Source organism: Malus domestica, chromosome 14 (assembly GCF_042453785.1).
Source record: "Malus domestica chromosome 14, GDT2T_hap1".
NCBI lineage: Eukaryota > Viridiplantae > Streptophyta > Magnoliopsida > Rosales > Rosaceae > Malus > Malus domestica.
The window spans coordinates 2,306,107-2,420,304 of record NC_091674.1 but is presented as its reverse complement, the minus strand read 5'-3'; the positions used below and the strand labels follow the sequence as shown (position 1 = coordinate 2,420,304).

The 114,198-nt window shown below is 38.6% G+C and overlaps 8 protein-coding genes, 3 long non-coding RNA genes and 1 pseudogene across 17 annotated transcripts; 7 read left to right on the top strand and 5 right to left on the bottom strand.

Moving 5' to 3' along the window:
- Positions 1–3,188: 3,188 nt before the first annotated feature.
- LOC103443906 (uncharacterized) lies at positions 3,189–6,336 on the top strand. Its single transcript, XR_011575342.1, has 5 exons — positions 3,189–3,392; positions 3,476–3,635; positions 3,741–3,809; positions 4,499–4,557; positions 5,551–6,336. It is a non-coding gene; the product is annotated as an uncharacterized lncRNA (long non-coding RNA).
- Positions 6,337–9,551: 3,215 nt separating this feature from the next.
- LOC114825785 (uncharacterized) lies at positions 9,552–12,437 on the top strand. The gene is made up of 6 exons (XR_011575341.1): positions 9,552–9,903; positions 10,002–10,213; positions 10,297–10,456; positions 10,562–10,630; positions 11,320–11,378; positions 12,372–12,437. It is a non-coding gene; the product is annotated as an uncharacterized lncRNA (long non-coding RNA).
- A 4,463-nt stretch (positions 12,438–16,900) lies between these two features.
- Positions 16,901–20,168, bottom strand: LOC103414881 (F-box/LRR-repeat protein At4g14103-like). Of its 2 annotated transcripts, XM_017326691.3 has the most exons (5): positions 20,004–20,108; positions 19,271–19,324; positions 18,264–19,008; positions 17,707–17,886; positions 16,901–17,307 (listed from the first exon to the last, which is right to left on the bottom strand). In XM_017326691.3, exons 3-5 carry the CDS (start codon positions 18,888–18,890, stop codon positions 17,011–17,013), a joined length of 1,104 nt encoding a protein of 367 aa, XP_017182180.3. In that variant the 5' UTR covers positions 18,891–19,008; positions 19,271–19,324; positions 20,004–20,108; the 3' UTR covers positions 16,901–17,010. The 2 variants fall into 2 exon arrangements, with proteins under 2 accessions (XP_017182180.3, XP_008351465.3); XM_008353243.4 differs by having other exon boundaries at positions 18,264–19,324; positions 20,004–20,168.
- Positions 20,169–26,452: 6,284 nt separating this feature from the next.
- On the top strand, positions 26,453–37,184 carry LOC103424257 (replication protein A 14 kDa subunit B). 3 transcript variants are annotated; one of them, XM_070812014.1, is made up of 3 exons: positions 26,453–26,674; positions 36,052–36,310; positions 36,896–37,184. In XM_070812014.1, exons 1-3 carry the CDS (start codon positions 26,636–26,638, stop codon positions 36,958–36,960), a joined length of 363 nt encoding a protein of 120 aa, XP_070668115.1. In that variant the 5' UTR covers positions 26,453–26,635; the 3' UTR covers positions 36,961–37,184. The 3 variants fall into 3 exon arrangements, with proteins under 3 accessions (XP_070668115.1, XP_070668116.1, XP_008360565.1); XM_070812015.1 differs by having other exon boundaries at positions 26,491–26,604; XM_008362343.4 differs by lacking the exon at positions 26,453–26,674 and adding an exon at positions 34,810–35,143.
- Positions 37,185–38,065: 881 nt separating this feature from the next.
- Positions 38,066–43,473, top strand: LOC103454010 (heterogeneous nuclear ribonucleoprotein Q-like). Of its 3 annotated transcripts, none has more exons than XM_008393598.4 (9): positions 38,066–38,271; positions 39,338–39,803; positions 39,879–39,995; positions 40,210–40,350; positions 40,518–40,691; positions 42,031–42,238; positions 42,327–42,508; positions 42,808–42,893; positions 43,098–43,473. In XM_008393598.4, the coding sequence occupies exons 2-9, from the start codon at positions 39,372–39,374 to the stop codon at positions 43,231–43,233; spliced, it is 1,476 nt and encodes a 491-aa protein (XP_008391820.3). In that variant the 5' UTR covers positions 38,066–38,271; positions 39,338–39,371; the 3' UTR covers positions 43,234–43,473. The 3 variants fall into 3 exon arrangements, with proteins under 3 accessions (XP_008391820.3, XP_028948503.2, XP_070668114.1); XM_029092670.2 differs by having other exon boundaries at positions 38,128–38,271; positions 39,223–39,803; XM_070812013.1 differs by having other exon boundaries at positions 38,128–38,271; positions 38,992–39,803.
- Positions 43,474–43,750: 277 nt separating this feature from the next.
- Positions 43,751–46,724, bottom strand: LOC103454009 (F-box/kelch-repeat protein At1g57790-like). The gene is made up of 2 exons (XM_008393597.4): positions 46,576–46,724; positions 43,751–45,031 (listed from the first exon to the last, which is right to left on the bottom strand). The coding sequence occupies exons 1-2, from the start codon at positions 46,602–46,604 to the stop codon at positions 43,930–43,932; spliced, it is 1,131 nt and encodes a 376-aa protein (XP_008391819.3). The 5' UTR covers positions 46,605–46,724; the 3' UTR covers positions 43,751–43,929.
- Positions 46,725–48,911: 2,187 nt separating this feature from the next.
- On the bottom strand, positions 48,912–50,460 carry LOC103454008 (uncharacterized protein At3g28850). The gene has a single exon (XM_008393596.4). It carries the CDS (start codon positions 50,321–50,323, stop codon positions 49,133–49,135), a length of 1,191 nt encoding a protein of 396 aa, XP_008391818.3. The 5' UTR covers positions 50,324–50,460; the 3' UTR covers positions 48,912–49,132.
- A 17,424-nt stretch (positions 50,461–67,884) lies between these two features.
- On the top strand, positions 67,885–68,445 carry LOC139191522 (uncharacterized). The gene has a single exon (XM_070812408.1). It carries the CDS (start codon positions 67,885–67,887, stop codon positions 68,443–68,445), a length of 561 nt encoding a protein of 186 aa, XP_070668509.1.
- A 2,916-nt stretch (positions 68,446–71,361) lies between these two features.
- LOC103454007 (uncharacterized) lies at positions 71,362–72,234 on the top strand. Its single transcript, XM_029093055.2, has one exon. The coding sequence runs from the start codon at positions 71,362–71,364 to the stop codon at positions 72,232–72,234; it is 873 nt and encodes a 290-aa protein (XP_028948888.2).
- Positions 72,235–83,178: 10,944 nt separating this feature from the next.
- Positions 83,179–87,377, bottom strand: LOC103454006 (uncharacterized). 2 transcript variants are annotated; one of them, XM_070812012.1, is made up of 12 exons: positions 86,535–87,377; positions 86,294–86,358; positions 85,852–85,924; positions 85,616–85,634; positions 85,315–85,434; positions 84,974–85,043; positions 84,551–84,594; positions 84,413–84,454; positions 84,111–84,170; positions 83,864–83,931; positions 83,594–83,651; positions 83,179–83,462 (listed from the first exon to the last, which is right to left on the bottom strand). In XM_070812012.1, the coding sequence occupies exons 1-12, from the start codon at positions 86,840–86,842 to the stop codon at positions 83,370–83,372; spliced, it is 1,020 nt and encodes a 339-aa protein (XP_070668113.1). In that variant the 5' UTR covers positions 86,843–87,377; the 3' UTR covers positions 83,179–83,369. The 2 variants fall into 2 exon arrangements, with proteins under 2 accessions (XP_070668113.1, XP_028948752.2); XM_029092919.2 differs by having other exon boundaries at positions 85,795–85,924; positions 86,535–86,974.
- A 3,802-nt stretch (positions 87,378–91,179) lies between these two features.
- On the top strand, positions 91,180–94,166 carry LOC139191521 (subtilisin-like protease SBT1.8; annotated as a pseudogene).
- A 4,993-nt stretch (positions 94,167–99,159) lies between these two features.
- LOC114821804 (uncharacterized) lies at positions 99,160–100,952 on the bottom strand. Its single transcript, XR_003769621.2, has 3 exons — positions 100,710–100,952; positions 100,309–100,375; positions 99,160–99,420 (listed from the first exon to the last, which is right to left on the bottom strand). It is a non-coding gene; the product is annotated as an uncharacterized lncRNA (long non-coding RNA).
- Positions 100,953–114,198: the final 13,246 nt, after the last annotated feature.

Sequence of the window (114,198 nt, the reverse complement as noted above, 5' to 3'; positions counted from 1 at the left end):
TAAGTTAGAAAGAAAATTTAAAAGCTATAATAATTTTAGTCGTTTGATCAAATTTCAAAGGCCTGGATCACTTGATCCTTGGACTTTGGAGGAAAAGATCCGGAGATGATCTCTTTCCGGTTTTGGGCTCTCTATTTCCTAAGGTTATATTTTTGAGAAATTGGAAAAATGATGAAAATACAAATTCAAATGGTTGAAATAATTACTTTTCGAGATTTTGTTGATATTTCGTGAATATTAGATAGACTGATCGATGTGTGATGTCGTCGTTATTTGATTTTGATCATTTTAGCAATAGGAATATGTAAAATCCTTATGTCAGCCATTTTATCTCTAGCAATTATGGGCCTTCATTTCATTTTTATTGAGGAGAAAGAAATTCAAGCTCGGGTAATTTTAAAAAGGTGGGTCTATCATCACTCATAAAAATAATAGGAAAACGTGGTCCGGTTAGGCAATAGCAAAGCTAGGAAATTTTCACTGGGGCTAGCTTAAAGATTTAATCTTTATAAACAAATAAGCTTGATACTATATTTTTTAGAGTATGCTCTAGCTTAAGAAAATTTTACAAGGTGAGCCGAGAATTTTCGTTATTAAACAAATATGTGTTAAAATTTAAACAAATCCAAACTTGTACATGTACAAGAAGCGATGAGAAAAATGATATAACAAAAAGAAATTATTTGTAAACTGTATTATGTAATTTTATATGAATTAAGATTAATTACTAAATATATAATGAGTTACATTCAAAAATCAATACAAATTACATGTAAAATTTTAATTTTTTACGAAAAATTACGTGAGCTATAGCTCAGGGTAACCCTTAACATGGCTACACCATTGCGGTTAGGAGCGGCAAGACGGCAAGAGTGTGATCCTATAGAAAGAAAGCTAAATAAAGAATTTGATGAGCAACTTGGTTGAGATTGGAGCCGCCACATTCATCCAATAGGAATTATGCTGTTGCCGCCATTCTCCTACAATAAAAGGGATTTGCAGACTTTGTATTGGATCATCATGATTTATTTTAGGTTATCAATGAAGATAGCATGCAATGCATGCATTACGTAGCGAAAAGATGGGGCGAATAAGAAAGAGTGTGTAGGGTTAGAGAATTTAATGTTAATTGGAGATTTTTAGTGGGGTTTGTTTTGTCGAGGTTCTTGCTATCGATCGAGGTAAGTGGTTTATTTAATGTGTTGTAAAATTTCTTATTTTTGATAAACGAAAACCACGAACTATCGTGGGGTTTCTCTATTTCAAATCTTTATCTATTTTCAAGTCAAGCATGTTAGATTTGTTGAAATGTTTTTAGAGTTATTATATATGGTGATATGTGGATTATTTGAAAATGCTCATGGAGCATGAGAACTTTAGTGTTGCGTTATTCCGATTGATAAATGCAAACTGCACACAGGGATTAGGGTAGAAATGTCATTAGAGGTCACGTGGTGAGTTACATATTTGATGAAGGATATAATTAACACGTAAAATGATGATTTGATATAAGCACTCCGATGGTTGTTGCTCGCTCCTCACCTGATGAGTTGTTTGGCAAGACAAATGCTAGACGAGGAAATTAAGGGTTTAAAACTTTTTTTTTTTATTTGGTAAACCCTGTAACGGGTTTTGGAGTTATTAATATAAGACAAGTTTTATTTTCGTTATTTTTTTTTATTTGCGCACTGGGCACACAGTTACTTTTTTTACTAATCCTAGGTCTGGGGTGTGACATAATATACTCTCTAAACTCTATATAAATGTAACCCACACCATCATAGTAAAACAAAAAGGACATCAAACGTCGACGTAGTCCAATTTCGAACGAACCACGAAATATTTTGGGTTCTTGTGAGTTGATCCAAATGAACAAATGAATAAGAAGAGAGTTCTGTTAAAAAAAAAAAAATAAGAAGAGAGTTCTTACACCAAATAGAAATGCTAAACACATTTTCTTTTGCCTCGTTTTTTTATTTTTAGTAGAAGGATTGTAGATGTTGGCAAGCACGGCAGTGATGCCACCACTTTCATGAACTTTTTATTTTCTGAAAAAAAATAAAAAATCACTTTGAACAAAGCCAACCTTTCTTTAATAAATGTAAAATACTCTTTTTTTTCAACAAATTATTATTATTTTTTTGGTTAAAAATCAAGGCAACTTTATTAATATTTTTACTTGCATTTCAAAATGTCATCTTGCACAGTTACACTAATTTCCATACAAATTTTCCTTCTGCTTTTACTTTTTTGGGGCGTTTTGATATAAGTGTCTGAGTTTTCAACTCTATAGACTAAACATTTGTTGGTTTTAGAGATTTAATTAAACATTTTTCCTATAAATTTGGAGTCTAATCTATCATAACTATCCTTTATTTGTACCAAAATTACAGATTTTACCACTGCCTAAATTCTTCGGGAAAAAATGCAGAGATATTGAAGCAAATTTCCTACAATCTAGCTCATTTGATTCCCTCTAAAGATAATTATACAGAAAAAAATGATTATCTACAATTTATTAAGGAATAAAACCCTGCCGTTTGATTTTTTTTCCAAGAAATAAAATACCATTTAAGATATTTGTAGTAATCCATATATAAATTTTTGTAGTAATTCATATAAGAAAATAACATCGAGAATAATACAAACATACCAATAAAAAATATAGGTATGAAAACAAACCTACTAAAACCGGAAATAAACATACTAGTAAACAACATTGAAGAACAAAAGTAAATGTACCAATCAACGATATGTATAATATTAATCGTACCCATATGATACTAAATGGTACAATCCATAATGTATACAAAAACAATCGTAACAAAATCGTGAAAAAAACCTATCAATCAATGAGAATAAAACTAAACGTACCGGAAGCTAAAACTAAATGTACCAAAAGCTAAAACTAAACGTACCAATAACCGATATGTACACTCAAAAATTAAAAATAAACGTCCAAATCAATACAAAACCAATATATGATAACCAACAATAAACGTACCATTATTGTCACAGCCCGTCCCGGAATTATAAACTCCGAGGACGTGAAATTACAGAAACGCCCTTAAACGAGATTAAGGTGCGTAAATTTGGTATTTGTTTTACCTAAAAACATCCTAAACTAGGGTTAGATTTATTATTGTATGTGTTAATATTTTGTATTTGGACTTTATGTAGGGTCCTACCTCCTGAAATCCTTCCCCATTTCCCGTTTTGTTGTCTCCTTCTCTCTCTCTTCCTCATCTCTCCCTCAGTCACTCTCACACTCCCTCATTCTCTCTCAAACTCTCGGACAAACACCAAGGCTCTCGAAAACTTCACAGTTTCAGGATGAGGAAGGTACCATCATGTTCGTGAGGACCATACGAACACATTGGTATTGTTTTCAGGTAAGGTTTCCCACGATTTCACGTAGAAAACTCAAGCCCGTGAAATGACACTATTCATGAACTTTGTATTTGTTGATTTTTAGGCCAAACTAAGATCATAGGGAGCTCTAGGAGGTTCCCACGAAGCTCGGAGTGCTTCGTTGGAAGTTTTTGGACGTAAGAACACGGAGATCGACAAGTTCAAAGTTTGGCCGGAGCTTTCGAGGCGTTTTCCGGCGAATCCCCGGCGAGTTAGGCGTCAAGGTAGGTATCAATCTCTTCGTCTCGTCAAGTACTACAACTTTCCTTTTTGTTTCACTCAATTTCGTTGAGTATTGAAGAAGTTATACTCATTTGAAAAATACCCAGTTTCCGGCGACCTCCGAGGCTTTCGAGGCAGTTTCCGGCCAAACCACGGCGAACTAGGTGTTTTGCAAGGTACCATTCTCTTTGTCTCTTCAAGGGCTACAACTTTCGTTTTTGAAGCACTTGATTTCGTTGAGAAATGACAAAGTTATGGCAATTTGAAAAACTGTTCAGAAAACGGCCGCCGGAAAAACCAGTCCGGCGACCCAAGGAAGAAGAAGGTGCTACAGTAAAAAATAAAAATAAAAATAAAATTATTTTAAAAATATGTCGACGTCCGTGACGTCGAGTAGATCACCGTGGTATATTCATATACCCAATTTGAGCACCGTATGAGAAAGTTATTAAGGATTGTTGGTTAGGTGTTCGAATAACGTTTTATAGTTTTGGTGAAAATGTGAATTGATGATCCGACCGTTGGATCGTCACCAAACTTTGATACGTTGTAATACGTAATATTTGAGGATTATTGGAACTTACGGATTGGGAATCCGAGTTACGGATCTTCCGGAATTGGAATTGTAAGTCCATAATATAAAATGTTAACCGTCACTTAGTTTTGGAAATTGACGGAGATCCGACCGTTGGATGGTAATGAAATTTTAGGATGTTGTCCTAGAGGTATATGTGGACCTCTGGAAGTTATGGATTTAAAATCTGAGTGGCAGATCTTCCGGATCGATCAACGTAGTGACGTATTTTATATAAGTTATATATTTTATCGATATGAATTCTGAGCCTGGATTTGATTACTATTCTAGGCGGCGATCGTCATGACGCCTTGATGTGTGGTGCTAGGGAGTTGTTGGATGAACTCCAGGTGAGTGGGCAGTTTTGTTTTCCGTATATATATATATATACTTGACGTTTCCCAGAAATTGAATTGAAATGAAAATATGTTTAAAATGAAATGCATATGAGTTATGTGGAAAAACGGGAAGTGAAATACCATGCATAGAATTGATATGAAAAGTATATAGAAATGTGAGTTGAAATGCCATGCATGAATTAATATATGATGCAAATGTATGAATTGGTGCGGTGGACGCACATGTAAGAATTGATTTATGATGCATATGTATGAATTGGTGCGGTGGACGCACAGGTAAGAATTGATTTATGATGCATATGTATGAAATGGTGCGGTGGACGCACAGGTGAGTATTTAATTACTGTTATGATGATGATGATATATATTGAGCTCAAATCCTGCACCATGGTTTAGTGCTTATAGTATTCACCGCATCGCACGCTCGCCTTGGATCCAAGTAGATGCTAGTCGTACAGTCCACGCGGAGTGGGTACGACAGACCAGTCGCGAGAGTGTTAGTGAGATTCCGACTGGTGGGTGACCTTAGATTATGTGCACAGATGATTTATGAGAAGCACTAGAGCGTAACTTGTGTGCAGAAGGCCGGACGGGTCACAGAGGTGACTCCGGTAGAGTGATAATGATAGATTTTGAGCTCTAGGTTCAACCGTATAGGGCTATTAGAGGGCCTACGGTTGATTACTTTCTTGCACCTGATATGATTATGTTGATGCATTCATACCTTATTACTGTTGAGATGATGTGGCATGGCATAATTAATATGAGAAATGTTGAGATGACATGGCATGGCATGATTGATAAAGAGATAATGTTGAGATAGTAAAAATGAAGTTTTGAGAATATATATGTATATTTATATTTTACATTTCTGGGAAAGTATACAGGTTTTACGGAGAGGGGTTACAACGTTTTAAGAAATGTTTGGATTTGGAAAAGAATTGTTTTACTGACCCACTCAATTTTGGTTTTGCGCCCCTCCAGGTTCAGGAATCACAAAGGTGTGGTGACTACGAGGAATTCGACGGTGTTCTGACAGATTGGACAAAATTAGGACTCCCTTCGGGTGTATCAACTTATAAATTGTATCTTAAAGCTTCCGTACTGTGCAAATGGTTACGTCACTCTCACGTGACGGCCAGCATGCCCTCCTTCGGGACGGGGTGTGTCAGTTGGTATCAGAGCATGGTTGCAATCTTGGACATTTTGAGAAGTTCTAGTGAATTCTGTCAGAACTACACCGCCTCGTAGCAAGCCACTTAGTTAGAGGAATTTAGTCTCCCTAATATAACGGTTTAGGGGAAACTATTATTATGGTGATTCAGTCTATTATAAAAAGGGACATTTTAAGATGGGTTATGAGTTGAATTTGAATCACTTAAGAGAAATGATGAACCTGAGGGAGCGAAGTAACGGTTTAACCATTTGGAAAAGATGTTTCAGATTATGCAAGTCAAAGGAATCTTCCTTCTGACAGGGGGTCGAGACGACTACCTGGTTTTGGGTATGAATTTGCATCCTGGTGGAAACATGAATGTTAATTGTTGTCACCGGAGAAAACAGCTGATTGAGAATTATTTAAGGACTTGTTTAAGGAAAAGTTTATCCCTCCGGCATTTATCGATGGTAGTAAACAAGAGTTTACAAATATGAGACAAGGAAGGTGATGATCGAGGGATATTATAGAAAGTTTTCAGACTTGCCTTGTTCCATCCAGATATTGTTGTTATTGGTGGAGGTGTTATGTTGTTTTAAGCTGGGTGGCAAAAAGGGAAGTGGTATTTTGGGTGACCACTATCCATTATACTTCTTACCAGGAATATACGAGATGCTGTTGAGTCTTGAGGACTCTAAGAACATGAGCAACGAGAATAAAGAAGAATAAGAAATGAATGGGAATCAAAAGAAGACGATAAAGTTAATGATTCGTCATATCAAAGATATAGAAAGATTCAGAGCTTCGAAAGAAGTGAAGCTAGAATTAATTCTTCCAGCTGAGGTTTTAATGTCACTGGTCAGAGTAAAAGTGATGGATATACTGGTAATCCCAGATATTTGAGACAAGGTGTTTCGAGTAAAGGAAATGTACCTTGTGCAGCAGGTACAAAATTAACACTTTGGGAAATGTGAAATTAATGAATGTGTTTATGTAAACAGAGGGGACCCAGAATTGTGAATCGTCCCTATAATCAGTTGTACTCAACAATTTTCTATGACATCATAGTGTTGATTCAACAAGTTTATGAATTTAGTAGTTTGGTCGGATTGACCGTGAGTACAGAGAGATTTGATGAGTTATATGTTCAGTCGTACAGACCATGAGAAGTGGATTCATTGACACATGAGAAATTGGTGAGTTATAGACTCGGCCGTACCGACCACGCGGAGTGGATCCGGCCGACGTATTATTGAGATAAGAGTTGAATCAACCGTATTGGTCATTCTAGTTGACTTCGGCTGATATATTTCTTATTATGTATGATATTACCTAGAGAGTGGTAAATAAATGTAGTTGAGACGAGTGTATGTATTTTGCATTGAGTGACAAAATAGTATTGTTATATCTTTGAGAGTGGTTGCCTATTTATCGAGACAACGATGATTTATCAGTATTGCGGGCTGCAGACCGTAATATTAATAACTCATTCGTGGATTCGTTAAGCAAGCAAACCGGTAGGTTATTTTATGTTAGTGTTGTACTTACTTAGAATGTTCAGTAATAATAAAGTATGTATTGGGTCAATTAATTTTATTCCATTAGAGTGATTGTTTATAGTTGTGACTAGATGGAATGTTACGGGAAACCAGTTACTTTCCATCGATCTGGATGACCAGAGATTACTTTTGTAAGTATGCAAAGTGGATTGAGTCAGGCCGTTATTTACGCTGTGAGAGCAAAGAGATTGTTTTCGAAAGGCTGTCAAAAATAATTAGCTCATGTGGTGCTAAATGATGTTGTTTGGAGTAGTGTGAATAATGTCAAAAGGGTTAGACTTTTCTTGATGTCTTCCCTGAAAGTATACCTGGATTGCCTTCAGGCAGAGATATGAGGTTCACTATTGATTTGTTGCCAGGTATAAATCTATGTTAAAGATTGGTTCAGGATGAGTTAAGGGAATTGGAAATTCAGTTGAAAGAATTGGTTGATAAAAGTTTCATTCAACCTAGTACAACATTTTTGAGGAGCCCCAGTTTGTTGGTGAGGAAGAAAATGGACTTAGAGATTGTTCATTGATTATAGACAATGGAGTCGGGTAACGATTAAGAACCGTTATCCATGGTAATGTACTGATGTTTATTTAACCAGCTCAGAAGTAATTGCGAAGATTCAAAGATTGAATTGAGATCTGGTTACTACCAATTGAATATTATAAGTGACGTTGATCATAAGATGGTTTTCTGGACTTGTTATGGTCCTTATGAAGTTTGGTGATGCTATGTGGATACTCATGCTGTTTTATGAGTTGATGGATGAAGTATTCCAATAATGCCTTGATAGATTGATATCATTTTTATTGAAGATATTCTGGCATATTCTGAGCCAGAGCAGAGCATGTAAACGTATTAAGTCGGTGAACCAAAAATTGAGAGAACGTTGGTTGTATGCTAAGTAGCAAATGCTAAAGTTAGACGAATCAGGTGGCATTCTGAGATTTGTTATATATTCTTAAGGTATTCAAGTGAATCCTTAAAAGATAGCAGAAATTGAGAAATTGGAACAACCACGAGCTGTAATTGAGATTCAGAATTTCTTAGCTTACCAGGCTATCTTGGATGGTTGTGAAAGATTTTTCAGTCATTGCTTTGTCATTGACGAGACGGTTGAGAAAAGAGGTTATGTATGAGTGGGAAGGAAATTGTGAGCAAATGATTCAACAACTGAAGTATTTCCTCACTCATGCACGTATTTTGGTATTCCCAGAGAATAGTGGTAATCATAAATTTTTAGTGATGTTTCTTGAATGGTATTGGAGGCATGTTGATGCAAATGTTAGGGTGATTGCATACGTTTCACGATAAATGGAATCTCATAAGATGAATTACCCTACTGGTGATTTGGAAGTCACGATTACCATTCTTGCTGTGAAGTTATGGAGACATTATATTTTAGTGGGAATGCAAGATTTTTTTTTAATCCAAAAAGTCTTCAATATCCATTACTTGGAAGGATTTTGATATGAGGCAACAAAGGTGGATTGAATTGCTTAATGAACATGATTGTACGATCAGGGTGATCGTAAAGTTTGTTCTAGCTGAAGCATTTGGTGAGAAGACTACAGTAAGATTAATGTCTGGCACATTTGCCAAGAGTATCATCTTATGGATTGAAACCAACGGAAGAAAAATTAAGAATGGAAGATCGAGAAGAAGTTATACTTGTTAAATTTCAAGTTAGGCCTATTTGGTAAGGTCGTACTCGAGACTCAAATGCTTGACGAAGGAATTCAAGAATTAACCGAGGCAGAATTGGATGGTATGTTTATGCAAGAGAATGGGACGTATGTGCCAAATTATGTGGAATTAAAGAAAGCAATTTTGACGATATACAATGTTAAGTTTTTGGGTATGTTGGTTACTTCTAAGTTTTGGATAGCGTACAAGAAGCTTGGTTACCAAATTACCTTATAGTACACCTTTGTGTTGGACAGAAGTTGACAAAAGAGTTCTTGCGGGCCCTGAGACTATGGATGAGTCTCCTCAAAATATTCAGGTGAGTAAGTTAACCTGAAAGTAGCCAGGAATGACAAAAGAGATTAACAGATGGGTATGCCACTAATCGAGTGTATAACGTAGATGATTTTATATTTTTGGAAATTTCTTCATGAAAAGAAATAGTAAGATTTGGAAAGTAGACAAGATAAGATTTAAACACATCAGACCGTTTTGATCATTAAAAGAATCGATGAAGTTGCATACAAGTTTGTGATGCCTTCAGAATTGGCTAAGGCACATAATGTATTTTGTGTTCGATGCGTTGTCACTAGGTGGCAGAGTCGTCTCATGGAATTCTGGTGCAACTATTGAGAATTAAATTGGATTCGACTTGATAAGGAACCAAGGATGACTTTGGATTGGAAAAAGAAGGTCCTGAGAATTAAGACAGAGTAAGTGGTAAAAGTATTGTGGATGAACCATTCAGCGGAAGAAACTACTTGGGAGACGGAAGAACGGATGAGAGGTATGTATCCGAGGCTGTTTTATGAGTTTTGATGGGTTGGTTGGTGGCTAGAATTTCGGGGACGAAATTCTATAAGGAGGGGAGATTGTCACAGCCCGTCCCGGAATTATAAACTCCGAGGACGTGAAATTACAGAAACGCCCTTAAACGAGATTAAGGTGCGTAAATTTGGTATTTGTTTTACCTAAAAACATCCTAAACTAGGGTTAGATTTATTATTGTATGTGTTAATATTTTGTATTTGGACTTTATGTAGGGTCCTACCTCCTGAAATCCTTCCCCATTTCCCGTTTTGTTGTCTCCTTCTCTCTCTCTTCCTCATCTCTCCCTCAGTCACTCTCACACTCCCTCATTCTCTCTCAAACTCTCGGACAAACACCAAGGCTCTCGAAAACTTCACAGTTTCAGGATGAGGAAGGTACCATCATGTTCGTGAGGACCATACGAACACATTGGTATTGTTTTCAGGTAAGGTTTCCCACGATTTCACGTAGAAAACTCAAGCCCGTGAAATGACACTATTCATGAACTTTGTATTTGTTGATTTTTAGGCCAAACTAAGATCATAGGGAGCTCTAGGAGGTTCCCACGAAGCTCGGAGTGCTTCGTTGGAAGTTTTTGGACGTAAGAACACGGAGATCGACAAGTTCAAAGTTTGGCCGGAGCTTTCGAGGCGTTTTCCGGCGAATCCCCGGCGAGTTAGGCGTCAAGGTAGGTATCAATCTCTTCGTCTCGTCAAGTACTACAACTTTCCTTTTTGTTTCACTCAATTTCGTTGAGTATTGAAGAAGTTATACTCATTTGAAAAATACCCAGTTTCCGGCGACCTCCGAGGCTTTCGAGGCAGTTTCCGGCCAAACCACGGCGAACTAGGTGTTTTGCAAGGTACCATTCTCTTTGTCTCTTCAAGGGCTACAACTTTCGTTTTTGAAGCACTTGATTTCGTTGAGAAATGACAAAGTTATGGCAATTTGAAAAACTGTTCAGAAAACGGCCGCCGGAAAAACCAGTCCGGCGACCCAAGGAAGAAGAAGGTGCTACAGTAAAAAATAAAAATAAAAATAAAATTATTTTAAAAATATGTCGACGTCCGTGACGTCGAGTAGATCACCGTGGTATATTCATATACCCAATTTGAGCACCGTATGAGAAAGTTATTAAGGATTGTTGGTTAGGTGTTCGAATAACGTTTTATAGTTTTGGTGAAAATGTGAATTGATGATCCGACCGTTGGATCGTCACCAAACTTTGATACGTTGTAATACGTAATATTTGAGGATTATTGGAACTTACGGATTGGGAATCCGAGTTACGGATCTTCCGGAATTGGAATTGTAAGTCCATAATATAAAATGTTAACCGTCACTTAGTTTTGGAAATTGACGGAGATCCGACCGTTGGATGGTAATGAAATTTTAGGATGTTGTCCTAGAGGTATATGTGGACCTCTGGAAGTTATGGATTTAAAATCTGAGTGGCAGATCTTCCGGATCGATCAACGTAGTGACGTATTTTATATAAGTTATATATTTTATCGATATGAATTCTGAGCCTGGATTTGATTACTATTCTAGGCGGCGATCGTCATGACGCCTTGATGTGTGGTGCTAGGGAGTTGTTGGATGAACTCCAGGTGAGTGGGCAGTTTTGTTTTCCGTATATATATATATATACTTGACGTTTCCCAGAAATTGAATTGAAATGAAAATATGTTTAAAATGAAATGCATATGAGTTATGTGGAAAAACGGGAAGTGAAATACCATGCATAGAATTGATATGAAAAGTATATAGAAATGTGAGTTGAAATGCCATGCATGAATTAATATATGATGCAAATGTATGAATTGGTGCGGTGGACGCACATGTAAGAATTGATTTATGATGCATATGTATGAATTGGTGCGGTGGACGCACAGGTAAGAATTGATTTATGATGCATATGTATGAAATGGTGCGGTGGACGCACAGGTGAGTATTTAATTACTGTTATGATGATGATGATATATATTGAGCTCAAATCCTGCACCATGGTTTAGTGCTTATAGTATTCACCGCATCGCACGCTCGCCTTGGATCCAAGTAGATGCTAGTCGTACAGTCCACGCGGAGTGGGTACGACAGACCAGTCGCGAGAGTGTTAGTGAGATTCCGACTGGTGGGTGACCTTAGATTATGTGCACAGATGATTTATGAGAAGCACTAGAGCGTAACTTGTGTGCAGAAGGCCGGACGGGTCACAGAGGTGACTCCGGTAGAGTGATAATGATAGATTTTGAGCTCTAGGTTCAACCGTATAGGGCTATTAGAGGGCCTACGGTTGATTACTTTCTTGCACCTGATATGATTATGTTGATGCATTCATACCTTATTACTGTTGAGATGATGTGGCATGGCATAATTAATATGAGAAATGTTGAGATGACATGGCATGGCATGATTGATAAAGAGATAATGTTGAGATAGTAAAAATGAAGTTTTGAGAATATATATGTATATTTATATTTTACATTTCTGGGAAAGTATACAGGTTTTACGGAGAGGGGTTACAACGTTTTAAGAAATGTTTGGATTTGGAAAAGAATTGTTTTACTGACCCACTCAATTTTGGTTTTGCGCCCCTCCAGGTTCAGGAATCACAAAGGTGTGGTGACTACGAGGAATTCGACGGTGTTCTGACAGATTGGACAAAATTAGGACTCCCTTCGGGTGTATCAACTTATAAATTGTATCTTAAAGCTTCCGTACTGTGCAAATGGTTACGTCACTCTCACGTGACGGCCAGCATGCCCTCCTTCGGGACGGGGTGTGTCAATTATCACTAATCAACAATATGCACAAATTCAAACGTATACAAAATAATTATCTAACAAAAAGTATACTAAATAATAAACAAACAAAAAATTAAGCGTCCATCATTTCAATTATTTTTTCAATTTTAGGATAAAAAAATGTTTTGAACGAAAACAAAAATTAAAAGAGATAATTGGATAAATATGTTGAGCGAAAAAATCAAAATTATCTCCTAAAAAAGAGTCCACAACTCCTAAAATACATGAATTAAAAAAATGGCTAGATAAAAAAAATTCTCTCAACTAATTTTTTTTTTTTTTTGGACAAATTCTCTCAACTAATTGAAAGGACAAATTTAGAAATCAATATGTAAAATTTTAATTTAAAAAATAAAATTATTATTTTTAATTTAAAAAAAATAACAAATACTGATGTGGCATAATGTACCAAAGCGCCTTGATCAAAATTCTAAAATGCATGGATGTTTAATAAAAAAAATTCAAAATTTGAGCGTTTAAATCTAATTAACTCTACTTTTTTTTTTAGGGAACTGTTATTAGCATTTCAAAAATCTTCCTTATAAGTATATCTTTTCTTTCTAATTATAAAAAAATTTAGAATACCAAATAAGATTTTAAAAGTGCTAATAACAATTCTCTTTTTTTAACCTCAAAAACAGTTGAATTTCAGCATTCAAATTCTTTTTGTGACTGGTCACCAAAAGGGGAAAATGATCCTCGCCGGATCCCTTCCAGCCGGATCCTCCGAATCCCAAAGATTGCTGGCAAGGCTTGCCTCTAGCAGAGCCATCGCAGCTTCTTCCCCTTCCTCGAATAGGGCCGCAAAGCCACGTACGCAACCTTGCTTCCAAAATAGGACCGCAAAGTCATCGATCCCAACTACGATCCCGTCGACACCGTCGCCTTCTCCACATCGGCGACCCTCTCAAGCCTCTTGCCATCAACACCATCGACGCTGCATCTCGGTGCAGAGAATTCCATGGCCGTTGCTGCCATAGCTATTGCTTCTCAATCGGAATGGCGTCAAGGCTGTCTAGATGTTTTCTGACCGTTCAATTTTATTTTGAATGAATAGGATTAAAGGATCTTCCGGATCCGAATGGAAGGATCCGGAGAGGATCCAATCCCACCAAAAGGCACAAAAATAAACACCTAATTAAACATGTCTTCCCTGTTAACAGTTAAGCCTCTGTCCAATAAAAGACAGCATTCAACAACAAGAGCTATTCCTTACCTGGTTTCTAGGACTAGACTGCACGCCCTTTTTCTCAACTGCTATGTGCATAATTTGATAAAGGATAAATTGCAGTTTGACCTCCTAAACTATTACTCTAGTTGAAATTGATCATTGAACTATTTTTTTGGTAAATTAACTCCCTGAACTATTTAAAATCAGCCAATTAACCCATTGCAGCAGATTCCGTCCATTATTCCGTCAAATTCAAGGACAAATTAGTATTTTCATCATCAATTCTTACTTGTCAATTATAACTATTAATAAAATAATGACACGTGGACACGGAATTATTCAAAAACTTATAGCATAATAAGAAACATAAAGTAACGAAATGTTTACATAAGGACCATTTCATATTATCATTACACATTATTAAGTCCACATGTCATAATTTTATTAGTGGTTATAAGTGACATGTAAGGATTGTTGATAAAAAGACTAATTTTCCCTTGAATTCGACAGAATAATACACGGAATCTAATGACAAAGGGTTAATTAGCTTATGTCAAATAGTTCAAGGGGTTAATTTACCAAAACAAATAGTTCAGGAGGTCAATTTCAAATGGAGTAAGAGTTCAGGGGGTCAAACCACAATTTATGTTTTGATAAATCAATTTCGACTCGATATCAAATTTGTAAGTGTACCAAACGCAAGAATGTAGCTCTAAGGTTATGAAAAAAGTTGGGAGTAGTCAATTTACTTATAAGCACAAGTAAGGCCCCACTTTTCTAGGATGTAGGATTCACTCTAAACACGTCTCCTTACATGTTGTTGTTGAGCTTCACATACGGCGCAACCTGCTCTATACAATGAAGAAAGTCGAAGTTTCACCATAAAACTAATTGTCAGTATGGGGAGTAGCCCGATTACGTATAAGCACATCTAAAGTCTCTCATTTCCCTAATATAAAATTGATACTCTTAACAAGTTTCAACTTCATTACTGTTTTTAATTTTGCAGGCTCAATTATTTAGCAGGGTGCAAAGTTCATCGCGGAAACTATTTCATTACCTTTGTTACTTACACATACTACAAGCTTGAGTAATAACTTATTCTCCAGAGTGACCTCTCTTCTTGAAGGAATGTCTAATTTGAATATTTTGCACATTAAGTGTGAGGCAATTTTGGTAGCGGAGACTTTCTTGCTTTGATGACATGATCAGAGGGGCGAATAGTGAAAAAAATCGAGGTTTCACAATCAAACCAATTAGTAATATGGGGAATAGTTCAACTTACTTATAAGTTCATACAAGGTCATTCCTCTCATCAATGTGGAATTCATTCTCAACACACCCCCTCATGTGGAGAGAATTTTCAAGCTTGACACATGGGCAACGCAATTTGGGTGACGTCTATCATCTCATCAATGTGAGATTCATTCTTAACATGCCCTCTCATGTGTAACGAATTTTCAAGCCTAACATGTGAATAACACAACTCGGGTGACGTGGAGCGCATGTGGTTGTTGAGCTTCACACATAGAACAACCGACTCTGATACCATGAAGAAAGTTAAGGTTCCACCATAAAACCAATAAGCAATATAGGGAGCAGCATAACTTAATTATAAGTCCATGCAAGGTCCATCCTCTCATCAATGTAGGATTCATTCTCAATCATATAAAATATAAACGTTTTCTCCAAACGATGAGCTTGCTCAAGAATATACCTTGCTAACTCCATGGCGTTAAACCCATTGGAAAGCTCTATTGTTACAGAAATATATCCTCTCCGGATCTCTTCCAATAAGGTCACCGAATCAAGTGATCCGGACCTTTACATTTTTATCCAACAACCCACCTGTTTTGATCCCTTAAAAGCTATAATAATTTTTTACCGTTAGATGAAATTTCAAATGTACAAATCACTTGATCCGGTGATCTTGATGGAAGAGATCTGGAGAGAATCTCTTTTCTATTGTTACCTCCTTTGGTTGAACAGTAAAATTCAAAATTTGGAATTTCCAGAATTTCCTATTACATCCGCGTGTCTGAAAACACAAAAACCAAAACATCAGAACAAAAAAATTCCAAAAATACCGGAAAAATAGTAATACGAATATAAGCTATAAAGCAAGAAAGTGCTAGTCCCCTGAACTGTACCAGTCTACATTTGTTTTGGTGTGTGCGCACGTGCGTGTGTGAGAGAGAAAGAGAGAGAGAACCAACTTCAACTTTTAACTTTAGGTTTCTGTGAGAGTGAGGTGGGTAGACTGTGCAATGTATACATTCAAATTAGAAAGAAAAGTATCATCGCCCAGATCCTTTTTCTAGGGATCTTGAAAATTCTGTGATCGTGATTATTCATCGTGAGGTCAGAAATCATTTAAAATTTAAAATTTAAAATTAAATATAAATAGTACTTAACGAAAATTGACCGCATGATATACGATGAACGGCTACGATCACGGATCCCTAGAAAAAGAATCCAGCATAAGCGATACCAATGCTGGGACCACCGGCGGAACCAAGTACAAGGCTCCGGTGGACTATTGCATAGGGAAAGTTTTAGTTTTTTAGGCTTAAAAAATACTGATCATTTGGGCTATTTCATGATTTTTAATTGTTGCAGCCCATCTATAAAATGAAAAGTCTAATTCTAAGAGCTGTTAGTGTTAGCAAGTATAAAATAAAATTAATTTAACCAATACTAAATTTAATAGTAATAACTTAAAACTTGTATACTTGTTTTACTTTATTCATTTGAAATTTTAAAGACTAGAAGTCTAGAATAAAAACTATAGAGTTTCAGGTTTATTACATAACTTTATGTAGTGAACAAAAAAAGAATTAAGCATTTGATTTTGTAAAAATAATTTGAACTTAGCTCACCCACCGAATAATTCTTGACTCCGCCATTGACTCGGACTAGGCCATCACTCAAGCTTGTTACGCGCAAACTTAGCTCACCCATCGAATATATTCAAGCCCATATCATGCTTCTAAATTCATTTGTCAAATACGCGAAGTTCGTCCCTCTCCTCCGCCCTACCCTGCACACGGGCATTACCAACTTTGTACTTTAAGAATACCAAATTGGCTATTCCGGTTATCGGCATGTACCTAGTAAAAGATAATCGCAATATTATACAATAACATACATGGACTAGTAACAAAAAACCTTGGTAATTATTAAGCTTAACAAGCACAACACAGTAAGACTACAACCAAACTGCATCCATCAACATCCGGACTATGGTTTTGAAGTCGCAACACATTATTTCTTTACATAAATATTAAACCTGCCTAATTCCCTCTTTTCATTTGCTTTGTATTCCTGAAAGACAACTCTGGCAGCAGATTTCCGCTTACTTTCATTTACCACCTGAAAAAGAGTCGAATGCTCGGGCGAATGAAGTATGACCATTTCCTTCAAATTCTTAGCATCCTCGAGCATATACCTCACTAACTCCATTCCATTGTTCCCGCTAGAAAGCTCTATTGTTGCCTCCTTAAGATGATCGATAAAAGCCAAGTTTTGAGATTTCCAGAATTCCCTATTAAATCCACATGCCTGTAAAGGAAACGAGCAAATAAATTAAAATTTATTATAGATTGTTACATCCCCAACCCGAGATGAGGCGTGACAAAGATATTGAGTAAATAACTTGACATTCCTCTTGAACTGCACTACCTACATATGATTAGGGTTATACATCGCTCTGGAAACAATAATTGAAGCTCTAAAGATAACATTACTTAGATCACAAAAACAATCTTAGAAGAGACCAAGATCAATATTTTTGCGATGGACCAATATCCTAAACCCTTGGAACAACTAATTTTAGTTACCATTGCTGGGACACATCACATAGTAAACTACGTTGTATTCGTGTGTGTATGAGAGAGAGAGAGAGAGAGAGAGAGAGAGAGAGAGAGAGAGAGAGAGAGAGCGAGAGAGAGTATAACTTACTTTAGGTTTCTGGATGAGAAAGGATGGGTCACACTTTACATACAAAGTTTTCAAATTGGGCATTCCTCTCAGAAGAGAGACCATTGTTGGGACCATGTCATCAACCAAGCTCTCCATATGCACACCCAGGTAAGATATATCATCAAACAGTGCAGGCATAGAACCTTCCCTCAACAGAACCTGCAATATTATAAACATGAGAGGCAGAGTCTTGAAATAGAAAATGCAGAGCATCCAGAACACTATAAGTAAAAAAGACAAACAAAGTTGAGCGGCTTGAGCCAAGGGCGACCCATTTCCAGAATTCATGCATTGATTTCAAAAATAAAACTTTCCGCACCAGTATAATTTTTCATTCCACTATGCCACACTTGGTTTTGGTTTCTAAGTTTCAGAAACATAAACTAAACATCCCTACTATTTCCATGGTATAGAATCATAGTGAAGATACATTCCTTGCAACATCCTTTCAAAGATCCAAAAATGACATAATCTACACAAATTCGTAGTGCAAACCATCATGTTTTAGCTAAAAAAGAATCTCTCTAAAGTTTTACCTTGGCTGTCTCTCCGCTTAGAAGAAGGACTTTAACCCTGCGGATACTGCAAAGAAGCTCAAGTACATTGCCAAAGTCATTGTTATCTGCCTCATGGTTCAGAAAAATTTCAGCCGTTTCTAAGCACATAAAATTCCCAAGATTTTGGTTATTCAACAAACTCCCAGTCCATTTCAAATACTTAAGATTTGGGGCAAAAACTTTGAAGGATCTGCTGCTAGGCGAATCAAATCTCCAGTTTATACGCATAGCTTCGAGTTTCTCACATGAGATACTAAGATGACAGAGGTCACTGTGAGAGGAAAACACAAAACTAAATGATTCCAAGGACGAGCATTCAATGGTGATATTTTCTACTCGGACATGTTCAAGGTGTAATTCCTTAATCGATTTGCAAGAACACGAGATCCATTTGCAAAACCCCTCATCTATTGTAACATTTGTCAACTTTAAGTATTGGAGATTGGTGGAGTGAACCGAGGAGGGCACTGTAAGAATTTTATTGCAGTGCACCGATAAAGACCTCAAAGATCCACAAAGAAAGATGCAAGATGGTAACTCTAGTTCAGTCGTCTCAGGTATCCCCAACTCAAGATCAAGCACTTCAACATTGCACCTTACTGCCATATGAATCCATGTGACCACTCGGTAAAGCTCGTTATAGAGACTTGCACCTTTTCCATAAGCGAGACTCCAACGAATACGAAACTGTTGTATTTTACTGTCCCTACGAAGAACCAAGAACCTATCCAAAGAATTCAACAGCTTAAATTGCTTACTGTAAGATGATTTATTCCAGTTGTTAAATTCATCAAAGTTCAAAGAGGGTGTTGACAGATGAAGTTCTCTACATCTTTTGGATACAGTGCCAAACCGAATGAGATCCAATATAGAGAGTAATGAAAGAATTCGATGTGCAACTTCATCTGGCATACTACTAAATCTATCGTTCGTGCGCTCAGGACAAGCTCCTTGAGCCTCTGAACTTGTAGTTGCCAATAACTTACTCTTATGTTCCATGATACTTGTTTTCCTTTCGCTTTTCTAATAATAACTTAGACCTGCAAGGATTAAGAACATGAGAATACAACTACGTAAATATACGACATCAACAGTACAAAACTAAGACCATGGTATTTTACGAACGATAGTGTTAGTGGGTTAAATAGTTAGTTGTTAGGGGAGAGGATAAGTGGGAATCAAACTCGCACCAAGGTGCATAGGCATCATTTCTTTTTGCCACTCTGTCTGCTAATTTAAACTCTACATTTATTTCTAACATGAACATAATTTTATCAATTTTCAAATTGTATCTTTGAGTGGTAAATATGAGACCCGCTACGACAACTAAACTGCAATACATTAGGAAACGACCTACATACCATCTGTTACATTCAATCAAAGAGTTCAACTTTATATATACATATATTTTATGAAAATTGAATTATCTGCAACTAACCCTCATGGGTTTGCTCTAGGTTAACGAACCCAGAAAATTCTCAGCAAAAGATTGCATCTTTTCCCATTCGAATTCAAAATCTCCCAAGATTAACAATTACCAACAAAAATTTGTAAAAAAAAAAAAAAAAAAAAAGACAATAAAAGAACAAAAAACCTGATCGAAGTACTTAATAGCTTCGGATGAGTAAAGCTGAAGAATTTCCAAAGCGAAAACGGAGAAAATGGAATAAAAAATGGCATGCAATTTTGGGGGTTGAAGGATCGGAAATCAATTCGTACCTACACATCCGGTGACGTCCAGACGGCGGAGAATGGCGTCTCTCTCAGCGGCCCGCCAGTCGATCTGATTTTGGTGTTTTGCTCAAAAGTAAAAGAAACAGTAAAACCTTAAAATGTTCGGGTATTGTTGAATACACTTAACATTTTCAATAAAATTAGAATTTGATAGAATTTATTAACAGACTTTAAAATTAGAATTTTAAAAGACTTGAAAATTATAGTCAAATTAGAATTTTAAAGTATTTTATATAATTTTTTTAAAGTAAAACACATGTTTTGATGACATATGGGTGAAGAAAGAAAAAAAAAGTAAATTTTGTTTATGATATTTTCTTTCTTTTATTATAATGATATTTTCATTGGTTTTTTACTGATGAAATGTGTTCTATTAATACATAGTATAGATAAAAAACGAACACCAAAAGCTCGGTTAAAAGAAAAATTCCTAAACTATCTGCTTGTCATTATCTAATTGGGTCTTGCAATTCTTTTGGTGCTCTGCTTCGGTTCCAAAGTATTGGGTTTGAACTGTAGTCTTATCAAAGGCCAATGAAAACTCTTTTTCTTAAGTGACAGGGAGGGTTGAAGCCCAAAGACCAATATAAATCAAGAGTTGAGTAATTTCAACCAACAGAAAATGTCATTCAACATATTAACATCAAGGCTTAGGTTTCAACATTAACTCATAAATAAATCCTTTTGAAATGAGATTTAAACCAAGCATCTCTACCGATCACTTTACCCAACCCAGCTAATGCAGAACCAAATAGTGGAGTTCAGGCATTCCCTGCCTTTCCTTAAAGACAACTATTGCAGAATTCATCTCCCTTTCATTTACCGTCCTCATAAGAGATGATTGATTAGGTAAATAAAGTATGTTGATGCACAAAATTGGGTCGATCTTGGACCAACGTAAATCCGACCGTGAATCACACAAACGCACAAGAACACAAAGATATATCGTAGTTCACCTCAAGTTGAGGCTACGTCCACACTGGTGTTGATAAATGTTGATGAAGGTTACAGTATGCATAGAGGCTATAGAGGCTTAGTATTTGCTTTCGGTATTATTCTATGCCTCTCTATATGTTTTCCTCTCTCGTTTTTGTCCCTTAAGTGAAGGTGAGGACGATCCCTTTTATAGAATAAGGGTTTCCTCCTCTTACATAAATCATGGGCTCAGAAATTAAGCCCAAATGTCAAGGCCCAATATATGGTACAACATGAATCCCCCAAGTCTTCAGTCAAGAAAGTCTTTTGGTTGGAGACTTCAAATCCAATTTATGTGCGGGCCGAAGTGATTAGATGTCTTCCAGAACTAGTACTCGACATGAGACGATGCTTAACATCAAACAATACTCAGCTAGAGGTAGCACACGTTGCGAGGCTGCTCGGCTAAAGGCAATGCTCTCGGCGAGGTGGTTGCGCGGCTGGAGGTGGTGTTCGTTGCGAGGCGGCTCGGCTTGTAGCGTTCTTTATCGCGAGTATGCATTCGACGTCAGCATGAGCTCATTATAAGTTAATTCTCGACATGACTCAGATCCGCTTGTTAGGTTTGTTTATGGGTCTATGTGTTGGCTGGAGATTTCAAATCCAATCTATGTGCGGGCCGAAGTGACTATATGTCGTCCAGAACTAGTACTCGACATGAGACGGTGCTTAACGTCAAGCAATACTCAGCTAGAGGTAGCACACGTTGCGAGGTTGATCGGCTAGAGACAATGCTCTCGGCGAGGCGGTTACTCGGCTGGAGGCAGTGCTCGTTGCGAGGCGGCTCGGCTTGTGGTGTTTATCATTGTGAGTATGCACTCGAAGTCAGCGTGCGCTCATTATGAGTTAACTCTTGACATGACTCGGGTCCGCTTGTTGGGTCTTTGAGTCTACGCCATTCGTATGGTCCATGAGTTGGGTCCACAAGTTGGGTCTGTGAGTTGGGATTCGAGCTCAATGGTGTCCAAGCACATAGGTGTCCAAATGAGCGAGTGTCCGAGCAAGTGGGTGTCCGGTCAGACAATAGATCACCGTTCGGACTAAATCTTTGTCACCATAAGCATGTGGCTCAGTGATCTATAGGCTGATCAATAGTGTTGGTAGGCTTCTTTAATCTGCAACAATGTTGATCAATAGAGCTAGTTGCTCAATAATTCTTGACAATAAATGTTCGTATAAGTATGAACGCATAATGAATAAATCAAATTGACAAAGTTTGTCAAGGTAAAATATTGTACTATGTGCCTACTACAAGTAAATAATTTATTCAAAGGAAAACTAATGAAAAGGGCTTGAAAACTTTGAGTTTGAATGATAAGGACAAAATAAAGGGTAAAGTGAATAGTACCAGGATTGATTTTTTAGTGTAAAAATGTGGTTTTTCGTTAAAGTGAACAGTACCTGGTGCTTTTCGTTAAAGTTCCCTTTATTCAATTGTGTGGTAAATCACATGTTGTATAAGTGACATAGTTAAAGGCACCACATATCACTAGGCAATGAATATTGCTCAAGTAATTGGGCAAATATGTGTCGCTAGTGAAAAATAATGGAAGACAATCTGACGACAATAATCTTACACATGATGACTATAGGGAGATATATAAATATAATGTGCCACGAACAGTTGTATTTCACCACAACCATTCAAATAATATAAGTAGTTGTGATGTGGTCAGACTTGCCATAGGAAATAGTCATGTGAGGTGATAAAATAATTACATAATGTGAATGGTGTAGTGGATGTATGGTTATATGATAGTCACATATAAAGCAATAATAATTTAACTAATAAGCTGTCATACATAAATGATGATAATGAAATAACAAGAGATTTTGTCTTCTTGTTCTGTATATTGCGCATGTAATGGTTAGAAATGATTAAAGATAAATAATAAATTATTAAATAAACAATGATAAGTTGGAGAAGAGGGAGTCCTTATCTTCTTTGTTGGTTTTTTCAAACAGTGGGATAATGGGTACATATTATACTCACGTATAATTAAAGTTTCATCTTAACATTTAAATAATAAATAAAGTATTAAAAAATGATTAAAGTTATGTTATTTTAAAGAAAATGGCAGACACTTGTAACAAATATCATAATATATATTAATAACGTATTAAAAAAGATAAATTTCTTATCTTTTCATTTCATGTTCGAATGCGGGTTGTTCAGTGGGATTTGAGCACTCAAAGCTCACAGAATAGGCTTTTTTGAAGGTGGTCTTGGCATTTGGCACCAACGCATGTATCATACAAGACAATGATTCCCACATGTTTAAACTCAGTGAGTCGCCCACGAGCATTATCTTTTTTTCCCTTCCATCTCCTCAGAAAATCCCCTTTTCAAACCTGAGCAAGTTACAAGAGTCAGACTTCCAGGTATACTTGAGGAACTGCTTGTCAGGTCTGCCATACTTGATGCAATCAAACTCAGGATCTATGAAGGGACAGCTAGCGGAATCATAGAGCGAGTAAGAAGCATCAAAAACCCAATTGCCTTGGAACAAATTGCAGTCGCTCACTTGCTTCATGTGGACTCTTAAGCTGCTGTTATGGCTGTATTTTGCTGCTTCTGCTTCCTCTGAAAAGAAGACCAAAACTTGAAGAGCTATAAGGCACAATAGAGCTTAGAGATTGAAACCCATTTGGGAATTTGAGCACTGTGAATATGGGGAATTGGGGTTTGTATCAAAACCTAGTTGCGATTTTGCAGATTCACGGTGAAGGTTGTGAAGTTTAATGGAAAAAAATGAAAGAGAAACGACATAGCTTTTTGTGTCATTTCCCACAGACGACGCCAAATGTTGATGCATAAAATCGGGTTGATCTTGGACCAACGTAAATTCGACCGTGAATCACACAAACACACAAGAACACAAAGATATATCGTGGTTTACCTCAAGTTGAGGCTACGTCCACACTGGTGTTGATAAATGTTGATGAAGGTTACAGTATGCATGGAGGCTATAGAGGCTTAGTATTTGCTCTCTGTATTATTCTCTACCTATCTGTATGTTTTCCTCTCTCGTTTTTGTCCCCCAAGTAAAGGTGAGGACGATCCCTTTTGTAGAATAAGGGTTTCCTCCTCTTACATAAATCATGGGCTCAGTAATGAAGCCCAAATATCGAGGCCTAATATATGGTACAATAAAGTACGACCATTTTCTTCAAATTCTTGGCTTCCTCAAAGGTGTACCTTGCAAACTCCAATTCATTGACCCCATAAGAAAGCTCAATTGTTACCTATTCAAGCTGATTAATACAAGCCAGGTTTTAGGATTTCCAGAATCTCCTACTAAACCCGCTTGCCTGAAGAAAGTTAACATGCATGCAAACCAAATGAGAATTTCTTAGAGAGAGAGAGAAAGAGGTAAAAGTAAATGTGAGTAAACTTAGTTTCACTTGCCATGGTAACTTCCACTATCCTAAGAAGCAAGGGTCGGAAAGTTGCCACATACTTTACGTCCAAATTTTTCAGATTAGGCATTCATCTAAGAAGAGAGGCCATTATGCGGACTAAGAAATTACTCAAACGTGTATATGTACGGAAGTGAGAAAGGTGATAAAATAGTTTTGGCACTGAATCATGCTCCCTCCTGAATAGTAGAGCCTGCAAATTATATTTCGTAAGGCAACATGTATATGAGACACATAAAGGAGAAGGGCCTCAAAATCCCAGATATTTTATGTACCTTTCTGTCGCTCAACCTTCCAAACCTACTTCTCTCTTTCGATACAATTCTCCAGCCGATCTGTTCCTGCTGTCAAGTAAGATCTCGAATCCCTAGCTGTCTCTTAAATGCAAAGCGCATCGTTTGGCTCTCATGGAGAAACTGATGTAAGGGAAATTTAATTTCTCTTTCAATTTGGTTTCTCAGCAACCAAATGTAGCGATTAAATGTGCTTTTATTTTTGTTCGATTTTCTATTAATTTTCATTGTAAATTTTGTTTTGTTGTTAATTTTGATTGCGATTATTGTTTCAAGTGCTAATTTGTTGCGCTGAGTTAGCTCTTTTTTTTTTCTTCGTCTTTTTTTATTTATTTATTTTTTTTATAAAATTCTTTTGAGCATGATGTTGATGTTCTTGATCTAAGTAATTCTTTTAAAATAATTTCATGTTGATTCTGTTTATATTAGGGTTTACTTATGTTTTTTTTTTTTCGAAATCGAAAGCGAATTTTACCCAAAAAAGAAAATATTCAAATGATTTCAATTTAACATCCACATGAAAGTGATGAGGTCAGAAGAATGCCGGAAAAGCAAATTAATATAAATTTTCTTTTGAAATGTTATAAGAAATGTATGTACAACATGCATTTTTGCAACAAGATTTTGGGCTTGTTTGGGATTTTGTTACGGAATGGCTAAAAGTTTTTTATGATGCGAAAAGCACTTCTAACTTCGTTTTGGGTGGAAACCGCCTTCTGACTCTTTAGTGGTTTTTGAAGAATCACCTGCTCTTGAGGAAACACTTCCAAGTGCTTAGTTTTTCAATAATTCTTTTTTATATGTTTATAATAAAAGCACTTCTAACAGAAGCGTCGAGGAGAAGTGCTCTCAAACGAATTAGGGTTTCCAAGATTGAACAAATTGGTTCCACAGTTGATTGGATCTTCTCAAGAAATTGATTATCTGATCTAATCATGTTAGTTTTCAAATGTAGGGATTTAAGCCTATAGAAACCGATAAAAAAATAGATAAAATTGAATTGCATTTGATTTGTGGGTTTGAGTGAATTGATTCAAAATGAAATTTCAAATCGTTTGATATTACTAAAAATAAATTGGTAAACAAGATTCATGAAATCAAGTAATTAGGACTAATTTGATAGGGATATATGTGCTTACCTCAAGGATTATTCAACACCGAACGCCTCATTTCAAACTTGCAAAACACATGAAACGTCAAAAGTTTAGTCAGAAGCACATTGCAAAGCTGGGAAGAAAAAGAATCTTAAGTAATGAATAAGGTGACAAAATGAGTCGGGATTATGATATATAAGAGTTTGATACGTCCAATTAACCAAACGAATCAAAGGTGAAAAGGCAAATGACAATGAGAGAAGATAATTATCTTTTAAAATTTTAAAAAGGGAAAGTTGTGTTATTACCTTTTTAATTAGTAAAATTCTTTTGCTAGTTATTCTTTTGCTTTTTTTTTTCTATAGTCAAGGACTCAAAGTGGGGTGAGACTACAGTATGTGTCGGTCCCAGTTTCCACCTAATTTCTCTTAAGGGTGGACGCATGGTCAAGAGACCGTAAAAAATAAGGAAAACTAATGAAAATAATTTAAAAATTTTGAGTTTTAATGATAAGGACAAAATAAAAGGTAAAGTGAATAGTATCATGATTGATTTTTTAGAATAAAAATGTGATTTTTCGTTAAAGTGAACAGTATCGTAAGTTTTTCGTTAAAATCCTCTAAAAAAATATCTTGAACCGTGTTTCTGACGTATTGAAAAGTTTCTCGGGTTCACTCCAATAAAATACCCTTTCATCATTTCACTTTTGCCACTCTTGGAATCCTGCCCTTTCTGTCGCTCAACCTTCCAAACCTACTTCTCTCATTCGACGCAATTCTCCAGCCGATCCGTTCCCGCCGTCAAGTAAGATGTCAAACCCCTAGCTGTCTCTCGAATGCAAAGCGCACTGTTTGGCTCTCACAGAGAAACTGCAGTAAGGGAAAGTTAATTTCTCCTTCAATTTTGTTTCTTAGTAACCAAACGCAACGATTAAATGTGCTTTTATTTTTGTTTGATTTTCTATTAATTTTTGGTGTAAATTTTGTTTTGTTGTGAATTTCCCTTGCGATTGTTGTTTCAAGTGCTGATTTGCTGCATTGAGTTTGCTTTTGCTCTTTTTTTATGAAACTCAATTGAGCAGGGTGTTGATGTTCTTAATCTCAGTAATTCTTTTAAAATTATTTCATGTTAAATCTGTTTATATTAGGGTTTACTGTTTGTTTTTCGAAATCGATAAACTACGGCCCAATATCAGAGATCCAATAACTTTTGAATATCTATGATGGAAGTTCGCTAGACGACACTCAAACCTCAAAAACTATTCCCTATTCGTTTCCGTTCGTTGGGTTCGAGCTAAGTAAGAAAGCTCAGAGCTCCGAATTAGGATTTCCGAGATTGAACAAATTGGTTCCACAGTTGAATTAATTGTTCGAAGCACCGGCTCAGTTACTTCCTCTCTATCAAATTTACATTGTTTTTCATTAGATTTTTTCTCCAATTTTTATATATTTTAGGGGATTATTTTCGCTGAAATATTCAATTTGTTGTTCTAGTTTTCTAATTTGGATCCCTAAAAATGCAAATTAATGGCTTTTGTTCACTTGGGTAGTGTTATTTTGTGTAGAAATATAAAGGGGGAATCCGAAAGTAAAAAAAAATTCCGAGAAAGGGTTGGAATCGAAAAGAATCAAATGTTTGGTTGGTTGGCTAGGTTTGGGGAAATTGGGGACACTTTTGGGGTGGTTGGTACTGTTTAAAAGTTCTAGAACTTGAGGCATTTAGTTGGTTTTTAATTGGATGGGATTGAGCAAGGGGCTCTGTAGCTTAGTCGGTTAATAGCATTCGCCCTTGAGCCTGAGATCCCGAGTTCAATGCCTCAATCGCCAAATATCGCTTGTATGGAATTAAAAAAAAAGGTTGAGATTTGGTTTCATCATTTTCTCAAGCTTTAGTTCAGTATAATCTTGCTTTGTTAATATATAAGTGTGGATTTTAATCGAAGGAAATGATAGAATCGAAAATTTTCAATGTTTTGTAAAATGTCAACCTCATACTGTTTCAGCTGTGATGTTCAATATGTTATCGTATATATGATTTCTGCTATATTTTGTTTGATTTCTGCTATATTTTGTTTGATTTCAACGTATTAGGTTGGGGTAGTGTTCCCTGAAGTCTTCCTCACTCGAAAAATTAAGGGAACACTACCCCAACCTACATGCTCCACTCAGAAAGCTTCAACATACAAGCTTCAACAAAAGAAAATTCAAAGAACTTAGCGAAGAAGGCTTTGGTGTATTTAACACAATACGTTGAAATGAAGGAAAACTTATTTATTGATATCCCCGATAAGCTACAAATATGTACATATACATGAGTCAAAATAAACAAACAAGATGGAGCCTTCACAAAGGTTGCTTAGGAGAAGTCTCAGCAGTCGGTAGAGCCCCAGAAAGAGAAGGCATCGGAGGGGGATCATTCGGAGCCTCAGTACTGGACAGAACCCTAGAAGGAGGAGGCATCAGAGGTTGATCATTTGGAGCTTCATTACGCGGTACAGCCCCAGAAGACGAAGGCAATAAATGCCTTTGGAACAAACCCACAAATCTCTGATGATCAAATAAAACCTGACCATCAGTTTCCTTCATCTGGTCAAGCTTCCTCTTCATGTTTGTAGCATAGTCATGTGCGAGCCAGTGCAACTGTTTATTCTCATGCTTGAGCCCTCTAATCTCCTGTTTGAGACTCATCACTTCGGCCGCCAATGATTCAACTTGGCGGGTTCGAGCAAATAGGCGTTGGGCCATATTAGACACAGAACCTGCACACTGAACACTGAGAGCCAGTGAATCCTTAACAGCTAACTCATCAGACCGTTTGGAAAGTAGTCTGTTATCTTTGGGAGTGAGAAGGTTCCTGGCCACCACCGCAGCGGTCATATCATTCTTCATCACGGAATCCCCAACGGTAAGAGGACCAGTAGGGGAGACGAAGGATGGGCGCCATATGTTGTCTGGAGAAGGCGGGGCTGCCTCTTCAACAAGGTTCAAGTTAAAACGACGGTCGGAGGGGCCAGACATTTTTCAAAGGTATTGAAGAGAGAAGAGGTCGGACAAATCAAGATCTTAGAAGTGCAAGAATGGAGCTTCTACTGGTGGAGATTCAAGTGTGCTTTGGAACTTAATGCCAGCCCCTATAAAAAGCTGCACTCGACGGAGCTTCAGACATCGAAGAGGCGCCTGCTCAGAAATCGAAGAGGCGTTTGCTTTCTCAAAAGCTGGGCTGCTTAGAGACCACGAGGGTTGATCTCATAAATCGAAGAGGTGTTTGCTTTCTCAAAAGTTGGGCTGCTCAAAGACCACGAAAGTCGATCTCAGAAATCGAAGAGGCGCTCGCTTCCTCAAAAGCTGGGCTCCTCAGAGACCACGAGGGCCGATCTCAGAAATCGAAGAGGCACCTACTTTTCCAGCCTTGTCAGCACCTGTCACACGCACACTCAGCTTTGCGGAAATTATGGGTATTCTGTCGAAGACTTCTGGGGAAGTAGAAAACACATGAATCTTACTGTCCAATCACCCACTTCCCACACGCAGCAATAGCTCATGGGTACCACAGATAACTTTGCCAAAGTTCTCTGCCAAAGTTGAGCACGTGAAGCTTGCAGCTCCCACTACATCGCTCTGACCAAGAAGGGTAAAAGAATAGCAAAGAAACAGCACTAACAAAGTTTAGACCCATAAATTTTGAAGGTCTAGCTACCATATTATTACCCACAAGGGTAAAGGAACAGTACCACTGTTGGATAATTGGAAAGTCCCTGTGTGTCAACCTCTGTGCCTCGTGGCAAGGTAGACTAGCAAACATGCCCAACCTTTACTCACATTCGAGAAAACACTCCCAATAAGATTGCTTGCTCCAAAATCGAAGAGGCACCGTCCTCCGAATCTCGAGAGCCAGACTCCCAACATGACTACTTTCTCAAAAATCGAAGAGAGGGTAAAGGAACAGTACCATTGCTGGATAATTGGAAAGTCCCTGTGTGTCAACCTCTGTGCTTCGTGGCAAGGTAGACTAGCAAACATGCCCAACCTTTACTCACATTCGAGAAAACACTCCCAACAAGATTGCTTGCTCTAAAATCGAAGAGGCACCGCCCTCCGAATCTCGAGAGCCAGACTCCCAACATGATTACTTTCTCAAAAATCGAAGAGACACTGCTCCCCGAATCTCGAGAGCCAGACCCCCAACATAATTGCTTTCTCAAAAATCGAAGAGGCGCTCGCTTTCTCAAAAGCTGGGCTGCTCAGAGACCACGAGGGCCGATCTCAGAAATCAAAGAGGCACCTTCTTTTCTAGCCTTGTCAGCACCTGTCACACGCACACTCAGCTTTGCGGAAATTATGGGCATTCTGTCGAAGACTTCTGGTGAAGTAGAAAGCACATGAATCTTACTGTTCAATCACCCACTTCCCACACGCAACAATAGCTCATGGGTACCACAGATAACTTTGTCAAAGTCTCTGCCAAAGTTGAGCACGTGAAGCTTGCAGCTCCCACTACATCGTTCTGACCAAGAAAGGTAAAAGAATAGCAAAGAAACAGCACTCACAAAGTTTAGACACATAAATTTTGAAGGTCTAGCTACCATATTATTACCCACAAGGGTAAAGGAACAGTACTACTGCTGGATAATTGGAAAGTCCCTGTGTGTCAACCTCCGTGCTTCGTGGCAAGGTAGACTAGCAAACATGCCCATCCTTTACTCACATCCGAGAAAACACTCCCAACAAGATTGCTTACTCCAAAATCGAAGAGGCACCGCCTTCCGAATCTCGAGAGCCAGACTCCCAACATGATTACTTTCTCAAAAATCGAAGAGACTGCTCCCCGAATCTCGAGAGCCAGACCCCCACCATGATTGCTTTCTCAAAAATCGAAGAAGCATCGTTCTCCGAATCTCGAGAGCCAGATACCACATACCACTTTTTCAAAGTGCTCTGACAGAGTTAAAACATGTGAAGCTGGCAGCTCCCACTACCGTGCTATGACCAAGCAGGGTAAAGGAATAGCATTACTACTTGTTGTTAGGGAGACTCCTATATATGTCGACCTCCATCCCCAACGGACAGGCAGACCTGCAAAAATGCTCAACCCTTCCTCATATCTGAGAGGGCACTCCCAACGAAGCCTTTCGAAATATTCAGCTTTCTTTCCCCCTGATAATACCTCTGCAAACAAGCTATACTAGAGCAAGAATATCTCATATCATCAGGGTTAAAAGCAAGAGTATCCCATATCATGCTTTTTCCCTGTCTTTTCCTTTGGCCTTGTTTTTACCTGCAAGACAAGGAGAAAGAGAGCAATCAGTCAGCACTCGAAATCAAGCTCCCAGCCAGGAACTGACAGCCTGGAACCCTTACCTGATTACTTACCTGGCATTGCTCTCGAGTACTCATCTTCAACATCTTATGTTGCCAGGGAAGATACCGCATCTGCTTGAGGAACAGATAGGGCAAGTGCGAAGGATACAAGGAAGCATGTGGAGACAAGCGTAACAGCACACGTGCCGATCCATCCATTACTCTGTCAAAAGCAAAAGTATCCCATATCAGCAGGGTCGAACTTACTCTAGATTTGATGGACTTGTTTTGACCCTCAAATTCTTCAGTCGGCCTTATACTCTGGAGGAAACCAGAAAACCCTCCAGCTCAGTTCAAGAATAAGCCTGTGGAAAGTTACTTCTTCAAAAGCAAAAGTATCCCATATCATCTCTTCTCATTTTTCTTCTCTTTATCCTTCATGCTGCTGCAAGATGGGGAGAAGGTGAACAATCAGCCGGAGCTCTGATTGCTTACCTTGTCTGTCACCTCTTTCAGCAAATCCCCTAGCTCGGCGACTTGGGGGACTCCTACTACATGGTTTGTATCGCGCTTGACCAAGCCTGAAACTACAAGTAAGCTTCAAGTGAAATTGATACATTACCTTGTGCATCTTCACCAGTTAAAGATACCACCCCTGGATGGAGGAAGAGTACTTCCAGAGAAGCTGCCACATCTACCTATGAGACAGATAAGGCAAGTCGATACCACACTCCGATACTTAGAAGTTTCGTGATTACGAGATCATTCTCCCACAATATTTCCTAATGTCATTTGTACTCTAATGTCATTTGTACTAAATCATTCACTTGTACTCACTAAAGGAGAGCTTGAACCTATGTACTTGTGTAAACCCTTCACAATTAATGAGAACTCTTCTATTCCGTGGACGTAGCCAATCTGGGTGAACCACGTACATCTTGTGTTTGCTTTCCTATCTCTATCCATTTATATACTTATCCACACTAATGACCGGAGCAATTTAGCGAAGATCACAAAAAGCGACCGTTTTCGCTACCTAGGATCTATCTTACAAGAGAACGGAGAATTAGATGAAGATCTCAACCATAGAATACGAGCTGGATGGATGAAGTGTAAGAGTGCATCCAGCATGTTGTGTGACCGTCGTAGGCCACTGAAGCTCAAGGGAAAATTTTATAAGACGGCAATAAGGCCAGCGATGTTGTATGGCACAGAATGTCGGGCGGTGAAACATCAACACGTACACAAAATGGGTGTAGCAGAGATGAGGATGCTTCGTGGGATGTGTGGGCACACGAGAAAGGATAAGATTGAGAATGAGGATATCCGAGGTAAAGTAGGAGTAGCCGAAATTGAAGGAAAGATGAGAGAAAATCGGTTCCGGTGATTTGGACATGTGCAAAGAAGGCCGACTGACGCTCCGGTTCGAAGATGTGACTACGGGACAGAGGTTCAGGGCCGAAGGGGTAGAGGAAGACCTAGGAAAACTTTGGAAGAGACTCTAAGAAAAGGCTTAGAGTACTTGGATCTAACGGAGGACATGACACAAAACCGAGCGCAATGGCGTTCTAGGATTCATATAACCGACCCCACTTAGTGGGAAAAGGCTTTGTTGTTGTTGTTGTTGTTGTTGTTGTTTGGGCATGAAACTCTCCAGATAGATATTTAAACAATTACACCATCCATTTACTATCGAATGTCGATATCTAAATATTCTAGAAATTCACTGCTTCATTTTTTATTTCGCCTATTGAGCATCATCATCCCCTTGATAAATCATGCAAAATTCTTCTGTTGCCTATCTTTATTACTATTGTTACTATATAATGACCCCTTAATTGAAAATCATTGGATTTGGAAGTCCTTGAACCCATACCTCATGGCACATATTCTTTCGAAATTCTTTCTCTACAACTTTGTTTGGCCTCTCATGTTGTTTCCACCTTTCCATATCTGTATTATTTCTTCTGTGAATGCTTCTGGCTACTGTGCTTTCTTCACAGTTGCCTTGCAAGCTTGTCATTCTAGATATATAAGTTGTCGAAAACAAGGGCAAATATTTATGGGGATGCATCTGAAAGGCATGTAGAATCTGATGCGCGGGTGGACCTGGATGCAGACAATGATCCTGAGGAAATAATAGAAGAGGATGTTGAGTATAAAGAAGTAGAGGAGGATGAGGAAGTTGAGGTGGAAGAAGAGGAGGATAATGGTCTCTGTCTTGGCATGTCACCCGCGTGCACGTGTCTCTTGGGGGCTTCTGTCGCTCAAGCGCTGAGTTTCACTCGTGCTGGTGGGGTCCACACCATTTTCTGGGTTTTTTTTTTAGGTTTTAGGTTTTAGACCCAAATTAAAACTTGGGCTGGAATGGATTGGGGGTAATAGAAGGGAAATTATAGGTTTTAGGCCATGGGTTGGAGTTGGCCTAAAGGGTGGACGCATGATCATGAAACAGTAAAAAATGTACTGAGTCATGTTTCTGACCTATTGAAAAATTTCTCGGGCTCACTCCAATAAAACCCTTACACACTCCAAAATCCTTTTGCCATTTCACTTTTGCAGCGCTTGGAATCTTGTCCTTTCTTTCGCTTAACCTTCCAAACCTACTTCTCTTTTTCGACGCGATTCTCCGACAATCCGTTCCCGCCGTCGAGTAAGATCTCAAATCCCTAGCTCTCTCTCAAATGCAAAGTGCACTGTTTTGCTTTTATGGAGAAACTGCCAAGAAGGGAAAGTTAATTTCTCATTCAATTTGGTTTCTCAGTAACCAAATGTAGTGCTTAAATGTGCTTTTATTTTGTTTGCTTTTCTATTAGTTTTCAGTGTAAATTTTGTTTTGTTGTCAATTTCGATTTTGATTGTTGTTTCAAGTGCTGATTTGCTGCGTTAAGTTTGCTCTTTTTTTTTTTTTTTTTTTGAAATTTGATTGAGCACTGTGTTGATGTTCTTGATCTAAGTAATTCGTTTAAAATAATTTCATGTTGATTATGTTTATGTTAGGGTTTACTTACGATTTTTTGTTTTTCAAAATCGAAAGAAAATTTTACCCAAAAAAGAAAATATTCAAATGATTTTAGTTTAACATCCACACGAGAGTGACGAAGTAAGAAGAATGCCGGAAAAGCAAAGTAAAATGAATTTTTTTTTTAAATGTTATAAGAAATGTATGTGCAACATGCATTTTTTGCAACAAGATTTTGGGCTTGTTTGGGATTTTGGTACGGAAGGGCTAAAAGTGTTTAATGATGTCAAAAGCACTTCTAACTTCGTTTTGGGTGGAAAATTCCGACTCTTTTGTGGTTATTGAAGAATCACATGCTCTTAAGGAAGCACTTTCCAAGTGCTTAGTTTTTTAATAATTCTTTTTTATATGTTTATAATAAAAGCACTTCTAATAGAAGCGTAGAGGATAAGTGCTCTCAAATATGGGTGGGTTCAAAAAACTGAAAACCGAAAAAAAGACCGAACCAAACACCGAACCGAGAACAAAAAAATCGAACCGAACTGAATTTTTTTGGTTCGATTTCGATTTCAGTGGTCTAGAAACCGAACCGAACCGAATTAATTAAATTAATAATTTCTTTATATTTTATTTATTTAATTATCTGTTTTGGGTATTATTTCCTAAACCTAAATGTGCTAAAGCCCAATGTGTTGCAAAAAATTTTAGCCCAAAATATTAAAAAAAAAGCCTTTTAACTGTTTACCATCTGGGGATTTGCTTCCCGTATTGACCTAACCTCCTGTCCCACTCAACTCATATTTTCCCCCAATTTCCCATCTTTCCTCGACGACATAGCCAACAAATCCAGACGAGACTATCATCGATTCACCACCATCGTCACCCCATCACAGCCGTCGCGACCACAACTCAGTCCTCCCTCTCAAATCTTGATCGTCGATTCTCAGACTCCCTCTCGAATCTCGATAGCTGAGCTTCCTCCTTCAGCTCATGTGAAGTCGACTCCGACCACCACCACCAGCTTCTTCTCTAAACTCCGACACCACCTAACGGTTCTTGTCGAAGCCAAATCTTCAATCAAAAGGTATTCAATTTTAGGGATTTAGGAAGAGTAACTTAGGGTTTTCTAGATTTAGGGATTTTGGGTTATTGATTTGCTGCTAGTGTATGAGTTTCAATATTTAGATTTTGTGCTATTCGTGGAGATGCCATAGAGTTTTCATTCATTCAACATTATATGATCCGAAACATGGGTATTTTTCTCAAAGATCAAAATCGGTTGGAGTGCTGCAGAGAGCAATTAAGTTGAATCAGCTTGATGGTATTTAAAGCATAAATGTATTAGTATTTCATTTTACTTGTTTGATTTTGCGTCAATTGTGTGTTGGATTCATAGCATCATGTAATTTATAGATTTCAAGCATGTTAGCCATCGCGGCTGAATGTATTTGTATAAATTTTAGTGGCTTTGATTCGTTTATGTGATTATGCGTGAATCTATGTTGGAAGAATGATAATCGGAAGGAACATAAATTGGACAGAGACCAAAGAAAGTATGGGTTGCAGATTATGTGTGGAGATGCAAAGAAAGTCTACCACTGGAAAATCTGTGTTTGTTTCTTTCCATCTGATTCAATCCAAGTTTTTAGTTTATTTTTGTTGTGTTGGATAAAAGATTCATGTTCTGAATAAAAATAAAAAATAAAAAATTCATGGAAAAAACCGAGCTGGACTGAAGCCGAACCCAAAAAACCCAAGGAAAAATCGAACCAAACAGTAACTTCGGTTTGGTTTCCGGTTTCGGCCAAAAACCGAACCGAACGGAACCGAACCCACCCCTACTCTCAAACGAGCCCCTTAACTACTTTATAGGAGCTTAGGGGTTTTCTCTGCACCATCTAATTGCAAGGATAGGGTTTTTGCTTTTTGTAAAATTGGAGATTATTTTGCATCATGTCTTCTGAGCAAATAAACCTTTGATTTGATTTGCAGGATATGGATACATCAAATCCTGCAGTTTTTGTCAATGCAGAGTTGTTGCGACTGTATGTTGGAAGGCGGGCTCGGGCACTGATTCAGGTGGTGCGAACTGAGGGTGGAACTGTTATTGGAAAATCTACTGATGGAAAGGAGCTAGTTGTGAAGGGCAACCCGCCGGTTCCTCTTACAAAATTTGTTGAGGTCATAGGCATTGCTGACAGTGATAAGTCCATCCATGCTGAGATATGGAACAACTTTGGAGAGACAATTGGTATGCCTTTTTTTTCCCTATGTTCTTCAATTTCTACGTATGGTTCACACTATTTTGTAATGGCACCTCTTTTGTAATTGTTACTGTCAGAAGTTTATTGTGCTTGGATTTGGGATTGGGTGAAGTTGAATCTGTAGGAAGGGGTTTCAGCTTAAAGTTGCCAGAAAACAGTTCATTTTATTGGCACTTTTAGGAACCCGAAATATACAGTTTCTGCCTAAGTGTTTAAGCAATTAAACTTGCGTGTCAACCATAAAAAGTGAGTTCCCAATTTAATCACGGGTTATGTTAAATCTTCAAACTGGTTATTTTGCTTGAAACTTCTATAGAATGCTTGCGCTACTTGAGCGTCCCAAAAGCCATGTGTTATCAAACTGTGGTGTTTAATCTTTTGGAAGCAATGAGAACTATGTTCAGATTCTTCAGAATTGGTTATATCAATAAGAAACCCAAAACGTAACCCTTCTTTGGTTTTCATATCAGTGTTCATCTTATTGGTCTATTTAGTGCTTAATTGTTTGGGTAGTAGTCCATGTTATTTTGCTGGTTCTGATATAATTCAATTTTTTCTTATCCTACTGGCAGACACATCTTCTTACAATCAGCTCTGTCAGCTTGCAAATGGAGAATATAAACAGTTGTTCATCTGAGTTACAACAAGATTGCGTTGTAAGCGGGAAAGGGCTTCCTTTTAATGTAGTTGGTCACGTAGTTTTAGTACTATCTATGGCAGTTTTTCGAATTTTATGGCAGTGAAGTGATTAAGATCTTGGCTATTCGACATTTGCAGAAGTCTCAAATATTCAAACCTTTTGAATGTACCTGCAATCTATTTTGCTAAACCTTCAAAGTTCATGCGACTCATTATCCGCGAGATTGCTGTGTTTGAGTTTTTTATTTCATGTTTTGCAGATCCAATGCTTTTGCCCTTCATTTTTTACTTCGACTTCATATTTTTCGATGCCTTGAGCGGTAAATTTGCCTGATCTGTGCCAGAAAAATGGGAGCTGGGTTGTCTAATTGATCGAGGACTTGGTAGTTTCTGTGTTATTCATTTCATTTGTGAATCCGTGATCATTTCTGATGGAAAATGATTTAGGCTGATCCATTCGTGTTGAGGGGATTATATGCCCGGAATTCTAACATCATGATAGAACTCGTTTGAATATGTTTTTAAAATGACTGAAAGCGTTTTTAGCGAAAATGTTCTTGGGAATTAGAAAACTTGAATTGCTTTTTGCAAGAAGCAATAGTTATGTGCTTCATGCAGAAAGCACTTCAAAATGTTTTTTTTTCCAGAATCAATTGCATTATTACTAAAGGATTAGTACCAAAAATACTTCCACGAGAAGTGTTTTCAACTATTTTAAAAACACTTCCAAACGAGTTCTTAGACAACGTCCTTGTGCATAGTACGGGTGTTATTGATTTGTTGTCAATCTAAACTGCAAAACAAATAATAAATGGATAATATTTGCATTCCTATGGAACAATATGTTATCCCACCTTTTGCGTATAACATATCTTTACTACAGAAATTATATAATTGCATCGTTTAATTTCTTTATCTTAATTTAATTTTTATTCCTAAAAAAATATAATCCTTCAAATCAGAAATCGTTTAATCATTTAAATGTAATGATAGGTCTTCGTAAGGGAGGAGAGAGAAGGCTTCGGTGTGAAATAATGGGCTGGAAGCCCAAAAGTTGTCCATGTCACAAAATTTACGGGCCGAAACCCAAAAATGCGGCCCAATATCAAAAGATCACATGGTCCAATAACTTTTGAATATCTACGTCGGTAGCTCGCAAGACGACACGCAAACCTCAAAAGCTATTCCCTTTTCGTTTTCGTTGGTTGGGTTCGAGCCTAGTAAAAAAGCTCAGAGCACCGAATTAGGGTTTCCGAGATTGAACAAATTGGTCCCACAGTTGAATTAACTGTTCGAAGCACCGGCTCAGGTACTTCCTCTCTTTCCAATTTTACATTGTTTTTCATTGGATTTTTTCTCCAATTTTTATATATTTTTGGGGATTATTTTCGTTGAAATATTCAATTTTCTGTTCTAGTTTCATAATATGGATCTCTGAAATGCAAATTAATGGTTTTTGTTCACTTGGGTAGTGTTATTTTGTGTAGAAATGTAAAGGGGGAATCCGAAAGTAAAAAAAATTCGGAGAAAGGGTTGGAATCGAAACGAATCAAATGTTTGGTTGGTTGGCTAGGTTTGGGGAAATTGGGGTCACTTTTGGGGTGGTTGGTATTGTTTACAAGTTCTAGAATTTGAGGCATTTAGTTGGTTTTTAATTGGATGGGATTGAGCAAGGGGCTCTGTAGCTCAGTCGGTTAATAGCATTCGCCCTTGAGCCTGAGGTCCCGAGTTGAATTCCCCAGTCGCCTAATGTCGCTTGTATAGAATGAAAAAAGGGATGGGATTTGGTTCCATCCTTTTCTCAAGCTTCAGTTCAGTATAATCTTGCTTTATTAATATCTAAATGCGGTTTTTAATCAAAGCGAATGCTCGAAAATTTTCAATTCTTCGTAACATGTCAGCCCCATACTGTTTCAGCTGTGATGTTCAATATGTTATCATATCTATGATTTCTGCTATATGTTGTTTGATTTCTTATTCATATTTTTTCCTTTTTATTTTTTGTCTCTTTGGGCATGAAACTCTCCAGATAGATATTTAAACAATTACACCATCCATTTACTGTCGAATGTCGATATCTAAATATTCGAGAAATTCACTGCTTCATTGTTTATTTCGCCTGCTGAGCATCATCATCCCCTTGATAAATCATGCAGAATTCTTCTGTTGCCTGTCTCTATTACTATTGTTACTTTATAATGACCCCTTAATTGAAAATCATTGACTTTGGAAGTCCTTGAACCCATACCTCATGGCACAGATTCTTTCGAAATTCTTTCTCTGCAACTTCGTTTGGCCTCTCATGTTGTTTCCACCTTTCCATATCTGTATTCTTTCTTCTGGGAATGCTTCTGGCTACTGTGCTTTCTTCACAGTTGCCTTGCAAGCTTGTCATTCTAGATATATAAGATGCCGAAAACAAGGACAAATTCTGGGGATGCATCTGAAAGGCATGTAGAATCTGATGAGCGGGTGGACCTGGATGGAGACAATGATCCTGAGGAAACAATAGAAGAGGAGGTTGAGTATGAAGAAGTAGAGGAGGAGGAGGAAGTTGAGGTGGAAGAAGAGGAGGAAGAGGAAGAAGAAGATCCAGAAGAGGAGGTTGAGGAAGAGGAAGAAAATAAGCAACCTGCTACAAAATCTGATGGACAGAAAAGCTCAGATGGTGATGAAGAGATGACAGTTGCTGGTGCAGAGGATGAGGAGGAGAGAACGAAGCATGCTGAGCTTCTTGCACGGCCTCCACATGGGTCAGAGGTGTATCTTGGTGGCATTCCTCATGATGCATCCGAAGAGGATTTGAGGGGATTTTGTGAATCTATTGGGGAAGTGACTGAGGTAAGACATGTTGATTGTAAAGCTCTGTGCGCATCTTTTACATTTACGCTCATAGAAATCTATATATGTTCACAGGTTAGAATAATGAAGGGAAAAGATTCAGGTGAGGCCAAAGGTTATGCTTTTGTAACCTTCAGAAACAAGGAATTGGCTTCTAAGGCCATCGAGGAACTGAATAATTCGGAGTTAAAGGTAATCTGAACTCACTTTTGGTCACTTATTTTCCCCTAGCTTTGCTTTTGTAAATTATCAACTCAGGTTTGTGGCGCTAATAATTTCTGCATCCACTTTCTTTCACACTTTTCTTTTTGAGATAAATTATTTGGTTTCCTTATCTATAATGGAAAGTAGAACTAAGGTTTACGTTTCTTGCAACACTAACTTTTCTGCTGGCTTCCTTTTCTAGGGAAAAAGGATTAAATGTTCAACATCTCAAGCCAAGCATAGGTTGTTCATCGGAAATGTTCCAAGAAGTTGGGGAGAGGAAGATATGAAGAGGGCTGTAACAGATATTGGCCCAGGAGTCATTTCTGTGGAATTGTTGAAGGTTTGAGATATATTCTTTAATCTTTTGTTTTGCTTATTTTTGTTTCGTTCTATATTTCATTTTAGTTAACCCCGGTTTCCTATCATTTCCAGATCCTAACTGTCTTCTTGACGATTTTCCTTGTTTCTTGATCTAATTCAGTTTTCCGTTGAATCTTCTTTATACAGGACCCACAGAATTCCAGCCGAAATCGTGGATTCGCGTTTATTGAGTATTATAATCATGCCTGCGCAGAATACTCAAGACAAAAGATGTCCACCCCAAAATTTAAGCTTGACACAAATGCTCCAACTGTGAGCTGGGCTGATCCTAAAAATACAGAATCCTCTGCTGCTTCTCAGGTTAGCTGTCTCTGCCTTTTTCCACACACAAGTAGGGATGGGCAAAAACCCATCGGTTATGGGTAACCGCGGTTACCCGCCCACTTAAATTTCATAGTTATGGTTATGGGTAACCGTTTAAATAATTAAATGGTTATGGGTATAACCGTTTACCTGTGACATTTAAATGGGCGGTTATGGGTATTAACCGCGGTTATAAATGGGTATCCGTTTACCCGTTTATTTTAATATATGTGAAATTGAAAAAATAAAAAATTAAAACCCTAAACCATTTATTTTAATAAAAGCACTTTTATTAAAAGTGATTATGAATATAAGTGCGTTTTGGTCCAAAACTTTCCTGAGAAAGAGGGAGACAGGTACGAGGCAATCTACAACTTCTACTTCGGAGACTATGGCCATATTTCAGTTTAGGGAGCTTATCTGACATACGAGGACACTTATATGGCCGTGACTGGAGAAGATAGACTCCAATCAATCTCACTTGCTACACTCTTGTGCTTTATGTATAGATACAAAATATATGCACATATATACACTATGGTCCCTTAACAATCCCTTCAAATTAACTTTACCAACTAATAAATCGGTAAACAGTAAAAAAGAAAGAAAGGGTAAATGGGTAAAACAATGGCTCAATGGATAAACAGGTAAACGGTTATGGTTAAATGGGTACGTGGTTATGGGTATGGTTAACCGTTTATAAACGGTTATGGGTATGGGTATGGGTATAACCGTTTAGGCAATTACCCAACGGGTAAACGGTTATGCGGGTATGAGCATAAACGGTTATGGGTAAATAAATGCGGTTACCCGCCCGCTATAACCATTGCCCATCCCTACACACAAGTCTGCTATTGTATAGTTCTGTTTTTGGCTCTCATATATTTTATTTAGGCTCTTATATATATACTTTCTTCCCACAACATTTTATCACGGTTCCTAATTATCTTTCCTGGTTGTGGGAGGTTGCTTCTCGGATGTATATATGCTCGCTTGGTCTTTATACATGGGTGCCTAGGGTTGACCCCTTTAAATTTTATTTGAAAAAGAATAAAGTATATTTAGTTAGATGTATATGGGGATTAATTGGCTTCAGATTACTGTTACATGTTCTCCTTTACAGTTTGAAATTGAAAACAATTTTGAATTGATAATGCTTGCCTTTCGGCTTCCTTTTGCTTTTTCTATCTGAATACTCCAATCCATGATCTCCACTGCACTAGACCTCTTACTTCTATGTGCCACATTACACGTGTAGAGTTCTTTTCCCTTTGTATTATTACATGCACTTGTGGATGTTGCTCAAGTCATGACATCTTTGTTTTGATTGATACAGGTTAAGGCTGTGTATGTCAAAAATTTACCAAAAGACATTACTCAGGATCAGCTGAAGGATCTGTTTGAACATCATGGAAAGATAACAAAGGTGGTTCTCCCGCCCGCCAAAGCGGGACAGGAAAAGAGCAGATTTGGTTTTGTGCACTTTGCGGAAAGGGCATGTGCCATGAAGGCATTGAAGAACACTGAAAAATATGAAATTGATGGTAGCTTTCTTATGCTCTTTTACTATTCTCAGTAGTTAAACCAAAATTTTCAGGAGAGAGTCTTAATTCATAATCTTTTGTTTCATAGGTCAAGTTTTGGAGTGTTCTCTTGCAAAGCCACAATCAGATCAGAAGTCTTCTGGATCATCAAATCATCAGAAGTCGGCCTTACTTCCAACCTACCCACCACGTCTGGGGTATGGCATGATAGGGGGTAGTCCATACGGTGGTGGCTTAGGTGCTGGATACAGCGGTCCGGGATTTGGACAAGTAAGATTTAAATTATAGTGTTATCATGGCATAAAATAAACAAATAGGGCTGTCTGTCTGTTAACTTGATAACATATTGAGCATACAAGGATATTTCGTTTGTCTTGTAATAAAGTAAGTCACAAGTTTAAAGTATCTTTGTTTATGTAACAATTTTGACAGAAGAAACTACACGTCTCTCCTGTGAGACAAACTTCAAAAAGTTAAAAATTGCTCATTTAACTTTCTACGATACTTCCTATGTCTATAGCAAACTCTCTCTGGATATGTTCGCTGATATAGGTCTCAATTTCTTGCAGCCACTGATATATGGTAGGGGACCAACTCCTGCTGGCATGGCAATGATGCCTATGCTTTTGCCTGATGGAAGGATTGGATATGTCCTGTAAGTAACGTTTCTTTTGGTACTTGTTCGCCGCATGTACCATCTCATAGTCGATTTGCGGGCTTGTACAAATCAGTCTTGTATTGTTTGCCTGCTGATCTTGCATTTCAATCCAGCGTCTCTTCCATATGAAATGTACTCTGTTTGTTTCAAGTTCATATTTACTTTGCATCCGAAGTTGAACTTCTGCATTTCTTTTTCTAGGCAACAGCCCGGAGTACAACCACAGACGCCTCCACCGCAGTCCCGAGGTGGAAGAAGCGGTGGCGGTGGCAGCTCAAGTGGTGGAAGGCGAAGCGGTGAGAACAGCCGCGGCCGTCATCGCTACAACCCGTATTAAATTATTGAGTTCTGCCTCTTGTTTCCAGAATGGAAAAGAAGACAGCATATCGGATTGGCAATCAGAACTTTGGGCGTGTGAAGGAATGTACACATTTGGGGTTGTGCAATTCGTTATAAGTTGTAAAACAAAATCAAATGTAGTTGATTCATGTTAAAGAAATAACTGCTTAGAACCGATGTCCGTGCAGTATGCTTAAACTATGTTTACTTAAACTAAGAAATTTGTGCTGTTGAATTTCGTTGCACTTTCGCGTAAAAGAACTGCGGTTTCAAAGACAACCGTGGTTTGATTGCTTTTCGCTTAAGATTCTAGCTCCAGCTTGTCGAATTTCCGGTTGGATTAGATGCTTACGTTCCGAAGAAAACCATGTCAAACAAAACTTAAGGGTAGTAAACTAGCGCCACACCTGCCGAACTCAGCCTTGTGCAACTCAGTTTCCCTAGTGGATTCTGGCGTCCTAAAACATAGAGGTAGGCTAAAGTTTTAAGAACTTAGAAAATGAAGCATTTGTACATACTGTCTGAATATGTTCATGTAACTTAAGGATAACTTACACAGAAAGAAAGGAACAGTTCAGATTTGAATGAGTTCTTAAAGGAGTATAATTGACCCCATAAGCAACTTGTTACACATGAAGTATCTATAGCACAACATCCAATTGATCGCGCAGACGCGAATTATTCGCTACAACTTTCACCAATTTAAGGTTGAGAAGTCTTGAGGTGCTTCAATCCAAATCTTCTTAAAAGGATCTTGCTCTCCCCAGTCATGACACTCCTTGCGAGGATGGTATCTACAAGAGTCGAGAGAGTAGGATATGCAACACCTTCCGTAGAAACGAACTTTCGAGAAGTAGACGCTGTTTCTCATGATTCCAGGCAGGTCAATTCTTGAATGAGATGACAAGAAACTCGCAAACAGTGTCAGACCATCGAGGGTCATCATTTCTTCCCAAACCATGTTCGTCTGATCCAGCTTAAATATAATCGGGTTTTCACTTGAACATGTATATATAACTAATATGTTTCCCTCATGCTCAGCCATAAACTTACCTTTCCACCAATTTTTGGCAAAAAAGTTCTCCGGGCACTTGGGTGGAGGAACGGCAAGAACACTCCAAGTGCGTTCTTCGGGGTTGAATACCCCTAGCCAACCGGTGAGGCTCAGACAATAAAAGAGTCCGTTGCAGAAAACAAGCTTGTTCCAAATGCTACTCACAAAGGGCAACCGGTTTTGGAAATTAACAGTAGTCCACTCTCTTTCCCCAGGACGACAAGTGCTAATAGCAACAACTGTGGGGCTGATGTGTTTCACCGTAAAGAGTATGCAGCTGGCAGAAGTTGGGGCACAAGAGAATGCAACTATCTGATAAGTCAACTCAAATCTTGGTACCTTTATTATCTTGCGATTGAAGGGATTAAAGAAGAACACGCGGTGAGATCTGGGTCTGTATAACAGTAGCCAACCGTCTTTAGTGTAGCAAATCCTAGACCCAGTCAGCTCAGGTAACTCCAAGGAGTAGATTTTGCGCTGCGATGGATCATAGAATTCATATAGGTCACCAAATCTGGGAAAGTACATAAGCAGTGGTGATTGGTTGACCACCCGCACAGAAATGGCAGCTGAGTGCCATCTCTTGCATACAACAGATACGCGAATGTTATCCCGCAGAGTTAAAGTAGACACAATGAGTTCCAAAAGTTCGGCAGGAAGGTCAGACCAAGTCTGCAGCTCCAGTTTATCCTTTTTCATCTTGCTTGCTTTTCTGTTACTATTTGTGATTGTTTCAGCTAACCTATACATCATAAATTCATATAAGTTATACGAAACACAGATATGAGCTAAGACGCTATAAGGAAACGCTAAAGGAAAAATAATTATTTCCATAAAAGTAAGACACAGCTAGCAATAAATCAACATTCTATTATTAATCCGAATTCTTTGGCATGTAACCGCCAAACCAAATGCGAAACACAATCCTTCCCCCTAACCCGTCAAAACAGCCACACACCACATTCACACCCATCCCAAAACAAAAGAGTATGAAGTCATTTCGGAATTACTAAAAATTGGACCCCTTGGATAACATATGATTATGGTTAAAAGTACTACCAAGAAACACAAAAGAAATCAATAGTTGTACTGGCCCCCACAACCGTTGAGAGAAAAACATAATTGTAACTAATCAACTATCATATTCATTTCCCCCGCTACCGTTTCTTGTCAACACTATCATATTCATTTCCAGGTAACATACGAATCCGACAAATAAAAAAAAATCCCCACAAACGACAAGAGAAAAACCTGGTTGTAACTAATCAACTACCATATTCATTTACCGGTAACATACGTACAAATCCGACAAATAAACACAATTCCCACATCAGACAATACAAAAACCTGGTTGTAACTAATCAACGATCACATACTTTTCGGATAACATACAGATCGTGCGAATTCGACAATTAAAACAAAGAGTAACAACCTGGTTGTTACTAACCATCACTTTTTTTTCGGGTAACGTACGGATCGTGCGAATCCAACAATTAAACACACAATAACCACAACCGAACAAGAGATAAACCTGGTTGTAACTAATCAACTATCATATTCTTTACCCTATTCTTTTTGGGTAACGTACAAGATCGTACTGGTACTTTTGCTTAAGCAAGATAGGCAAACAAGCAATTAATGAACCTAAGACATAATGAGCTCATATAGAAAGGAAAATATGATCACACAAGAACCACTAAAAACGCTTACCTTGGATGCCCAAAGTTATCAAGAAATTAAAATATGCACAACATGAAACCGAAAACCATGAGATTGCTCTGAATTCATCCAATTTAACATTTTTCCACAATTAAAGCCTACCCTTTATTTCTTGATAGTATTACATTCCCAAAAGACACTATGATCTAGCAATGGCTAGGGTTATAACTTTTAACCCATTTAACAACCCGGTCGAAATTTTCAATTTTGACTCTTGAATCCAATTTTAAACAAATTCAAACTAATTCCTATCCAAAGAGCTTATTGACATTCCACTATAAAACCCAAATTTCTCCAAAACCCTAAATTCACAAACTTTAGCCACACACAAAAACCCTTCCCCCAAAACCCCATCAAAATTCTCACAATTGACTTCAATTCTCAACAATTAAACCTAATTCTTGACTTGAAAATCATTGCTTTTCAATCATAACCCCTAAATTGATCCAAATTCCTAAAATCCTCACACCCATTTCCTAAATCCAGAGTGAAAAAACAATGAAATGAAACATGCAAATTACGAAATGCTTTCAGTGAGTAAAAGAGAATTGAGAAAACAAATCTTACGATTTCAGCTTCCTCTTTCTTCCGGCCATGGCGAACCCAATTGCACTGCTGTTTAGAGAGAGAGAGAGAGAGAGAGAGAGAGAGGGGAGAGAGAGTTTGAGGGAGGAGAGACGGAGGTGTTATATTATCACTCCCGTCACTACTTGCATAGAAAACAACACGTGTGAGCTGGTCGGTCAAGCCAAATCAAGTGCATGCGTCTCCACAACTTTACAGTGAATACAGCGAATAAGCAAGTGAAATGATGAATTTGTTTTTAAAATATATTGTGTGGCAGTTTTCTAATGGCTGTAGCTCGTGAGGTAACTTGGAGGGGTTTGTAGGTGAATGAAACTGCAGTGTAATCACTGGAACCGGATGCCGTGTTACTGTTTGCGTGCGTGTGCGGTTCATTTTTGTCTGGGTGCTGTTGACTGTCAGAATTAGTTTACTACACAACAAACTGACTGCAACCGTTTTTCATGCAGAAGGTGAAAATTTGGGAGTAGGATTCTTTTTCTAAATTTTTCACTTCTATGTGAATGATCATGATTAAATTATATCGACATCTTATGTCAACTTTTGTTTATAAAGAGAAAGACAAAGAGGAAAGTGAAAGAGATGGGGAAGGAAAGCGAGAGGATTTAGAAGGGAGAAAATCGTACTCCGAAAATTTGAACTAAGCTACGTAATAAATCACTCCTAGTTTACGTCATTGGACTGATAGTGACGTGTGATTAATGACATCATTATTATATAGATGGAATGACGCTAGTGTTATGTTTCTCACTCCACAGTATAAAATCATAATTCATGAAAGTTAAAAATCACTTTTTTTTGTCACGTAGTACTACTGCCTAATGATATTCTGTTCTACTCAAAAGTTGTGAGTGAAAAATCTAACATCTAATTCAAACCATATCGGTGATTAATCTAACAAAATCTATCGTTTATAAAAAGAAAAAAGAAATCTAAGGTCAAATATTGTAAATAGTAAGTTCGAAGCTATTTTACTTCTTTACCACGTGATGTAAATATATTGCTATGTAAAAAAAAAAAAAAAACTCACTTCATTTGATTACTTTTATGGATATTTCATAATTTGCAGAAATACTATATTTGATCTACTACCTAGCTTCTTCAGTTCATGAATCTGATTTTTTTTTTTTTTTTTGTCAAACGATAAATTTTGTTAAATTAGCCACCGACGGAGTTTGAACCCATGCCGTAATACAAGGGCTCAACACCTTTCCACATTGTGGTAAAGGGTCACTTGCAGTTCATGGATCTGAATTTACGGTTCGCAATTTAATTATTTTTCACGTTTCGTAGGTTCATATGTAATAGTGTGTGACACACCGTTTTGTCAAGTTTTGTTGGAAATTCTTAGTTTGGTTTGAGGATTTGCTCTCTTTATGCAGCCATGGCAGCACTGCACCAGGAGTTTTAACATTTTAGCAGCATCGCCACCTTGTAAAAATCAAGCGGTCAATGCACTTTCGTACAATGTGCATTCGGGGTACTTCAATGGCGTGTTCTCATGTCGCGCGGGTTGCAGCAGTTCTAAAAAGCTCAACAGGTGCTTCAATGGCGTGTGCATTCGAGCCCTGCAGAAATATTTTCCGCCTTAATGACAACAGGTTAAGTTCGTTACCTTGATAAAGTTATTGGCCAATTTCCTAACAAATCAAACTTTTGCGGTCTACTTGTCTAGCGGTTGTCTAACAAGTTATCAATTTTCGATTCTTATGCAGCAAACACCAAGGACAACAACGGAAAACCATTCGCGTTCCGTCTGGTAAAACTGAAGCACCACCATATGACAGACGAAAGGACATTGCAGTCATGTACCTGTTCCTCCATGCTTTCTTAACTACCCGTTCATCGGGATTGGAGCTATGAGCGGACATTTGTCATTTTATCTAACGGTGACCTTCAAAGGCAGACGAAAGGACCTACAGATATTCAAAGTTTCCGTGGATTCTCCTCCGAATGTTGATGTAGTAGTGGAGCCTGAGGTGTCGGATTTTTCTGGTGGGGTGAAAAAGGCAAGTTACAGGGTTAATTTCTATCCAAGCAGATATTCGGTTCTCGTCTATGGCAGCATAACTTGAAGGATGGATTCAATCATGTCAAGAGTCCAATTCTCCTAAACCTTGTTATGGAATAAGGATTAGGGAATTCATATATTTTTTAGGAGAATTGGACTCCTAACATGACAACTGAATTCATCACTCCAAGTTATGCTGCTGTAGAAATCAACCCGAAAAATCCAACACCGCAGGATTTCAACTTACAAAACTGGAAGCTATACACAATTCATGCAATTTATCATAAATTAACAAAAGAAGAAATAAACTTAGAAAGCAGGATTTCAACTTCTAAAACAAGCGTGTAAAAAATCACATCAGTCTTTAAGTTAAAAAAAATCTTTAAGTACAAACCCAGCAGCAAAAGGGGCCTAAAACATACTTTAGAATCCCACTACTCAAAACAAAAATCTTTGTTCTGCCGGCAGAATACCAAAGATTTCATAAACCCGAAACCCAAAAACCGAAATCTGTCAGTGGAATTACTATTAGCAGCAACAAAGTGGACAGTGAATCAAACCGTTCTCATTGCACTCGCCGCATTTCACCATCTTCTTTTTCACCTCATCCAAAACTTTGCAGCTTCCATTGCAAACCATGCACATCACAAATCTCATTCCGGCACAGCCTTGGCATCCGATGACCGCCCTCGGAATCCCATCAAACAGAATCCCAAGCTTCCCTTCCTCCTCCAACTTCACCACCTCGTCGGCGCCGCCAATCAGCCTCCCCTTCACAAATACAAGTGGAACTTTAACCTCCTTGGTCCCCATTAGCCTCCTTATCTCCTCCTTAAAACCAGAATCCATCGATATATCACGCTCGAGAACATGAACGAGGTGTGACTCCACAATGGACCTCAAATTGTTGCAATCCTCAAAAGTCTTCCTAATTCCTCTCAGTGTAGTTGTGTACACAACAACTGCATTCTCGCCGCCCGGTGGGCATTTTTTCTCGAATAATTGCAGCATAGACTCCGAATCCTTGGAAGAAATTCTCAATTTACGGGGCTTTGGTGACAGCGGAACCATCCTCTTGATCTGCTCTTCCTCCTCAGACATTTCCTTCTCGTAAGATGCAACGAGTTCGGGATCAAACAGGGGACTTAAACTCCTCCGTCGAGACAAATCACTGTCAAAGCTCTGCCTTTTTGCCGCAACGGGCGACCCTTTTACTCCAGGGCTCCAATTCAACATCTTCTTACACGAATTTTCGCCGCCATTGTTCGGTTTCAGAACCTGTTTCGGGCTATAACGCAACACATTAACATTCACCCCTCTCTCTTTATTATTCTCCTTCCCTCCAAATCGCTTCGATTTCATCGGCGACCCGATCTGACTCAACAACTTGAACGGAGTCCTCGAACCGAAATCTGCAAACCCTCGAAGTAGCGCACTCGATTTCGGGCTCTTCTTCGTCGGATTCGAGATGGGTATTCCTTCTTCGAGCCCCTCCATGAGTTCCCAGGCGTTGATAACCTCCGGATCTTCCCGGGGCGGCGAAGATTTCATCGCGGCCCTCTTGCTCTCCGCAACGCCGTCTTTGGTGGGTTGTTGGCCGTTTTCGAGGTTCAGAACGCCGTAAGTGCTGGAAGTGAGAGAGACGACGTGATTGATGACGTATTCGCCGCCGCCATTGTTATCCCCTTTCTTGAACAGTTTCGATGAAGCGCAGCCCATTGACGAGTGGGGCTCTCTCTCTCTCTCCCCCCCCTCTCTCTCTCTCACCCTCTCTCTCTGCGATTTCTCTGTCTCTCTGCTTTCTGATTTGAAGCAAAAGATGTTTGTGGGGTATTGGATTGAGGATTGGGCAAGGCGAAGTGGGATTTTTTCTTTTGATGTTGTTTTTGAATCTCAACGGCTACCTTGTCGGCCAACGGGCCACAACGGTCCGAAAATTCGAATGACATCGAGGAATTTCTGTAGTTAAGTCCTTGTCATCTTTTGTTATTTGCTAATTTATATCTTATATTTCGTGTAATTATGTATTTGACCCACAAAGTTTTTGCTTGCAGCACCTTTTTCTTCTTAACTTTTAATTTCTTGCCAATGTCTCACCGCATATTAGCTTTATCAAATATTTCCTCAAATTGAAAGTTATTTTTCTTTATTTTGTACACGTAGAACCCTTAAATTTGTTGCAGATATGTTAAGTTGCCATTCGTCTTAATTTGTTCGCATAACTCAATGATCAGAAGTTCAAGTATGTACTAACATTATGTTCACTTATACACCCTAAAAGTTAACCATATGCATTACATGTGATGGAATTAACGAAAAAATTGTGACAAAAAATCAACAGTTGCGATGAAATATTGGAACTAACAAAAAGTTTATCCTCAAAACCAAATTGAAAGTTTAGAGGGTAAATAGAACAAAGTTCAAATTTAGTGGGGCGTGCTTCGCTTAATTTTGCCCTTGAAAATTTATCTTCATACACTTGAGTCCTTCTTTCTCTCTGTCGTCTCCTCCCTCTCTTACCCACTTTTATAATTAGTTTCACAACATTTTCATAGTTTTTTTCTTTGAAATATGATATTTTCTTTAGAAATATACTAATTTAACGAGAGAGTGATTTTTTTTAAAAGTAAACAAGAGGGTGATTTGAACTTGAATACCCTAGCAAAGTGGCATAACTTGTGAATCAACATGTTGTGTTTGATTTCCCTTCCCACATATCGTTTGTATTAAAAACAGCCACTAACGCGAGTAATTAGCCAAACTGTTCCCTAGAGGGTTGTTACATTGATTTCCTACCCAAAAAAAAAAAGTTAGTAAGATTTGGATAAAATGCCACTGAGGTGAATTCATAGTTAGGAGCTGGAGTGGAGTGTAAAGTAGATTTTACAAAAATATCTTGGGTGAACGGTCTCATCTTTGCTTGTGCACATCGTCAACAAGGACGGCTTGCTTTGCTTTCTTATTATTTAAGGTTTTTTAGGGTATCTATGGGGGAGACAGCCTACGTTGCAGCAGCAGCATCCATCTCCTTCTATCCTCAGATGGGATGTTAAGGGAGAGCGAAAAGTGTACTCGCACATGATTTTAAATTTGAAGGGGTCTCTAAATATTTGTTATCTAATATCATGTAATAATGTTATATATTTAAAAAATTATTTTTATTAGCACTTTAAATTGCATTGTGCATTTTTTATAAGAGTATTTTTTTTTTCTTTCTTTCTAAATATAAAAACTTGGAGTACAATGAGATATTTTGAGTGTCAATAATAACACCCTGAAAAGCGGTAGTTTTTTAATTTTATTATATAACAACGTTATACATTCAAGTGAAACTTTAAAGTTAGAGGTTTGATATTTTTTTTCTCTTCATGTTTGGCTATTTAAGATAAAACTGCTTTTGATTATTTAGTGAAGGTTATGTTTGAAGCTCTTTTTACTTATCATTAAGGACATCTGTAAATATGTAATCATTGAGTGCTAAAGCTTGTTTTGAAATTTTTTTTTTTTGAACAAACGATATTATATAGGCTAAAAGGGTGGGGGAGTGGGCTAAGCTTGATAATGGGCTAACAATAATATAATTCAAATTCGCATTTGGCGAGAATTTAACATAAGACTTCTCACTTACAAGTGAAGAGGAATATCACTAGACCATAGTACTAAGTGACTTTGTTTTAATTTAAGTGAATGTTTTCTAATATCAATATATTGTTTTACTTTTTTAAAACTTAAAACTATCTTAAGGAGGACCCCTTTTACAAATTTCACACAAAATCCCCAAAATCTCAGAGACGGTCTGGTATCCTCCTTACAATTTTTCTCATTGGTTACTCCCTTGTATGGACTTTCTTTGTAACCCTTGGCGTTTGTCCGGGTAATGCACATCCAGTTCATTGAAAAAAAAAGAGAGTGTGTAGAGTTCGTGTAAATTTTCAACAAATTTTATCCATTAATTAAACGTCATAAATCACCAGAATTCAGAGAGTTTGAGCATCATGCAATGCAGTTTCAGGTGTTGCCTAACACATGGATGGATTGTCTGCTCTCTTAACACCAGGTAAAAATTCTCGAACTCAAACTATTAAACAAATCAGTTCGGAATATTATGTACTGCAATGTAACGCTTAGAAATTCTCGATCTGGAATTCTATACTATCTATAGTAACAAAATAGCTAAGAAAAAAAAGTTAGGTCCAGCTCCAGTTAATGCAAGACTTATAGTCTCGTGCTTTAGTTTAAAAAGTTAAGGTAGTGAGGTTGAGTTTTTTTATTTTTTTTTTATTTATTCACCAATGCAAAGACTTACAATCTTAAACGATTAGAGTATTTTAATTTTTAAGACTTGAGTCTAAATTTTTTTGGTGTGTATTGAAGATGTCCTAAAATTTAAAAATTAAAACTTTAATAATTGTTGTACCACATAAATGGGTCTCACTATTTAGCCCATCAACTATGTAAAATAGCATAAAACCATTGTCTTAAAAGGATAATGCGCCCCAATCCTAATGTCATCTAGACATCAGAAAGGGCACATGTTGGCCGACATTCGAGGGTGACGAAAGCCATATCCTACCATGCATATGCAAACAACATGTAAAACATGCATGGGTGAAGCTACATAGGGGCAAGGCTTGCCGGAAATCAAGCCCAGGACGGTGGTTCCGCCCCTATGGTTTTCTGGTGTTATGGGTTTCCGTGCATGCAGACTTTTTTTTTTTCAAAATACCCAAGCCTTGCATTTTGCAGCTTCTGAAAAGTAACGAAGAAGAAGAGAGAGGAAGAAGAGAGACTTTCTCTCTCACCCATCCCACCCCACCCCACCCCACCTCACATGCCATTTCAAAATTGGGAATTTTAACAAAACACCCATGCTACTATTCACTTTTAAAATGAATAACATTTTTACTCTAGAAAGTCACTCCTAGTACTATTCACTCACAACACATTTTTGTCCTTTTGACTAAAACTCAAAGTTTTCAAGCCATTTTCATTAGTTTTCCTTTCAAAATTACCTACTTTGATTTGTTTTTTAAACTATTGTAACCAATCAATATGGTCCACATAGCTAGCTATTTAATGTGCTGGTTTATATTTGAGATTTGTTTTGTTTTTTAATTATTGTTTGATTAATTTGCCTACTTTTTCAATATTTTTTTAGCCACTTTATTGACACTATTATTTATCTTCATATTCACTACAAATTCATAAGAACTTTAAAAATATTTTGTAAAGTATTATGAACTTGTAATCATTTGAATTTTTGTCTCCAATCATCAAATAGAACAAAATTTGTCAAAATTTGTCAATATTTTTATATTATATGTCTTATAGTCAATGTTTTTAGATATTACATGCTATATAATAAATAGACACTTATTTATACGATATATAATAAATTTATTCAAATTCACCTAGTCTGCCTAAGTCATCGCCTAAGCATTAGGCCAAGTCCAAATCCTCCTTCGAATATTTCAATTAATGCAAATTCTCCTACAAATATTCTGGGTAGTTCACATAATTTCCTTTCTAACCCTGGACTTAGACCTTAAATGGATGTCCACATATTTTCGGTACTTTAAACCTTTTAAATTTCGCCCCTCACTCCCCCTGACAATACATGGCTTCGCCACTGAAAACATGCATGCAAATTTATGCCGAAAAGATCAAACCTAAATAAAATACGTAACTTTAAACATTAAAAATATGAGAATGCAGGGACATGTTCAGATCATATCACTAATCAAGAATACGGCGGAATGAATATTATTTAAAATTGCGATTACAAAGGAAGAGATCCTATATAAGAGAGAAGACTCAAAGCTACCGATACATGAATGCCTCAATGCCGGAATCGTACAACTCATTTCTAAATCCTTAAGGAGGCGCAAAAACAAAGGGTGAGCGGACCACCTTACCCTCAATTTAGGGAGATCCTCTCATTGTAGCCTAAACTCTAACTATTATCCTGTCAAATGCTCCAACCTCCATGTACCGTATGTAATGAACCCGATTCTGTAGTGGAAATGGTAACTAAACCAACATGGACGTAGCCCAACTTCAAGTGAACCATGATGTAAATTGTGTTTTTGTACACTTGTGTAATTTTACAATCAGATCTAAGGGAGTTCACATTTGTGCATCAACCAGAATCAAGGTGGTATTTGAAACATGCATGATTGAATTTGAGCAATCGAGGTCACAATCAATCGTTTTCCCTTTTGGTTTGTCCATTATCTTGTTTAAGGCAGAATGATGCTATATGATATATTTTCTTGTGTTGATTAAGTACACTTTAACTTTAATTGTTTAAAGAGGGCAAAGGAGTTAACGAAATGTCACACGAGTCTTAGCTTAGGTTTCTCACATGCAGGTCCCAGGCTCCAGCTGCTAGCTTCTTGTTCATTTCCTTAATTCTTTCTCCCCCCCTTTTTGAAAAGGTATGAAATATACATCTTCAAATTCCAAGTTGATCATCTAGAAACCTTTTTATGGTAGGGCAACTAAAATAAAGCTTGATGCGATCAACCATTGCCCTTAAAAGTGCTGTCCAGTGCTTTACTTTTGGTTTTCTATGTATCAAGTTACTTTCTCTAGGGTTGACAAAATGAATCCAGCAATGTCAATGCTTAAAAAAAATCAAAGCAAAACAAAATGTTGGACAATATCCACTCTCTTACGTATTACGGTATAAATTTATAGGGCTAACTACATTTTACACTCAGGTTATAAAAGTAATTTTCGAACACGTTATGCAGTTTTAATTTTCTCAAATAACACACTATGAGATTTTGGAATTGTATCAATTTACAACATTTTGTCTCTTTAAATGTCTACTAACCCATTAGATTAAAGAGTTTCTTTATCAATGCGGTCAAGGTTTAAAAAGACGTTAGGGGCTAGTTGAGTGACGGGCTAGACAAGTCATAGGCGAGGGCCTAGGCAAACCATGTTGATTTAAGTAAATTTATTATGTATTGTATAAATAAGTGTTTGCTTATACTTGGAAAATATATAATTTCAATGAGATATATAAACTGCAAAACAGAATGATATGTAGATTATAAAGTATTGGAACATAATAAAAAAATAGGAAACAAGCATAAAGTGTGTGTTTATCTAGCTCACTACTACAAAATTATTTATAACTGGCTGTTCAAAAACCGACAAAAAACGTATATTACTGTCGGATTTTAAGCAAAATCCAACATAAAATGGATGCAGTGACGACTATAATAAGTGACAGAATTGCCAGCGTCAGGAAATGAATTTTCCGACAGAAAATACTCTAAAACCAATAGAAATTGTGTCGGATATAACCAACAAAGAATAAATTAATAATGAATAAATAATAGCATTTTTTGTCGGATAAAACCGACATAACATATACAAAACCAACAGAAAATGTATAAAACCGACAGAAATTGTGTCGGTTAGAACCGCCAGGTAATATATTAATTATAAATAAGACCATTCTCTATCGGATAAAACCGACAGCAAATTGATTAATAATAAAAAAAATATAAAAAGGACATGACAACATTATCCCTTCTTCTCATTCTCCTTCTCGTTGAGCATTCTTCTTCTGCTCAAAATGACCCAACATGCTTGAACCAGATTCTGCAGCTAAGGAGCAAACCAGATTGAGCTAATAAGGTACACCACATTCTTCACTTCCTACAGTTCATCCTGAAAATACAAAGCAATGAGGATCAAATTGGTTGCCCATCTCCGGCCACTGATTGATGAAATGGCGAAGAGTATGAGTTGGCACCATGGATGAATCGTGAAGCTTTTGCATTGTGACAGGACATGAGAGATTACCTCAGGAAAGCCATTTTTCGATGCTCGACTTGTTGTAGGTTTTGCCTGTGCAGAGAGTGACTGGATCTTTGAACAAGAGACGAACCTCTGCCAAGTCTTAGGGGCACTGGAACATTCTATGAAACTTTTTTCAATGATTTAACTGTCAAACTTGTTTGTACACACTCCGAGATCGCATACCTAAAAAATCACAAAAAAAAAACGTTCAGAGATTAGGTAACAGAGCAAAAGTTTTCGACGGTTATAAACGAAAAATCACAATTTAACGGTTATGTTAGCTCCGATTTTGATGATTTTTTACAGCTACACTCCTCGACCCTATAAGAATTCATTGAACGAATTCGATCTTCAATTTAAAATATTTACACTAGTGGATAATTTTTTATACTTAATGGAAGTATAACATTAACTCTTAAGTGTTTGTTAAATCTATCAATTTGATAGGATATGCATTTTACGAAACTAGTTTCAAAGATCCAATCGTCAAATAAGTTTGTATATACTCCGAGATAGCATCTGTAAAACATCACACAAAAAAATATTCAGAGATTAGGTAACGGGACCGTGAGTGAAAAAAAATATTTAAACCATTTGTTTATTTATTTATAATCAATATAACATTTTAAAATATGAAGAAAAAGAATTGAAAATTTTACAAATTGAGGGGAAGAGAAGAGAAAGATTGAAGATGAAGAGAAAATGAGTAAAATGAAGATGAGGAAGAAAACGAAATCTGAAAGAACAACAAATTGAAAAGCGGTTCGGTTATAACCGACACAATACTAAAATAATTACCGCCAGAATACTAAAATAATAAAATAATCAATTTATGTCCGTTATAACCGCCACCATTAACCTACAAACCGCCACCAGTAACTTAAAAACCGCCAGAATCTGTCAAAAATATTTTTAAAAAAAATTCAAAAATACTGTCGTTTATAACCGCCAGTAATTTTATAATATCTGCCAATAATTATCCGCTAGGAATTTATGTCGGATATAACCGATATGATGTTTCTAATATCCGCCACTAATTAAATAAGGTGTCGGATATAATTTATCCGACATTATTTTTCTAAATCCGCCACCATCATTCACCACCTAAAGCTAATATTGTAGTAGTGGCTAAGTATTTAACAAGTTTCTAACCTTTGCCGTTTTCCCTAATAATGCACTTCCAGTTCACCAAACAAAAAGGGAATTTGTGTAGAAGTCGTGAAAATTTTCAACCAAGTTTATCCATTAATTAAACTTTATTAATCACCAGAATTCAGAGATGTTGAGCATAATGCAAATGCAGTTTCAGGTGTTGCCTAACAATTGGATGGATTCCCTGCACTCTTAAATCCTAATACCATGTAAAAATTATCGAACTCAAACTATTAAAGATTAAACAAGTCAGATCGGAATATTACGTATGGTTTTTGGATTTCTTCACCAATGTAATGACTTAAAATTTTAGACGATTAGAATGTTTTAATTTTTAAGACTTGAGTCCAAATTTTTTTGATGCGTATTGGAGATGTCCCAAAAATCAAAATAAAAAACTTTAATAATTGTTGTGCCATATAATTGGCTTTATTTAGCCCATCAACTATGTTAAATAGCATGAAACCATTGTCCTAGAAAAGGACTCCCTTATCCTCAATTTTGAGAGATTCTCTCATTGTAGCCTAAATTCTAGCTATTTTACCCTCTCAAAGGCTCAAGCCTCCATGTACCATTTATGCAATGAACCCGATTATGTAGTGGAAACGGAACCTGGACCAATGTGGACGTAGCCTAACTTTGAGCGACCCACAATATATATTTGTTTTTGTATGTTTGTGTGATTTTACGATCAGATCTAAGTTTGTTCATATTTGTGCATCAACCATAATCAAGGTGATGAATTTGAAACATGCATGATTGAATTTGAGCAATCGAGGTCACAATCGTTTTTCCCTTTTGGTTTGTCAATTATTTTGTTTAAGTAAGAATGATGCTATATGATATATTTTCTTGTGTTGACGAAGTAGTTAACGAAATGTCACACGAGTCTTAGCCTAGGTTTCGCACTGCATGCAGGTCCCAGGCTCCAGCCAGCTTGCATGTTCCTTTCCTTAATTCTTTCTCCCGTCCTTTTCGAAAGGTATGGGATTCATATCTTCAAATTTCAATGTGATCATCTAGAAACCTTTTTATGGCCACTACCCTTAAAAGTGCAGTTTAGTGCTTTACTTTTTTCTTTTTTTTGGGAAACTGTTTAGTGCTTTACTTTTGAGTTTTGACTATGCCTAAGATTTGTTTAGTTTTTTATTTATTTATATTATTATAACGAGAAATTAGATCATCTTCGAAGGATATTTTCTCTCAAATTTGTGTAATCAAATGAACTAAAGAATTATATCACGTAATCTTTTAGGTGCGAATAGTATATCTTCAATTGTTTGTACCACATATATATATATATATGATCAATCCGAATGCATGTTACCTGCTAAGGCACCATGTCTAAGGAGCATTCATGCTGAAACACTTAGATTAATCCCAACCAAGTGAGCGCCACAACACGTGGCAACCACACCTATTGACTATTCTCATAACCAATGAGAGATTTTCCTCTAACCTAGCGAACCTCATAAATTTCACATTGGCCAAGTTTAAGAATGTCCTCCCACCTCCCCTTTATAAAATAGAAACAACGATTCCCTTTTGTTGGTAATCATCATTTACTACCTTAAGACACTGCTCACTAACATCTTAATCGCTCCTTGCTAAGTTAAGTATCAGAAAATTTTCAGCCAGTACCATACTAATGAGATTAAGCACTAATCTCCACAGTTAGGCTAGTGTTCGACTTATTTCACCATTCTTGTTTTCTCTCCGAAATTATATATATAAACATATATATATGTATTTACGTATGTATGTGTGTATGTGGGTATGTACACAGAGAAAATGAATCTACAGTAGTGAGAGAAAAGGGGCTAAGACCTCTCCGGATCTTTGTGTCCGGTGTTGACAGAAAACTGGACCATTCATTTTCAATTATACGATCCTTATTAGTTCATTTCACTGGTCCAACCAGATCTCTCTTTCTCTCTCTTCAACGACCATGATTTCTGATTCCTTAGATTACGGACACAAAAATACGGAGAGAATGTCGACTAAGGAGCCGGCCTGCGACATGCATGGATGGACTCTCATATGTCAGTGTGTGATCATATGAGACATTGCAAGCCAAATCATGTTAGGAGACATAGCAACCCATCATATCACATGCAATCACGCATATTGCTGCTGCATGCCTGCAAGTTAATTGCTACTAATAATTTTGTTTCCCCTGATTTAAGGACATCGAAGCATGCCATTTGTCTTCCAATATATATATATAGGCCATAATATATAAATATAATCAAGGGCACAAAATTGACCAACCAGCTGCCTCTCAATCTTCTAAAGCGATTAATTAGCTGATGATCCCATGAGATAGATGTAAATATTGATATTACTTCTATGGCCGGGAATGATTTTTCATCTTCGTTTTTACCTTTTGCATATTTTTGTTATATTTGCTTCTTATTTAATCAGTTCTCATAAACGGGGAAGAAAAAAGACGAGGAAAGAGAAAAAAACAAATACAAGAGGTGAAAAACAATGTGCAGACATTATTCCTCTTCTTTCTAAATTTGTTGACTAATGGCTACTTGGAGTTCTTGTTAGTACGTGATTTGTAAATTCTCATGTAAATCTATATCAGTGGCAACAATTAGTTTGGTCGGATTCTCGCCCTAAACCCTAATATTGTATACTTTGGTTATTTTTTTAGGAAACTTTAACTAAAAGCTCCCGGTACTGTTCACTTTAACGAAAAACTACATTTTTATACTAAAAAGTCAATCATGGTACCATTCACTTAACCCTTTATTTTGTCCTTATCGTTAAAATTCAAAATTTTCAAGCCCTTTTCATTAGTTTTTCTTATTTTTTTATTAGTATAAACTCAGTGACCAACTGCCGCTTAGTACGACAGTTTAGTGATATTTCTTTTTACTTGTAAGTGAGAGGTTATAAGTTCAATTTTGCCAAAGATAATTTTGAACCATATTATTGCTAGCCTACTATGAGGCTTAGCGGCCACTCCCTCTCTTTTAGTGTACATAATATCACTCGATGAAGTAGTATTTTCTAAAGGTAGTTTAATAATGAGTAACCAATTGGCAACCTTTTTAGCATACTACTTAATTACTTTATGTTCGTAAATTGTAGTAATATCATGTCATCATAAAATAAAACACTACGTTACAGTGTGATGGCTGTATTTTAGTATTTAAATAAAGTAATACTTGTGTTTTTTTATAGGGACTTACTTGTCTCCCTACTTACGATTGATGAACTATTACTTTCCGAACATCATAATTGTGGAGCCTAAAATAATCTCAAATATTTTAGATGCGACACGTGGACTTTTATTCAAAGAAACACAAGATTGCCCTCAATAAATTGGCAGGCTTCTCAGATGCTCCAACGCGCAGCTCACATCCTTGGAGGACTCAGCAACTAAACACAACTGCCCACAACTCACCTACCATTGGCAAGGAATTAAAGATAATGATTAATTACCCAAATCCTATCTTTAATACATTCCTACTTGAAGAATAACTTCAATCAAGTAAATAATCCTAATTTAATTAAATTAGGATAATTACATCATTATCTCAAGATATTATTTCCTATTTAACATCTTGGGAATAATTAGAGAATATCTCTCCATTAAACACTATATGGCCGGCCCTAGCCCTATAAATACCCCATATTCTACCAATTTTGGAGAGCTTTTTGCAACCCTAAAAAAAGCCCTAAACACTTTACTCTCTCAGAGAAACTAACTTAGGCATCGGATATCTGTTAACCTTGTTTATACCATATTTAGGGCCTCATATTTAGACCTCGTATAAATACTCGAGGGACTTAAATGTAATTATGTAATAAAAGAAAGGGCAAATATGTAATTAGGGGAGAGCCCTTATTCTATAAAAGGGCCTCCTCACCCTCACAAACCCTAAGCCTCTCCTATCTAGAGCAAAGCTCTCACACTTTCTCCCTCGCAAATACTCTCAGAGAAATACAATCAGTGTGGACATAGCCCAAACCTTGGGGTGAACCACGATACATCTTGTGTTATTTACATTTCATGCAGATTCACGGTCAGATTTACGTTGTTTCAAGACCTCCGGTTTTGTGCATCAACATTTGGCGCCGTCTGTGGGAAATCGACATGAAAAGCTATGTCTGTTTTCTCTCAATTTTTCATCTCACCACCGTGAAACCTTCACAACCTCACTACTGTCCATCATGAATCTACACAACCCAAAAACCTCACTCTTTGGCTTTTCCAGAAAACCTTCGCAGACTCTCTCTTTACTCATGATCTCTTTCTCTAGCTTAAAGAAACACAGTCTCTCTTTCTCTCATAGAAACACAACCAAGCTGAGAAAAAGCCAATCCATCCATCTGCAGAGAAAGAACTCATTTTGAGTCTAAATATAAAGGAAAAGCTTTAGCTAGCTTTCCTAAACACCTACACTTCTATATAATACCTAAAAAATCAAACACGAGTTACACCATATAGCTCTTACAACATACGGGTATTTGGGTAAAGAATATCTCTGATGGATCGGAAATCAGCCATGGCTGCCAAAGCCCAAGGTGACAATGAAGATGATGATCCCTGTTGTGTGGGCCCATGGTGCTCGACACCCTCATCAAGGTCAAGAACGAGATGGACCCCACCCTCACCTTTCGGTGATCTTGCCAGGAAGGGATCTGCGGCCCATGAGATTGCGGGGGACCAAAAGCCGAGCGCAAGGCCGACGAGGGTGGTAATGAAGGAGTTTGTGGCAAGGGCGCGGAGGAAATTGAAGCATGGATTTGTGAAGAATAAGCAAAAGAATGAGGGTTGATTACTACTACACATATGCATGCATGTCTCATTCCGAAGTTACATGCAGTCTCAATAAGCTTTTGGAGTTTGTAAAATGTTTGTGTACAACATTCTACGCAGCCATGAATCATCTCCGGGTAGAAGTTAGAACTCCGGCATGCTCGAGTCTGTCGTGCTTCGTTGAAATCGAAAGGGCCAACCGCTCTTTCCTGGTAATCATTTAGCTTTCAATCTGTCAAAACCAATTTTTCTGCTTCCGCCAGAAAGTGTCATTTGAAACTGTCCCCTTCCCTGGTCTCCTTCGGTGGGCAACATGACTATATCAGAGGATGAGGCAACAGAGGAGCCCAAAGTAAAGAAAATGCGACTAGTGGATGATACGGCTAAAAAAAAAAAAAAAATAAAAAAAAAAACGGCTGCAGTAGCAATAGCGAGAACACGCCCGTGATGATTGAAACTGACATTTTCAGCAAAACCCAGATGCTAACTCCGTCTGCGCCGCCTTCTGAGACGTCGGGGGGAGCTCCCGCCGACGCTCTGTCGGCTGAGTCGGCGAACAGCACGTGATCCTAAGGCATGGACGATGAAGAAGAACAAGAAGCGGGTGGAAGGTGAAGAGGCAGTAGCAGCGTCGAGCGCCCTTTGGCCAGCCTTCATCTTTTCCGTCTCGACAGCCTCATGAGTCGTCTCCTCCTGTGGGTGGGGTCCCTGCTTCTGCGCCATCATTGACTGGTCAGCGGATGAACAGCGAAACGGACCGTGAGTTGAAAGCTTACTGCCTTGCACTTGATGATGAACTCGGTAAGCTTCCCTGACAACCTTCAACGGCAACTTTCCCCGGAGCTTGGGGAAGAACTCGAAGCTCGGATGGGTAGACGTCTCCACAAACAACTTCAGCCGCAGCGTTCCGTCAAATATCTGGGTGAATGGTCAGCTCCTTAAGCTGATGCTATTTTCGAACAATTTCTCCGGCGATCTCTTCATTTCTCTGTCCAACCTGGGACCCAAGGCCACGGATAGGATGATCCCCTACACTTGCAACGACTACTGACGATGACAGCTACCGGGGTCCCACTCGTCACTGTCAATAACCACATGTCCACCATGATTTATAATCCATCCACCAGGCACGTTCATGTAGCCCCAAAATTGATGACAATCTCTGAAGATGCTCTCGAACGTGATAGCTGGAGCCATTCAGAAAGGCATCAACTTTTGAAAAAGATAAAGACTCTCATCATGAAGGAGTGTATGTTCCCACTCTTCATAGACAAAACCATGTTAAAGAAAAAGAAAAATGAGGAGGAAAAGAATTAAAAAAAAAAGAGGAGGAGGAAAAGAAAAAGAAAAAGGATGAGGATTTTTAGCCATATTGGCGGAAACAAAGAGACCAACAGTGGAGTAAAGTGGGGTTTTTGAAATTTTAGGCAATGGCATCAGTCTCACTGGAAAGGGGTCCACACAGAGATGACAGCACGCTGGACATCACGTCTGATCCCCAACGACTGCTTTATTTATTTTTGAATGATGTAATTTATTTTTCTTATCTTTTGCAGACATCTGTATAAACCCCATCAGAAGGTAATTAAAAAAAAACGACAAAGCCCAAAATAAATGGGATGGAATATTGTGTAGAGGGCGAAGGCCTATAAGCCCGAAATAGCACCAATCAGGTCATCAAAAGTACGCCCAGTACTCCACAAATATTCGCCAACCCACCACTATTACCACTAACCAGGTGATCAAAAGTACGCCTAGTACTCCACAAATATTCGGCAACCCGCCATTATTACCACCAACCAGGTGATCAAAAGTACGCCCAGTACTCCAAAATTATTCGGCAACCTGCCGCTATTACCACCAACCAGGTGATGAAATGTACAACCCGTACTCTAATATCATTTGGCAACTAGCCATTCATGCCACCAACCAGGTGATGAAATGTACAACCCCGTATTCTCCTTCATGCCACCAACCAGGTGATCAAAAGTATGCATAGTACTCCAAATTATACATGAGCATTACTCATGTCATTCATACATAAACATTCATGAGCATCACTCATGACAATCATATATAAACATTCATGACCATCATTCATGTCAACATTCATGAGCATCACTCATGTTAACATTCATGAGCATCCCTCATGACAACATCCATGAGCATCACTCATGTCAATCAACATAAATATTCATGAGCACCACTCATGTCAATCAGCTTCAAAAGCTTCATTTACAGAGCTCTAGCTTCAAAAGCTTCATTTACAAAAGCTCTAGTTTCAAAAGCTTCATTTTGAAGCTTCATTTACAGAGCTCTAGCTTCAAAAGCTTCATTTACAAAAACTCTAGCTTCAAAAGCTTCATTTACAGAGCTCCAGTTTCAAAGCTTCACTTACAAAGCTTCAGTGCAGGGTATACAAATACCACATCCGAACAGCCGCCACTTCAGCCCATACATGGATTCAATTTGAAGTCTCCAGCCAACATACTCTATTGACTGAAGACTTGGGGGACTACACTATACACCATATATTGGGCCTCAACTGGGCCTCATGAAAAGTACTTGGGGGACTTAGTCCATTATTTATGTATTGAGGAACGAGCTCTTATTCTATAAAAGGGACTCCTTCATTTTCATTAGAAAACACCCATCACTTATGTATTGAGGAGCGAGCCCTTACTCTATAAAAAGGACTCCCTCACATTCGTTAGAAAGCATCGCCACCAGTTGAGCAATCGCATCGCCACGAGCATCACTCCTAACCCATTATTCATATACTGAGGAGCGAGCCCTTATTTTATAAAAGGGTCTCCCTTACCATCATTAGAGAGCATCGCCGTCTACTGAGCAACCGCCTTGCCGCGAGCATCAACTCTAGCCCATCATTTATGTATTGAGGAACGAGCCCTTATTCTATAAAAGGGACTCCCTCACCATCATTAGAGAGCATCAACTCTAGCCCATCATTCATGTATTGAGGAGCGAGCCCTTATTCTATAAAAAGGACTCCCTCACCTTCAAACACCGCAAGCCGAGCCAACCAAGGCAACATAAGCCACGAGCCGAGCAGCCTCGCAGCGTGTGCTACTTCTAGTTGAGCGTCATTTCAGATTGAGCACTGCCTCATATCGAGCATCAGTTCAAGACAGCATCTAGTTACTTCGACCCACATATGGACTAAATTTCAAGTTTCCAGCCAAAAGACTCTCTTGACTGAAGACTTGGGGGACTAATGTTTATACCATATTTAGGGCCTCGTATTTAGACCTCGTATAAATACTCGAATGACTTAAATGTAATTATGTAATAAAGGAAGGGGTAAATATGTAATTATGGGAGAAACCCTTATTCTATAAAAGGGTCTTCTCACCCTCACAAACCTTAAGCCTCTCCTATCTAGAGCAAAGCTCTCACACTCTTTCCCTCGCAAATACTCTCAAAGAAATACAATCAGTGTGGACGTAGCCCAAACCTTGGGGTGAACCACGATACATCTTGTGTTATTTACATTTCATGCAGATTCACGGTCGGATTTACGTGACCTCCGATTTTGTGCATCAACAAACCTAACCCTCCCCCCACCTCGTGAGCGCGTGAGGCTTAGGCCTCTGATCAAAGGTGTTGATTATTTTGCAGGTGCATTTTCGTCAAGACTGAAGACGACGGAAACATGCATCGACAAATTGGTGCTTTCATTAAGAGCTGATTCAAAACACTCGAAGAAGCCTCTCACGTTAGTTTCTTGAATTTTCTGTTACATTGAATTTCTCACATGTCGTATCAATTAATTTTTCCTAGAAAAATTTCTTGATCAATGGAGAAAGGATACAATGGTAGGAAATTCATAAACTAAGATGAATGGAACCCCATACATGGAAGGATTTGGACCGGAGAGTGGAGACAATGACATAGCCCCACAATGGAGATCCTCAAGGCTTAATGAGACGGCAGGATGAGCCCTACCATCGCGGAGATGCTCCACCACCATCATCATCGTGACCCAACAGCCACGACACCACTCCCACCAAACCCTAGGCAGGAGGCCCAAGTCCACTTCCAAGCCCATGGGTAGGAGGCCCAAAACTTGGCAACTGCCATGACAGGCCCATAGCAGAAGACATAGCCCAATGTAGCGACATACCTTACTACACAACAGGCTCAAACCCGAGCCCAGAACGTAGCAGCTGCTGCCAGCCAAGCAGCTCAATGGCCAGGAGAGCCAACGATAATGCAGGCCCAAGGCGAGCAGGCGTTGGCCAAACGCGCCCCGCACCTCGTTTCGATGACCCAACCTATGACCCAATCCATTCCAAAGCCACCTCTAGCGATCCAGATCCGACTACCGATCCCGCGATCAATTCAGGGTTACTTACACCTCATTTTTCTGCATGAATGCTAGCTTTAAGCCCTAATTTTGTACCTGCGGTCCATTATACTTCCACCACACATGGAGACGCCCATCATCCAAGCTCTTCTAATCCAAATGGCTAGCACCATTTGCCCCAGCAAGTCACCAATTTGACGAACGCCCTCATGCAGCAAACCACCTTGGTGAACCAACTCCTCGAGCGCATCAAGATGCAACACGCCCCATACAAGGTGTCCTGAAGTAGAACAAGGGCGAAAGAACGTGACTCGTTCCAGCTACGTCCCAGCAAAGAATCGTTCATCCCACCATGAACCATGCATTCAGGTAGTGTACACTTTCGTTTGGGCCCTCGGGGAAACGTCTTCTACAGCCTAGATGCGTAAAGAAGTGTTTATTCCCGACTCGGCTCATGAGTCAGTGTGCATTTGAGGTTGGGTCCATACTTCGATGAACGCTCAGGACATTCCAGGCGAAACGTCCACACGAGGCTAGGCCTACAAGGAGATCATATTACCAGGCAACAGAATAGGCAGCTGCATGACGCCCAGAGAAAAGCACGCGAGCAGTCCAGCTCGAGTTCCACTAGCAGCCCTTACCAAGCACGAGGACGAACAGCATAGCAGCATGAACCACGTGCACCGCAACGGCGGTACAGACGAGCAGGACGAGTCGAAAAGCAACGTGGACCGGCAGGTCAACACCGGAGGCAGCTGAAGGTTCCGCTGCCCCACCAGGCTCAAATCCAGGAGGAAGTACAAAGGCTCGTAACAAAGCAGCTACGCAGATTCTAGCGCATTGACACTACCGACGATGCTCTCCGTAGATAGAGACGTGACTAACCTGAGCAGGTCACCATTTACAGACGAGATCGAGCAGAAATAGCCACCGTGGAAGTTCAAGTTGCCACATTTCACTTTGTTCAATGGAGATGAAGATCCGGATAGACACTTGATGCACTACCAAAGTGTCATGACCCTCTACACCAACAATGACGCTCTCATGTGCAAGATCTTTGCCACAATACTCAAAGGCGAGGCGTAAGATTGGTTCCACACCCTGCCGCCATGCTCAATTCAAAACTTCAACGAACTTTCCTTAGCTTTCACTAAGGAATATTTGTCCTACCATTCGATCAAAAAGAAATCTGACCACCTCTTCAACATGAAGAATGACCAAAATGAGTCACTCTGCACTTACGGTAAAAGATTCAAGATGGAGAAGGCAAATATTGTCGGATGGGATAACAGCATCGTATGCTCAGCTTTCCGAAAGGGGCTCTCAACAGATCACCCGTTTTTCGGAGAATTGATTATGGGCGAAAACCTGTCCTTAACAAACTATTATGCTTTGGTAAAAAAGCATTCCCTCTGGGATGAAGAAAAACGCTCCTATAAGCTGTCTGAGCAGCCGCGTAAAGACGCGGAACCGACTCAGAAGAAGGCAAGCGATAAATCGCTCAATAACAAAAGTAAGCTAGTAGACAGACACATGGACCAATCCCCAGCGAATGGAGGCAAAGCGCCCAAGACATACACCAAGTTCTCAGTCACAATCAACCAGATCCTCCATGACCTTAAGGACAAGCCATGGTTTAAGTCACCGCCACCCGTAAAAGACGACACCTCTAAGATGGACAGGACCAAATATTGCATATTCCACAGAGGTCTTGGGCATACAACCAACGACTGCACTACATGGAGGAGGTACCTTGAGCAGCCGTGAAGGAAGGTTAGTGTGACCAGTATGTCAACAGTCTAGCTGCCTGGGCCAAATGCATAAACAAACTATCATACTCTTATGACAAGCAAAAGACGCGCTGCCCTGTAAACATGGCGTAAGCTTTCCAACGCAAGAAGGTAAACTAATTCCCCGACACCCATATGGATATGCTCTCTATTGCAAGAAGGTAAACTAATTCCCTAACACTCATTTGGGTTAGCTCTCCAGCACGAGAGGGTAAACTAATTCCCCGACACCCATACGGGTATGCTCTCCAGTATGAGAGGGTAAGCTACTCCGGAATATCTAGACGTGGATGGGTTTTACGACTGCTTAGTTCCTCCTAAATGCATCGACTACCTGCGCCGGATGACTCCCAGAATTGGCCACGATAATCATTCCCCTAGAATAGACTTAGCCAACTAAAGGATTCAATTATGCGGGATCCCAGGTCTCTAACCGGAAAAGATGCTAAGTGCAGGACCCCTGCCCATGAAAGAAAGACAAGAGAACTTTTATAATTGTGGAGCCTAAAATAATCTCAAATATTCTAGAGGCGACACATGGACTTTTATTCAAAGAAAAACAAGATTGCCCTCAATAAATGGGCAGGCTTCTCAAATGCTCCCACATGCAGCTCACATCCTTGAAGGACTCAGCAGTTGAACACAACTGTCCACAGCTCACCTATCATTGGCAAGGAATTAAAGATAAGGATTAAATACCCAAATCATATCTTTAATACATTACTTGAAGAATAACTCCAATCAATTACACCATTATCTCAAGATATTATTTCCTATTTAATATTTTGGGAATAATTAGAGAATATCTCTCCATTAAACACTATATGGCCAGCCCTAGCCTTATAAATACCTCATATTCTACCAATTTTGGAGAGCCCTAAACACTTTACTCTCTCAGAGAAACTAACTTAAATATCAGAGATCCGTTAACCTAACCTCCCACCTCGTGGGCACGTGAGGCTTAGGTCTTTGATCAAAGGTGTTGATTGTTTTACAGGTACATTTTCGTCAAAACTGAAGACGACAAAAATTTACATCGACAATAATCAAACTGTTAATTCTCTTTATTATCATTTAAAAATCATATTTATATAAAAAAAAATTATTTAATTTAGAAATCGTTTAAAACTTTGGTACCAATTTATCGGCGTTCGGCATGCATATTGGGACACCTGACGTGGATTATTGGGAGCAGTCAAATAAAGTATTAGCGCAGCAAGTTGTCATGGAATAATATGATCTTTTCAATTGGATTTGGGCGTATTTCTTGTTGGATTTGGTCGTCAATTAGGTTGAGACATACAGAAATCTATTTTATTCTATTTTTTATTAGAGAAATTTTATCTTCCTAACTTACAATTATTTTTCTCGGCCACCCAAATTTCTGTAGTAAGTGTTCATAATAGGTTAAAATTGATGCAACACTTTATACTCGATCAGTCTTAATATAAACTTTGTTTACAAACCACAATGTGGTTCTTCTCAATTTTTGTCACTTTATCGAATGAACATAAAGTCTACGATATGATGCATTTCTTTTGTCATTTCTCATTTTATTACTAGATTATGAGAAATTAATATATTATAAGAACGACTGGTGTTAGTTGAACTTACAAACAGACATATTTGTTATCGTGTTTTCTAATATATGTTGTTCATATACAAATAAAAAACACAAAAAGTGAAAAGACATATACAACAAGGGTAGTGTTATTCACATACTCATTTTTACATCTCACACACCCTTGATATTTTTTTATTATTTATCTTCTTCACTTCATTCGATCTGACGGTCGAAAATTAAAAGGAGTGTGAGAAGTAAAAAAGAGTGTATGGGTAGCACTACGCATACAACAAATAGATATCTTATGAGCTTACATGAAAATGTCACATAGATAAATACCAACAATAAAACAGTGGCTAATGCTTCAGTAGAATGACATGGCGAACAAAGTGTATTTATCCAAATTAGAGTCAAAGAAAAACACGAGAATTCCAATTTGTAGTCACTAATTCAAATTATTTTGTATTTGATAATTAAAAAAACGCTTTCAGTTATTTTCTGTGTATATTTTGCTTTTGACAAATATGATTTTTGGACTTATAGAAATTTCTAGTGTTTTATAGTGAAATTGCAAGCCAAGCCGTTGTAAAAGCCGAGTAAAAAAGAACTAACAAAAGGAAAAGAAAACAAATATTAATTAGAGAGACACCAACGAAAGAAAGAAATGATCAACGAGTGCGTAAAGCAATCAGCGTTTTGTATCATCCGCCTTCGAACTACGAAAAGTTTATTCTGTTTTTACCTTTTCGAAAGAGTCCCCGCTCTTCTCATGTCCTCGACATGTGAGAATCAAATATATCAGTTGATATTTAAAAATTAAAAATATTTGATAACTTAATAAAAAAATTAAAAAAAATGATTTTGCTTTCTTTTAAGTTGTTTAACATTTAAAACCTTTAAATCAAAATTATCTAGTGATGTTCCTCATCATTTGTAAGCGAGATGTCTTAGGTTAAATTCTTATCAAAAACAAATTTGAACCATATTATTGCTAACTCATTGTGAGACTAAATCTACTCCCTTCTTTTTAATCTAGATAATATCGTTAGCTAAAAAAAAAAAAAAAAAAAACATGACTGACTTCGAAAACTCATTTTCTCAAAAACGAAACCACGCAGCACGAGTCAAACAAAATAAATAAATGAATAGTAAAAAAATATATAACAAATAAAAAGGAAATTATATTACTTCTCATCGGAGACTTCGAAGACTTTGAAGTCCATAAACAACACACCTTTATAAATCCTTCTTCCTCCTCTCACAACTTCCTCATCACCCTCTCTCTCCTTCTATCTGTAAGTTTTCATAAACATTTTTTTTTTCTGCGATATGCCACAAGTCGATTTGGAAACCCTAGTTTCGGCGTGTGCGGGAGGCTCAATGGATCGGAAAATCGCCTGCGAGACGCAGGCTGACGCCTTCACTGCCGGACACGACCGGCCGGAAGAAGATGCCGATGAACCTCAAGTTGCGCCGGATTTCCCGCCGGAATCCTTCTGGCTCTCGAAAGACGCAGAGTACGACTGGTTCGACCGCAACGCCTTCTACGAGCGCAAAGACTCCACCAAAGGAAACTCCAACGCGTCGCACTCGAATTCGAACTCACAGAGGTTTTCGAAGAACTTGAAGTCGAAGGCGGCGATCATCGGGCTTCCGAAGCCGCAGAAGCACAACTACGCCGACCAGAAGAACCGGCGGCACTCCAAGGCCGGAAACACGAGACTGTTCCCGAAACGGACTGGATCCGTCGGGAAATCGGACGCTCCGATGATCGAGCCATCGTCTCCTAAGGTCTCGTGTATGGGGAGGGTGAGATCGAAGAGGGATAGAAAGCGTCGGTTCAGGAATCGGCACGGATCGTCGGCCGAGACGTCCATGGAGAAGTCCGTTAAACCGGTGGCGGAGAGACGAAAACTCGGTTTCTTTGCGAGTTTTCGGGCGATTTTTAGGCACGGAGGACACCGGGAGAAATCGGCGAAATCGCCGTTCGCGGAAGACTCGCCGCCGAGAAACAGCAGCGTGATGTCGACGTCGAGAGCTAGGGACAGGGCGGCGGCGGACGATTTCGACGCGCTGTCTATCGACTCGACGCCGAGATACAGCGTGGAGAGCGAACCGCCTGGTTTGGGCGGCATGAAGAGGTTCGTTTCGGGTCGGAGGTCCGGGGCGTGGGCGGGCGAAGTCGGTGTCGACGTTGCGTAATTTGGCGGGCGTCTTGGAAAACTTGAAGGAAAAAGGAATCGTGGTTTCTTGATCCGACGGGGATCCCCTGGGCCCCACTGTCACGAGGAAGCAGGCAGCAAGTGTGTTACGGTCGTGATTGGTAGTCTGAGTGGGACCCGCTTTCTTCTGTTTACATTGCGGTTGGAATGACGTGGCACGTTGAATAACGGTTTCCCTCCGCACCGGGGTTAGAGGTAAAACAGTCATTTTGCTACAACGTTTTCTGTGTGTTTTTTTTTTTTTTTTTTTCCACTTCACTAGAGTATGTGAGGTTGTGTAAATAGATATGTTTTTGGAGTGAGCAGTTGTAAATTTGCTTGTAATTTTGGATAATAATGTTTTGGTGAACCATAATTTGGGTACAATATTAGCATTTTCTATCGTCAGAAAGTCGATGCAATATTCTTCCCAAACTGATAATATAAACACGAATGCAAAGGAAAGAGTACATACGCATAGTGGCGAATTCAAGATTCAAATTTTAGGAGGTTGCACGGTTAAAGGTCCAAGTTTTCTAAATAGAAGCATGGCGCAGAGCAGACAAAAATAATTTTTAGTTTATTCATTGTCCCATTTCTACAAACACTTAGTGGGCTTGTTTTCGTTAGCTAAATCATTATGCACACAAATCCACAGATATCGTCATATGCCGAAACAACCTAATGAGTAATATTGAGAGTATTTGTCGAGGATTGTCGACATAACCTGTCGAGACAACCCTAGCAGACAGTAAACATTAAATCAAGCACTTGGTGGGCAAAAAAAAAAATTGTACCAAACATTCATAGAATCCTCAAAAGACCTTTACCTGTATAGTTTTGAACTCCAAATAATTCTAAGACAACCTTGATCCAATATACTTCCGCCCCTGCATACACACATCCGATCCGCTCATGTCAATGTGGTTATGCACTTGCTTTTGGTGAGTTGGGCAGGAGATGTCATTGTAGCCAACCAAACACTTTCGCTACGGCTAATTAATTTGATTTTACAGGTAATTTAACAGATTAGGGCACATGGAAAAATCCAAACATGAGCAGCGATGCATTGACCACATGGGGTTTGAGAGTGGACGGCGGAAAACGAGTTTTGGCCTACCACAGTAGAAATGGAGTTGTCTTTACTTTTCCGAATTTGGTATACCATCTTTTCAAAATAATAAATGTAACATAATTGAGGATCAATCTAAGGGCACCCCTTTTAGTATTAGTTTGATATTGATGTGCTTTTATAAAAAATATGTATAAAAAAAACTGAGCTTAAAAATGTATTTGACAAACTCTTAAAAACAGTTTATTTTCATAGTTTTGAGTGAAAAAAGCTAAAAACATAAACTAGCAAAAATAAGCTTATTCTCACAGCATAGTAAAAGCAGTTTTTTTTTTTTTTCAAAACACAACAATACCAAGCCAACCCTTAAGAAGGAAAAAAAATAGGGAAGTGGAACCTACAAGTGCCATAAAATCAAACATTGTACTGATGTCATCTCATTATCATCAAATTAAAGGAAAACATCATAAAATGAAATATTGAAAAGAAACTAGAGAAAACTTTTGCATCGTCTGATGAGCATTTTGTCAAACACTAATATAGACAGGTAAACGCTTAAAGTTGCATAAACAAGCTTTTGCTTTCGTAGCACGACGATAGCTCCTTATGTGACATTTGTATGACATATGTAGCCTTTATCTTATGAGATCTAGCTCGGTTTTTTAAAGGGGATCTTCCTTATCAAGTGATGTGGCCCGTTGGATGAAAATCCAACGGTTACAATTATTATAACTTTAAAGGGATCCCCCTGTTTGTAGCCGTTGAATTTTCATCCAACGACCTACACTCATTGATGAGGAGGATCCTCATCCTTAGCTCAGGAGAGGATCCTGGTCCTTTAAAGGGTAGTACATTTCAACACTTTACCTCTCACAAACCCTTATTAATTTTTGTATTTTGATCTTCTTCAATTCATTTGATTCGACAGTCGAAATTGAGAGGGGTGTATGAAAAGTAAAAATGGCTTGTGAATAGAACCACCCTTTTGAAATTCAGGTGTTTGATCGTAAAATCTTAATTAACAACTACAAGACTCAAGTTTGAAATTTACGAAAATCCAAGAGTTAAATCGCCGCATCGCTTTCAGGTTATGATGATGCAGTTTCTTGTGACACATTGGATCTTGTTGATCATAAATTTTAGATTTATAGACATATCACTAATCCTTTTGTTTGACCATGAAAGTTATATAATTTTGATGATTTTGAAATTAAAAAAAAAAAGACTAGATATGTGCATCATCAGGTCTTTGTTTTACGGTTGAATTAGGCGTTCTTGACTTTGAAAGAGGATCCATGATGTGAATCCTTTGGAACATTGACTAGATGATTGATCACTCTCATTGAAAATGTCCACCTTGCCCGGCAACCTATATAGCCAAATGCATTACATTCCTGTTGAATATTGAAACTTGATCCAAAAACTAATTAAAAACTCAGCTATGCAACACAGTTTTATAAGGTTTTTATTTATTTAATTTAATATATTAGAGAGTGAAAATTCGGACTTCGCATATATTTGAAGACTAAGAACAAAAGTATCGGTAGATTTTAGTTGGTATTTTCAAACTTTATTTTTTATGCAAAATTATCCATGAGATTGACATAATTCCTTACTTTGATAATTGAGATTTACAATTGATATGAGTGATCCCTGAAATTATCCACCATCAATCATTTTGATTATGTTAGAAATCTCAGTTAAATTGAGTGTATTTTTTTTAAATCATCCCCTTCCCTTAAACTGGTGACTTATTTAATTTAACGGAGATTTTTTCTACAGAATGACCAACATGATTGATAGCGAAAAATCTCAGTAACCACTTTTATCAATTTTAAATCTTAAGGACCAAAGTAAAGTAAAGAGTTATAACAATATCAGAGACCATTTTGGATAAAAGAACCTTCAAACTTTTTAAAGTAAAATTAAGCTCATATTTTAAGAGTACCAATAACAAAAGAATTTAATTTTATAACATCCACGGCAGCTATTTTTATGGTTTAGGGTTTAGGGTTTAGTTCTAAAATACAGTACCAGTTTATATTATCAACTGTTTTTCTTTGATTATTTAATCTTTTGCAAGCATGTTAATTTAATGATAAATACAGATGATTAACGAATCTATAATTCCTTAATTTCATTACAAAATTAAAGCGTATATTCCGGAAAAGAATGAAATAAGTCGTCGTCAGCTTGATGAATTCCCAGTTAGTCGTATTAGTACTGCATCACGTCTTGTTTGCAATCAAATCGAAAGGGATGGTCAATTGACCCAATCATACAATCCACCGCTAGACTCGGAAGGGATTTTCATTTTATTCAAAAAATAGGGATTAGTTGTAGGGAAAAGGATCATCGATGATCTTTTTTCTAAGGATTGATCTTTTTCTTAAGGATATTAGGAATCTAGCGATTGTAATCGTTCATCATATATCGTGCGGTTATAAATTATTTCAAAATTTAAAATTTAAAATTAAATATAAATATAAATAGTACCTAACGAAAACTGATCACACGATGTACGATGAACGATCACGATTGTGCCGGATCCTTTTCCTAGTTGTAGGACACATTCTATATTGAATTTTAAGGATCCGAACACTCTATTTTGTAAGTCTTAATTCATATATCATACTTACAAAAATCAAATTCAATTCGAAATCATTTGTAAGTCTTAATTCATATATCATAGAACAAAGTATTCGTCAATTTCTTTGATTAAATGCCTCAAATATTTTTTATTTTGGCTAATATTTTGCAAGGATGATCTATGAGGTGCAACTTGAAAAATAGACGATTCGGATCATTAAAGTTCGATGTGGTATGGATCTTACAACTAATCCTTACTTTTTTATAAAAAAAAATAGAGATCTCTTTCCTTAAAGACCTCCTATATATATATATATTGAGTGTGTATATATATATATTGTTTAGGTTCATTAAAAAGTTACGGAATGAGCAGCATATATATTTTATTTGAAGAATCTCTCAACAAAAGTGCATTATGTGTGTACATATACCATCTATATTTTAGTACATCATTCATAGACCATTATTGCAAAAAATTAAAAAAAATCTAAAACCTTTTAGACATCCTATTGTAGTGAAGGCTATAAACGAATACGGTTTTCAAAGAAACATTAATATGACAAATGTTTAATCCAACGGTCAAATGGTTTCAAATTTGGGTATCTTTGATAGAAATGATCTTTGAGCAAATACCTAAAAGATAGATGATTGAATCGTTGAAATACGAAGTAGAATGAGCCCTACAAAGAATCCCTTAACGAAAGGGGACTGTTATATATGTATATATTATCAACTTGAAAAGAAGGAAAAAAAAGTACACAAACTTCCCTTCATGGCATCTGGTAAGTATATTCCCTATTGACAAACAATAGCAAAGTCTTATCCCATTAAATGAGGTCAACTGTATGAATCATAGAACATCACTGCACTCGATTAAGTATATTCCGTACTAACAACAACAACAACAACAAAGCCTTTTCCCACTAAGTGGGGTCGGCTATATGAATCCTAGAACGACATTGCGCTCGGTTTTGTGTCATGTCCTCCGTTAGATCCAAGTACTCTAAGTCTTTTCTTAGAGTCTCTTCCAAAGTTTTCCTAGGTCTTCCTCTACCCCTTCGGCCCTGAACCTCTGTCCCGTAGTCACATCTTCGAACCGGAGCGTCAGTCGGCCTTCTTTGCACATGTCCAAATCACCGGAGCCGATTTTCTCTCATCTTTTCTACAATTTCGGCTACTCCTACTTTACCTCGGATATCCTCATTCCCAATCTTATCCTTTCTCGTGTGCCCACACATCCCACAAAGCATCCTCATCTCCGCTACACCCATTTTGTGTACGTGTTGATGCTTCACCGCCCAACATTCTGTGCCATACAACATCGCTGGCCTTATTGCCGTCCTATAAAATTTTCCCTTGAGCTTCAGTGGCCTACGACGGTCACACAACACGCCGGATGCACTCTTACACTTCATCCATCCAGCTCGTATTCTATGGTTGAGATCTCCATCTAATTCTCCGTTCTCTTGCAAGATAGATCCTAGGTAGCGAAAACGGTCGCTTTTTGTGATCTTCGCTAGATTGCTCCGGTCATTAGTGTGGATAAGTATATAAATGGATAGAGATAGGAAAGCAAACACAAGATGTACGTGGTTCACCCAGATTGGCTACGTCCACGGAATAGAAGAGTTCTCATTAATTGTGAAGGGTTTACACAAGTACATGGGTTCAAGCTCTCCTTTAATGAGTACAAGTGAATGATTTAGTACAAATGACATTAGGAAATATTGTGGGAGAATGATCTCGTAATCACGAAACTTCTAAGTATCGGAGTGTGGTGTCGTCTTGACTTGCCTTATCTGTCTCATAGGTAGATGTGGCATCTTCTCTGGAAGTACTCTTCCTCCATCCAGGGGTGGTATCTTTAACTGGTGGATATGCACAAGGTAATGTATCAATTTCACTTGAAGCTTACTTGTAGTTTCAAGCTTGGTCAAGCGCGATACAAACCATGTAGTAGGAGTCCCCCAAGTCGCCGAGCTAGGGGGTCTGCTGAAAGAGGTGACAGACAAGGTAAGCAATCAGAGCTCCGACTGATTGTTCACCTTCTCCCCATCTTGCAGCAGCATGAAGGATAAAGAGAAGAAGAATGAGAAGAGATGATATGAGATACTTTTGCTTTTGAAGAAGTAACTTTCCACAGGCTTATTCTTGAACTGAGCTGGAGGGTTTTCTGGTTTCCTCCAGAGTATAAGGCCGACTGAAGAATTTGAGGGTTAAAACAAGTCCATCAAATCTAGAGTACGTTCCACCCTGCTGATATGGGATACTTTTTCTTTTGACAGAGTAATGGATGTATCGGCACGTGTGCTGTTACGCTTGTCTCCACATGCTTCATTGTATCCTTCGCACTTGCCCTATCTGTTCCTCAAGCAGATGCGGAATCTTCCCTGGAAACATAAGATGTTGAAGATGAGTACTCGAGAGCAATGCCAGGTAAGTAATCAGGTAAGGGGTTCCAGGCATTCAGTTCCTGGCTGGAAGCTTGATTCCAAGTGCTGACTGATTGCTCTCTTTCTCCTTGTCTTGCAGGTAAAAACAAGGCCAAAGGAAAAGACAGGGAAAAAGCATGATATGGGATACTCTTGCTTTTAACCTTGATGATATGAGATATTCTTGCTCTAGTATAGCTTGTTTGCAGAGGTATTATCGGGGGGAAAGAAAGCTGAATATTTCGAAAGGCTTCGTTGGGAGTGCCCTATCAGATATGATGAAGGGTTGAGCATTTTTGCAGGTCTGCCTGTCCGTTGGGGATGGAGGTCGACATATATAGGAGTCTCCCTAACAACAAGTAGTAATGCTATTCATTTACCCTGCTTGTTCATAGCACGGTAGTGGGAGCTGCCAGTTTCACATGTTTTAACTCTGTCAGAGCACTTTGAAAAAGTGGTCTGTGGTATCTGGCTCTCGAGATTCGGAGAACGATGCCTCTTCGATTTTTAAGAAAGCAATCATGCTGGGGGTCTGGCTCTCGAGATTCGGAGAGCAGTGTCTCTTCGATTTTTGAGGAAGTAATCATGTTGGGAGTCTGGCTCTCGAGATTCGGAGGGCGGTGCCTCTTCGATTTTGGAGCAAGCAATCCTGTTGGGAGTGTTGTCTCGAATGTGAGTAAAGGTTGGGCATGTTTGCTAGTCTACCTTGCCCCGAAGCACAAAGGTTGACACACAGGGACTTTCCAATTATCTAGCAATGGTACTGTTCCTTTACCCTCTCTTCGCTTTTGAGAAAGTAGTCATGTTGGGAGTCTGGCTCTCGAGATTCGGAGGACGGTGCCTCTTCGATTTTGGAGCAAGTAATCTTGTTGGGAGTGTTTTCTCGAATGTGAGTAAAGGTTGGGCATGTTTGCTAGTCTACCTTGCCACGAAGCACAGAGGTTGACACACAGGAACTTTCCAATTATCCAGCAATGGTACTGTTCCTTTACCCTTGTGGGTAATAATATGGTAGCTAGACCTTCAAAATTTATGTGTCCAAACTTTGTTAGTGCTGTTTCTTTGCTATTCTTTTACCTTTCTTGGTCAGAGCGATGTAGTGGGAGCTGCAAGCTTCACGTGCTCAACTTTGGCAGAGAACTTTGGCAAAGTTATCTGTGGTACCCATGAGCTATTGTTGCGTGTGGGAAATGGGTGATTGAACAGTAAGATTCATGTGCTTTCTACTTCACCAGAAGTCTTCGACAGAATGCCCATAATTTCTGCAAAGCTGAGTGTGCGTGTGACAGGTGCTGACAAGGCTAGAATAGTAGGTGCCTCTTCGATTTCTGAGATCGGCCCTCGTGGTCTCTGAGCAGCCCAGCTTTTGAGAAAGCGAGCGCCTTTTCGATTGATTCGGAGAACGATGCCTCATCGATTTTTGAGAAAGCAATCATGCTGAGGGTCTGGCTCTCGAAGATTCGGGGAGCAGTGTCTCTTCGATTTTTGAGAAAGTAATCATGTTGGGAGTCTGACTCTTGAGATTCGGAGGACGGTGCCTCTTCGATTTTGGAGCAAGCAATCTTGTTGGGAGTGTTTTCTCGAATGTGAGTAAAGGTTGGGCATGTTTGCTAGTCTACCTTGCCACGAAGCACAGAGGTTGACACACATGGACTTTCCAATTATCCAGCAATGGTACTGTTCCTTTACCCTCTCTTCGATTTTTAAGAAAGTAGTTATGTTGGGAGTCTGGCTCTCGAGATTCGGAGGACGGTGCCTCTTCGATTTTGAAGCAAGCAATCTTATTGGGAGTGTTTTCTCGAATGTGAGTAAAGGTTGGGCATGTTTTCTAGTCTACCTTGCCACGAAGCACAGAGGTTGACACACAAGGACTTTCCAATTATCTAGCAGTAGTACTGTTCCTTTACCCTTGTGGGTAATAATATGGTAGCTAGACCTTCAAAATTTATGGGTCTAAACTTTGTTAGTGCTGTTTCTTTGCTATTCTTTTACCCTTCTTGGTCAGAGCGATGTAGTGAGAGCTGCAAGCTTCACGTGCTCAACTTTGGCAGAGAACTTTGGCAAAGTTAATAGTGGTACCCATGAGCTATTGTTGCGTGTGGGAAGTGGGTGATTGAACAGTAAGATTCATGTGTTTTCTACTTCCCCAGAAGTCTTCGACAGAATGCCCATAATTTCTGCAAAGCTGAGTGTGCGTGTGACAGGTGCTGACAAGGCTGGAAAAGTAGGTGCCTCTTCGATTTCTGAGATCGGCCCTCGTGGTCTCTGGGGAGCCCAGCTTTTGAGAAAGCGAGCGCCTCGTCGATTTCTGAGATCGGCCTTCGTGGTCTTTGAGCAGCCCAACTTTTGAGAAAGCAAACGCCTCTTCGATTTCTGAGATCAACCCTCGTGATCTCTAAGCAGCCCAGCTTTTGAGAAAGCAAACGCCTCTTCGATTTCTGAGCAGGCTTCTCTTCGATTTCTGAAGCTCCGTCGAGTGCAGATTTTTATAGGGGCTGACATTAAGTTCCAAAGCACACTTGAATCTCCACTAGTAGAAGCTTCATTCTTGCACTTCTAAGATCTTGATTTGTCCGACCTCTTCTCTCTTCAACACCTTTGAAAATGTCTGGCCCCTCCGACCGTCGTTTTGACTTGAACCTTGTTGAAGAGGCAGCCCCGCCTTCTCCAGACAACATATGGCGCCCATCCTTCGTCTCCCCTACTGGTCCTCTTACCGTTGGGGATTCCGTGATGAAGAATGATATGACCGCTGCGGTGGTGGCCAGGAACCTTCTCACTCCCAAAGATAACAGACTACTTTCCAAACGGTCTGATGAGTTAACTGTTAAGGATTCGCTGGCTCTCAGTGTTCAGTGTGCAGGTTCTGTGTCTAATATGGCCCAACGCCTATTTGCTCGAACCCGCCAAGTTGAATCATTGGCGGCTGAAGTGATGAGTCTCAAACAGGAGATTAGAGGGCTCAAGCATGAGAATAAACAGTTGCACCGGCTCGCACATGACTATGCTACAAACATGAAGAGGAAGCTTGACCAGATGAAGGAAACTGATGGTCAGGTTTTACTTGATCATCAGAGATTTGTGGGTTTGTTCCAAAGGCATTTATTGCCTTCGTCTTCTGGGGCTGTACCACGTAATGAAGCTCCGAATGATCAACCTCTGATGCCTCCTCCTTCTAGGGTTCTGTCCAGTACTGAGGCTCCAAATGATCCCCCTCCGGTGCCTTCTCTTTCTGGGGCTCTACCGACTGCTGAGACTTGTCCTAAGCAACCTTTGTGAAGGCTCCCTCTTGTGTGTTTATTTTGACTCATGTATATGTACATATTTGTAGCTTATCGGGGATATCAATAAATAAGCTTTCCTTCATTTCAACGTATTGTGTTAAATACACCAAAGCCTTCTTCGCTAAGTTCTTTGAATTTTCTTTTGTTGAAGCTTGTATGTTGAAGCTTTCTGAGTGGAGCATGTAGGTTGGGGTAGTGTTCCCTTAATTTCCCGAGTGAGGAAAACTTCTCGGTTGGAGACTTGGAAAATCCAAGTCACTGAGTGGGATCGGCTATATGAATCTTAGAACGCCATTGTGCTCGATCCTGAGTCATGTCCTTCGTTAGATCCAAGTACTCTAAGTCTTTTCTTAGAGTCTCTTCCAAAGTTTTCCTAGGTCTTCCTCTACCCCTTCGGCCCTGAACCTCTGTCCCATAGTCGCATCTTCTAATCGGAGCGTCAGTAGGCCTTCTTTGCACATGTCCAAACCACCGTAACCGATTTTCTCTCATCTTTCCTTCAATTTCGGCTACTCCTACTTTACCCCGGATATCCTCATTCCTAATCTTATCCTTTCTCGTGTGCCCACACATCCAACGAAGCATCCTCATCTACTAACAAACATGAAAAAACATTCCCAGTTGCCACAAAAAGTAGCAGACTAGGAGCTCACCTGTTGACTCTCAACTTCAAAAACAGAGATAGATTCTCCACCAAAAGTTTGAGGCTCCACTTTGGATACGCACCATTTGCTTCAGTCCTCACATTGTGAAAGATATATCGCATACCCGACGCTTCCTTTTGGTACAACATTCTTCTCAGATAACCTCCAAAACTAGTTTTATCGTTAATGCTAGGTCGAGAGTTTGATTAATAAGACGATTAGAAGGATTAGGGGCAGAAGGTATAGCAGAACCAGTTTGTCGAGGAGGGTGACAATGCTCGAGAGATCTGGTTTCGAACATTTTCTCGAGAGTTACAGCAAGAGAACGGACTACTCCATAGTCCACGTTTAGTACTATGTACTCCAGAAAACGTTCCGAAGATACTTATCCTAGGTTCGACAGTGTCTTCATAACATTAATCTTTATTCGGTCAATATTTCTAGTCCACGACCGCGGATTTGCGAACTGTAAGGGTGCAACTCTCAGCTAACACTGGCAAATCTCTGTTTGACTCACTTCTACACGTTTAAGAAAAACCACCGGGGACTGCATAGTTAACATGACAAGCATAACTCGACACTTGACAGCACAAAAAGTTGTAAAAATAATACGACAGCACAAATTTCCTTAAAAGAGGGGCATTCTTTAACTGTGATTGAACAATGTACACCGAATCAACGGGTGAAAAACATCAATTTTCGATGAAATTTTCAGTAGCCAATAAGGCAAATGTATCAGGAGAATATCTCCTTTTTCGGTTTGTAAGACGAGCCAGAGGATCCCTTCTGTTACGCTTTTTCTCCGAGTAGGAGGGAACTAAAGTCTATATCATAGCCTCAAGCATACATACATATAAACTACAAGTATCGAACTGTAACTTTACTGCATCACGTTGAACAACACATTCTAACAGACACAGCATGAAACCGAAGCAATTCATTCTACTAGAAACGAAAAACTTGTACACATCTAATAATATGTTGGATTAGTTTGGTATATGGGAATAAGTTGAAGACACATATACTTTCGTAGTAACAGAAAATGCGAGAAAATATACGACACAAAATTAAAAAAGATACAATGAAAAAGTTTGCATTCTTTAGGAAAGCATTACTTACTGCAGAGCATACGTTGCTCTTAGATATTCTGCAATTTCTGCACTTTCGAACATTTCCACCCCCGTATTTGGATCTTCTAAGTAAGGTGCCTGTCAAAAACAGTGTTAAGATTGAGACCGTCAAGTTACTAATTCACGGCATGTCAAACGGCGATGAAATCTTTCATTATCTTACAATAAAATCACAGCTTCAGGAATTCATTGTGGAATATTGGAAGTACCTGAAAACGTCCGGTTTTGTCATACAGTATTTGTCGTTTTGGACTGCCACGAGCACAGCTGAAAGGAGTATTCATATTATGTCTCAGTAATATACTTTACATCTTTGTACACAAAAACGGAAGCAGATGATATTGAAAGGAAGGCTAAATAAGTTCTTCCAAAGACGATGGGTTGATTTGAAAGTTCACTCAGAATTGTGTATTACTCGATGAATTACGAAAATTATAATAATGCAAGACCAAAACATAGTTATTGTTACTCGTATTTACCTGCGATATATGTGAGGCAGTTCTAACTCAACAAGTACTTCACGCGCAATTTTGCAGAAAGGCGATCCCTGGAAGAGACAAAAGGTTAAAACTAAAGCTTGGCGTGCGTGTGATATATCAGTATATATGTATCAGTAAAAGAACCCAAAATTCATATGTAAACATGGTAGCATCACATGCATATATCTAAAAAAAGATCAAGGGGCTTAAGAAATGATATAAAGTGCAGAGCACGATAGTCTCTAACCTCATATGCCCAGACTACAAGTGGTTTGGGTGGTAGTTTTGATGGAGAATAGCTAGAACCCTGAACAGAATTATCGAACAAGAGATTGATCAAAGAAGTTTGTAAAACAAAGTACATATAACAGCGAAATCTTGAAAATCTAACGTGGGCTTTCAATGTGGACAAACTTTAGCGTTCGATGCATCATGCAGTTAATGGACTAGGCATATACCAGGAGGACACACACACCCTGCTCCCAACAAAGCAAAAGAAAGAAGTTGTGAAAAGATTTATGGACTTAAAAGGAATTCAAACAAGCTAACCTTTCCCGAACGACCAATCAAAGCAAAGCCTGCAGTCAAAGTCTGCAATAAAAAACAAGAAGTCCACACCAGAAAAATTGATTAACAACATACTCTACAGAGAAAAAATTGATGATGACAGAAGAGTCAAATGCTAACCGTTAATAAACCAAGTGACAGTGCAAGAGGAACAGTTCCATCACCTGCACAAACATTTGGGGGACCGGAGGTAAGAAATTTTAAAAATAATTTTGGTATAAAAATCGTTGGCATGATTGCATAAGAGATCAAGGGGATAACATAGTTAAGTAGAAGCTCTTATTCAAGAAAGTGTAGCTTCTGCAAAAAGCAAAGATAAAAAAGGGAAAATGCATATCGATATAGAAGCATAATTTGTAGAGCCTAGTTATACTGCTTCCATGTCAAATAGTTACAAAAAAATTGATGTATAAAGACGTATCCAAGCGTTATATTGTAGTTGTATTATGTATCTAACTATCTAATATCTATTCCCTATCATGTGTGCATAAACTGTAAAATGAAGGTAAAAGTGACTAGCAAAATGAATGCGACCACACGCACCATACTTCCCAACCAAGTACTTGATTATGTCATCGGATTCATACATTGAAACTCCAGTGTTCGGATCCACCTGCAGCCAAACACAAACATTGAATTGTAGCTGCCACTCAAAGCCATTGTGATATGATAACGAGCTGAAAAGAAGGTGTATGTTACAACAGGCGTAAAAACAAAACTAAAGAATGATGGCGACAGCAAAAACTATGAGAGCTATTCATATTTCATTTAGTTTTAAAAGACTTAGCCAAGTGAAACTTTAGATTAAGCTTAGTGTTTTTCAAATGTGCTTTTGTTGATGGAATCATTTAACTCTATTTTCAAAAAACAGTAAAATATCTAACCATGTAAGGGAACTGCTGTTTTCCGCCCATCTCAACAACCTTGCGACGAAAATTTGGACCACCTTTCGGGCAAGGATAAAATAGAACATCGAGGTCCAATACTGCAACGATTTCCCTAACCTATACATGCATAAAATGTCAATCCACAAAATAAAGACACATATTTAACTAAGATCTTGACAATCAAAGCATTCCCTAAATTTCCCAAGGAAAAAGGAAGGAACCTTCGATATGTATATATACATATAATCTATTGGAAGTTCTTCAGAACTAAATAAAAAGGCATTGGGGATGAAGTTACCTTACGGCAGAATGGGCAGCTGTACATAATCCATGGTGATCATATGTCCGGGCAGAAAGAAAAAAAATTCATGTTGTCAGTTTCACAGATGTATGGATAAAAATTTAGGGGGTGTTAGAAAATGCTAACGAAAAGAGCTAAATTATTGAAACAATATTATGGTATGAAACATGTAGTACCCTTCAAACTCATATATGATATATCTAAACAAAATTATGGCATGAAACATATTGTACCCTTCAAACTCATATATCTCAATAGGCTTCACCGGGCGAGGGCCTACTTTCGAAGTCTCTTTGACCTTAGAATCTGTTACATGAAAATTGGACAGAAAGAAAAAATATTGAAAAAATATTGAAACCTCGTATACTCAGGATGCTATAACATAAGTTATCAGTTCTTTTGGTTGCTGCTCAAAAAACAAACCAAAATTTCGTATTCACAACGACAACAAAATGCTTGATGCTGAAAACAAGTTTCATATAGCGGAAGGATCACGATGGCTAACATAGGAAATCACTTCTCCATAACTTAAAAGTAATTGCTTTTAGTTTCCCCTTTCTGATCAGAATCAATATACACTAATAACAGCCATTTAACAACCAATTTCTCAAATCATATTCACTTAACTTTACAAAGGGCATGCCATAAATCATATCAACTCAAACTAACACGTACCATTGTACTCGAGAGCATACTGGTCCGCAGGAATATCATCTTTCGGAACGAAAGAGAAAGAATACCTGCCATTGTACAATCAAAACAGTAAAGCAAAAGAAAATGAATTCAGAAACTGTCTACTGCTAGCACTACACAGCACAAATTTACGGTAAACAAACCCAAATGCAAATATAGCAACAATCTTTGAGTTACTGAACAAAAAGCACACCACATTTAATTAAACGAAAATTTTGATTACCCAGAAACGAAAACGCCAGTCCCCAACCGGAAGAACAAGGCAAGAGAAGCCCCCAAGATGTCCCAAACTTTATCAGGCCTGACACCGAACCGCTTTGGCTCCGGCGGCTTGAAATTGGGCGGAGGAGCAAATGTTACCGGCGGCGATGAAGGTTCTGGTTTGGTTTGAACAGAAGCTGAAGTTTGGGGGGTCTCAGAGGACTCTGTTGAAGCTCTAACGATGCGGAAATTCCTCCTGGGTATTGTAGTTGTAGGGGATGAAAAAGGCGGGAAAATTGCATGGTTAATTAAGTTTAGAGCTTTGGCCATGGCTTTTGGGGGGGGGGTTTGGATTTGGAGTGATTGAGTCGAGAATTATGAAATATAATTATGTGACTGAATCATTTCACTTTTTGGTGAACACTGAAGACAGACATGTACTTGCAGTCACTAGATTTCCAAAGCAAATGATTGGTTGGGAACTGTTGATGGAGGAGTTAAAGATATGACTGTGATTTGCTCCAAAATAGAATAATAATTGGGTTTTATAATTATGATCGAAACCGTCTATATAATATCTCATACATAAATAATATATTTAAATAAAATAAAATATGTGACCATTTAATTATGTAACATTATAAAATAAATGGTCAGAATTAATAAAAGTATTACAAATTGTTTATCTATTTATTAAAACAAAATATACTTAGCTTTAGTTGATTTTTTTTTTCCTTTTTGGCAAAGATAATTTTTTTTTATTTGTAAAATAAATATTTTGATGATAAACAGAGAGTTCAATAAATCAGCTACGAACTGTTTTAAGGAAGAATTCCTTCATAATTTTGTGAAACTAAACATTGTTGTTTAAAATATGTGATTGGTTGGTATGCGAAATTATGGATAATTCTGCAAAACATGTGATTGGGTGGCAGAATCCACCTCTCCTTTGCCTTAGCAACAATGCAACAAAACACACAACCGACATTGTACATGCCAAATTCAATCACATGCCAATTTATAAATGAAATATCTCAAACTCAATGAGACAATTCAATACAGCTCCAAAGCCACCAATATAGGCAAAAAGGCATATTTCAATTCCATCCATTTCCAATTAGAAGAAAAAAAGAGAAATTAAATTAATAACTTTTTGAGTGAAATTAAATTAATAACTTAGAGTTTCCTTTGCTTGTGTTGGTTGTGAAGATTTTATGTTGTTGTGGGATTAGTTTTCTAGTAATGCTTGTTAGTCACACAAATTAACATACTTACTAATACACATTTAAACATAGGTAGGTCTCGTACATAATGATAAGTATATTAGAGATCGTGTTAATATTTTTGTGTGTTTAAATAAATTTATTGTTTTTAATTTACACTACCATGTACCCTACAAAAAGTGGTAGTTCGTGTTCAAGTGTCGGGTTCGTGTCCACACGAACACAACTAACTAGGGTCAAGCGGAACACATGATTACTAATTGTATTCTTTTTTCAAACCCAAACATGGCTCGATTATTAAACATGTTAATGTTCATAAGTATACTAACTAACCAAAAAGTATATTGTCTACATCAAATAAACAGGATAAAGTTGTCATTTAATCATTAATTTAAATGGGTTCTTTCTTCACTACTACAAAAATAACTTATAGTGTCAGTGGGTGGTGTCGGTTTAATATAATGTAGTGGCGCATAAGAGAGTTGCGACACTAATTGAACATGACGTCGGATTTAGTGTTGCTTATAAGCGTCATAAAATGTCTACGTCGTTTTTAAACTGACGTAAACATTTAATGTCGCTTATAACTGACATATAATTTAATAATTTTAAATAATGGCGTCGCTTTTAAGCGACATAAAGTATTGGTGTCGCTTCTAGGCGACACTAATTAATTTAATAATTTTATAACCCTAAAAAAATACTATAATAATTATATATATATATATATATATTAATTTAACAATTTAATACCCCTAAAAATTATAATAATTATATATATATATATATTAAATTAAATACTATAAATTGGTGACCATTGGATCGGCTTAAATATACATATCATTCAATTTCTTAAGTGTTATACGTACAAAATAAATAAATTTAAATCTACTTAATAAATAAATATATATATATATACACACACCATTGAACTTGATGGGATACGAATTCTACGAAACTAATTTCAACGATCAAACCGTCAAACTTGTTTGTATATGCTTCGAGATCGCTGTAGACATCGAAATTTCGTAAATAAATGTTGACCGGTAAATCAAAGTGTCAACGCTCATGTATTACATAAATTTTACACGTAGCGTGTGACTCAACGAAAATTGAAATGAGTTGGAAAAGTCATCAAATAGGACACGTGTCAACACCTGGCAGAAACGACTTATTTCATCTGGGATATTATATTCAAAATTAGGCCTTGGAAAATTCTATAAATACAAGCCTATTTCATTCATTTTAAAAGGGAACCAATTGATATTACACCTTGAAGCTCTGAAGCTCTGAAGCTCTGAAACTTCGAAGCTCTCAAGCATCCAGGTTCCCGAAGAATCAAGAAAGTGTTCTTCGTTCTTCGTTCATCGTTCTTCCAAGATCAAGCCTCGACGGCCCTTGGATCAACAATCATCCACCTTCAAGATCAAGCCCCGACGGCCCTTGAAGAAAGCGTTCTTCGTTCTTCGTTCATCATTCATCCTAAGATCAAGCCCAACGGCCCTTTTGGATCAACAATCATCCACCTTCAAGCCCAAGCCTCAACGGCCCATTGAAGAAAGCATTCATCGTTCATCGTTCATCAACTGTTCATCCTCAAGGATCAAGCCCCAACGGCCCCTTTGGATCGACAACATCAACGAATCCGCTCATCCGCTGTTCATCAAGCCCAAGCCTCGACGGCCCTTGAAGAAAGCGTTCATCGTTCATCGTTCATCAACTGTTCATCCTCAAGATCAAGCCCCAACGGCTCCTTGAAGATCCGCTCAAATCCACCTTCAAAGATCAAGCCCACGGCCCTTTGAAGAAACTTCCAACTGTTCATCCAAGATCAAGCCTTGACGCCCCTTGGATCAACGAAACACCTACCAATCAACACCTTACGGAGATCGAATCAGAGGACAAATTTGAGAGAGATTGTAACCCAAAACCATCAAACACTAATATTTGTTTGTGCGCGTCGTTTCTTGTCTCTTTCGTTTCAGGAATTTTCCGTGTTCACAAATTGGCACGCCCAGTGGGACAATCTCTGCCTCTCATCTCTTTCTCCGTTCAAGAAATTCAAGCGCACTTCCAAAATTAATGGCATCAAGGAAGGCTCAAACTGTTCCCGCAACCGGCGCAAAGAACAAAAGCGTCCTCGTCGCAACTGGTGTCACTTTAGGCATCACGACTCGAAGCATGGCAAGAGCTACTTCTACCGCCTCTTTCACCTCTGCATCAACTCTGCCAAGGGAACAAAAGCACCCAAGGCACGAGCCTTTGATCACCTTAGCCTCACTAAGGGCACCAAGGGGGGAAAGCCCAAGGAAATACTCCGAATCCATGCTCTCCGATGCCGATTCAAGCGACGGTTCAGCCATGCAAGTCATGACCATTGGAGCAACTTCAATCGATGAGCAGCTGGCTCAAATGAATAAAGCAATCGCAAGGCTAACCCGAACTGTGGAAGAAAAAGACTTGCAAATCGCTGCACTCGTCAGCCGACTGGAGCCACAGGACGACGAAAACCCTAACCCAGAAGATGAGCCTCAGGTGGAGAAAAACGATGCGAAGCCCGAGCCAGATCAAGCAGCGGCACTAATGGGATCTCTTTCTATCCAGCAGCTGCAAGAGATGATCACCAACACCATCAAGGCACAGTACGAAGGGAGCTTAAATACCTCCGAGTTGTACTCAAAGCCGTATTCAAAGAAGATCGACGCCTTAAGGATGCCGAGGGGCTATCAACCGCCGAAGTTTATGCAATTTGACGGAAAGGGAAACCCGAAGCAACATGTCGCACATTTCGTGGAAACCTGCAACAATGCAGGGACGGAGGGAGATTACCTCGCCAAGCAGTTTGTGCGCTCGTTAAAAGGAAACGCCTTTGAGTGGTACACGGACCTGGAGCCCGAGTCCATCAACAGCTGGGAGCAGTTAGAGCGAGAATTCCTCAACCGCTTCTATAGCACCCGCCGCACTGTGAGCATGCTAGAGCTAACGAGCACAAAGCAGTGGAAGGACGAGCCAGTCATTGACTACATCAACAGATGGCGCACTCTAAGCCTCGACTGCAAAGATAGGCTCTCGGAGACCTCTTCAATTGAGATGTGCATCCAGGGCATGCAATGGGGTTTGCAATACATTCTTCAAGGCATCAAACCACGGACCTTCGAAGAGCTAGCCACTCGCGCCCATGACATGGAGCTAAGCATCGCCCATCATGGGAAGAAGGAACCGATCGCCAACTACAAGAACGACAAAGTTCTTGAGACAAAGGTGGAGAAGGCTACGTGGAAATCCACAAAGGAAGCAATGACAGTCAACAAAGCTCCCGTCAAAATCCCTACACGAGGCAAGGCGATTCAAACCAAAGCTTTTCGTGATCAAGAGATGCGTAGACGTACTTTGAAGGAGCTTGAGGAGAAGATTTATCCATTCCCCGACTCTGATGTAGTTGCCATGCTGGATGACTTGTTGGACAAGAAGGTGATCAGTTTGCCTGAGTGCAGACGGCCGGAAGAGATGAATCATACCGACAACCCAAGATACTGTAAATTCCACCGCTTCATCAGTCATCCAACGGAAAAGTGCTTCGTACTGAAAGATCTCATCTTGAAGCTAGCACAGCAAGGGGAAATCGAGCTTGACCTCGAAGACACGGTTGCGGCACACACTACTACTATCGTGTTTGAATCACTCGATCCTGTGCATATCCGAAGCATGCATGACCATTCCTGTCAATGTTCAAGTCACATGACACCTCCTACACAACCATCACCAGGGGCAAGCAACCAAGATGCATCTACTGGTGATAAGAAAGGGTGGACATCGGTGACCTACAAAATGAGGAAGCCAAGACCACAAGCCACAAGGCCAAAAGAGGAGCCTAAACCCACCCCTCGAACTTCAGTCTTCGAAAGGCTGAATTATTCAAAACCTAGAATTGCAGCACTTGATCGCATCAGTGGTCGAGACCAAACTTTCATCTTCAAAAGGCTTGAGACGCCAACACCGCAAAGATCAGTCTTTGAAAGGTTATCAAAACCCAAGAAACAAAGAGGCACAGCTAGATCTCTTCCGCAACGGTCGGCTTTGGACAGATTTGAAGAAACTAATAAGCCTTCTAGAAACAGGAAGACAACGCCAAAGGGAGAGAAGCTCGACAGTCTAGCAGGAAAAGACGATGTTCAAAGCTTGATTCCTTCAAGGATGAAACGCCAAGCAACTTTAGAAGTCGACACAAAAGGACCACTGAAGGTAAGGAGGCGCACCATCATCTACACCGGCCAATCTTCACGGCAACAAACCCAAGAGGACCACACTGAAGAGAAGGCTCAAGAAGACAAAGAAGAAGAAATCCTGGAAAAAGACGTCACTTCCGGCTCTGTCAACTCAAAATTTTCACCTCAATTGCTGGGGGCATGCTCCAAAAACATGCCAGTCAAGCCGAGTGAAGTTGAAGGATGGACTTATGTCACGCCGAAGAAATTGCACAAGAAGCATATGTCTTCTCCACAAGCTCACCAATGGGAAAGGGGGCAAAACAGCTCATGTTCACCTCTAGAACAATGTGAAAGTGTTGGAGATAATGAAACTTTGACACGAAGATCATCCATCCCCATCACGATGCGTGACATCTTCCCAGAAGACTTCTTCAACTACTCAGTCAAGGCTCCTTGCTACGAAGATTGCGAGGAACAACTCTCTCAGATCGCTTGACGAACCAAAGCTCCTTGTCCGCACGAGCCTAAACTGTAGGACACGAAGCTCCTCGCCTGCACGAGCCTAAACTGCATGGCACAAAGCTCCTTGTCTGTAAGAGCCTAAACTGCAAGACACAATGCTCCTTGTTCGCACGAGCCTAAAACTGCACGAACCAAAAGCTCCTTGTCCGCACGAGCCTAAACTGTAGGACACGAGACTCCTCGCCTGCACGAGCTGAAACTGCAACACGGCACCAAATGCTCCTTGTTCGCACGAGCCTAAACTGCACGAACCGAAACTCCTTGTCTGTAAGAGCCTAAACTGCAAGACACAAGGCTCCTCGCCTACACGAGCCTAAACTGCATGGCACAACGCTCCTGGTCTGCACGAGCATAAAAGGCAACACCAACGCTCCTTGCCTGCATGAGTTAAAACTGCAAATGGCACAAAAAAGAAAATACCAAGAAAAAATGTATTTTTGAACTACGTTTTGACTTGATCTCTTTCTTTAGAAGGGTACGTAGGCAGCTCGAGCATTCGATTTCGAGTTCAGTCACATCAAAAAAAAAAAATAGTTTGATTAAAGTCTCATTGATGAAGGTCAATTTTATTACAAACTTACTTGCAATTTTCTTTGTACAAAATTAAATTACAGTTTCTTTGAAAAAAAAAAAAATGAATACATATGTTTTAAAAAAAAAAAAAAAAAAAAAGAGGGAAGAAATATATATATATACAGGCCCAGGCCCAATTCTTGAAGCCGGACGTGATTGGTCCAGGTGTCAATATTTTGGCGGCATGGTCAGAGGCAGTCGGGCTCACGGGGCTTGAGGAGGACAAGAGGAAGAGCCAGTTCAACACCATGTCAGGTACTTCAATGTCATGCCCACACATTAGTGGGCTTGCAGCATTGCTTAAGGCGGCTCATCCGGAATGGAGCCCAAGTGCGGTGAAATCTGCCCTAATGACCACAGCTTACACCCCTGACAACATCAAGGCCCCTCTTCGAGACGCGACCGATGGCACGATTTCGAACCCATGGGCTCACGGCTCCGGGCACATCGACCCCTCGAAGGCGCTGTCGCCGGGCTTGGTTTACGACGTTGCCACCGAGGACTACATTGCATTTTTGTGCTCATTGGAGTACACCAAGGAGCATGTCCAAGCCATTGTCAAGAGGCCCAATGTTACTTGTGCCAGAAAGTATTCGAAACCGGGCCAGCTCAACTACCCTTCGTTCTCAGTCGTGCTCTGGAACAAAAAAGAAAAGGGTTGTGAGTTACACCCGGGAATTGACGAATGTCGGGCCTGCCGGATCTGTATACAGAGTCACCGTAACCAGTTTTTCGATGGTGAGGACCATCGTGAAGCCCACAAGGCTTGTGTTCAACAATGTAAGAGAGAAGCAGAAATACAGAGTCACATTTGTGGTTTCGCAGGGTGCAAAGAAAACATCAAGGTCGGTTCCAGATCTGAGTTCACTTGCCCCGGTCACTTCCTCGCCGTTCTGCCCAGATGTCGTCTGTACCATCCGCCACTTCCACTGCTTGCACTATCCTCAGTATCCAGTCTTCCTCCTCCGCCGCCTACAGCTTCGTCACTCTCCAAACAGCAGCTCCAGCTCGCCCAAGGCCTCCGTGCTCTCGGTCCAAACTTCACGGCCGTGCCCATCCACTTCTGCTGGTAAGTCTCAGTTTGATAACCATGCAGCAGCAACTGCAACACATGTGTGGAGTGCGTGAACCAGCTGGCGGCAAGTATGAACAAAGCGAGGGAGTTGCGAGATTACAGCTGTTTCGTCTTCCCTGCATGGCACAGCACCATCTCGTCATATTTTCCTCTGCATGGCATGGCAACATCTTGGATCATCCTCTCCAACATAGGGAAGCCGACGTCCAAGAGCTCCTGGGCCAGCATCACGAGTCATTGGTCTCGGTCGCCACCAGCTCTGCATCCTCCGCTCGAGCCACGGAAGCCCGAACACTCAGTCGCCGCTGTCCATCTGGGATCTGCTGCAGGCAGCAAGAAAGTCATCTTCCTCCCTGGTCACGTGCGTTTCCTCTCCAATATCTCTCTTCACAAACAGCGACAGCAGCAACTTCTTCCAGCACCAGGACCTTCATCGCTGTCCTTGCCCTTAATAGAGGCTTTTGCAGTCCTCCACTCCGCTCCACCTCCTGAAACATTATTCCAGCGAAACCTCAAGTGAACAAACTTCCACAAAGCTCTGCCATCATGGAAGTCTACCACCTCGACGACAACAACACCTGCACTGCTTTGCACCTCCCTCCAAGCTTAACTCCGGCTCTCCCAGGTCCTCACCGTCTTCAAGCAACAAGGACGACAGCAGCAGCAGTTCGGCTTCTGCCCCAACGAGCAGCTCCAAGCTCCTCCGTCTCTTGCGTCCTCGGGCTTCAACTCCGCTGCTCCGTCCTTCCCTGCAAATTCCTCAACCCTTCATCCAAATTTATGCAAAAAAATTTTGGTGGAACACAACACCATGATTAAAGAAAAAAATAAAATATAATAAAATAATAAAAAGATGATGAAGGAACATGGTGCGTCTGGCACCATATGAAAAAAGGGAGGAGGGGTGCAGCTGTCACCATAATTAAAGGCAAAATATATATATATATATATATATATATAATAAAATAATAATATATTTAAAGAGTGATGGTGCATCTGGCACCACGTGAAAAGGAAAAAATATATATATAAAGAGTTATGGTGCATCTGGCACCATGTGCAAAAAAAAAAAAAAAACATATGTATTAAGAGAAATAAAAGTCCATTTTATTGATTTTTATGGAAATTTTACATAAATTTGCATTATACATACCTTCAAAAAAAAAAAAAAATCAAATCAAATCAAATCAAATTTACAAGAGGGGATCTTCAAGGACGATCAGGTGCCGCCTCACCACTCGGCAGAGCTCCAGAAATGAGAGGCGCCGGAGGTTGACTGTTTGAAGCCACACCACTCGGCGGAACTCCAGGAAGAGGAGGCACCAAAGGTTGATCATTTGGAGCTTCATTACGCGATACAGCCCCAGAAGACGAAGGCAAATGCTGCTGGAACAAACCCACAAACCTCTGATGATCAAGTAAAATCTGACCATCAGATTCTTGCATCTGGTCAATCTTCCTCTTCATGTTTGTCGCATAGCTATGTGCGAGCTTATGCAACTGTTTATTCTCCTGCTTGAGCCCTCTAATCTCCTGTTTGAGACTCATCACTTCCGCCGCCAATGATTCAACTTGACGGGTTCGAGCAAATAGGCGTTGGGCCATATTAGACACAGAACCTGCACACTGCACGCTGAGAGCCAGAGAATCCTTAACAGCCAACTCATCAGACCGTTTGGAAAGTAGTCTGTTATCTCTGGGAGTGACAAGGTTTCGGGCCACCACCGCAGCGGTCATATCATTCTTCACCACTGAATCCCCAACGGTAAGAGGACCAGTAGGGGATATGAAGAATGGGCGCCATATGTTGTCTGGAGAAGGCGGGACTGCCTCTTCACCAAGATTCAAGTCAAAACGACGATCGGAGGGTCCTGACATTTTCAAAGTGTTGAAGAAAGAAGAGGTCGGACGAATCAAGATCTTAGAAGTGCAAGAAGGGAGTTTTCACAAGTAAAATTCAAGTGTGCTTTGAAACGAACAGCGTGCCTCTATAAAAAATCAGCACTCGACGGGATTTCAGAGATCGAAAAGGCGAGCTCAGAATTCGAAGAGGCCATTCAAAAATCGAAGAGGCAAGCTCAGAAATCGGAGAAGCATCTTGCTTTTCCAGACGCGTCGGCTTCCGTCACAAGCAAACTCAGCTTTGCGAAAATCACGGGCAATTTGTCGAAGCGCCGATCCCAGATATCGAAGAGGCGCCAGTCTTTTTCAGCCACGTCAGCACCTATCACACGCAAACTCAACTTTGCGTAAATCACGGGTAATTTGTCGAAGCGCCGATCCCAGTTATCGAAGAGGCGCCAGTCTTTTTCAGCCGCGTCAACACCTGTCACATGCACACTCAGCTTGGCGGAAATTACGGACAATTTGTCGAAGATTTCTGATAAAGAAGAAAGCACGTGAAGTTTACTGTTCAATCACGCGTTAGTTGCCGACACGAGTGAAAGAATAATACCTCTACAGGTATTAAGGGACCTCCTATAACTGTCCACCTTCACCTTCCATAGCAAGGCAGACATACAGAGCCTTTCTTCATCTCCAAAAATGCTTTCCCAACGAAACCTCTCGGGTCATTCAGTGTTCCTTATTCCTTGGGGTACCTCTGCAAGCCAATGACTCCAAAGCAAAAGTATCTCATATCACCAGGGTAGAAAGCAAGAGTATCTCATATCATGCGTTCTCCCTGTCCTTTCCTTTGTCCTTGTTCTTACCTACAAAGACAAGGATAAAGAAAACAATATGTCGGAACTTCCACTCAAACTCGGGTAAGGAACCGACTGCTTGGAACCCTTCCCTGATTGCCTACCTAGCACTGCTCTCGAGTACTCGTTTCCCACTGCTGCTGTACTTCCAAAGAAGTTGCCCCATCTGCCTGGAGAACAGATAATGCAAGTGAAAATGATACCTTGCAGCATGTGGAGACAAGGTGCAGAAGGAACAAGCAGAGAAGAATGCAGTCTGCACAGTCAACTCAGGAGAAGGAGTCCGAGCTGAAGAACTCGAGAAGCTGCCATATCTGCCTGAAGAAACAAGCAGAGAAGAATGCAGCATGCTCAGTCAACTCGGCGGAAAGAGTCTGAGATGAAGAACTCGAGAAGATGCCACATCTGCCTGAGGAACAGATAAAGGAAATGAAGATGATACCTTGAAGCATGTGGAGACAAGTGCAACCAAGCACGTGCCGATTCATCCGCTACTTCTTCAAAAGCAAGAGTATCTCATATCATCAAAGTTGCAATCACTCTGACGGTGAATTCGTTTTGACCCTCAAATTCTTGGGTCGACTTACTAGGCGTTGTAGGCTGCACGTGCCGATTCACCACTCTTGAATCAAATCCTTAAAGATCAAGTCACCAACTGGAAGAAAAGCCCATCAATCTTGAAGATCATACCGTTGACCAAACTGCTCAGGTGTGAATTAGAAAGATTGAACAGAGCAACAAGTCGTCACCTTCACCTAGTGCCTGCTTGTCATGTGTTCAAGTCAACCTTCAAGGATCAAGCCCTAACGGCCCTTGAAGAAGTTTCCAACCAAATTCAAGATCAAGCCTCGACGGCCCTTGAGGAAATCACAAGTCCGATTCAAGATTAAGTGTCTACCACCCTTGAATCAAAACCTAGTTCAAGAATAAGCTGTGGAAAATCAACAATTGGAGGAATCCAGAAAATCCTCCAACCCAGTTCAAGATCAAAGCTGTGGAAAGTCAACAAGCGCAACAAAATACGTACCGATTCATCCATTACCAAAGCCAAAGATCATCTACCACATGAAGCTCCTTGTGGCCCAATTTCAACCTTCAAGATCAAGCCTCGACGGCCCTTGAAGAAATTTCAAACAAAAGTTCAAGAACAAGCCTCAACGGCCCTTGAAGAAATCTCAAGCCCAATTCAAGATCAAGCCTCAACGGCCCTTGAAACAATCTCCAGCCCAATTCAAGATCAAGCCTCGATGGCCCTTGGATCGACATCTACAGTAAGGGACTTCAAAAACGCATCTCCTACACGTGACAAGCACATGTATACGACGTGCCTTGAAGTGGGGGCATTTGTAGACATCGAAATTTCGTAAATAAATGTTGACCGGTAAATCAAAGTGTCAACGCTCATGTATTACATAAATTTTACACGTAGCGTGTGACTCAACGAAAATTGAAATGAGTTGGAAAAGTCATCAAATAGGACACGTGTCAACACCTGGCAGAAACGACTTATTTCATCTGGGATATTATATTCAAAATTAGGCCTTGGAAAATTCTATAAATACAAGCCTATTTCATTCATTTTAAAAGGGAACCAATTGATATTACACCTTGAAGCTCTGAAGCTCTGAAGCTCTGAAACTTCGAAGCTCTCAAGCATCCAGGTTCCCGAAGAATCAAGAAAGTGTTCTTCGTTCTTCGTTCATCGTTCTTCCAAGATCAAGCCTCGACGGCCCTTGGATCAACAATCATCCACCTTCAAGATCAAGCCCCGACGGCCCTTGAAGAAAGCGTTCTTCGTTCTTCGTTCATCATTCATCCTAAGATCAAGCCCAACGGCCCTTTTGGATCAACAATCATCCACCTTCAAGCCCAAGCCTCAACGGCCCATTGAAGAAAGCATTCATCGTTCATCGTTCATCAACTGTTCATCCTCAAGGATCAAGCCCCAACGGCCCCTTTGGATCGACAACATCAACGAATCCGCTCATCCGCTGTTCATCAAGCCCAAGCCTCGACGGCCCTTGAAGAAAGCGTTCATCGTTCATCGTTCATCAACTGTTCATCCTCAAGATCAAGCCCCAACGGCTCCTTGAAGATCCGCTCAAATCCACCTTCAAAGATCAAGCCCACGGCCCTTTGAAGAAACTTCCAACTGTTCATCCAAGATCAAGCCTTGACGCCCCTTGGATCAACGAAACACCTACCAATCAACACCTTACGGAGATCGAATCAGAGGACAAATTTGAGAGAGATTGTAACCCAAAACCATCAAACACTAATATTTGTTTGTGCGCGTCGTTTCTTGTCTCTTTCGTTTCAGGAATTTTCCGTGTTCACAATCGCATCAACAAAAAATTGCAAAAAACAAACATTTAGATATCACGTAACGGGACAAAACTTTTCGACAGTTATCATGACACACCCCATCCCGGAGGAGGGCATGCTGACCGTCACGTGAGAATGACGTAACCATTTACACAGTTCGGAAGCTTTTAAAATACAATTGCTAAAAAGAAACCCCCCACGAGGGTGAGTCATACTTTTAACAATTCTGTCAGAACACCGTTGAATTCCTCGTGGCCACCAAAACTCTGTTATCTTGAACCTGGAGGGGGGCAAAACAAGATTGAGTGGGTCAGTAAAACAAAGCTTTTCGAAAACATTTCATTTAATAACATATCTAACCCCTCGCTGTAAAACATGTATACTTTCTCAGAAAATAGCCATATATAAACATATATATAAGCAAATATCTCAAATCACAACCTTTTATCACTTTTCAGAAAATATGCCATGCCAAGTGTCAAAAACATAATATAGATGCATCAATATAAATCAGGTGAAAATAAATCAACCGGAGGCCCTGAAATGATCCTATACGGTTGATTCTAAAGCTCAACATCCAATCCAACCGGAGTCACAAACTGTGACCTCTACGGCACTGCCAGAATCACCAACTGTAACCTGTACGGCACTACACTGCACATAAGTCGGAACTACCCATAGTAGTCTATTCGACTAGGATGGTGTAATAATACGCTCTAGTGCTTCACTCATCAATCATCTGTGCACATAATTTAAAGTCACCTACCAGTCGGAATCACCTCAGTGATCTATACGACTAGCATGTCGGAACCCTCTCATGGTCTGTACGACATGCACCTACTTGGATCCAAGGTGAGCGTGCGGTGCGGTGAATACTATAAGCACTAATACCAGAGGTGCAGGTTATGAGCTCTCAACACAAATCACATCATCAATTATTCACATAAATAACATAAAACTCACCTAATACTCACATGTGCGTCCACAACACCATTTCACATATATATGCATCAATTACCAAATCATATAATTCATATAACAATTCACATATTTCAAATAATTTTATGCATGGCATTTCCAAACGCATTTAATAACACATTTCATTTAAATTGATTTCTGGGAAAACTCATTTATATATACATATACGGAAACAAAACTGCCCACTCACAGATATGTCGAAGGGTCGTAGCCCCCGAGCCTCCCTTAACTGTGCTCATCATCCATATAAGCCTCGCCTATAGAAGAAGTAACCGAAATAACGTTATTTAAGCACATAACCAACCTAGGTAATAACTTCTCATACATTGCTTAAACTGGGCATATGAATATACCACAGTGATCTACACAACCTCACGAGCGTTGTAAAAATTTTAGAATAATTTTTTAGTGTCGCACGCGCCCCCACGCGTCGTGGGTGGCACTGACCTACGCGCTCCCACACGCGTCTTCTTCTTCCTCGCGTCGCCGGCACCGAAAACCTGCAACTCGTCCGTTCTCACTCGTTCCTTCACCATTTTTCATGAAATTTTCACCTACGAGCTCTAAATTAAGAGGGGAAGGAATCTATACCTTCAAAAACCTTTGAAAACCTTTGAAATTTCGTCAGGAAAATCCTCCAAAATCGGCCAACTTCGAATTGCGTGATCCCGACGTCCAAAAACCTCAAACTTGGTCATCCGAGCTTCACAAGATCATTTTAAGAACTCCTATGATCTTAGATTGGTCCAAAAACCCCTAGATTAAAACATCATGAACAATACCTCGTTGTTAACTTTCATAAAACCCTTGATTTCATGAGTTTCAGGCCAAACCAAAAGCATGACTAGGTTTGTGAACTTACCAGGGTTCCAAATCCGTTAAAAACAAGTTCGATCTGTGCCTCAAACATCCAAAACCACGACGTCCGTACGTTCAAGGCTAAACGGAAGAAAAACCGAGAGAGAGAATGGAGAGGAAATCCACGGGGGAGAGAGAGAATGCAGGTTTGTGTGTGTGGTCCACATAAATCCCTAACCACACAAATGAAAACATAACCCAAGTTCCAAATTAAATTTTTCCACGAACTTAGGAAGGACAATAATAATTAAATGTATAAGTCACACACACACCTTAGAAATCGATAAAGGCAATTTCGTCATTTCATATCAACGAATATGAAATTCCGAAACGGGCTGTGACAATCTCCCCTCTTTATAGAATTTCGTCCTCGAAATTCACACCACCAATCAATTCACTTAGTACTCAAAATAACCTTGGATACATCTCTCTCATCCGATCCTCTGTCTCCCACGTACATTGTCTTATTTCTCAGACTTTCTTTTTCCAATCCAAAATCGTCACTGATTCCTCATCATAAGTCAAATCTAGATAAATTTTCAATGGTTGAGGAGGTATCACACGTGAAGGATCTGAAACATAATGTCGAAGCATCGAAACATAAAACACATCATGCACTTACGTCAGCTCTGGAAGCAACTCAAGCCTGTAAGCAACTTCACCAACTCTTTCGGTGATCACATAAAGTCCGCTGTCTCTATGACTTAACTTGCCTTTCTTTTCAAATCGAACCACACATTTCCAAGGTGATAATTTCGAAAATACCGAATCACCTACATTACACCCGATTAGTGGCATGTCTGACAAACTCTTTGTTAATCATGGGCTACTTTCAAGTTAGACTTAATCACTTGAACATTCTGAGTAGTCTCAACCAAAATCTCTGGGCCCTCTAAAACTCTTTTGCTAATCTCTGACCAACACAAAGGTGTACGACAAGCTTTACCATAAAGCGCTTCAAATGGTGTCGTCTCGATGCTAGAATGGTAACTATTATCGTAGGCAAATTCCATTAAATCCAACCGCTTAATCCAAGCGTCGCCAAACTGCAATACTAAAGATCTGAGCATATCCTCCAAATTCTGAATAGTGCTTTCTGATTAACCATCTATTTGAGGGCGATAAGTTGTACTATAAGGTAACTTGGTAACCCAGCTTCCTAGACGCTATCCAAAACTTAGAAGTGACCAACATACCCAAGAAGTTCAACAGGTCCGTAAGCCCAAATCTCTTTTCCATAAGACAGATAAATAACTGTTGTACTTCTGAAATGTTATTGCTCTTTCATTGAAGAATATTGCACTGATTTAGTAAACAAATCAATTATCACCTCCAATTTCATCATAACCGTCTCGTGAACGAGGAACTTGCACACATAATCTATATTAATATTTTCTCATTTCCACTGTGGAACGGGAAGTGACTACATCAATCCAAAAGACTTCTTTCTTTCCGTTTTAACCTGCTGACAGATGATACACCTATTAATATATACAAAAAAATTTCTTTTCATACCTGACCAATAGTAAAATGGTCATAGGGTATATTACATCTTAATACCTCCAGGATGCATTGTACTAATTCCAAAATTGCTTCCTTTAATTCCATAACCTTAGGTACAAACACCTTGTTCTCTTACATAAGCTTGCCATCTGATTATCTAACTCTGAGGTCTTTCTTTTTCCTGTTATTCATTGCTTTAAATAAATTCTTGAATTTCTTCATCAAACGTTTGAGTCTCGAGTACGACCTACCAAATAGGCCTAACTTGAAAATTAGCAAGTACGTTCTTTTTCGATCTTCCATTCCCAACTTTACTCCAGTAGATCTCAAATCCACAAGAAGATGAACATGGCAATCGTACCAAGCATTAATTCTCACTGGGGGCTTCCTACTAAAAGTATTGGCCACAACATTTGCACAATCACCCTGTCGTGCAATCATAATCACTAAGCAACTCAATCCACCTTCGTTGCCTAAGATTAAGATACCTCTTGAATAAACAGATATAGGAGACTCTCTTGATTCGTAAAAATCTTACACTTTTCTCCATAAAGGTAATGTCTCCAAATCTTCCAAGTGAAAGTGATAGATGCTAATTCCAAACCATAATTAGGGTAATTCATCTCATGAAGTTTCAATTGCCGTGAAACATAGATAATCACCCTACCATGTAGCATCAACACGCATTCAAGAATATTCCACGTAGCCTCACTAAAAACCTTATCATTACCGTTATAATCTGGAAGCGTTAAAATACGTGCTCGAGTGAGGAAATATTTCAATTGTTGAAAACTTACCCACAATTATCATCCCACTCAACTTAACCTCTTTTCTCGTCAATGGTAACACAATGACTGAAAAATCTTTCACCAACCGTCCATGATAGCCTGCTAGCTAAGAAAGCTCTAAATCTCAATCACGGTTTGCGCTTGTTCCAAATTCTCCACCGCTGTTACCTTTTTAAGGATCCTCCTGAATACCTTGAACAAATATCACACGTCCTAGAAATGGCATTTGATTCATCCAACATTGGCAGTTACTAAACTTGGTATACAACCGAGGTTCTCTCCATTTCCTCAATACCAATTTAAAATGTCAAACATAGTTCGCTTTCGACTTAGAATATACTCGAATATCGCCAATGAAAACAATAACAACCTGTCTAGATATCGTTGGAGTACTTGATTCATCAAATCCATAAAAGCAGCAGGTACATTCGTCATTCCGAATAGTGTCACCAAAACTCATATTGACCATGAAGAATCCTGAAATTAATCTTAGGAATATCATCACTCAATCTTCACTTGGTGATAACCCGACCTCAAGTCAATCTTAGGAAATACACAGGCACCTCTAAGTTAATCAACAAATCATCAATGCGTGACAACGGATAATCGTTCTCAATAATTGCCTGATTCAAATTCCTATAATCAATGTCTAGCCTTTAGGGTCCTTTCTTGTTTTCTCACAAACAAAATCGGGGTTCTTCCAAATGACGTACTAGGTTGATTAAAACCTTTATCAACCAATTCTTGCAACTGAATTTTCAATTCCCTTAACTCATCAGTAGTCATTCCTTAATACAAGATCTGTACTTGGAAATAAACTAATGGTGAACTCCACATCTCTGCTTGGCAGCAACCCAAGTAAATTCTCAGAGAAAACGTTAGGGAAATGTCTAACCACCTTGACATCTTCCAAACTACTCAGAGCAACATCTCTTAGTACCGCACGAGCTACATATCCTTGACAGCCTTTCGATAACAATCTCTTTGCCCTCACATCATAAATAACGGTCTACTTCAATCCACTTTGCATACCCACAAAAGTAATCTCTGGTCATCCAAATTGGTGGAAAGTAATTGGTTTCCTGTAGCAATCTATCCTGACACGATTATAATGCAACTAATCTGTGCCTAAAATCACATCCAAATCCACGATATCCAACGAAATAAGATTCCCTGACATAACTATATCCTCCCCCAACGTTGAACACCCTGAATAACACCATATTAATGTAGGGTAACCTACATGTTTACTTGTTTAACGGATCCAATGAATAAGTTATTAATACTACGGTCTGCAGCCCGCAATACTAATAAATCATCGTTGTCTTGATAAGTAAGCAACAATTCCCAAGAGGGCAATATTACCATCTTACTCCTCACAGGGAAAATACATACATATGCCTCGATCGTGCTCATTCACTACTTCCTTTGGCAACATCATCAATAATAAGAATTATATCAGCTGGAGTCAGCTAGAATGACCTGTACGGCTGAGTCTACAGCTCATCCATCCATGTTAGCACATAAGTCGGAGTCACCTATAGTGACCTGTACAACTTACTCTTCAATTTTTCCAAGTAATATGTCAGGGAAGGCTGCTGGGTAACGACTGATTCTATGGACAATTCATACCTCTATGTCTCATCTAACCACATGAACACGTTCACTGCTTCCCACACTTTCCAAAGAGTCTAATATTGTACCTACGGTACGAAGATACATTTCCTCTACCAAAGTCAACTTGTCTTTGAGATCTGAGATAACTAGTAAATCTATCACTTCATCTCTGACCAGTGGCACTAAAACCTCAGCTGGGAGAATTAGCTATAGTTTCACTTCTTTTGAAGCTCTGAGTCTTTCGAGGTCCTTAATATGGCAGATCTTAACCTTATCGTCTTTCTTCTGATTCTCATTCTTTTCTTATTCCTCTTTACTCTCGCTGATCATGTTCTCAGAGTCCTCAATGCTCGACAACATCTCGTAAACTCCTGGTAAAAAGTACAATGGATAGTGGTCGCCAAAGAACGCCACTTCTTCTTATTATCCAGCCAAAAACAACATAACACTTCGACCAGATTAGCAATAACATCTGAATGGAAACAAGGCAAGTCTGTAAACTTTCTATAATATTCATTCGCCGTCATTTTCCTTGTCTCACATTTGCAAATTCTTGCTTACTACCATCACAATATGTCGAAGGAATGAACTTTTTTCTTAAACAATTCTTTAAACAACTTCCAGACAGCTGTTCTTCCGATAACATCGGATAACATTCCTATCTCCACCAGAATGCAGATTCAATACTCAGAAACTAGGTATTCATCTCGACCCACTTGTCGGGAGGAAGATTCCCTTGACTTTGCATAATCCGAAACGTTTTTTCCAAATGATTAAGCCATCACTCTGCTCCCTTAGGTTCTTTATTTCCCTAAAGTGATTCAAATTCAATTTATAACCATTCTCCAAAGGAGTCCTGTATGAATGACGGATAACAGACTGAATCACATTAGTAGTAGTTTCCCATAACTGAGTTAAATCGGGGAAACTAAGCTCATCTAAACGACGTGGCTCACTACGAGGCGGTAAAGTTCTGACAGAAGGCACTAAGAAATTCTAAAGATGTCCAGGATTGCAACCTAGGCTCTGATACCAACTGACACACCCCGTCCCGGAAGAGGGCATGCTGGCCATCACGTGAGAGTGACGTAACCATTTACACAGTTTGGAAGCTTTTAAAATACAATTGCTAAAAAGAAACCCCCGAGGGTGAGTCCTACTTTTAACAATTATGTCAGAACACCGCTGAATTCCTCGTGGCCACCAAAACTCTGTTATCTTGAACCTGGAGGGGCGCAAAACAAGATTGAGTGGGTCAGTAAAACAAAGCTTTTCGAAAACATTTCATTTAATAACATATCTAACACCTCGCTGTAAAACATGTATACTTTCCCAGAAAATAGCCATATATAAGCAAATATCTCAAATCACAACCTTTTATCACTTTTCAGAAAATATGCCATGCCAAGTGTCAAAAACATAATATAGATGCATCAATATAAATCAGGTGAAAATAAATCAACTGGAGACCCTGAAATGGTCCTGTACGGCTGATTCTAAAGCTCAACATCCAATCCAGCCGGAGTCACAAACTGTGACTTGTACGACACTACCGGAGTCACCAACTGTAACATGTACGGCACTACACTGCACATAAGTCGGAACTACCTATAGTAGTCTGTTCGACTAGGATGGTGAAATAATACGCTTTAGTGCTTCACTCATCAATCATCTGTGCACATAATTTAAAGTCACCTACCAGTCGGAATCACCTCAATGATCTATACGACTAGCATGTCAGAACCCTCTCATGGTCTGTACGACATGCACCTACTTGGATCCAAGGTGAGCGTGCGGTGCGGTGAATACTATAAGCACTAATACCAGAGGTGCAGGTTATGAGCTCTCAACACAAATCACATCATCAATGATTCACATAAATAACATAAAACTCACATAATACTCACATGTGCGTCCACAGCACCATTTCACATATATATGCATCAATTACCAAATCATATAATTCATATAACAATTCACATATTTCAAATAATTCTATGCATGGCATTTCCAAACGCATTTCATAACACATTTCATTTAAATTGATTTCTGGGAAAACTCATTTATATATGTATATACGGAAACAAAACTGCCCACTCACAGATATGTCGAAGGGTCGTAGCCCCCGAGCGTCCCTTAACTGTGCTCATCATCCATATAAGCCTCGCCTATAGAAGAAGTAACCGAAATAACGTTATTTAAGCACATAACCAACCTAGGTAATAACTTCTTATACATTGCTTAAACTGGGCATATGAATATACCACAGTGATCTACACAACCTCACGAGCGTCGTAAAAATTTTAGAATAATTTTTTAGTGTCGCACGCGCCCCTACGAGCCGTGGGTGGCACGGACTCACTCGCGTCTTCTTCTTCCTCGCGTCGCCGGCATAGTGTCGCCGGCACCGGAAACCTGCAACTCGTCCGTTCTCACTCGTTCCTTCACCATTTTTCATGAAATTTTCACCTACGAGCTCTAAATTAAGAGGGGAAGGAATCTATACCTTCAAAAACCTTTGAAAACCTCTGAAATTTCGTCAGGAAAATCCTCCAAAATCGGCCAACTTCGAATGGCGTGATCCCAACGTCCAAAAACCTCCAACTTGGTCATCCGAGCTTCACAATATCATTTTAAGAACTCCTATGATCTTAGATTGGTCCAAAAACCCCTAGATTAAAACATCATGAACAGTACCTCGTTGTTAACTTTCGGAAAACCCTTGATTTCATGAGTTTCAGGCCAAACCAAAAGCATGACTAGGTTTGTGAACTTACCCGGGTTCCAAATCCGTTAAGAACAAGTTCAAATGGTGCCTCAAACATCCAAAACCACGACGTCCGTACGTTCAAGGCTAAACGGAAAAAAAACTGGGAGAGAGAATGGAGAGGAAATCCACGGGGGAGAGAGAGAAGGCAGGTTTGTGTGTGTGGTCCACATAAATCCCTAACCACACAAATGAAAACATAACCCAAGTTCCAAATTAAATTTTTCCACGAACTTAGGAAGGACAATAATAATTAAATGTATAAGTCACACACACACCTTAGAAATCGATAAAGGCAATTCCGTCATTTCATATCAACGAATATGAAATTCCAGAACGGGCTGTGACATATCAACGAAAAATCACGATTTAACTGTTATTTTAACTCCGATTTTGATGATTTTTTACAGCTACACTCCTTGATTCTATATGAATATAATGAATTAACTCGATCTTCAATTTCAAATATTTACACTAGTGGATGCCAATAAATATTATGTTATACTTAATAAAAGTATGAATAAACTCTTAAGTGTTAGTGAATCTATTGTTTTGATGGGATACGCATTCTACGAAACTAGTTTCAACGATCCAACCGTCAAACATATTTGTATATACTTCAAGATCACATACGCCAAAAATTACAAAAAACAAACATTCAGAGATCAAGTAACGGAATAAAACTTTTCGACGATTATCAACGAAAAATCATGATTTAACGGTTATTTTAACTCCGATTTTGATGATTTTTTACAGCTACACTCCTTAACCATATATGAATACAATGAATTAACTCGATCTTCAATTTCAAAAATTTACACTAGTGGATACCAATAAATCTTATGTTATACTTAATGAAAGTATGAATAAACTCATAAGTGTTAGTGAATCTATTGTTTTAATGAGATACGCATTATACGAAACTAGTTTCAACGATCTAACCGTCACACATGTTTGTATATACTTTGAGATCACATACGCCAAAAATTACAAAAAATAAATATTCAGAGATCAAATAACGGGATAAAACTTTTCAACGGTTATCAACGAAAAATCACGATTTAACGGTTATTTTAACTCCGATTTTGATGATTTTTTACAGTTACACTCCTTGACCCTATATGAATGCAATGAATTAACTCGATCTTCAATTTCAAATATTTACACAAGTGGATACCAATAAATCTTATATTATACTTAATGAAAGTATAAATAAACTCTAAGTGTTAGTGAATCTATCGTTTTGATGGGATACGCATTCTACGAAACTAATTTCAACTATCCAACCGTCAAACTTGTTTGTATATGCTTCGAGATCGCATACACCAAAAATCGCAAAAAACAAACATTCAAAGATCAAGTAACGGGACAAAACTTTTCGATGGTTATAAACGAAAAATCCCGATTTAAAGATTATTTTAACTCCGATTTTGATGATTTTTTACAGCTACACTCCTTGACCCTATATGAATATAATGAATCAACTTGATCTTCAATTTCAAATATTTACACTAGTGGATACCAATAAATCTTATGTTATACTTAATGAAAGTATGAATAAACTCTTAAGTGTTAGTGAATCTATTGTTTTGATGGGATACGCATTCTACGAAACTAGTTTCAACGATCCAACCGTCACACATGTTTGTATATACTTCGAGATCGCATACGCCAAAAATTACAAAAAAAAAACATTCAGAGATCAAGTAACGGGATAAAACTTTTCGACGGTTATCAACGAAAAATCACGATTTAACGGTTATTTTAACTCCGATTTTGATGATTTTTTACAGCTACACTCCTTGACCCTATATGAATATAATGAATCAACTTGATCTTCAATTTCAAATATTTACACTAGTGGACACCAATAAATCTTATGTTATACTTAATAAAAGTATGAATAAACTCTTAAGTGTTAGTGAATCTATTGTTTTGATGGGATACACATTCTACGAAACTAATTTCAACTATCCAACCGTCAAACTTGTTTGTATATGCTTCAAGATCGCATACGCCAAAAATTGCAAAATACAAACATTCATAGATCAAGTAACGGAACAAAACTTTTTGACGATTATAAACGAAAAATCCCAATTTAACGGTTATTTTAACTCCGATTTTGATGATTTTTTACAACTACACTCCTTGACCTTATATAAATACAATGAATGAACTCGATCTTCAATTTAAAATATTTACACTAGTGGATACCATAAATCTTATGTTATACTTAATGAAAGTATAAATAAACTCTAAGTCGAATCTATCGTTTTGATGGGATACGCATTCTACGAAAATAATTTCAACGATCCAACCATCAAACTTATTTTAATTTGTTTTTGTTGTTATTTTGATAACTTTGATAGCTTTTTGTATATTTATTCGAATTAATTAATTTTGTCACTTGAATTGTTATGAGAAAATAGAAATGAATAATATTTATAAGCATTTATGTTAAATTAACAATATTAAATATAACATAAACTTATAATATTTAGTAATATAAGAATATATTATGGTAAATTAATTTGTTTTGCACTCTAGATATTCAAAATAAACTAGGCGGGAACTTTCCCACTTGTCAGTAGTTGTGTCGGTTTAAACCGACACCAAGTGAAACTAAACTGACTCAAAGGCCACTTCATTAAAGCTTATCAGACCATGGTGTCGGTTTTAACCGACACCAAGCAATGCCTTACTACTTTCAAAAAACTATGTCAGAAGTAGTTGATTGATTTAATGCGTGTCAGTGGTGGTGTCGGTTTAAACCGACACCAAGTGCAACTAAACCGACGCCAGTTTTTGTTCAATAAATTTTGTTAGGAAGTGGTGGATATTGAATGCCAGAAGTTGGTGGCGGTTTAAACTGACACCAACTCTCACTTATTACGACGCCAGGGGTTTTTAATGTGACGTGAGGGTCCTTAATGTTGGTTTTAACCGACGCTAGTTCTGCATCTATATTTAAACCTCTTATTCCCCCATTTCGCCGTGCATTCATTTGAGTTTCAGTTTCAACCTCCATTTCTTCTCCCTTCTCAGTTTTTAGGTTATTACTTCTTGAAGATTGTTTTGCTATGGATCATTTTGAGGATGAACATGTTGAACTCCAAATCGAAGAGGAAGAAGTCGAAGGTTGTCCATTTTTAATTTTTTTTTTGGAAACGTGGTACTTTTTTATTTTATTATGGTTCTTAGTTTCAGTTTTTGGTTTTGTAGTCTAAATATTATGATGCCCAAATTGATAATTGTTTTTTGGTTTTTAGTTTCAGTTTATGGTTTTTTATTTTATTATTGTTTTTTAGTTTTAGTTTTTAATTTTTGGTTTTTGGTTTTTTAGTTTCAGTTTTTCAGTGTAAACGTGCTAAAGCATGTTTACACTGATTGTTTACAAATTACTAGAGTTATGTAAACGTGCTAAAGCATGTTTAGGTGGGTCGAATCGAAACACAAATTGTTTGTTAATCTTGTTAAATAGGTTGACACAACTATGGTGCGAACATGATAATAGCCAACCTAAACCTGTTTTATAGTATTGTTTTCGAGTCAAGTTGTTGTGTTGTTTTGTTAAAGCTCAAATGTGGGAGGTCAATAAATGATCGGTGCAGTTAGCTCGTGCCGGGTGTACTATAGTAGTGTAAATGTGAAAACCACAATATTAAAGTGGTTCACCCGAATAAATGGACAAGTCCATTAAGAATGTACTAGCCTTCATGCACGCACATGAGCGTGTGCAGAAGGTATTTTTTGAATCACGGCGTGCTACGAGCGACTTATACGTTTTAAATGAATAATGGGAAAATTAGGTTCACATCCTTTTTTTTTTTACTCCATTGATTAAAATCCTATTCATTTTCAATTTTTTGTCAAGGTACTTGGGTATTAATAACATCATTAATTATTTGAATAATAAAATATTTTTATTTTTAAATATATTCCTTTAGTGTTAAAAATGTTACAATTAGTATATTTATATTTATGGCTAAATTTTTTATCATATATTTTTATTTTTAGTTTGTACCTATTTTTAATTTGTACCAATTTTCTTTTCATTTTTAATTTGTACCCATATATTAGTTTCTTTTTGTGCCCATATTTTTTAAAGTTTTATTTGTGCTTGTACCCATGTGTATATCATCACGCGACATTGTATATTTAATCAATGATAGAAAAATTACATATGGTATATTTATGTTTTATGCCTAAATTTTGTGTCATATATTTATATTTTTAGTTTGTAGCCTCTTTTAATTTGCAACATTTTTTTTTTAAATTTGTAGTATTTTCTTTTTAGTTTTATTTTGTACCCATGTATTAATTTCTTTTAGCGCCTATATTTTTTAAAAATTCATTTGTACTCATAATGTTTTAATCTTTTATCTGTACCCTAATTTATTTATAATGTACCCATTATTCTTTATTAATGTACCACTTTGTTATATGTGAAATGTACCAATTTTTTTATTACTATGGATACATTCTTTTGCCATTTATTATTTCTTATTTTTACATAGTTTTTATCCATTTATTCAATCAAAATGTTTGAATTTTTTAATTGTAACCGTTTCTAATAGTATTATAATGAGGGGTTTTAAATTTATAGGATTATAAATCTCATAAAATATCAAACAATTAATGTCAAAACTATAAAAATAAAAATATTAATAGTAATATAATGAGGTGTACAAAGTCAAGGGACTTTGATCAAACTTTGAATGCTATTAAGGTTTTAATGAAATAATGTTAAGAATTAGGGACCACATCCAAAGTATCCCATGAATAATATTAGACCATGCTAGAAGAAACTCCTCATAAACCAATCAAAGCAGCTGAATCTACATAATAAAATCGGTTTTTAATTTCGATCTACATTCTATTGAATTTACATTAAAAATAGAGAAAATAATATTTAATAAACAACTAATTGAATCACATTATTGCTACCCCATTATGAGGTACTAATTATAAAAATAAATAAATAAAAGTTAAAAAAAACTCTGCAGGAAAAAGTTAAATATTAAAAACATTGTTTATCATTGTGCAAGTAAATAGTTAAATACTAAAAACACTGTTTATCACTGTTTATACGTCGAAAATACCTCTGCCACATTTGATGCATTATTTTGGGCTTCTTTTGAAGTTTTTTGTTTGAGGGGCATTTTTGTCCACTTATTTTGGTGAAGCCTGTTCGCGCATGTGCAGAAGGCATTTTTTTTTAATCACGGCGTGCTATGCGCGACTTAAACGTTTTAAATGAATAATATTAGACCATGCTAGAAGAAACCCCTCATAAACCAATCAAAGCAGCTGAATCCACATAATAAAATCGGTCTTTTAATTTCGATCTACATTCTATTGAATTTAGATTAAGAATAGAGAAAATAATATTTAATAAACAACTCATTGAATCACATTATTGCTAGCCTACTGTGAGGTACTAATTATAAATAAATAAAAATAATGTACAGGAAAAAGTTAAATATTAAAAACACGGTTATCACTGTACAATAAATAGTTAAATGTTAAAAACACCGTTTATATGACGAAAATACCCCTGCCACATTTGATGAATTATTTTGGGCTTCTTTTGAATTTTTTTGTTTGAGAGGCATTTCTGTCCACTTTTTTTTTTTGTGTGAAAAAACCACTATTCAAAAGCCCTGCTGGCTTTATATATAGAAGATACCCCTACCACATTTGATACTTATTTTAGGCTTCTTTTGAAGTTTTTTGTTTGAGGGGTATTTATGTCCACTTATTTTTTGTGAAGCCTGTTCACGCACGTGCAGAAGATAGTTTTTGAATCACGGCGTGCTACGCGCTACTTACATGTTTTAAATTAATAATATTAGACCATGCTAGAAGAAACCCCTTATAAACCAATCAAAGCAGCTGAATCCACAAAATAAAATCGGTCTTTCAATTTCAATCTACATTCTATTGAATTTACATTAAGAATAGAGAAAATAATATTTAATAAATAACTGATTGATTCACATTATTGCTAGCTCCTTGTGAGGGACTAATTATAAAAAAAATAAAAAAACATTGTATTGAAAAATGTTAAATATTAAAAACATTGTTTATCAATGTGCAGTAAATAGTTAAATGGTAAAAACATTGTTTATCATTGTTTATACGACGAAAATACCCCTACAACATTTGATGCATTATTTTGGGCTTCTTTTGAAGGTTTTTGTTTAAGGGGCATTTCTGTCCTATTTTTTGTGTGAAGCCTGTGCCCCAAAAACCACTGTTAAAAAGCCCTGCCGGCTTTATATATAGATGCCATACATTTGTTGGGCGATGTTACGCAGTCTCCACAGAAAATAGTAGAAATCTTTCCTTCTCTCTCTTGGATCCAACCCTTTTCTTTGGTTTGTCTTCCTCTTTATATAGGCCCACTCAAAGCCCAAAAGGTCATGGGCTTTAATTATCCGCCCCACTTGGTCAGTGGATTGTAGGCGCGGGTCCCGCGGCGTGCGAGCGACCGATACGTAAAGTTGATGTCTGAAAAGGTTTACTCTATGTGATTCCATATCGG

Excerpts from the sequence above, each read along its gene's own strand:
- LOC103454009 (XM_008393597.4), bottom strand. The coding sequence starts at position 46,604 with ATGGCCGGAAGAAAGAGGAAGCTGAAATC. Across the intron at positions 45,032-46,575 it reads AGAAAGAGGAAGCTGAAATC|GTTAGCTGAAACAATCACAA; the intron begins GTAAGATTTGTT and ends TATGATGTATAG.
- LOC103454008 (XM_008393596.4), bottom strand. The coding sequence starts at position 50,323 with ATGGGCTGCGCTTCATCGAAACTGTTCAAGAAAGGGGATAACAATGGC.
- LOC139191522 (XM_070812408.1), top strand. The coding sequence starts at position 67,885 with ATGAAGAATGACCAAAATGAGTCACTCTGCACTTACGGTAAAAGATTC.
- LOC103454006 (XM_029092919.2), bottom strand. The coding sequence starts at position 86,842 with ATGGCCAAAGCTCTAAACTTAATTAACCATGCAATTTTCCCGCCTTTT. Across the intron at positions 84,595-84,973 it reads GTACTTGGTTGGGAAGTATG|GTGATGGAACTGTTCCTCTT; the intron begins GTGCGTGTGGTC and ends ATGTTTGTGCAG. Across the intron at positions 84,171-84,412 it reads TGATTGGTCGTTCGGGAAAG|GGTTCTAGCTATTCTCCATC; the intron begins GTTAGCTTGTTT and ends AATTCTGTTCAG.
- LOC103454007 (XM_029093055.2), top strand. The coding sequence starts at position 71,362 with ATGCCACAAGTCGATTTGGAAACCCTAGTTTCGGCGTGTGCGGGAGGC.
- LOC103424257 (XM_070812014.1), top strand. The coding sequence starts at position 26,636 with ATGCAAAGCGCACTGTTTGGCTCTCACAGAGAAACTGCA. Across the intron at positions 26,675-36,051 it reads GCTCTCACAGAGAAACTGCA|GATATGGATACATCAAATCC; the intron begins GTAAGGGAAAGT and ends TTTGATTTGCAG. Across the intron at positions 36,311-36,895 it reads CAACTTTGGAGAGACAATTG|ACACATCTTCTTACAATCAG; the intron begins GTATGCCTTTTT and ends TCCTACTGGCAG.
- LOC103454010 (XM_008393598.4), top strand. The coding sequence starts at position 39,372 with ATGCCGAAAACAAGGACAAATTCTGGGGATGCATCTGAAAGGCATGTA. Across the intron at positions 40,692-42,030 it reads AATCCTCTGCTGCTTCTCAG|GTTAAGGCTGTGTATGTCAA; the intron begins GTTAGCTGTCTC and ends TGATTGATACAG. Across the intron at positions 42,509-42,807 it reads GCGGTCCGGGATTTGGACAA|CCACTGATATATGGTAGGGG; the intron begins GTAAGATTTAAA and ends AATTTCTTGCAG.
- LOC103414881 (XM_008353243.4), bottom strand. The coding sequence starts at position 19,283 with ATGGAACATAAGAGTAAGTTATTGGCAACTACAAGTTCAGAGGCTCAA. Across the intron at positions 17,887-18,263 it reads TAAGCGGAGAGACAGCCAAG|GTTCTGTTGAGGGAAGGTTC; the intron begins GTAAAACTTTAG and ends ATAATATTGCAG. Across the intron at positions 17,308-17,706 it reads TTCTCATCCAGAAACCTAAA|GCATGTGGATTTAATAGGGA; the intron begins GTAAGTTATACT and ends TTTCCTTTACAG.